Source organism: Bos indicus x Bos taurus, chromosome 10, assembly GCF_003369695.1.
Source record: "Bos indicus x Bos taurus breed Angus x Brahman F1 hybrid chromosome 10, Bos_hybrid_MaternalHap_v2.0, whole genome shotgun sequence".
NCBI classification, from domain to species: Eukaryota; Metazoa; Chordata; class Mammalia; order Artiodactyla; family Bovidae; genus Bos; species Bos indicus x Bos taurus.
This window is the reverse complement of record NC_040085.1, coordinates 15,060,179-15,182,074: the sequence shown is the minus strand read 5'-3', so window position 1 is coordinate 15,182,074 and position 121,896 is coordinate 15,060,179. Positions and strand designations below refer to the sequence as shown.

Genomic DNA, 121,896 nt, shown 5'->3' with positions numbered 1-121,896 from the left:
ACCCAACCCATTTCAGCATCTCTTCAGTATTTACTTTGGTGCTGTCACAGGCAACATTCCTTGGGGATTTATTTGCTAGTCTCCTCATGTCTATCCTGGAATTGCAATCCACGTAACTTTCTGCGTTGCTGGGCTGTTCACACGCAGTATCTTGTTAGGGCCTCACAACAGCCCTGGGAGATCACTACGTTCCTTCTCATATTAGAGAGGAAACTAGGATTCTGAGGATCTGACAGGACTTACCTGCAGACACAGGTACACGGAAGCTTGCATTGAGACCTCTGACTCTAATTCCAGGCTGATCTCTTGAAATTCTTTCTGGAAGGTGGTGGAGGATGGCCTCTGTTACGTCTTTAATGCCAACACCTACAGGTGAGTTTTGGTGGCCCCAGCCTTTGGAAATGAGTTTCTTTTGAGAGTGAAATGAGAACAAAGAACCTCAAATGGAGGAGGCAAATGCATGGGGAGAAGGGCCAAGGGACTGACTGTGATTGAATTTTGGGGTACCTCCAGTCCAGTCACTGTGCCAGGGTAGAATCTTGGGAAAGCAGAGCTTAAGCGATGGATCTGTGGCTTGGACTTCTTCCCTTGTGGTGAATGGCCCATCAATTTCACCAAGGCCCTGTGGACTATGGACTTCTAACACATTGAATTCATTGGCCCCTCAGCTCCTCTAAAAGGTGGTGTGTCTGGAAGGATAGTCAGCAGGAAGTTGGGAAGGGGAGTTTAAGGGACTAGACCCTCTTGGGTTAACCTAAGGGAGAGGGCACCCAGTAGTCTTCTCCAGTGGGTCAGAGCTGTCCTATGGCACAAAGCTGAGCACAGCTGGGGTGACCTCTTCAGCAGGGCACCATCAAGGCTCCCTCATGGCCTCCCTCCCCTGTGTGCACCTCTCTGATGACATCATCTGACATCGGTCTTGGAGGAGAGGCCTTGGTCAGGAATCAGGGCCTGCCTTCCCAGAATGCTATGTTGCAGACTATTCTTGGTTCTCTCATCCTCGGGGTCTCAGCACAGATACCACCTCCCCAGCAAGCCTGTCTAAAGTCTCCAATGGCCTCTCCCCATCTACTCATCTATATCACCCTGTTCATTTCCATTACCAGCAACTATCAACTCTGTGGCAGGTTCCTTTTTTTTTATTTACTTGTTTCAGCTGACTTGTTTCTATCCAGCCCATCCCCACAATGGACCGTCAGAACTGTGCCTGGCACATCATGGGAACTGAGAACCTGCTAGATGAACAGTTGGAGAAACAGCAGAACTTCCCCACAAACCCTAAGGGCAGACTGCCCACAGTGTGTGTCCCAGCAGTTTGGCCGAGGGTGCCGGGCCTGCCCCCCAGGCTCCCAGGAAGCAGAGTCGGGGAACCAGAAAGCCCGGTTTATTGAGGTGCACCATGTCAGAGGCCCAGCTCTCCTGCTTCTGCGTGGAGGAGTCCTCTGGCCTCTCCCAGACCTTCCCACTCCGGGCTGCCAACGTTCTGCCCTTGCTCTCGGCTAACAGGGAGGCGCCGATGTTCCAAAGCCAAGACACAGGACAAAAAAGGGGCTCCTGGTGGCTCTAGGTTTCAGCTACTTGGCTCTCTGTGGGGTTAAGATTCCAGAGGGGTTGGCCTTGCAGCGCCCAAGAGCCTCCACCCCAGGCTGAAGGAGGAGGAAGGTCCCTGGAGGGCCTGGTGCCTGCCCCTGACAAAGCAGGGAATAATATTAAATATAAATAATTTATACAAAATGGCTCATACAAAAAGCTGTGGGGGTAGGGGAGGAGGGCCTCAGTGAGAGGCTGAGATGCCTGGAAAGGGCAGTAGGGGGAAAGATGCCTCCGTGTCTCATAGTCCCGAAAACAGCCACCTGAGGACTGGAGGCGGCTCTGGGAGGCAGGTGAGGGCAGAGCAGAGACAAGGGGCTCAGGGGGCCAGGCTGGTGAGCAGAGTGGTGAATTGCAGGGCCTGCCCTGCCAGGTCCGCCACGCACTGCGCCATCTCTTCGGCTGCAGGGCTGGATGGGTAGCCCAGGGCGGCCCCCTTGATGGCCAGCACGGTGGCCCGCAATGCCTGGCCCAGTGCTGTGCCCGCGGCCCCGACCTGTGCTCGCAGAGGGGCAGAGGCTGCCAGGCGGCCCAGGGTATCCCCAACGAACACCAGGCGGTGAGCGGCCACCAGCGCCCGCTTGCCGTGGGGCACAAAGAGGTGCGGGGGCTGCTTTGCCTGGGTGCTGGACATCAGGGCTGCCACAGCCGCCTGCAGTGTTGAGTAGTGGCCCTGGCACTGCCCGGCGTAGAAGTGCAGGAGCTGTAGATCTCCAGTGGGCAGAACCAGTGACTCCCCAGGGGACAGGGCCTCCTAAGGGCGAGAAGAGTGTTCAGCGGGACTGCTTGGCCAGTGCCACTTCCGTTCTTATTTCCTTTCTCCTTCCCTCCCTTTGTTCCTCATGCCTTCCTTTCTCCCTGAGCTCAACCCCTTTAAATTGTACCTTCGCCTATCAGACAATTTAGATTCTCTTAGTGAGTGACAGGAAGATGCCCAGAATTGACATCTGATAAACCTGGATTCAAACAACCTCAAAAACAAGTCTCTGAATGTCATCATTCCTTTATCTCCTTTATCTTCTTTATCTATGGGGAGCCTAGTACTACACTGTCCAATGTAAACATAATGCCAACCACATGTGCTATTTCAAATTTCCAAGTAGCCACGTTAGAAAAGTTACAAAGAAATGGGTACATATTTTGTAATTCCATATATTGAAAATGGTGTAGTTTCAACACTGTAATCAATATAAAAGTTATTGAAATTGTTTTTCATACTAGGTCTGCAAAATCTAGCGTGCATTTTATATTCACAGTGCACTCCAGTTCGGACTGGTCACACTTGGGGATCAGTAGCTGCATGTGGCTTGTGGCTACCACACTGGATAGTGCAGTTCTTGTTTCTGCCTCCTAAGGCTGCAGTGAAGATTAGTTGATCTTCACAGAAAGAGCTGAGAACACAGCATTGCAAACTGTAAGCACCGTATGAGTGCTGACTATGGCTATGATCAGTGCTGACAGGTGCACTGTACGGAGCACAGGGTCTGGCGCTTGGTACAAACGTGACCGTTGGTAGCTATGGTGATTAGGACCATTCTAGACCATGAGTCGAGGAGACAGTCTCATTTCCCTAGACCGAGAGAGATTAACTGGCGGCTTCAGAGGCCCTGGCTTCTTAGTGGTGGAGCTGGAATTAAGAGCTAGGTCTCTTAGGAACCCAGGAATTCACAGTTGGAAGGAGCCTCAGAAGTCACCCAGCCCAGCAACTCTGTTCCCCTGAGTGCTCGGTTTTCTGACTCCTCTCCAACACATTCTTTCCTCTCTTTCTGAATTCCTGGTATCCTTTTCTAAGTTCCAGCTCCTTTCTGGATTCTAACTCCTCTCCACCCCAACTGTCCTGTTTCACTGAACTCTTACCCCCCTCCTAAATATATTTCCCTTGATGCTTCAGTTAAGAACACCCCTTCTTCCAAGTTCCTGTTCCTCCTCCCCTGCCTGCTGCTCTAGCACCAACCACACCGGTTACCTGCTGCTCTGGCGGCTCCCTCTCCAGCTGCTCAGGATCCCCTGGGGAGGCCTTATCTGGAGGCCTGGCTTCCTGAACTTTATCCATGCCCTGCAGTAGGGGATAAGGGCCTCAGTGCAGGGGTAGGGGAGCAGGGCAAGGCAGCCCCCGGGGTCTTCCCACTCCTCCCCACTCCCACTTCCTCCTGAAGGTCTCTCCTCCCATCGGATCAGCAGCCTCCTGACTCTGGGTCTGGGAGAGCCCTAGTGGCAGGTCAGAGAGCTTGGGGACCCCAGGTTGGGTTGCGGCACTGATACAAATGATGTGGTCCAGTACAGGGGTCCCAGGCCACAGGGTGCAAGCTCAGCAGAGGGAAAGAAAGGAATGGAGGAAGCCAGGGTCTGCCTCTGGGACCTCAGGTCTTGACCCCTGTTCTCCTGGAGGCTTTCTGGGGGCTGACTGAGGCAAGCTCACCTTCAGGTGGACGTAGTCGTACTCCTCGGCCACTGGGATGCCCTCGTACTCGTTGTGGTGTCCTGCTGGGTGGTCCTCCACCTCCCTGCCCTCCGGATCCCCCTCCACCTTGGGACCCCCATAGCCAGGCAGGCGCGGTGGGGGTGGGGGCAGGGGCCTGTCCTGGATGCTGCCCTTCCGGCCTGGAGCAGGAGAAGGAGCCGGGGAAGGGCTGGGGGCCTCCGGCACAGGCAAGGCAGGCAGGGGGCGACGGGACAGACTCTCGGCTGAGGGCAGCCGGGGCCTGTGTGGGGGTGGGGGGCTTCTGGCCAGAAGGAGGGCCAGGGTGTCCAGGTCACTGGAGGCCGAAGCTCCCAGGGGCTCTGGAGAAGGGGGTGTCTCCGGCCCCAGCAGGGGGACATCGTAGATGCCCTCGTCAGCACCCCCGCCTTCCCCATCTGCCAGCAGTTCCTCTGGTGCTTCGTACAGATTGAGGAGGGCTGATGCTCGTTTCAGGTTGGAGGGGGCAGCGTAGAGGGGGGGCCCTGGCTCCCGGCCCCCCTCCCACTCCAGATCTAACTCCAGGTCTGATGGTGACTTTGGGGCCAGAGGCACGTCATAGGGAGCTTCATCCTCTCCAAGGGACTGGGGGGCAACCTGAGCCAGAGGGCGGGCAAAGGAGGCCGGGGAGTCATAGGGGCCATTGGAGGGAACTCGGAGGGCAGTGGGGGGTACGTCATAGACCTGCAGAGGAAGAAGTTAGTTACTCTCAGGCTCGGCAGTGGGCTCCCCACTCCCCTAACCCATCTTCGAGAGCCATCTGTCCTCTGTCCAACAGACACATGAACCCCTAGCCCTCACCTCCAAGGCAGCTCCAGGGGCAGCCAGTTGGGTCCCACCACCTCTGGGGACCTTGTAGATGGGGTCAGGGGAGGGTGGGCAGGGTCCAGTTGGAGGTCTCGAGGTAGGACAGAGTCGAGCTGGGGGTGGCACCACGTACAACTGGGGGGGATCGACAGGCAGGTGGGTCAGGTGGAGTGGGGAGCAGGGAATCATAGTGTGCGCCCGGGAGGAGCTTAGACACCTTCCATCCCCCTCCCTGTGCCAGTGGAGAAAGAGCCCAGAAAAGACTTGGCAGACAGGATTTGAACAGCAGAGTCAGTGCAGAGCTGGGGGGTCTCAGGGCTCTTCCTGTTCCCACTGCACCAGCAGAGAGGAATGGGTTGTCCAGGGTCAGGGCTGGGGGGCTCCTGTGCTCACCTCCTGGTCCTCACTGCCGTGCTCTGGGGCTGGATATGGTGAGCCTGGCTGGGTTGGGGGCACCTGGGAGAGGCCAGGCTTGGGTGCTGGGCCAGCGGGAAGGAGCTTCACTCTGTTGGCAGGCACGATGCCCTGCTGGCCATGCAGGGAGCAGAGGCACCAGCCATCCAGCCCACCAGCGCCTTCCCTCTGCAGCACCCGTAGAACGTCCCCTCGGCGGAAGGACAGCTCCTGCGGGGACTCAGCTGTGTTGTCGTACAGTGCCCGGGCCAGCTGGGCCTGGTGGGTGAGGTGGGAGCAGGGAGAGGGGTCTTCACACACATCATCAGGTCACGTTACCCCTGCTCAAAATACAGAGCTCCCTGGTTTCCTCAAGCTAAACATCTGACCTCCCGACTCAGCTCTTCCTGATGGGCCCGGCCTGGCTTCAGTGCCATTCCCTGCATTCTCTCTCTATTCTTTGATCTAGACAAGCTCTTTCCCACCTCAGGGCCTTTGCTCTTCCTTTACCCTTCCCTGACTCTTCAGTTGATTCGACCTTTTCATCCTTCAGTTCTTCAATTTCTTTATTTTTTACTGTGCTGGGTCGTCATTGCTGCATAGGTTTTTTCTCCGTTGCGGAGAGCGGGGGCTACTCTCTAGGTGTGGTGCATGGGACTCGCACTGCAGTGGCTCCTCTCACTGCAGAGCACAGGCTCTATGTGAATGAGCTTCCATAGTTGCAGCACATGGTCTCAGTAGTTGAGGTTCCCAGGCTCCAGTGCACAGGCTCAATAGTTGCTCTGAGGTGTGTGGGATCTTCCCAGACCAGGGATTGAGCTTAAGTCTCCTGCATTGGCAGGCAGATTCTTTACCACTGAGCTACCAGAGAAGCCCCTTCAGTTCTTCTTAAATGTCTCCTTCTCCTGGGACTTCCCTGGTGGTTCGGTGGTTAAGATTCTATGCTCCCAATACAGATAATGCAGCTTCAATCCCTGGTCAGGGAACTAAGATTCTGCAGGGCATGGCCAAAAAATAAATAATGTCTCCTTCTCACTCTTCTCCCCACCTCCTTCTGTGTCTGTCTCCACCTATTACTTCCTTCACATTAGTTTATACTGTTTGTCTGAAGTGAAGTGAAGTGAAAGTCGCTCAGTTGTGTCCAACTCTTTGCGACCCCATGGACAATACAGTCCATGGAATTCTCCAGGCCAGAATACTGGAGAGGGTAGCCTTTCCCTTCTCCAGGGGATCTTCCCAATCCAGGGATCGAACCCAGGTCTCCTGCATTGCAGGTGGATTCTTTACCAGCTAGACTACAAGGGAAGCCCATACTATTTGTCTACTTACTTTTAAAAATACATTTCTTCCCTTGTACTGTTAGCCCTGTGAGAAAAGGGACTATTATATTCCTAGCCCCTGCAATTGGCTTGACCTGGAATCAGTCCTCCATGAACGTATGCTGAATGAATTACACAGGGAAATCTTGCAAAGGTCTCCCATGGAATCTCCATCACCTTCCCTGTTTCCCAGTCAGTATCCCCTACAAGCAGGTTAGATTAAGCAGCTGCAGAGATACCTCATTCTGAGAGAGACTGGGAGAAGTCCAGCCCAGACAGAGCCTCGGCATAATAGGGAAGAAAACAGAAACCAAAGCAATTGTTTTGTTCTCAGTCTTAGCAAGTAAGGTTCTACCAGCAGAGGCTGAAGTTACCATGAAGAGAAAAGTATATACACTCGTGTGTGTGTGTGTGTGTTTGTGTAGGGGGGCTGGTGGCCCAACCAAGAGCAAAGATTTATCAGACTGTTTCCAGTTCTCCTGGTGGGGATATCTAAGCTTTTTCCTTTGAGAGCTATGTGCGTGTGTGCGAAGTCACTTGAGTCGTGTCCAACTCTTTGTGACCCTATGGACCATAGCCTGCCAGGCTCCTCTGTCTGTGGGATTCTCCAGGCAAGAATACTGGAGTGGGTTGCCATTTCCTCCTCCAGGGGATCTTCCCAACCCAGGGATCAAAACCACATCTCTTGTGTCCCCTGCATCAGCAGGTAGGTTCTTTACCACTAGCGCCACCTGGACACTATAGGCTCAGGTAAATCACAGACACCAAGTTGCAAATTATATATCCAGACACTGAACAAGTGTTTGCACTAATCATCTCATCTCATTTAATCCTCAACCTGATAAGGGAAGAGTCATCATTATCCCTGTTTGGAAAGGAAATTGGAATAGAGAGCTTGGTATGTTGATATGTTGCCCAATGACATACAGCTGGTGCAATGTGATTTGAACTCCAGGCTGTGTGATTCCAGAGGCTGCACTCACACTGTTTTTCACAACCACAAGCATAAGGATCTACTTTTGGGGAGTTCCCTGGTAGCCTAGTGGTTAGGATGCTGGACTTTCACTGCCAAGCCCCACGTTCAATTCCTGGTTAGGGAACCCAAGATCCTGTGAGCTGTGTGGCATGGCCAAAAAGAAAGGATCTACTTTTTTCTTCTTGTATAGTAACAGTAGTAAAGTCAAGAGGGCCTGTGACATATATCTGGACAAAATTATAATTCAAAAAGATACATGCACCCCTAATTTCATAGCAGCACTATTTACAATAGTCAAGACATGGAAACACCCTAAATGTCCATTAACAGATGAATGGATAAAGATGTGGTGTATATATCCACATGGAATACTACTCAGTATTGGAATGGAATGGAATACTATGGAATTCTACTATAAGGGAATACTACTCAGCCATGAAACGGAATACTACTTAGCCATAAACTACACACACACACACACACACGCACCCCCAGTGGAATATTACTCAGCCATAAAAAGAATGAATAAATGCCATGAAACGGAATACTACTTAGCCATAAACTACACACACACACACACACACACACACACACACACCCCCAGTGGAATATTACTCAGCCATAAAAAGAATGAATAAATGCCATTTGTAGCAGCGTGGATGCAACTAGAGATTATCATACTAAGTGAAGTCAGAAAGAGAAAGACAAATATCATACGACATCACTTATACACGGAATCTAACATATGACACAAGTGAGCCTATCTGTGCAGCAGAAATGGAATCACAGATGTAAAGAATATACTGCTGGCGCCAAGGGGGAGGGGTTGGGAGAGGGACGGAATAGGATGTTGGGGTCAGCAGATGTAAGTTTTTATATATAGAACGGATAAGGAACAAGGTCCTAGGGTAGAGCACAGAGAACTATATTGAATATTGTATGATAAACCATAGTGGAAAAGAATACTAAAAAGGAATGTGTGTATATGTATAACTGAATCGCTTTGCTGTAGAGCAGTAACTAACACATAATTGTAAATAAACTACACTTCAAAAAAAAAAAGACGATCCATAGCTCAAACATGATTTAAGTTCATAGGAAGTTTTCACGATGTTCAAGTTCCCTTTACTAGTCACTCATCACCGGACTCTGGTTCCACCAAGTCGTTTGGTAGAATCAGGCTTAAGCCACTCACACTATTAAAATATATTCCACTTCCGATATGTTTGCTAGTGGCTTACACAGAGATGGTAGAAAACAGGTAGTTAGGCGCTGAGTAGTTAGTACTGAGCAGGTAATCCATGTGGATTGATGAATATGGTGAAACTTCTCCATCGGGTAGGCTGCATTTGGTCAACAGACACTGGGGGAAGGATGGCCTGCTCAGCCAGGGAGAGTGCATGCTCCTCTTGACTGATATTTCCCTCAGGTAGAGAGGTTGTCCAGCCCTTTATAGCTGGATGAGATTAATAACAAACTGACTTCTTGCCTGATTCCAAATTCATCAAACTCTTTTCTGATTACATTTTGGCTTCTAAAGGCAATTGTGCCACAGAAAGCAAACATGCTAGCCAGATGACACAAATTCCTGGTTAGCTTGGCACTTTTCTTTCTAACTATAAATTAGAAATTGGTGTTTTGGATCCAGGCAGGCAGTTAAGAGCATTGTTTTTAAGGCAGACAGACCTGAGTTTTGAGTCCTGGTTCTGCTGCTTTCGAGCTGGGTGACTTTGGGCAGTCTGTTTAACCTCGCCAAGACTCAGGTTCCTCCTTTGTAGAATTCCATATCCATAGCTGAATATCCACTTTCAGATAATAACAGTACTAGCTTCAGAGTTGTTGTGAGTACTGGATGAGACAATGCATCAAGAACCAGGACATACCAAGACAAAGTTTAGGGCCAGTAAATACTCGAAGAAGATTAGCTGTTTTCAGGGTCCTGTGTGTTTCACGGGTATAAATACCAACACTTTCCCCTTCCAAGCAAAAAGAAAGATCTACCTCCTGGGACTATAAAGATGATTAGCTGGCTCCTGAGGCAACATCTTTATGTCGGAGTACCCCCTCTCCCCCTTTCTGGCTCTGAACTAGAGTCTTCTCCCCATCATATAGATTGAGAAGCTAAAAGGAGTTTGGTCTGAGAAGGAGTGAACATCTAACTCATCCTTGAGAGGTGTGGGAGGAGGTGAGCAGCCATGCTTCTCTTCCCAGCGTCACAATCCTCCTTCCTAGAATGCCCATTCAGAGGAGTCCAGTAAACAGGTGGCAGCTCCGATTTCCCTGGGCATCCTAGGGCCTAGCGAAGGGTAGAAACGGGATACAGTTGCTGGGATTCAGTCTACAGGAGTACAAGACAGAAAGCAGGGGCGGGGCTGTGAAGAGCTCCTCCTTGTGTTCAATTACAATTCTGTCCAATGGGATCAAACCTCCCTTGCAATTGCGGGAACCCTGCTAGAGTCGCTGATAGACTGATTGATGATGGGTGTGGCCACCCCAGCTCTACTCCCTCCTCAGGGGCCCAGCTGACTTGTGAGGGAGTGGCTGCCCTAAAGAGGGGTGGCAGTGAGCCACACGTTTCCTGGGAGGCCTCCTCCCACTGTCCCATCATGCCAGCTGTCTCCTCCCTTTGTCCCCAGTCCCAGGAAAGTGGCCAGAGGCTGGGTGACATCAACCTCCCCTCCTCTCTCTATTTTCCCTTGCTCCCTGCCTGGTCTCCATCTTTTACTCTATTTCCCCTCCTTTCCTCCATCCCTCCTCTAGAGCAGGGCTTCCTTGGGCCTTTTGCCCTCCGGTTTTCCTGGAGTCACCTCCATTCTTTCAGCTCCCTTTCAACCTTTTACAGCCCTCCCAATCACAAACCCCTGCCAACCTCCAGTGGCCATCGGTTCCCTCCCATAGAAGAGGAGACTCAAGCTTGCCCCCTCCCCTCCTTCCAGGGGCAGCCTCCAGAAAGAAAGAGAGGAGAATGGGAAGGGGAGGAGAGAAGGGGAGGCCAGACCCAGTAGGAGTTAGGGATGAGAGGCGAGAGGAGGTAAGGGAAACCAATGTGCCAGAAGGGGGACACAGTCTCCTGAAGAAGCAAGGGACGAAGGAGCGAGACAAAGAGAAGGCAGAAATAAAAGTGACAGGAGTGCAGGACAGACCGTGACGGTCTCTGCCCGTCAGCCTCCTCTCTCTGGTTGGACTCACCGACGTGGCTATGGCCATGGCCTTGGCCTTCCTCGCGGCCAGCTCCAGGCCAGGCTCGGTTTCGCTGACTTCAGCAGCGGCTGACCCGCACCATGGAGGCGGCCCCCGGCTGCGGCGCCTGAATCGTGGCCTCCCCAGAGGTTGGAGGAGGAGAAAGAAAACCCACAAAACTCCCCAAATGGGAGGCAGCTTGGCCGGGCAGGAGGAGGAGCAGGGCGGGCCGGGGCGTCGCTGCGGGACCTCATCCAAGGGCGCGCGCTCTGCCCCGTCCCCGCGGCCTCTCGGCGGCTGCAGGGTGGGCCAGGCCCCGGAGCTGCCTGTCCTAGGCCTCGGGGGCACCCTGGGTCCGCATGGGCCCAAAGCTCCCTTCCAGTGCCAGGACGGGCGAGGAGGTGGGAGCTGGGGCTGCGCTCGACGCCTCTTCGGGCCGCTCAGGACGGCCCTGGGGGCAGGGAGAAGCCGCCGGGGCGGTCGGGCTGGACGAACTAGTTTAGGGGCCAACCTTCCCCACCCGGAGCCGCGCCGGAGAGCGGTGCTCCCAGGGCTGAGATCCGGGCGTCGGGGGCTCTGCAGCAGCCCCGCTGCGAGGGAGGGGGCGGGGGTAGTGAAAATCGAGAAGTTTGTCTCTCTTCAAAGTCGCCCGACTTGGCAGCGGAGGCCAGGCTGGAGCCAAAGGCCTCGGAGAGTAGGGAGGCTGGGCTGGACGACCCCAGTGGCGGCTTTCTGCCCCAACGCTCGAAGCCCCCAAGGCGAGCTCCCGAGCACGCACACTTGCTCGCAGCGCGCCTCGGGGTCTGGGGGCGCCGGGACCGTGCCTCGCTACGTGCACCCGGGCCGGGCTCGAGGGGGCGGGACGGCCTTCCCCACGCGGCCCCTTCCAACCCTCGGCGCCAACACTCCCGCTCCCACCTTCGGCCCCCTGGCCCAGGACGCTGGCCCCCGCCGCCCCGCTTACACGCACCCTTGGCGGGGCCCCTCTGAGCGCCCCAGGGCTCGTGGCAGCCCAGGTGTCTCTGGGAACCGAGAGAAAGGCCACAAAGCAAAACAAGGAGCAAACAGAAGGCTAAGGAGGCGCAGCGGCTAGGGTCCTGCGGACTCGCCTGGAAGTGGGGTGGGGGGGGGGCACTGAGAGGGCTGGAAAGGGTCCGGGGGTCGCGCGCTGCTTTCAGGCTCACCCCCCGCTCGCGGCTCCCCTTCCCTCCCCTTCCCAGGCTCCCGGCGCCCTCTGGGTGCAGCTCCTTTCTCCTCCCCTCGGGCCCTCTCGGCTCCGGCGTGGGGCTCAGTCCCGGGGATTAAGAGAAAGGAGGGAGGGGAAAAGGGAGGGGAAGGGAAGGGGCGGAGGAGAAAGGGGGACGAGCCCTCCAAAGGCGGGTGTTGAGTTTCAGCTCAGGACCCTCGGGCTAAATTGCGCGCCCCCTCCCGGCTCCTCTCCCCCTCCAGCTCCAGCCTGACGTCGCGGCGGACCTCCAGGTGGTCCGGTTCTCTCCCTCCCCGGAGCTTTCGTCTCCCCGTCACGCCCCCGCTCTCGCCCGCCAGCCCCGCGCCTCTCGGCCTCCCTTTCATCAGCCCCACAACTGTCTTTCCTTTGGGAGGGAGCGCGCTCCCTCCGCCCTTCTGGGGTCCTCAACGGAGCCTCTCTGCTCCCTCAGCGTGGCCTCCGCAGGGATGGCCGGCCGGGGGTCTGGAGCTGACACAGATTCTAGCCCGGGCGAGGGAACGTGAGGCCTGAGCGGCTGGTTCCGGAGCTGGGGGCGGGCGAGCTGGCGGGATGTGACGCCTCTGCCAGTCTAGGCCTGTCCCCTGCCCTCACTCTGGCTCACTCCTGCTGCCAAGTGGAGTAGAAGTGGTCACTGCGGACACAAAAGGGCAGGACTCGTTCAGAGAAGCTGGGATTTGGAGCCCCAGGAGCTGAAAGGACGAGGCTCTGGTCCTCACACCTGTCGGCCCTATTATTGCTCCTTTGCGTGCCGGCATCCCTTCAGCTCCCCACTCCCTCCCCGCGTTCTTTCTCTTGGAAAGAAGACTTCAAAGCCCCCTCAGGGACGCTGGAAAAGCCGCCTTCTGTTTTTGAGGTTCCTAGAATTAAAAAAAAAAAAAATGAGATGCCAATCTGGATTGAAAAGCTGTAGCATATTTTCAATATTTACGTTTAACGCATTAACACTTCAAATACAATAGACAATGGCTCTATGCATAGCCTCATTTGGAGATAATATCTGAAGTCTAATTTAAGGCCCTTTGAGAACGTGAGGGCTTGGATAAAGGCTCCCTACTTCCCCTCCCATCCACCCCCACCTCCACATTCCATAGAGCCACAAGTCCAGGCATTTGCCAGGAGGGGAGGGAGAGACACCTGCCCCAGCGCCCTCCTCTTCCTATTGCTTGGGCGCCTATGAACAAACTCAGACTCCTTTGGGATGGGAGAGGAACTTTTAAATTTTCAGATGCATTCTCAGATGCACCTTTTCTAGCTCCAGCCTGGTCCAGCCTCTTTCAGACCCCAGCCCTAGGGGCCTAGCTGCCTGGAATACAGATAGTCAGCTACTGGGGAGTGACGGGTATAATCTCTGCCCAGAGGACTGCCAAGGCAAATTGGGGCTCAAGATGGAGGTGGGTAAGAAACACAGTTCTAAAGATGAATGCTCTGACTGGTGCTCGGGAAATAGAGACTGGAAAAGACTAAGCAGGAAGGAAGTGCTGGGACCTGGCAGAATGGTGGTTTGGGAGGTGGGCAAGAAGGCTCACTGCCTTCGTTGTAGCTGAGGGTCTAGCTAGTGCCTGTAGCTAGGTGAGGGAAAAGGGAAAGTGAAAGTGAAGTTGCTCAGTCGTGTCTGACTCTTTGGGACCCCATGGACTGTAGCCTACCAAGCTCCTCCATCTGTGAGATTTTCCCAGCAAGAATACTGGAGTGGGTTGCCATTTCCTTCCCCAGGAGATCTTCCCAACCCAGGGATTGAACCCGGGTGTCCCGCATTATAGGCAGATGCTTTACCATCTGAGCCACCAGGGAAGTCCCTGGTGAGGGGAGCAGAGTGCAAACCTGCAGGAAAATGAATCTGTGCTTCTGGAGTGCCCAGGCAGGGAATGGAGTCAGTCAGACTTGGGGAGAGGTGAAGTGAAGTGGAAGGTCGCTCAGTCCTGTCAGATCCTTTTCGAGGCCATGGACTGTGGGCTGACAGGCTCCCCTGTCCATGAAATTCTCCAGGCCAGAATACTGGAGTGGGTAGCCATTCCCTTCTCCCGGGAATCTTCCTGACCCGGGAATCAAACCCAGGTCTCCCACATTGCAGGCAGATTCTTTACTGTCTGAGAGCCATCAGGGAAGCCTAAGAATGCTGGCGTGGGTAGCCTATCCCTTCTCCAGGGAAACTTCCCAACCCGGGGATTGAACTGGGGTCTCCTGCTTTGCAGGACGACTCTTTACCAGCTGAGCTACCAGGAAGCCCTGGGGAGAGGTGGGGGTGGGGGGGTTTGTCAGCTGTGTGAAGTTGGTCAAGTTCTGGAACATCTCTGAAGCTCCGTTATTCATCTGGAATAGTGACTTTGGTGAGGTGTGAATACATGTGAAGTGCTTATCACGATGACTTTCCCTCTTCACCTTGGCTCCCCATGACCCCACCCCCACCCCCACCCCCAGCTTGTACCTTCAGGAAAGCTCCAAGCGTTTCTGTGTCAATGGCAGGTGGAGTCTTCTCCTTGTCCTTATGACTCATCTCTGCCCTCTCCTTTGCAAACAGAGGTTTAACGTGATTCTAACTTGTTCAGGGAGGATTCTGGGTCCCAGGTTAGGATGGAAAAAAACCCAGACTGGATGGGTAGCTAAGACCCTGGGTGGGCGGCTGACTCAGATGGGGGCCCTTGACTTCGGGCCTTGCCTTTGCCATTGTTCATGGAGTAGAAAGGAAGGAACTCCTCCATTGGGTTTTCTGGGTCCCAGTCTTCTCTCCCACTCATGTCCCTTCCCAGCAGAGCCCTCCAGCTGATCTCATCCTCATCCTTGAGATTTTTAATTGTGACACATGGGATCTAGTTCCCTGACCAGGGATTGAAGCCAGGTCCCCCGCACTGGGAGCAAGGAGTCTTAGCTACTGAAATCCCCCTGACTGCTTCTTCACTTCCTCTCATTCTACACTCTTCCTTAGCTTTTGTTTTCCAACCACATTGTCCTTTCTGTTTCTTAAATGTGCCAAGACCTTCCACCTCTAGGACTCTGTTGTCCTGTTTTCCTCTGCCTGGACCATCTTTCCCCAGAACCTTTCCATCATCATGTCAAATTCCACATCTTCAGAAAGGCCTTCTCTGACTTTTTAAGTCAAAGTTGCCCTCTTCCTCTACCAATTCCCCACCCCCAGTAATTCCCTATCTCTTAACATTGTTTCACTTTCTTCATAGCACTTACTATTATCAAAAATTACCTTGTTTCCTTATTTACCATCCCTCTCCCCCTAAGACATGAGGCAGGAGCCTTATCTGACTTGTCCTCCTCTGCCTTCCTAGCATTTAGAATGGTGTCTGGCATCTAGTAGGTGCTCAATAAATGTTTGGCAAATGGATGAATGAGCAGGGCAGCCATGACTGTAGGATTGAGAAAGGCAAAGGCCCACCTGGGGAGGAACCAGCCCTTGGCTAGGGGAGGGAGTTGCTGAGTTTTTTGTCCTGTTCACTCTGATTCTCTGCACGTCTCCCAGGCAAGAATGGGTTCTCTTTGAAGGCAGACTCCTTTTGAAGGCAGGGGAATCTTTGTAACTAAAGGTGATCCTATAAATTTATTTTTCTGAGCTCCAAAATCACTGCAGATGGTGACTGCAGCCGTGAAATTAAAAGACGCTTGCTCCTTGGAAGGAAAGTTATGACCAACCTAGATAGCATACTGAAAAGCAGAGACATTACTTTGCCAACAAACGTTCGTCTAGTCAAGGCTATGGTTTTTCCAGTGGTCATGTATGGATGTGAGAGTTGGACTGTGAAGAAGGCTGAGCGCCGAAGAATTAATGCTTTTGAACTGTGGTGTTGGAGAAGACTCTTGAGAGTCCCTTGGACTGCAAGGAGATCCAACCAGTCCATTCTGAAGGAGATCAGCCCTGGGATTTCTTTGGAAGGAATGATGCTAAAGCTGAAACTCCAGTACTTTGGCCACCTCATGCGAAGAGTTGACTCATTGGGAAAGACTCCTATGCTGGGAGGGATTGGGGGCAAGAGGAGAAGGGGACGACAGAGGATGAGATGGCTGGATGGCATCACTGACTCGATGGACGTGAGTCTGAGTGAACTCCGGGAGTTGGTGATGGACAGGGAGGCCTGGCGTGCTGTGATTCATGGGGTCGCAAAGAGTCGGACATGACTGAGCAACTGATCTGATAAATAATTAGCAACCAGTGCCATCATGGTGTCCCTATCAGGTTATGGGAGTCTGTTCTGAAGGCCTCCATCTGGGCCAGGCAGTCTCCCGTCAGTTGTGGGGTCACAGGGAGGTTGAGGTGTGGGGGTGCTCCAGGGCTGAGGACAGCATCTATTTACCAGCAGGGGGCAGAAGTATTTCTGCATTTTAACCCGCTGCAGCCCTACCGGCCCCTCAGGTGAGTGCACCTGAGCATCCACGACCCTGCTGAGCCCTGCGGTTCGGTTCCAGCACTGTTTCAGGGGCTGCTAAGCTGGTTGGCACTTTTGTGTTTGTTGCTCAGTCATGTCTGGCTCTTTGTGACCCCATGGACTGTAGCCCACCGGGCTCCTCTGTCCGTGGGATTCTCCAGGAAACCATGCTGGAGTGGGTTGCCATGCCCTTCTCCAGGGGATCTTCCCAACCCAGGGATTGAATCCAGGTTTCCCACATTGCATGTAGATTCTTTACTGTCTGAGCCACCAGGAAGATACTTTTGCGGTCATCCTTGTTGCCCTTTTTCCCTTCAGCCTCCCCACCAAGCATGCCCATCGCTATGAACAAGGAGAAGAGAGGGCCCTCGGTGAAGAGCTGATCAGAGGCAGGGGCAGGACTTCAAGACAGTGGATGAGAACTCAAATGACTTTCTGAGGAAGGGAAGGACAGCCATCGTAGCATCTTTCAGGCTTTCTTGGCCCAGGTGGGATGCCCCTTTTCACATCTTCCCTGTTCTTTCCTGCTAGGGGCTGACCTCGTGTCAGTGGCTTGGGGTAGCATGTTCAGATCTCCCCTGTGGCTGCCAGGTCAGCCCCAGGCAGGGAGGCACCCCTGATATCAGGTACTGGACGAACTTTGCTTCTGCCTCCACGTTCTCCCCATGGCCACCGCCATCTCTCTACACCCCCAGGGATTCCCTGGAAGCTGAAGTGACTCAGGGATTCTTAGTCACCCCAAGAGGAAAACCCTCTGGAAAATGTTTCTCATGGCAGGGAGTCACCCTGAGGAGACCCACAGCTGCTCCTGAGATAAGGGTGGAGGCTGAGCAACTGCAAGGAGGTGGGCGGGGGCGGGGGTGGGGGTGGGGGGGGGCAGGGGTGTGTGTCTCAAAGGACAGGTTCTGTGTCAGGCCTGGTCATCACAGGGGAGAATGCCCCTCAGCAGTTTTCTCAGAGGAAGTCATGGTACGGAGGCAGGGGGACAACCCAAAAGCCTCTCCTGGAGGAAACATCCCATGCAATCAGTGTGCGTCGTTTGCAGCATCAGCAAGTGAGCACTTTCAAGCATCCTGTCCTGGATGGGGGCCAAGATCAGGAGGTCTGGGCCTGTGTCAGCCTCTGAGACTTTGTTCGACTTGGGGGAAACCCGAGGGATCCAGCACTTCTGGAAGGTCCCCGCAAAGCCTTTGTTGGGGCTGGGGGTTGTTTGGGAACACCAGAAGCCACTCTGGGGGCCATGGGGCAGACCTGAGGCTGGGGGAGAGGTAGCCAGAGCTGTGGATCCCAGCCAGCTGGCTGAATGCCTGAGTGGGCAGGAATGCCCTGTGGCCTCGAGCAGGTTTAGGTGAGACCTGTCCAGCCCACACCTGGGTGAGTAGGAAATCACTTACAGCAGGGGCTTCCCTTCCATCCAGAGGTCACCACAGTGTGGCATTTCCATACCAGGAACTTAGCTTTGGAGTTTTTCAGGGCTGGGAGGGAACCAGTTCGGCTTCCTCCTAACTGTGCAAACTTGATGAGGTTACTCAATTTCTTTGGGTCTCAGTTTCTTCATCTTGACATGGGGACAGTAATTTCCATCTCATGGTTTTATTATAAAGGTAAAACTAGCTGATGCATGTGCAGGGCTTGGCACCCTCCTGGCACATGATCTCAGGAGCTGAGGGGGCGGATGGAAGTGAGAGGGTGTGGGAGCACAGGGCCAGAGAGTGGGCCAGTGGGAGTGGGGCAATGTATTCCTGGCCCCAGTGCTCTTCCTAAGTGGCCCTGCTCTCCTAGCCATCACCTGTTGACCCTAAGCTCTCACCGCCCTTCAACTTCCAGGCCCCTCAGAACTCACCAGATCAGCTTGTCCCACTTCCGAATGCCCTCTGACTTCATCATGCCTCTGTTTTAGGGCTGCTTTGCCCTAAAGCATTCAAAAGATTCCTTATCGCTCTGCCATTTGAGTTATTCCTGGTTCCCTTTGTTTATTTCCTGAGTCGTTGGTTACCAAAGGAGTATTTTCTAAGGGAAAGCACATGCAAATCAGGAAACATCACTCTAGAGACGGTGTCTGTATATGAGTGTGTTGGAGTCTGCAGTGGCGGGGGCGGGGTTGGTGAGGGGGTGAGGGGAGTTGTTGAACAAGGATGCAGAGAAAAAGATTGGAGCAAAATAGGCAGAGAGCCCCCCGGATGGGTGGCCCCTGACTGACCTGTGTCTTTGCGGCCAGGCCCAGCTGGAACCTTGCCAGAACACACATACCCTCTCCTGGCCGACAGTGGTCCATGGACCTGTGACCGCACGGCCTTACCCCACGGCCTGAGAGCAGCAGCTCCCCCTGCCATGCTCCTCAACTAGTGAGTAGGGGTGGGGCAGGCTGATCTGGGAGCTGGGTACTTCTGTTGGCTCTTAGCTAAGGCTGTCACCTTGCCTCTCTTCTTGGTTCTGTCTTCTCATTTGTACCATGGGAACAGTCACTCAGCACTTCTTCCGTCAGACCCTGCACATCCAGCCAACAAATTGTTGGAGTCGAGGCCTTCCTGGCAGCCTATGGGATTAAGCCTGTATCCTGAGTCCAGAGGAGGTCAGGGGATAGAAGTTGGGCTCGTGGAGGATGAGGAAGGGGTCAGAGAACAAGCAGACAGAGGGAAATGTTTACTAAGGTGGAGGATCCTGAGGACATCTGAGAAGAAAGGGAAGAGAAGAGACAAGACCCTGGGTGGGAGCAGCAGGGATTATAGCAGCAAGGCCTCTTAGAGAGAGTCCGAGTGATGTTCCCTAGTATCGGGTATTAAGTGACCCAACAGAATTCTCATAATGCCTGTTCCCCAAGGCACGGGATAAAAGGATACTATTACTTTGACCCCACGCCCAGTAAAGGGCAAAGAACAAAGTTTACTCAATAGGCTTACGATGATGTTAATCACAACTTCCATGAGTCTAGCATTTAAAGCAGCTTTTGGAAAGACTTACAAGTTTTTTTTTTAGGGGTTTGTTTTGTTTTTTAATCTCAAGTCACACCCTCCAAAAGGTAGTGGAAATAAATTTGAATAAACAAAACAGGTTTGCTGAAAATAAAACCAGGACTCCTAAACTGCTCCAGTCAAACAGCTTCCACAAGGGCTTACTGTCCAGCCAGCGTGGCACTGAGGCTTGGCAAGCAGCATCCAGCATGTACCAGGTAAGTGTGCAGGGGCCTGGCCGGGACGGTGCTGAGTGAGGCAGGAGCAGAGATGTGGCTGGGGATGGAGGGAGCTCTCAGTTTTGGGGCTGCGGACCAGATGGGGCATGAATCAGAATCTCAGAGAACAGCTGGGGGAGGGGGCATCCAGACTAGGCAGGAGCAGTTTTCTCACTAGCCTTTTCCTACAGGCAATGGCATTCTTGGCAATGGTCATGGGAACCCACACCCTCTGTTTGGGGTCCCAGAGGTGTTGCACCCACTGGCCCAGCTGCTGCCCCAGCAAAGGACAGAATTCCACTGAGGAGTGGCTGAAGTGGAACAGTGTGCTCATGCCTCCCCCAGAGACCACCAGCCTCGCCCACCACCCAGAACCCTGCAGTTCCAGCAGGGATGGACCCCTCAACAGCCGCTCCATCGCCCCCTGGAGATATGAGTGAGTCTGCCAGCCCCTGCCCCCTCCTAAACGCCTGCTCATGTGCTGGTCAGGATGTGTGTGAGGGACCAGGGGAGTTCCAGCCAACTCCAGCCTATCTGTCCCCCTTTTACCTCAGGGAGGTTATCAAGTTTGGGTGTTAGACAAGGTCTAGCCCTGACACATTTTTGGTGACCTTGGGCCAATCGCTCAGGGGTTCAAAGCTTAGTTTTTTTTCAATCTGTAAAATGAAATAATATTCTATAGCCTAATGATGCAGATCATATGAAATAGTGAAAAATCTAAACAGTACAGAAAATTTAGGTTTTCTTCCTTTCTCCTTTTCCTCTACTTCTTCTCCCCCTCCTCCTCCCTTTCTATCTTTCCTCCTCCTCTCCCTTCTCCTTTTCCTTCCCCTACAATGGCTTTGTTTTTCTAACAAAAATATCAGGGAATAATGTACAATATAGGAACAAAGCAGCCCAATACCAAATGTTAGTGTTCTGAGCCATGAATGGGTTCTAATTATACCCTCTTTCTGCTCTGGGGGGACAGTTGGGTGGCTGGACCTCCAGGCTGGTTGTCTTTGATCATGAGCTGTCTTATTCTTTCTCCATGTGCTGCCACATATTATAATTCTCTATTTATGTCATGATGTAAACAAATATTAGAAAGTACTGAAATTGGGACAATGAATTAAAATACTAAAAATTAGTATTCTAGGGGTCCCAAACATATTTCTCCTCCTGTTTTGCACTCTCTTGGGGTATCTGTGTTTCCACCCACTGTAAGTCTATTTCTGGCTTAGCCTTGGCTTTGGGGATTAAAGGAGAAGGTCATTGGCTAGGGAGGGGGCCAGCTTTGATTGAGACTAGATCCAGGATGGAGACTCCAGGCCACTACGCTTTGAAGTGGTCTCAGTAGGCTGGCTAGCTTCTAGACTAAATCTAAAGAGGTTGGGAACCCCTTTGGGGAGGCTGGGTGCCAGACGGCTGACCTGGCCGGGGTCTAGACACCTGGGCTGTGAACCCTTGATAACCACTTGGGCTGGTCTTCCCCGACATGCTTTGCAACATGTGTCACACAAGCTGTTCCTCAGAAAAAAAGTGATGATGTCGAGTAAGTGGGGGGAAAAATGCTGCAGTCCCCACCCCCTTAGAGGTTCTCAGCGTGCTCAGCACATTCACAGCGAGAAGTCTGCAGAGAAGACCCCATTAAACTCAATGCTTCCTAGAATCATTTGACCCCAGACCCCTTCCGCTACAGTGCGTTTATCAGGGAATCCACTCTGGGAGATGCTACACTAGCTGAGCCCCAGTTTGCGAAGGCCTGTCTGTTGGGAGGATGGTTTTCCAACCTATTGGCTGTTTCCTACTGAGTTTCTGGAGCACAGACCTTTGGAGCACTGACTTTTCACATCTTCTGGGGGCTATGAAACCTTTTCAGAATAAGTTAATAAGTCTTACCATACACCCAAACATGTGCTTATTATAATGCACAGTTGGAATCTGGAGGACGGGCAGGACATGGCAGACAGTGGCTCCCTCAGGGGAGTGGGGCTGGTGGGAGACAGACTGTCAGCCTTCACTTCGTGCTTTCTTATACTTGGATAGAAGAGCAATTTTTATTTTAAAATTAAAAAAATACATATATACTAACAAGCACACAAGGCAGCCTGATGCTAGAACCCAGCATATGTATCACATGGAACCACAGCTGGTCTGGTAGAGGCCCCAGGGGAGCTCCCCACCTGGCCCCTCCCTCAGGGCTCCAGGACCATTTGGAAAGTCACTCTTCCATCCCCGACCCTCATAGTTCAGGAGAATAAATCCCAGGGGAGAGGGGGTGACTTGTTCACAGCCACCTGGCTTGTGGGTACCAGAGCTGGAACCGAAGCCACAGAACTGACAGCAGCCCTGGTGTTTCCACCCTGGGTCCTCTCTGCCCCTGGCCGGCCCCCCGGGCTCCTGGCCAGCCTCCCTCCAGGGCCTGACTCTTGCCGCCCCACAGGTTGGACAGAGACTTGAACCGGCTCCCGCAGGATCTGTACCACGCACGTTGCCTGTGTCCACACTGTGTCAGCCTGCAGACGGGCTCCCACATGGACCCCCTGGGAAACTCAGAGCTGCTCTACCACAACCAGACCGTCTTCTACCGGCGGCCGTGCCCTGGACAGCAGGGCGACCACCATGGCTACTGCCTGGAACGCAGGCTCTACCGTGTCTCCTTGGCTTGCGTGTGCGTGCGGCCCCGTGTGATGGCCTAGCTGTGCCGACCATGGCTGGTCCCTGGGCAAACACTGGAGCTGGTTGGACAACCACCTGCTGTGGTGAACCAGGACACCTGAAGGCACAGCCCCTCCAAAGGACCACTCGGAGCAGCAGGATCTTGGGACAGGATGGGGGACCATGGGGGGACTGCACTTTGCACTTTTTGGAGTGGGTGAGAAATGCAGGGCAAATCCAAGGCAGTAGTGGCTGGTTATGGTCCCTGGAAACTGGCATCCTGTCCTTTCCTCCTGGGAAAGGTCTTCAAAGCTCTGCTATGTCTGTCTCTTCTTTCCTCCCACCCCCAGCTGCCCTGGTGCAGCACAGGCACTTTCAGATATTTTTCCCTTCGCCAGTGGAGAGCCCTTCAATTCATTAGTTTGTTCACTGACTTCCCTGGTGGCTCAGAAGGTAAAGCGTATGTCTACAATGCAGGAGACCTGGGTTCAATCCCTGGGTTGGGAAGATCCCCTGGAGAAGGAAATGGCAATCCAATCCAGTACTATTGCCTGGAAAATCCCACGGACAGAGGAGCCTGGTAGGCTACAGTCCACGGGGTCCCAAAGAGTTGGGCACGACTGAGCGACTTCACTTTCGACTTTCACTTTCCTTCATTCATCAAACACTTAGTGAGCATCGACTTTGGAGCATCTTTGGAGCATCGACCTTAAACCTCCTGGTGGAGTTGCTAGTCTTTTGACATGAATGCTGCTAAGGAAGAGGCTGTTATTGAGCAGGGAGAGAATTGTTCAAATAAATAATCTGTACTTAAAAGTGGCCTAATTTGTCTTTGGCATCCCTGGTGCCTGAGCATCTTGTGGTCCCCAGCCTGGTCCCATTTCCTCCCCACTGTCAGCTCCCACCTACTGCCCTCCGGAGTTTCCGCTGTGGTCCCCCAATCCCTCCCCTTCCCTGGCTCCCTGGGTCAGGCTGCCCTCCTGGCATACTGGAGAAACAGAGGCCCATTGAGGCACTGCAGCAGGCACACAGCGCCCCCTTGTCCCCCCAACAATCTGCCTTTGTCCTCAGTTTTGGCTGCTACAGCTTGGTCCTGAGGGGTGCTGCCTGGGCCGGGATCCAGCTCCCACCCTCCCTGAAAGGAAAAGAGAGAAAGGATGATGAGGAAGAGGGTTAAGGTTAGGGAAGGGAGGACGAAAACTGCCTCAGGCTTGGGTTCTCCAGGGCTCCTAGCCTGGCACATTTCTCGGCTCACCTCCCAGCTCCTCCCGGTTTCTCCGCAGTCCGCCCCCTCTCCCCTCCTCCCTTCGCCCACCCTCGGCGGGTGGGCGGGGTCAGGCTCCAAGTAGGAGAGCTGACCCCTCCCCTCTTCCCCGCCCCCCTCCTCCACGTGCCTCCTGTGGACCAGTGCAGGCACCAGCAGGGCACTCTGGGCAGCTGGGTGAAGGCCTATCTGGGCAAGCAACCCCCCGCCCGCACCCCGCGGCCGCCTTCTCCGGGGCCCCACAGCAGGTCTGCCCGCTTCACTTTGAGGTTTCTCGCAGTGCCATTCCTGCTCCTGTCTGCTTTCCCGTCCTGCCAGGTTCCCATCCTCCTGTTTTCCATCTTGGGCTGGTGGCAGTCGCGGGCTGTACCCGGTGGGCCTCGTGGAGATGTTCAATGCTTGGAGTCGTCGGGACCGGCCCCCCGAGGACGGGACAGCTGCAGGGCTCGACGGCTTCGCGGTGGACAAGACCTTCCTCTCCTCCCTCAAAGGCATCCTGCTGGAAACTGAGCTGGTAACAGCCGCCTCCCCAGCCTAGAGCTTCACCTCCCAGCCCCGGGCCCCTCAGGGCTCACCCCTCAGCAGCCTCCCTCCCCCGGCTCTCAGACACCCCGCTTGCCCCAGCGACCCTCCCCACATCTCCTCCCCTGCCTTCTTGTTGCTCTTCCACCTGGAGGCGGTGACAGCAGCTTTCACTGCCTTTAGGAAGGATTGAAGCTAGACGACACTGAGGGAGCGTGAGGCACAGGGATGGGATGGGACGGGGGTAACACGAGCCGGCCTCTCCCCGGGCTCTTAGATGGCCACTTCTTGGCATGTCCAAGAAGTTCAGTTACCCCAAAGGGCAGCCTTTCTGCAGACCCACTTTGTCGCCTGCTCCCTGTGAACATCTGTCCTCAGGAAAGTACCTTCCCTTATTCGCTTAGCAAGACCTCAGTGTAAACCTGAGTTTTCGGCATATACCTTGTCCTACATTTGAGAGCTGAGGGGACGCACATCCACTCTGGAGCATCTGCCTTCTAATCCTTGCCTCTTGGCATGGAACCAGGGGCTCTCGTCCTTGTTAGAGGAGTTTTAGGCATCCTGGAATTATTATGGGGCATGGGGTACCTCCTGGGGGCACAGGCTGATGTCCCACCACTCAAGGGGCTGGTGTTCCCAGTGCTAAAGGGGGACCCACTCTCTTTTGGATTTCATAGAGTGGTGTTCCCCAGAGCCGTGAAGCTTGGTTAAACTGCTGGGGCTGCTGGGGCCCTGGAGCAGGGGGAGCCTGGGCTGGCAGAGGTGGGAGGCTGGAGTCGGCCCTTGATGGGCAAAGGCCCTGGGCATGGCTCCTGCCACCAGGGTTGGCGAGACCTCTGAAGGCAGGCAGTGTGCTGGCTGGGGGAGCTTCCTGGAAAGAGGGAGGCAAAGGCCTGTCCTGGCCTGTGTCCCCTTCCTGGTAAACTGCCCACCCTCGGCTCTGCAGGCCCTGACCTTCATCATCTTCATCTGCTTCACGGCCTCCATCTCTGCCTACATGGCTGCCGCGCTGCTGGAGTTCTTCATCACACTAGCCTTCCTCTTCCTCTATGCCACCCAGTACTACCAGCGATTCGATCGGATGAACTGGCCCTGTCTGGTGAGGGTCCCCACCCCGTGCTGCCTCCCTCCCCACCACTCTGGGCCCTTCTTTCAACATTGAATTTTCCTCTTCTAGCCTCTCTCCTTTTCCTGGGTAAGCAAGGAATCCAGCCCCCATGTCCTATACTCAAACATGGCTTTGACCCCATCCTTCAGACTGCTCCCCGATGCAGGTCCAGCCCCAGCCCAGCCCCTTGGCTTGTCATCTTGGTCCCTGTCCCTGTGTCCATCTGCGTCCCTCCTCTGGGGAGCTGTGTGAGCTCTCTCTTGCTTTCTGTCTCTCAAGTGCCTTATGTTGTGTCCAAGGGCATCTCCATGTAGGGATTCCCAGTACCTGAGGGTCAAGCCGCTGACTAGCCTGGAAAACCTCAGGCTGATGCCGCCTGCCCTCTGCTTCCCTTTGACCCTGCACCCCCAACCCCCAGGACTTCCTCCGCTGTGTCAGTGCCATCATCATCTTCCTGGTGGTCTCCTTCGCGGCTGTGACCTCCCGGGACGGAGCTGCCATTGCTGCTTTTGTGAGTCCAGCCCTGCAGAATTCTCCGGCTTCCCCCATCCCCCAGGGACCTCCGGCTGATGGTCGCACACTTCCTGTGCCTCTGTCCACCCCAAGCTCAAGTCAGCGCCCAGGGCCTGGCTCACACCTGCCCCGTATCACCCACCTCCCTCTCCCTGGTGTCCAGTGGCTGGCTGGCCTTTGTTGTGGCAGCCTCCTCCTGCTCTCACAGGTGTTTGGCATCATCCTGGTTTCTGTCTTTGCCTATGATGCCTTCAAGATCTACCGGACCGAGATGGTGCCCAGGGCTGCCCAGGGTGAGTGCCTATCCTCTGGGGAGAGGAGATGCCCCCTGCCCCCCAACCCAACTACCCCCCCCCCATGCCCTACCCCACCTGGCTCCATCTTCACAGGGGACCAGCAGTGACCCTGGGGATACCTGGCTTCTGAGCCCAGCCAGAAAGTGGGACAGGGGAGCCCAGACTCATCTCCTTTGGATTCACTAGCTCCCTAGCCTACTGTCTACTGCCCCAGCCTACAGTGATGGAGCCAAGTCTGAGAGAGAAGTCACATGGACTTGTCTGTGGGGGCTAGTCTGGCATTTGATGAAGCTCGGCCAGGGAGGGGGTTTTATGGACTAAGGGGAGGGTGCAGGAGGAAGCTGGTCATTCCCAAATTAAAAGATTGAAATCCTACTGGTGATTCTCTTTCTTCCTCAGAAATTAGGCAGATCAGGAATGCTAGGAATATTCATGGGAATGTTGCGTGGAGCAGGTCATGGTCCTTTCTCTGGGACCAGGTCTGAACAATGAATGAGCAAGTGGGGCTTTAGACTGAAGATGCTGAGGATATCCTTCAACACAGAATTTCCATGCCATGACTCTTCGGTGCAAGGCTACCTTGTGGTGAGCCTGGTGGCTGGGCACCCCGGGTCCTGTGTATGAAAAAGCACAAGCCTTCCCCAGGTGAATGAAGGCCCACCTGTCCAGTCCTTCTAGTGGGTTGCTTGCCTGGGGCATGTGTAGAGCTCCCCCTGGTGGTGTGGGGAGGACTTGACCCACAGGTCACCAGGGAGAGGTCAGCATCCAATATAAGAGGGAGATTCCCTTGTTGCTGGAGCTGGACAAGCCTTCAGATATCAGCTGGTTCAATGCCCTCATCTCACATAAGAGAGGACATACCCAGTTAGGGGACGTGACCTCTTTATTTGTGACAGAGTTAGGGCTGGATCCTGGGCTTCCCTGGTGGCCCAGCGGTAAAGAATCTGCCTGCAATGCAGGAGACCCAGGTTCAATCCCTGGGTTGGGAGGATCCCTGGAGAAGGGAATGGCAACCCACTCCAGTATTCTTGCTGAGAGAATCTCATGGACAGAGATGCTTGGTGGGCTACAGTCCATGGGGTCGCAAAGAGTCCGACAGACCGAGTGACTGAGCACGCACACACAGGGCTGGAGCCCAGCACTCCTAACGCCTAAACAGGTGTCCTGGATATTATACTGAGTCCCTTGAAGCTCATTAAAACGGCCCAGCTTCATTTCCAGGTCTCTCCATCAGTAGGGCCACCTTCCCAGGCTGCCAGCACCCCAGCAGGATGTTTCCTGAACATCTTGTGTACAGACCCCGTGCTGGGCCCCAGGGACTCAGAGGTGGCTGGCAGACCCCCCATCCTTGAGCCTCACAGACGGGAAAGGAGACCAGCTAGTGAAGGGTAGTCACAGCTCAGGGGGAGTTTGAAGTCAGCCCTTCCTGGCCCATGAGAGCCCAGTGTGGCCGGGATGACCCTGCACAGCCTTGCAGATCCCCAAATGGCTGAGCTCCTCCAAGCTGACTTGCTCATAGCCCCTCTCCAACACTCGCATGTTCCTGCCCTGAAATGTCTTCCTTCTCGGGTGCTCTGTCCAGATGCAGGCCCTGGTCCCCAAAACCTGCCCGAACCTGAGCTCTGGTAGAGGTACTCTGCTACCCTCGATGCTATCCACCTTGCCTCTCTTGGTCTGGCTTTTCCTGCCCCCTACGTCCTGTTCTGTCCTCACATCCTGGCTCCTCACCATGGCTGGTGGCCTTTCCAGGGTTAGAACCGACTGAATTTTGTGTTTCTTTGGTCTTTGCTCATGGTTCTCAGGACTTTCTGTACAGGCCATTCTCAAGACAGGTGGTGGTGGACATCCTGGACAGGAGGTGGTGAAGGCCTCAGGGGAGGGATCAGAAGGGCTTAGCTGGGGAGTCCAGGAGATGGGGGTGGGGCAGTGAAGGGATGAGAAGGTGGTCAGGAGAGCCTGGCTGTAAAGCACCGCAGGGGGCAGGGGTTTGCTAGCAGAGGGGGCTCAGGACCCACCCTGTCCCTTGAGCAGTTGTGTGACCCAGGCCAGCCTGTCCCTGGTGGGAGCTTGGAAGGAGCAGAGATGTGCTCTGTGGTGTGCGCCTGTGTGTGCTCTGCTCACGTGTGTGAGGGGTCAACGTGAGGCACGTAAAGCCCAGGTTTGGTCCATACTGCACTTCAGTTCAGCTTGGCATCAGCTGGCTCCAGTCTCAGGATGCCCTATGGGAAGGTAGGGCCCACACACCCGGGCTCCAGCCACCTGTGCCATCCCATCTCCATCCCCAGCCAGCTTTGAGCCTCTCCTAGCATCAGTGGGGAAATCATTTTGGAGGGAACAAGACACTTTTAACCCCCGTGGCTTCAGAGGCGGGGTAGGTGGAGGAGGGCTTCAGTTTCAGCAGTGCAACTCCGCGTCTAGGCGTCTGGGGTCCGATTGCCCTCCTGTGTCTTTGTGCTCTTCATTTGTGAAATTCCTCCCTCTCGTCCCCAGTGGCTGGTTGATGAGCAGTATGGGGACTCAGGTGGGGCAGGCTGCTGCACCCCTCTGGTCCTCAGTTCCTCCTCTGGAGATGTGGGGTGTCTTGGTTCCTCCAGCTCTGACGCAGGGGCCAGGCCACCCACCCCCCAAGGAGTCCAGGACGGCTCCTGGCCAGCCGGCGGGAAGGACAGGGGCTCAGGCAAAGTCTGGTACTCATGTTTATTGGAGGTCAGCTGGAGTGAGGTTCGGAGGCAGGGTCACTCCTCGTCATGCATTTTTTGCTGAGAAAGAATAAAAGGTGTGAGGGAACAGGAAGGAAGGGTGTGGGGAGAAATCTCCAGGGCTTTCAGGGGCCTAAGGGAGATGCCCTTAGGGGGAGAGGCTCAGGCCTTGGGAATCTTGGGGTCCCCTTTAGAGGTCTTTGTGGTATAGGTGGGGTGGGACTGGACTTTCTAAGGAGGTTCCAGCCTGTACGGGGCTTGTCTGAGCAGGAGGGGGATGCCCAGATGTGGGGGGTGCGGGACCCTCAGGATGCATAACCACATACAGGATGCAGTGCCCACTCTGGGGGCCACTGATGTTGGGGCTGTGCTGCCATGGGGGTGAGTAGCAGGGCCTGGGGAGGGACCCACCTTGGCGCCGATGTCGCGGCTCTTGGCCCGCAGCTTGTTGACCTGGGACTCGGCGATGTCCGCCCGCTCCTCCGCCTCGTCCAGCTCGTGCTGCACCTTGCGGAACTTGGACAGGTTGGTGTTGGCCTGTTCCTCCTGTGGGGGTTCAGGGGGATGGGAGGATGAGGTGAGGGGGTGCCCAGGCTCCTAATCCAGGGGCTCGCTGTCATCTATCACCCATGTTCCTGCGACAAAAGTGTCCTGCTTCTGGCTTGGCACCCTCCACAGACTTACCCAGTGCTCAGAATCCAGGCTACCCACTGCCCAAAAGGAATCCCATGCTGCCTGGTCCCCGCCCTCAGAATCCAGCTTGACCGCCCCTGTCCAACTGCTACCCTGACAGACGCTCCCCCACCCCTGGGGGGTCCTGCACACGTATGCTCATCAGCAACTCACGTCCGCACCTCTGTGCTCACCCAATGTCTTCCCCACCGTGCTGTACCTGCTCAGGCCCCTTTCCAGGCCCAGTTCCCCTGCCACCATCCAGCTTTCAGCACTGGCTGGCCCTGCAAGCTACATTGGCAGCTGCACTGCCTTCTCTTGGGCTCTCTGGTACATGGATTATAAGTAGCTTGTGGGTAGGTCCTGGGTCGAATAAGCTTTGCTTTTGTTAACTCAGGAGTGCCTGCCACAGCTCTGAGTTTGAGAGTTAAAGTGAACAGCAATCCCTCCGTCCGGGTCCACTGGGGTGGACGCTTGTCGGCTCTGACACATAGGAAGTAGAGAAAACCATGAACTCACCGCCTCCTCAGCCTGGCGCTTATAGGCCTTGACCTTCAGCTGCAGCTTGTCCACCAGGTCCTGCAGCCTCAGCAGGTTCTTCCTGTCTTCCTCCGTCTGGGGGCAGATGGGTGGAGGAGGCCAGTTTGGGGGAAGGAGCAAGAGCAATCATCTTTCCCTCCCTCACAACCCCATTCTCTTCCCATGCCTCAGCCGCCCCTCCCTCCCATGGGCCAGGCCAAAGAGGTTGTGCACAAACTTCATCTCTGATGAGACTTATAGGCCAAAGGTCTCACAACAGGATCTAAAAAGCAAACAGGGCTGTGGCCCTGAGGTAAGAAACAGGAGAGGCTTGGAACCAAACGGGATTTCTTCATTTGATAATGTGGAGACATCAGGGCTGTTCCAGATCTAATCCGGAGCACCACAGATGCTCTCAGCAGTGGGTCTAGAGTGACCAGAGAGGACCCAGGAGGAAAGCAGAAAGAAGGGATTATCATAATCCATATCATTCTAATTATCACAACCCAGTATGTATTGTTCTGGGTCAGGTATTGAGCACCAGGATCAATGGTTCCTATGTCGCTTGATCACTCCTGATCACTGCTTCTGCTAGGATGCTATTTCTATTTACACCCACACAACACACCTGCAGTTCTCCATTTGTACCTCTTTCCCATGCCTCTCATATCCAGCTGTCAAAATGAACCAACACCTCTTTTTTTTTTGTCCTTCCTGCCCAGGCATATTGGAAAGTAAGAACAAAAGCCCTGAGCTATGCAGATGGAAGGCTTAGAACATTCTGGAATCTTCTTTCTCTAAGGCCTTCTATCTGTTGTCCCAGGAGTTCCATGGAAGATCTGAGTCTTTTCCCATCCCTGATTTTATCACTAAATGCCACACAACGCCCCTGCCTCTGAGGCTGGTGGAAAGATGCCTTGGACGGTTCTGAAGCCTTCATGGTAGCACTTCAGGTTATTAAACATCTGGGAAAATTCTGGTTCAGGAGCTTTCAAGAAGTAGAAGCAGATTCTCCCTTTGCTAAAAAAAAATTCATAGACTCAAGCCAACTTGTCTTCAGAGAATGTGAAAGAAAACTAATCCCAAGACAGCTTTTCAAGAGGCAGGTGGCAGGAGGGCTCTGCGTGGGGCCCATGTGGGTCAGGAGGTGGGGCAAGGGATACGTTTTCACGTCTACTTCTAAGGGCGTGGCCACAGCGCCCGCACCTGGTACGTGAGCTCCTTGATGCGCCGCTCGCTCTTCCTCATGCCCTTGACCGACTCCACGTTGCGCTTCTGCTCGGCCTCCAGCTCGTTCTCCAGCTCCCGCACCCGGGCCTCCAGCTTCTGCAGCTGCTTCTTGCCGCCCTTGAGGGCGATCTGCTCCGCCTCGTCCAGCCGGTGCTGCAGGTCCTTGATGGTCTGCTCCATGTTCTTCTTCATGCGCTCCAGGTGCGCACTGGTGTCCTGCTCCTTCTTCAGCTCCTCCGCCATCATGGCGGCCTGCAAACGGGAGAGAGTGTAAAAGAACAGGGCCTGGGGCGGGGGGAGCCTCTTCTTTCCCATAAGAGTCACCTCTTTCTCATTCTGACATTTGGTCCTGGAGGCCCTCAAGCCCACAGAATGGCAGAGTCACTGTTGTTACAGCACAGTGCCCTGGCCTGGACCCAGAGCCCCTGTTTGAGTCTTTCAGGGAGGCAGGAAGGTGCAGTGACTCACATCCGTGATGGCCTTCTTGGCTTTCTCCTCGGCATTCCTGCACTCCTGAACTGCCTCTTCCACTTCTGATTGGAGATGAGTCAGATCTGACTCCATCTTCTTCTTCTGGTTGATGAGGCTGGTGTTCTAGATAAGGGTAAAGAAAACTGTTGGATGTATATACTTTTGTTACATGATTCTACACCTTTATCCAGAGAAAATTAGAACTAGTCATTTTTTTAAAAAGTCTTGCTTTTAGTATTTTCCTTGTTTTGTACCTGCTTTCTTTTTTTCCAATGAAAATATATGTACTGTAGACATTATGTAAAATGACTCAGCTCTGAAGACTTCAAGCAGGAAAGAGTCTGTAGTTCTACTCCTGAGCTCTTTAGTAACATGTCTACGTAGGGGAATGAAAGGAAATTCCAAGGAATCCCTCCCTGCAGGGAGTTCCAAGAAAAACAGGTACAACTGTTTTAAAAGGACTGTATCCTGGAAGAGATTGTAGTTATAGAAAGAATGTAATGAGGTAAGGAAGAGAGGATGACGTCAGTGGGTGATGTCATTCCCATATGTATTAGATTATGGAACGGAATTCCACAGGACAGTGCAATAAGATGGACATAAAAACTCATTGCTGAATATAGCTGAAAACAGTGTATATGGGATTGCAGAAAAATGGTGCTCTGCGGAGAATCTGACTTGCAAATATATGTGTGTGTTAGTCGCTCAGTCGTCCAACTCTTTGTGACCCCATGGACTGTAGCCTTAAAGGCTACTATGTTCATTAATTGTCCAGGCAAGAATTCTGGAGTGGATAGCTATTTCCTTCTCCAAGGGATCTTCCCGACCCAGGGATGGAACCTCGGTCTCCCACATTGCAGTCAGATTCTTTACCGTCTGAGCCACAAGGGAAGCTGTCTTTAAACTCCAAAAGTCCCATTAATAGAGCAAATTGAGGCTGGCTTTTACGTTTAGACCCCTTTCTCAAGGTAGTAGTTCTGCAGCCATGACTGACAGATGTAAGTTGGTCCAAGAGATGAAATAATGTATGATCCTGGCTGGACATACGCTTTCTCTGGGCATCTAGTTCAGAACATTGCCAGACATCCTATCTCTGGCCTTCAGCGGGTTTCCCCTAGCTTCCTCACCTGCGAGTGCAGCAGCTGCACCCGCTCGCTGGTCTCGATCAGCTCCTGCTCCGCCAGCTTCCGGGACCGCTCTGTCTGCTCCACCACGGCCCGCAGCTCCTCCAGCTCGGCCTGCAGCAGGTTGTTACGCCGCTCCACGATGGCGATGTTCTCCTTCAGGTCGTCGTTGGCACGGACCGCGTCGTCCAGCTGGATCTGGGTGTCCTGCCAGGGATGGGGTGATGTGGGAAGGCCCCTACCAGGGCCTCCATTTGGGATCTGATACACCCTTCCCTATAGTCACAAAGCTCGTGTTAACCTCAGGAGACACGTTCAGGTCTCCAGGCCCACAGGCGGGATTGGTCCAAAACACGCTCCAGGGCCTGATCAGTTCTCCTCCTTCAAGCCTCCAAATCCCGGAGGTTGGTGCTCCCCATGCTCTCGTATTTGTTAGCCCAGGACTCTTTCCTCCGGCCTTCACCATTCCTGTGAGCAACCTGACTTATCCCTCTCTGAGAGCCCTCACTTCTTTTACCTTCAGATGGGCTTGGGCAACTTTCAGGTGCTTCTGGGCCTCTGAGGCTATCCTGTTAGCCTGGCTGAGCTGGATTTCCATCTCGTTGAGGTCGCCCTCCATCTTCTTCTTCACCCGCAGGGCCTCGTTGCGGCTGCGCGTCTCCGCGTCCAGGGAGGTCTGCAGCGAGTCCACCACCCGCAGGTGGTTGCGCTTGGCCTGCTCCATCTCCTCATCCTTCTCTACCAGCTTCCGCTCAATCTCTGCCTTGATCTGGTTGAACTCCAGCTGGGCCCGGAGGATCTTGCCCTCTTCATGCTCCAGGGAGGCCTGGAGGGGAGAGGGACCAAAGTAGGCAGTCAGGGCACAGGGCACGTCAGGGAGGGAGGCCGAGAGGGTTCAAGGTGTCAGCTGGAGACAGCGAGGCAGGACCTGCATCCCAGGCCATGTGGGTGCTGTGGGGGAGGACATGCTGGATACCCTGGGGTTCCTTCATCAAGGAAATGTTTTGACCTCACAATTGCCAAGATGCTCCAACATTAATATTGCATGATCCTGACCCATCTAAAATATCATAGAAAAAGGAAGGATTTCTACAACTACAAATTCAAATGTTTCTCTTTGTTTCCCAAGTCCCTCACTCTATAGTGAAAAAAGTCAGAAGCCCCAAATCTCAGGGCTATCCCTGTGCTGTGCTATACTGTCACTGTCGTGTTTGACTCTCTGATCCCATGGACCTTAGCCTACCAGGCTCCTCTGTCCATGGGGATTCTCCAGGCAAGAGTACTGGAGTGGGTTGCCATGCCCGCCTTCAGGGGGATCTTTCCAACCCAGGGATTGAACCCAGATCTCCCGCATTGCAGGCAGATTCTTTATCTGAGCCACCAGGGAAGTCCCAGGTTCTTAAAAATGAACAGTAAACAATGGCTAATATATATTGAATTTTTAAGTGCGTTACCTCGTTTAATAATAGTCATGTGTAAAAGATCCAACTAGTCAATCCTAAAGGAAATCAGTCCTGAATATTCATTGGAAGGACTGATGCTGAAGCGGAAACTCCAATACTTTGGCCACCTAATGTGAAGAACTGACTCATTTGAAAAGACCCTGATGCTGGGAGGGATTGGGGGCAGGAGAAGGGGACAACAGGGAATGAGATGGTTGGATGGCATCACCGACTCAATGGACGTGAATTTGAGTAAGCTCTGGGAATTGGTGATGGACAGGGAAGCCTGGCATGCTGCAGTCCATGGGTTCGCAAAGAGTTGGACACGACTGAGTGACTGAACTAAAAATCTTATGAGAGTATGAAAGTGTTAGTCACTCAGTCTTCTCCAACTCTTTGTGGCCCTATGAACTGTAGCCCACCAGTCTCCTCTGTCCATGAAAATTTCCAGGCCAGAATACTGGAGTGGGTAGCCATTCCCTTCTCCAGGGGGATCTTCCTAACTCAGGGATCGAGGTACGTACAATTAATGCCATTTTACAGATGAGAAAACTGAGGTACAGAGAGGTTAAGGAACTTGCCCAATGACACAGTGGAGGTCCTCAAGCCAAGTTTCAAACTCAGATCTGTTTGACTCTGGAGCTGACACTCCCACCCCGTGTGAGGAGTTGTTATGATGGCCAGGTTTCAACTTTATAAACCCAGTGGGAAAGAAAAATCCATGATCAAGCTGTGGCATTTTCCTCTGTGCAGACTCTGGCTTTGAAGGTAGTAGTGGGTACTGGGTATATGACTTCGGACTAAGAAAATGATCTCATAGAGTTTGTCTTCGGTCAGCATCACCCCCAGGTGAGGGAGAGTAGGGGGTCAGAGACAGGAGGGTGATGGTAGGTGGGTAGGAGAGGGTCAGAGGCAGGGGTCCAGGCAGAGCCAGGCCCTCACCTCGGCCTCCTCCAGGGCCGACTGCAGCTCCAGCTTTTCCACCTCCAGCTGCTTGCGGACCTTCTCCAGCTCGTGCATATTCTTCCCTCCTTCTCCCAGCTGCTCAGTCAGGTCGGAGATCTCCTCTGTGGGAGGGGCGGGCGGCTCAGTCGGGGGCTGCCTGCTCCAGGGCGGGAAGGCCTCGAGGAGCTGCGGGGCGGTGCCACGTACGGACCCTCCCTGCCCCGCCCCTCCTGGCCCGAGCCCGCACCCTGCAGATTCTTGTTCTCGCGCTTGAAGGTCTCCAGATGCTCCAGGGACTCCTCGTAGGCGTTCTTGAGCTTGAAGAGCTCGGTGCTGAGGGAGCGCGCCTCCTTCTGCGAGGACTCCAGCTCCGACTGCGACTCCTCGTACTTTTGCTTCCACTCGGCCAGGATCTGCAGGGACCCAACGGACGGAAGAGGCTCAAGGGGCAGCCCCGGCCCCACCTCCGGGACCCAGGTGCCCCTCCTAGGCCCAGCCTCCCCTAGCCTCAGCCTCCTGGGGGGATGTTCCTGACTCCCGCCTGCCGGCCTGCTCTGTCGCCTGGCTGTGGCCCGCAGCCCGGGCCCACCTTGTCGAAGTTCCTCTGCTTCTTGTCCAGGGCGGCGGCGGCCGCGTTGGAGCGCTCCACGTCCACCATCAGGTCCTCGATCTCGTTCTGCAGGCGGTGCTTGGTCTTCTCCAGCGAGGAGCACTTGGCGTTGACGGCCTCGACGGCCTCCTCGGCGTCCTGCAGCCGCTGGGCCAGCTTCTTCCTGCCCAGGGTGGTTGGGTGTGTGTGTGTGACTCTACCTGGAAACGGTGGTGCCTTGGGACCACCCCTCCCAGAACTGCCAGATGACAAGAACCAGGCCCCTTCCCACAGCTCCTTGGGATGCTCTGGAAGTCCAGCTTCCAGGGAGCCAAGGCTGCGTGTGAACTGATTCTCCTCCCTACCCGCGGTGGCCTCTGGGTGGCAGTCTCCACCCCTCCCCACCCAGGCTGATCGGCGGTAGCTCCTCTGACCAACAAGCTTTTTGCTCGTCTTATACGTGAGCATCAGGTATAACCCGGGCCAAAAGCTCGCCCGTCACAGGAAGTGAGTTGGGGCCAGCCAGGGGTCACTCAAGAGTGCAGGATCCAGGCTCCCTCCCAAGCACCTCTGTTGCCCACCACATTTCTCCCCACTTCCTGTCTGCCTTTTTAAATCTGCCTCCCACGCCCACTCTGCCTGTCTCCACCAAGGTCCTCTTGCTCCTTCCTCTCTTAGAATTGGGGTGGGGCACTGCCAGGGACTCACTTGGCCTCCTCCAGCTCCTCGGTCCTCTGGATGGCGTCCGTCTCGTACTTGGTCCTCCACTGGGCCACCTCTGAGTTGGCCTTGGACAGGACGCGCTGTAGCTCGGCCTTGGCCTCAGTCTCCTCCTCGTACTGCTCCCGCAGCAGGTCACAGTCATGCCGGGCCGACTGCAGTGCGTGAGCCAGGGCATTCTTCGCCTGGGAGGGGCGGAACCAGCAAGTGGGCTCAGCTTCTGGGAAGGTGGGAGGGAAGACCCTCTCCCCATTTTTCGGATCTTTTCGTATCTATGACCTTGAATCAAATCCCAGCCTCCTTCAGGGTGAGAGGGCTGGTGGTGTGGAATCTCAACATCATGAGGTACCTTCCCAGTTTGCCCACCTCGTCCCACATAAGAAAGGAGGGGGACTTCCCAGGTGGTCCAGTGGCTAAGACTCTGTGCTTTCCGTGCAGGGGGCCTGGGTTTGACCCCTGGTCTGGAAACTAGATCTACATGCCATAGCTAAGAGTTCACATGCCACAGCTAAAGATTCCACGTGCAAAAAAAAAAAAAAAAAAGATTCCCAATGCCGCAAGTAAAGACGCCTCAACTAAGACCTGGTGCAGCCAAATAAATAAGTTGTTTTTTTTTTTAAGGGACGGAGTGATGTTTGAATGTGGCTTAGCTGAAGAGTAGAAGAACCTGGCCTGAAAGTCTTTCTATTTCGGAGGCCTATCTGTAGTCTCCAGCCTCACTCCAGCCTCCATTCCTGAGGTTGGTTGCCCAGGGTGGCTCTCAGTCCTGTCCACTGCCCACACGGCTGGCCTCACCTTGCCCTCCTCTTCCAGCTGCCTCTTGAGGTCCTCCAGCTGCTGGGTGTAGGACAGCTTCCCTCGGGTCAGCTGGGAGATCAGTGCCTCCTTTTCCTCCAGCTGCCGGGACAGCTCACCTGCAGGTGGGAAGGAGGGTTTGTGGGCTAGGGAGGGGGGCAACTGATGCTCTGCCCCGGGGCAGGCACAGGCCTGGTGAGGGGCACCCACCGTTCTCGGTCTGCAGCTTGGCTCGCTGGGTGGAAAAGTCATTGAGGGAGCGCTGGGCCTCTTCTAGCTTTGCCCGGTACTCATTGGCCTGGTCCTCCAGTGTCCGGGACATCTTCTCCAGGTTGGCCTTCAGACGGTATGGGACACGGGAGAGGTGAATGTGGGAGGGGTTGGGTGGATTGGAGGAAAGGTGGGCCAAGGTGGGGGAGGACACAGAGGTGGGGGGATAGGGGAGGCGACGGGCAGGGCTAGAGGGCCACAATCTGAAGAGGGTGCATGAATTAAAGAAGGGAGAGGTGGTGAGGAGATGGAGACGCAGAGGGAGGGCAAGGTGGGTGCAAGGGTGAGACGGAGAGAGACCAGAGGGTGGTGAAGGGAGTGAGAATACGAGTGATGGCAGAGAGACGAAGTGGAGGGAAGGTACCCTGCGAGGTGGTGAGGGAGGAGAGGGTGAGGAGAGGAGAGCCAGGCCCACCTTGGCCTTGATGATCTGCTCCATGTTGGACGTGACGTCGTCCAGCTCCAGCTTGAACTCGCTCTTCTCCTTCTCCAGCTTCTGCTTCACGCGCTGCAGGTTGTCAATCTGCTCGCCCAGCTCAGCCACGCTGTCGGCGTGCTTCTTGCGCAGGGCGGCCGCCGTGGCCTCGTGCTGCAGCGTGGCCTCCTCTAGGTCCCGCCTCATCTTCTGGAACTCAGCCTCGCGCTTCTTGTTCATCTCGATCTGCACGGACGTGGCCCCGCCGGCCTCCTCCAGCCGCTCGCTGATCTCCTCCAGCTCCCGGGACAGGTCTGAGCGCAGCTTCTCCACCTTGGCCCGGGCGGTGCGCTCAGCCTCCAGCTCCTCCTCCAGCTCCTCTATGCGTGCCTAGGCAGGACACGGGGGGCTCAGACCCAGCACCTAGGCCCCTCCATTGGAGCCCCCTCCCAGGGCTCTAGAAGGCTGTTGGCCAAGATGCCCAGGTCCTGCGGAGCAGTGGTTCCCACCAAGGGACATTCTGTGCCCCAGAGGACAGTTGAAAAGGTCTGGAAACATTTTTGATTGTCATGACTTGGAGAGGAGGTGTTGCTACTGGCATTTAGTGGGCAAGGCCGGGGAGGCTGCTAAACATCTGATAACGCATAGACTACCAATAAGAATTTGGGTGAAGCCATACTTTTAAGGCATTTCCTGGAGGGGCATCTCAGACCCAATCTGAGCATCTCTCGCCCTGAATCCTGAGAATCTGTGTTCAGAGAGGGATCTTGAGATCCCCTGAGATCCTGAATCTCAGGAATTCCACAGATTCACTAGACTCTGCTAATGATAAGACAGGAAAGCTGGTGATTGTGTTTTACAAATATTTACAACAAAATGCCTCAATTAAAAATTTTTATAATCTTCTGAGTTAACTACCAAGTTCTAATCAGCCTATTCCTCGAGCTCTGGAGCTTACTGTATTTACGCCCATGGCTGGATTCCAGCTTGATTGTTCCCTTCCAGGCCAGGAGGGTGCTAGCAGGATGCACTCTTTTGTATCATGTTCCCACCTCATTTTTTTTGGCCTTAGCCTTGGCCCATCTACCTTTTGATCTATTGTCTGACTAGCCAGGAGCAAAAACGAGGTTTGAAAGTGAAAGTGAAGTTGCTCAGTCGTGTCCGACTCTTTGCGACCCCATGGACTGTAGCCTATCAGGCTCTTCAGTTCATGGAATTTTCCAGGAAAGAGTACTGGAGTGGGTTGCCATTTCCTTCTCCACGGAATCTTCCCGACCCAAGGATCGAACCCAGGTCTCCCGCATTGTGAGCAGACACTTTACCGTCTGAGCCACTAGGGAAGTCCAAAAGAGGGAGGATTGGTGGGGTCCTTTCATCTGTGGTTATGGGGGGGCTCCTGGGAGCAGGAGAGACAGGACCACCATACCTCTGCTCCCAGGATGGGGCAAGAGCTTGGACAGGAAGAAGAAGGAGCCACAGTGCATTGCCAGGATCGGGTGAGGATAATACACTGTTGTTCTGGGTCCAAGAGGCTGCCCAGACCCAGGGTAGAAGAACCTGGGGATGCTCTGGCTAAAACCCAGAAGGGGCATCCAAGAAGATGGGAAGTAAGAGCATCACTGAAGGCAGGCCAGCCCCTGAGCAGCCCCCAGAGGAGAGGAGTGGAACTGTGTTCACGTGTCACTTGCGGCCTGGACCCTCAGCCTGAATGCGGAGGGGATATTGGCCCTCTCCACCAGCTGCGATCTCTTCAGGAAATGAGGGGGTCAGTAGCTGAGTCCCCTTGGCCTAGGAGTCACTGTGTCCAGATGTGGTCATGCAACTTTGAAATGAGGAAGAGAGTACCTGCCTCCCTTGCCTCCAGGGTTCTTCTGAAAAACACAGGACTAAAAGCACATTAAAATTCAGGGTGCGTGAAAGGCAAGGGAGACTTTGGCTGTTAATTCAGTCTCCTCCTGCAGAGGGATGAGAAAGCCATGGGCAGACAAAAGAACATCTTCTTGCAAGGGGCTGGCTGACTTCTGTAACCTGAGCTATACTAAAATCACATGTATACATAGCCTCCTGGTTGACAAAGTGGGTTCCTATACAGTATCTCTTCCGGTCCTCTGCAAGGCAGGGGTCATTAGTCCCATTTTACAGATGAGAGGAGAATCTGAGGTGCAGGAGGAGAAGTGACTTGCTCAAGGTCTCAGGAGTTGACTCAAGTGCTCTGTGGGGATTCAGCCCCCGTTAGTGGCAAGGCAAGTACCTGGGAAGAATAAGAACAGAGCTCCCCATGAGAAGGGGCTCCATGAAGGCTTTTCTCACCCCCATGAGGGGAAAGAAGCACCGAAGGAAGGGTTAGAAGAGAACCAAGCCCTACCAATGGTCCCAGGGCAGAAAGGCCACTGGGCTTCCCTGGTGGCTCAGATGGTAAAGAATCTGCCTGCAATGCAGGAGACCTGGTTTCAATCCCTGGATTGGGAAGATCCCCTGGAGGAGGGCATGGCAACCCACTCCAGTATTCTTGCCGGGAGAATCCCCATGGACAGAGGAGCCTGGCGGGCTACAGTCCGTGGGGCCACAAAGAGTTGGACATGACTGAGCGACTAAGCACGAGAAAACCCATTAGGCAGAGTATAGCTCAGCAAGAGAAGCTGTTTTAGTTAAGTGTGATCCCCACCCACCTCCCCAGATAGCCCAGATGAAATAAGACATTATTGGTCTAATGGGGGAAGGCTGATGTTCCCAGGTGCCTGGAAGTCAGGGCTCACGGGGCCTCTGGGTAGCTCAGAGTTCTAGATACTGTCTAGAACCCTAAGCAGCTCCTGCAGTCCCAGCTGTCTCACCGCCATTGAGCTCCCCGGTGGCCGCACCCAGAAGAACCTCACCTGGTTTTCCTTAAGTTTCTTCTGCAGCTGAAGGGCCAGTGCCTGCTCATCCTCAATCTTACTGTTCAGCTGATTAATGTCAAACTCCTTCCTGGAGAAGAAGGAGGGGACAGGAAGTTTTCTTTTCTCTGCCCTCATCCTCTCCTCCTGCCTCTGCATGCAAGGACCACTCCTCTCCCTCTGGCCCCCAAGAGTGAAGGCAGGGGAAGGGCTGTGGTTGACCTGCTTGCTCCCGCTGTGCCCTGGGCAGCCTTGGCCAGAGGCTGTGCAGCACCCTGAGCTCTAACCCTCAGGCAAGACACCCCCAGGGCCCCTCCCGGCCTCCCTACGCTCCTACTTCTTGAGCTTTTCTTCCAGCTGCAGTTTGTCATTGTCTAGGTCCATGATGCTCTCCTGGGTCAGCTTCAGGTCACCCTCCAGCTTCCGCTTAGCTCGCTCCAGGTCCATGCGTACCTTCTTCTCCTGTTCCAGGGATCCCTCCAGCTGGTGGAGAAAGTAAAAATGAACAGGGTGTAGAAAACCTGAGGTCCACAATACATCCCCTCTGCTCCCTTCTAAACCCAAAGTCCAGTGGGACTGGAAGTCAAGCCAGCAGAATCATCCCGGCAGAGATGAAGCATTCAGAGACCCAGCCTAGTGAAGAACTGTAGAAAGAAAGGGGCTTTCACAGGTGGCTCAGTGGTGTAGAATTTGCTTGCAATGCAGGAGCTGCAGGTTCAATCCCTGGGTCAGGAAGATCCCCTGGAGGAGGGCACGGCAACCCACTCCAGTATTCTTGCCTGGAGAATCTCATGGACAGAGGAGCCTAGTGGGCTACTGTCCATAGGGTCACAAAGAGTCAGACACAACTGAAGTGACTTAGCATGGACAGCAAGAAAAGCACCCCGGGTGGGATGGAAATTAGTTTTAGGGATGGAAATTAGTTTTAGGGATTGCAAACCCCTTGCCATTGGCGTTGCCTGCAAAATCCTGACCTGAGAGAGACAAAGGAAGCATGGTTGTTCCTACTCACATCATCCACCTGCTGCTCCAACTTGACTTTAGACTTGGTCAGGGTGTTGACCTTGTCCTCCTCAGCCTGAAGGTCATCCAGGGCCTGCTGGTGGGCCTCTTGCAGAGCTTTCTTCTCCTTGGTCAGCTTGGCAATGATCTCATCCAGCCCAGCCATCTCCTCTGTCAGGTTCTTCACCTGTTGACCAAGAACCCCATCCCCTCTAGGGTCAGACATCACCAACCTGGAGACATCTATGGAGACCTCCAAAGCCAAGGGCCAGGACCACACTCAGGTCCGAGGATCCTGAGACTTGGTCTGGATTCAAAGGGAGCTGCCCTCACCTTGTTCTCTGTTGCGTGCTTCTCCTTCTCCACCTTGGCCAGTGTCAGCTCCAGGTCATCAATGTCCTTCTTGAGCTCAGAGCACTCATCTTCCAGCTTGCGCTTCTTGGCAGTGAGCTCAGCGTTCATCTCCTCCTCGTCCTCCAACCTCTCGGTCATCTCCTTCACCTTTGCCTCCAGCTGGATCTTGTTCTTGATCAGCTGGTCACAGCGCTCTTCCGCATCATTCAGGTTGTCTTGTTCCTGAGAGAAGAGGACAGACAGGAGAGCTGGTGATGAAAGAGAGGAGAGATCCAGAGTCTTAAAGAGAGCTGAAGCTTGGAGACTCATAGTCCCTGATGACGAGATGGGTTAGGATCCAGGGGAGGGGGAAAGAGAGATGGTCTTACCGCCTGCACTTGGAGCTGCAGGTCGTTCTTCTCCTGCAGCAGGGACACCATCTTCTCCTCCAGCTCCTTGCGCCGAGCCTCTGACTTCTCCAGTGTCTCTTTGATGCGCCCAAACTCCTCCTTCATGTTGGCCATCTCCTTCTCAGTCTCTGCACTCTTCAGCAGTGGTTTGATCTTGAAATAGAGCTTCATCCAGGGCCAGTTCTTGACCCCCATGAAGGCCCGAATATTCCACTGGATTACCAGCAGGGCATCCCTGGCAAAGGAGCATGGAGGCAGGGAGCCGCACTGTGAAGGAGCACTTTCCAGTCATAGGGCCAGCTGTACTGGGATCCCAGCACATCTGAACAAGTGTGTGGGCACCTGAGGGCAGGAACCTGCTCTGGCAGGCTTGATAGGCAACCCCACCCCAACATTACCACACTGAACATGGAGTTGTCAATAAATGTTTATTAATTGATCAATTCAACAAAAGGGCAGTTTATATCTTCCTTTCTGGGGTAGTAGTAGCTATGGAAGCGACCAATTATAGCACCTCTACTGTGTTCAGTGTTTCTAATCTCCTAAGAACCTCAAATATGTTAAGAATATGGTATTTTCCATTTAAGAATGTATATAATGTATGTGTAAGTTATGAAGAATGAAGCAAAATGATTTATCTATGAAGTCATCACCCAGACAAGAAGTAGAGCATTGCCTTCATTGATTCTACTAGTAGACTACACTCCATCCCCTTTCCCGTCCTTTCACCAAAAGTAGTCACTACCTTGAATCTTGTGTTTCTCATTTCTTAACTCTTTCAAAAATATTTAAACCATATGTGTATGTATTTTTAAACAATGTGTGTGTGTGCTCAGTCACTTCCAACTCTTTGCGACCCCATGGATTGTAGCTTGCCAGGCTCCTCTGTCCATGGAATTTTCCAGGTAAGAATACTGAAGTGGGTTTCCATTTCCTCCTATGAGGTATCTTCCCAACCCAGGGAACTTCCCTGGGTTGGTGGGTCTCCTGTGCACCTCCTGCATTGCAGGAGGACGCTATTTTAAAATTATTACTGAGTTTTATAAAAATTGCATCACACTATACGTATCCTTCTGTGACTTGCTTCTGTTAACCCAGCAGTATGATTTTAAGGCTCAAATTTGTACCATGTAGTTATAGTCCCCTCCTTTTCATTACTTGATAATATTCCCCAAATAAGTATGCTACTGTTTACCCGTTCTCCTGCAGATGAAAATTCAAATTGTTTCCAGATCTTTGCCATTTTGACCAATGCTGCTATAAAGATTCGTTTTTGTCTTATGTTGTGAACACATGCAGGTATTTCTTTGTGGGAATGCACTCAGGAGTGGAAAGCTATGTAACTGTTCAGCTTTCAAAGAAAATGATAAATTGTTTTCCAAAGAGATTGCACACATTTCCCTGGTGGCTCAGACAGTAAAGATTCTGCCTGCAATGTGAGAGACCCCAGTTTGATCCCTGGATCCAGAAGATTGCCTGGAGAAGAAAATGGCAACCCACTCCAGTATTCTTGCCTGGAAAATCCTATGGATGGAGGAGCCTGGCAGGCTACAGTCTAGTGTTTTAAAATGGTATCTCACTGGAGTTTTAATTTTCATTTCCTACAGGGAATTTTCTTTTTTTAAAAAGAACTCAAAATGAGACCCAGACTGGTCAAGTCACTTGTCCAGACCAGCTAGTAAGTGATGGAGCCAGGATTGAACTTAGGTCTTTCGGCCCACACCTCTGGGCTCTGCTTGTCTACCTCTTACATTTCTGAGAGTGTGTCTCCCTTTCCCTTCAGCCTCACCTGCGCTCCAGGATCTTCTTGAACTCAATGCGCATGAGCTGACCCCGGGCTTGGGCCTGGATGCGGGTGATGATGCGGCTCAGCCTCTCGTCCCGCATCTCCTCCAGCAGTCCCAGCAGCCCCGCCTTGAAGAACACCTGGGGGCAAGGGGCAGAGCCAAGGGGGCCACAGCCTCAGAGAAGGGTAGCCAAGGTGGAGGGAGAGTGTGGGAGACCCTGGCTGAGCTTCCCAGGGCCCCATCACCTGCATACCCTAGACCTGGGAGTGAAATGTGAAAAACAAGACAGAAAAGAAGCTGGGTCCCAACTCTTGGTTGACACGGGAAGCCAGGAGTCAGGGTCTGCCTTCCGAACTCAGCTGTTCCACTCAGTGTGGCTGGGTATCCTACACCTCCACCCTAAGGGCCTCCAGACTCACCTTGGTGTGGCCGAACTTGTACTGGTTGTGGTCAATGTCCAGGGAGCCCAGCAGCTTCTCTGTCCCTTTCCTGCTATCAATGAACTGACCCTCGGGGATGGCCGCTGGGTTCAGGATGCGATACCTGGAAGGAGGTGCCTGGAGTTACCCACGTTCTGCACTGATTTGCTCTGCCCACAGAATCAAGGGGCTTCCCTGGTGGCTCAGACAGTAAAGAATCTGCCTGGAATGCTGGGACCTGGGTTCGATCCCTGGGTCGGGAAGATCCCCTAGAGAAGGGAATGGCTACCCGTTCCAGTATTCTTGCCTGAAGAATTCCACGGACAGAGGAGACTGGCAGGCTACAGTCCGTGGGGTTACAAAGAATCAGACACAACTGAACGACTAACACTTTGTCACAGAATCTGAGACCAGCTGCAGACTCCTCTCCCCACAAGGCTGCCCAGGGTTTCTCTGTTCCCTGAGCCCTGTGGCACCCCAGTACCCACCTCTGCCTGAAGTCCCCGTAGAGGATGCGGTTGGGGAAGCCCTTCCTGCAGATGCGGATGCCCTCCAGCACGCCGTTGCAGCGCAGCTGGTGCATGACCAGGGGGTTGTCCATCACGCCTGCAGCAGGAAGGGAGAGGCAGGGGGTCAGCCTCAGGACAAGTGGATGCCAAATGCCCTCTCCAGACTAGAGCCTTGTGCGTCGCTCACCGGGAGCCTTCCGTTCATTGGGGATGATGCAGCGCACAAAGTGAGGATGAGTGGTCCTCAGGTTGGTCATCAGCTTGTTCAGATTCTCCTGGAGGCAGATGAGAAGTGGAGGTCAGGAGCCACAGTGACCATCCCTTTAGTCCTGACCCCGGGCCCTGGACAACCTGTCACCAGAGCCCTCTAAGGGATTGGGAGGTGATATATAACTTATGATGTGAATTCAGGCTTGTGTAGAATTTACATGCCAAAAACAACGACATAACTCTAGCTTCTTTTCTCCCCAGACTCAGAGCATCAGGTTAAGGGTGGTGCAGACAAAATGCTCTGGGCTGGGTCTGCCCACCACAGGTCTGTTGGTATCTCTGGGCCCTTCTTACCCGGTGGAGGGCTGACACTGTCTGAAATGATGAACCCTTTTTCTTGCCTCCTTTGCCTTTACTGCTGTCCCCTAGTAACAAGAGAAGGAACGATGAACCAGGGCTTGAAATCGGAGACCCTTTGAGCAGGGGCAGGGCTCTGCTGCTCACTAGCTGTGTGACTTTGGACAATTTATCTCCAAGTCTCCGTTTTCCCACGAGGAGGAGAGTCCTTCCCTTTAAATGGTATAGAGAGGATTAGAAAAGATCAAAGTTTCATGCTGCCTCTCCACTGTTTGGCACACAGTAGGTCTTGAAATAACATTAGTGCTTTCTCCTCCCTCTCTCTTCTAACCTCCCACACCATGCTTACATTTTTCCACTTTCTTCTTGTATTTTACCCTCCTCATTTCAATCCACACCCTTTCTCTTCCTTCTCTGAAGGGGAGGCTCATTTGTTCTACCGTACATTCACTGAAGCTCTACACATTCACTGCGGCCTCCTGCAGAGGATGGTTCTATGCCAGGCCTGCTGCAGTGATGCGGGTGCCTCTGGCACCGATCTTCAGTTGCTCTGAGTCTTGAAGAGGCGCAGAACACGTATACCAACATCCATAACCCAGAGGGCAAAATCACACTCCCACAGAAACGGCACAGATGGGCTGCTGTGGGCTCTCTTGATGTCCCCCTCTTATGGCTCCCTCCTGCCTTTATTTTCTTAATTTTAAAAAAGTATATATATATATATTAAAATTTGGTTGTGCCAGTCTCAGTTGCGGCATGTGGGCTCTTTAGCCGCAGCACGTGAACTCTTAGTTGAGGCATGCAGTATCTAGTTTCCTGACCAGGGATCGAACTCCCAACCCCGCCATTGGGAGCTTGAAGTCTTAGTCACTGGACCACCAGGGAACTCTCCCTCCTGCCTTTGGAATCACGTGCTTTGAAGCAGTGGGCCCCTGGCCCCTTGCACCTCCAGAACTGCTCTGGCGGTGGAGGGCTGCCCTCTTACCGACATCAGCGGAGGCATACGAGGAAAAGAGCGTGGCCATGAGCTTGAGGGAAGACTTCTGGTACAAGCCCACCACCGTCTCGTTGAGCGGGTCTTTGTTCTTCTCCAGCCAGCCTATGATGTTGTAGTCCACCGTGCCGGCGTAGTGGATCAGGGAGAAGTGAGCTTCTGGCTTCCCCTTGATGTTGCGTGGCTTCTGGAAGTTGTTGGACTTGCCCAGGTGGTTGTCGTACAGCTTGGCCTTGAAGGTCATGTCGGTGGCCTTGGGGAACATGCACTCCTCCTCCAGGATGGACATGATGCCCATGGGCTGAAGGGGGAGAGGAGAGCGTTACTGGACGCATCCCCAGGCTTGCAGAATCCCACACCCCGATTGAGGAGAAATTGCAGCTGTGTATCTGGCAAGCCATAGAGAGCCCGTGCTGCCACCTCATGTCCTGGTACAGGAAGCCAACATTCCTGACGTTAACCTAAATCTGAGTACGTTCAGATCTGGCCTAGGGAACCTCTTCCTGCCCCAGTGGCCCCAAAGAAGAGCCCTGTACTCCCAGTCCCTACCCCCAGGGCTCACAGCACAGCCCCTTCTTCCTGGATGTCCCTGCCCCAGAGCGGGATGAGGACAGGACAGAAGGGATGGGAGGCGCCAGACTGCAGGGCAGGGCAGGCCAGACCTGTGCCTGTATGTCAGGGAACGGTGTTCCAAGGAATGGTTAGAGGGATTCAGGTTCTGCACGATGTCCTGCACTTCAGAAAGTGTAGCAGTTTTTGACTTTTCCTGGGACAGGGATCCTACTGAGAATTTGGTGAACCCCAAGATTTCCTCCCCAGAATTTGTGTACACACATACTTGTGTATGCACCACGCCCCCACCAGTCCACACATATTTTTCCATACAATCTCAGGGGAATCCGAGGCCTCCAGAAGAGCAGGCCCCTGGATCACCAGGCAAAGCTTGTGGGGGGAGGCCCCTATTTCTGACTGGTCGTGGCTGGGCTGGGGGACCATCAGTTGCTGTGGGCTCTGCCTCCCTCCGCAAAGGCTCACTGAAAGCAAGTCAGGACAAGGAGTGTCCTCTGAGGAAGCTCCATAGACAAGAGGGCCTGAAGACAGGCTTATCCTCAGCCAACTGGAAGAGGATAGGAAGCCAATGTGTCTAGTTTCAGCCTAGGTCCTTTCCACGAATGATGCTTCTCATGGGGCATCAGAGGGGCTAGGAGTCTCCTCCTTCACTGCATCTCTCTCTTCAGGTCCACCATATGGGACAAAGTCCTGGGTGCTGGGAGAGAAGGAAAGGCTGGACCTGTGTATGCCCACAGTGTCACAATGAGGGGAAGCAGGGCCTGGAGGGAGGCTGGGGGATCTGGGGACTAGTTTCCTGGGTGTAGAGGGATAGGGCTGCCACTTCGTCTGGGATGGCAGGTGCAGGGACCTGGGTGGAGGGGCCAAGGCAGCACCTTCTCGATGAGGTCGATGCAGGCCTGCAGGTCCATGCCGAAGTCGATGAACTCCCACTCGATGCCCTCCTTCTTGTACTCCTCCTGCTCCAGCACGAACATGTGGTGGTTGAAGAACTGCTGCAGCTTCTCATTGGTGAAGTTGATGCAGAGCTGCTCGAAGCTGTTGAACTGCAGGGTGGGGACGGGGAGGAGTGGATCAGGCAGGCAGGGGTCTGTGGCCTGAGGGGTCGGCCCAGGGCTGCGTCCAGCCAGGCAACAGGGAGGGAGCACCCCCTGAAGATACATGGCTGTCTCCACCCCTGGGGAGCCTTCCCCGGGGCTGGCCTGTAGTTGGCTTGGCCAGCGGTGGCTGCCTGTGTGAACCAGTGAGTTCCCGTTCTCCCGGGCCTGGGGCTCCCCACTCACATCAAAGATCTCGAAGCCGGCGATGTCCAGGACGCCTATGAAGTACTGGCGAGGCTGCCTGGTCTCCAGAGTGGCGTTGATCCGCGTCACCATCCAGTTGAACATCTTTTCGTACACCGCCTTGCCCAGCGCCCCGATGGAGTAGTACACCTGCTGGACATTCTGCCCCTTGGTGACGTACTCGTTGCCCACCTTCACCCGAGGGTGGCACAGCCCCTTGAGCAGGTCGGCTGAGTTCAGCCCCATGAGGTAGGCGGACTTGTCAGCATCTGGTGGAGAAAGAAAGGGATAAACAAGCACTTTCCATAGACTGTCCTTCACTGCTCAGGGCCACTAGGTCCTAACCCTGTCATTAAACAGCTGCAAACTGAGGCCTGAAGGGCACAGGGCTTGCCGTGGTGACACAGCCATTGTGTGCCTGAGGCCCCTCCGTCACCCCAGACTTCCCACCACCCTGCCTGCTCACCTCCATCTTTACATCTCCTGCATGTCTCTGGACCCGGCTCAGTGCCAGCACAGCTGTAGCCGTGTCCCCTGCCCTCATGCATCCTCTCCTCTCTCAGGGCAGGGACTGTGGCTGATGATGTCCTCTGCTCCTTGCTGTCTTTGTCCCCAGTCCCAGGATCTAGCCCAGGACTGGGCATGCTCTACAGTGAATCTATGTGTCCATCAAATTGACTCGCTGGGAAATCAGGGTTCCTAACAGTGTGTGGGTCAGCCCACCAACCCTCAGCTCTCCAAATGTGCTATCCAGCATACGAACTCTATTTGTGTGTGTGTGTGCATGCTCAGTTGTGTCTGACTCTTTGCAACCCTATGGACTGTAGCCCACCAGGCTCCTCTGTCCATGGGAGTTTTCAGGCAAGAATACTGGAGTGGGTTGCCATTCCTCCTCCAGGGGATCTTCCCAACCAAGGGATCGAAGCTGCAGCTCCTGTGTCTCCTGCACTGGCAGGTGGATTCTTTACCACTGAACCACCTGAAAAGCCCCATGATCTCTATTTAGAGGAGACTTGCTTGGTTTAATTTTGAGAGTTTTTATGATAACTGGTGACATGCTATTGTGAAACTCAGGTTTGGCACTTGATCTAGATAGATACAGAGAAGGGATCCTTGAAGGTAGGTCAAGAGGAATATTCTCAGGCATTTTTCCAGCCCTGTTTACACCTTCACATCTACTTCTCAAGGGATTCTCAAATCAGCCTCAGAGGGAGCTGGGAAGGGCTACTGCTCCATTCCACTGAGGCGGAAGCTGAGAGCCAGTGATGTGGGTGATGTGCCAATGCCCAGAGCTGTGTCCTGACCCCTGGCCTCCTGTCTCCCAGCAGAATATGGCAGGGAGCCTGTGAGGAGCTCTCCTGAGGGCTGGGCACTCTCACATACACACTGCTTTAGTGACGGGGATACTCAGAACTCAGGTCCGTGCTTTCCTGGGCCTGGCGGAGTCTTGGGCACAGGAGGAAATCTCTCCATTTCACTTCTGCTCGGTGCAGCTGGGGTTGAGAAACTAGCGGGACTGTGAGGTGCCTCCTGTCTTCCCACTTCTCCCATGTCCCTGCCCTCGCCCACCCATAAGCCTCAGGTCCTCTGGGATCCAGCCTGTTTGGGATGGAGGGTGGTGTCTGGCTAGGTTATAATAGAACAGAAAGCCTCGAGTCTAGATCAGGTGGGGAGAGCCCACCATGAGAAAAGGCACCACCTTCTGACCACCTGCTTCTGCTTTGGGTTTCCTCCCACTTTCTGTATTGTGGTCCTAACATTGCTGCTGTGAATGCTGCTCCTTAAGAATCACTGAAAGGCACCCCGTTTGGACATGGCATGGAGGAGACTCTGCCCCCAGAGTGCTGTCCCTGCACGAGAGGCAGACCCGCTGCCCCCCAGGCCTTCTCAGCCTGCCCTCCTGTCCTCGAACCTTCCGTGCCGTCCGGCTCCGCCTGTTCCTCCCGCTGCTTCTGCTTGAACTTCATGTTTCCGTAGTGCATGATGGCGCCTGTCAGCTTGTAGACACCGGCTTTCTCCTCAGGAGTGAAGCCCAGCACATCGAAGGCGTTCTGGGGCAGGGCGAGAGACGCAGAGTGGGTGATGGGGCGGGTGGCCCAGGAGCCCCCGGAGCCCTCCCACTGCCTCCTCACTCACATCTGTGGCCATGAGCTCCTCAGAGTCGTCGATGGAGGGCACGGACACCTCCCCCTGAGACACGAAGGCGTAGTCGTAGGGGTTGTTGGTGACCAGCAGCATGTCTGTCCAGGCGAGGGGCAGGGCCAGGGGCAAGGGGACGGGAGTGGGGCGCAGTGGGGGAAGGGGTGGGGAGAAGGGAGGAGCGGGAGCAGGTAGAGAGGAGGACAGTCAGCAAAGGCCAAGGGAAGGATCCAGAAGAAAAGGAAAAGTGGGTGATGGGGACATGGGGAGAGAGGATGGTGGGGGGTGACAGGTGGAAGAGGGGGAGACAAACGCAGAGGAGAAGGAGAAAAGAAGTAAAGGGGAGGAGAAAGAAGACAAGGAAGGGTGTGAATAGGAGGCAAGAGTTGACACAGGTGGGTCCAAGGTGGAGGAAGAGAAAGGTACCGGGCAGATGGAGGGAGGGGACAGGTGAGCAGGGGGGCGGGGCGGGTGAGGAGGAGGAGGGGTCTGCCCTGCACTGCTGGGCTTGCGGGGGGTGCCAGGGGCAGCAGGGACCTCTGACGGGGCTCACCCAACAGCTCTGGCTTCTTGTTGGACAGGATCTGGTAGAAGATGTGGTAGTTCCTCTCAGCCTTCAGCTGGAAGATCACCCGGGACTTCTCCAGGAGATCTGGAGTAGGAGAGGCGGGGGGAGGGCAGGTGGGAAGGAAAAGAACCAATCAGCGAAAGGGTGGAGGTCAGGGGAGAAAGGCTGTCATGACAAGTGGAGAGAGACAGGGGAAGACTGGGTTTAAAGAGAAAAGAATGATAAAGCCGGGAGACTTTATCTAAAGTCAGAGACAGGAGATGGAGGGGAAATGTCGACAGAAGATGGCACCCAGCGAGGAGTGAAGGCAGAGGTGAAGGACTCGAGGAGGGGGCCAGGTTCCCTGCATACTCACAGGTCTCTATGTCTGCAGAAGCCAGCTTTCCAGTGGCTCCAAAGTGGATCCTGATGAATTTTCCCTGGGGGTAGATGGGACAAAGAGTGAGGGAGGGGGCTAGAAGAGACAGATGGAAATCCTGGACCTCAGTGCAATCCAGAATGCCCTGGATGGTTTTGGAAATGTAAATGATTTCCCTGGAGCCCCAGTTTAGTATCATAAACAAAATAGAATGCATCCTGTTTGTGCCTCTGATATGCTCTCACATCATCCTCCCAATAACCAGCAAGGTAGAGACTACTGCCTCGGTCTCACAGATGAAGGACCTGGGGCTCAGAGAGGGTTGGGAACTTGCTAGACAGATGGAAGGCTGGGGAATTGGCTCAAAAGCCCTGCTGTCCTCCTTCCAGCTCTTCCACTTACAGCGTGGAAGAGCTTTGGGAACAGTCATAAAAAAAATATAGAATGTGACCCAAGTCAGCCCGATGACTTGGTTCTGCAACGAACAGCTCTGGTGGCTCTGGGTCTCTTTTCTTGAGTTCTCAGAACTCAGGGGCCAGGTTGAGTAGGGAGGGTTTGAGTGTGCATGTGTGTTACTTGATATCCCAAAACCAAATGCAGGATGGTCAGCCACGTGTGGAGACTGTTGGCAAAACTGCACCTCCACCCCCTTTTTTCATCAATGCTGCATGAAGCCTGTGGGCAGTGGTCAGGTGCACTCACGAAGCGGGAGGAGTTGTCATTCCTGACGGTCTTGGCGTTGCCGAAGGCCTCCAGGGCGGGGTTGGCCTGGATGATCTGGTCCTCCAGGGTGCCCTGCAGAGGGGGCAGAGCGTGGGGCTTCACCTCCAGGTGGTGCTGGGGAGGGTGGGGGTGGAGTGGGATGGACTGCTGGTGGTCTGCAGCTCGAGAGGGCCATATTCAGACCTCAGAGCATGTCTCCTGCCGGGAAGGTCTCGGGCACTGGGCTCAGGGATGCTGTCTGCACTGTTCCCCAGGGCAGGGCTAGGGGTCATCTGGTCAGCCTGCCCCCTAACCCCCTCTGTTGAGCCTGCAGCCCACCTCGTACCTTGTTCGCATTGACATTGTCCTTCTTGCCACGGTCACCTATGGCTGCGATGCTGGCAAAGTACTGGATGACACGTTTTGTGTTCACAGTCTTCCCTGCCCCGGATTCTCCACTGGAGGCAACAGGGACCCATCAGAACCCAGATTCCCAGTTTTCCATTTGAAGCTCAGCACTGCACCCTCTTCCCTCAGAGTACCAGCCATTGAATCTCCTCTCCCAGGGCCTAGCTCCTTGCAGAATCTGCCCATCACCGTAGGTCACTCTGGCTCTCCTCAGAGAGCCCAGCTCCTGGCAACCACAGCCTTCAACCATCTCTAGCACCCCAGGAATCAGCCTCGGCCTCCCCCACACCAGGCCCCTCTGTGGATGGGTGCTGCTCACTCACGTGATGAGGATGGACTGGTTTTCCCGATCTGGAAGAGAAAAGAGGAGAGGCAGAGGGGTCAGGGCTCAGGGCCTCAGTCTATGGTGTCGGGCCGAGGGGCCACATGTCAGGGCCGCCAGCCCACCTGTCAGCATGTACTGGTAGGCGTTGTCGGAGATGGAAAAGATGTGGGGAGGAGCCTCGCTCCTCTTCTTGCCCCGGTAGGCGGCCACCACCTCGGCATTGTACACGGGCAGCCACTTGTAGGGGTTGACGGTGACGCAGAAGAGGCCTGAGTAGGTCTGAAACAAGAGACAGGGCAGTCACGAGAAGTTGGAGGGGAGAGCCTGGGATGGGCGTGGTGCTAGGCAGAGGCGTCCCTGGTTATGCCAGCTGGCTCCTGTCTTCCTGCAGCTAACCAGGGATTGGGAGGGAGCAGAGGGAGAGTTCCAGTCCCCTCCCCTTGAGAAAGTTGCCCTGGCCGACTTTGGACCCCAGTGCAGAAGACTCCCCGCTGTGTGTAGGGCGCACTCACATAGATCATCCAGGCTGCGTATCGCTCTTTGAGGTTGAAAAGCACAGCAGGCTCGTGCAGGAAGGTCAGCATGGCCATGTCCTCGATCTTGTCGAACTTGGGCGGGTTCTGCTGCAACACCTCGTCCTCCTTCACGGTCACCGTCTGTGGAGGCGAGGGGCAGTAGGACAGACATTTCTTCCAGGACCCTCTCTAGACTTGCCCACTTACCTCCTCCCAGAACACAGGCTGTGACCTGGCCTTGTTCCCCTGGCTCTTTTCTCATAGTGCCTGGGCCCTACCCCATAGCTTCCTATGACGCCAGATAATTTACCTTCCTGCTCTCTGTCCCTTCTTATGGATTGTCCTAGAGTCCCTGTGTCTTGCCAGTTCCCCAGACTCTGCCCATGAGCATCACCTTTCAGTCCCTCCCTGAGGGTCTAGGGGCAGAAGCTCTCTGATCTTACCCTGACTCTTGGGGGCATGCTTGAGGGCATCAATTGCTAAGGGCAAACCTTGCTGCTGCTGGAGAAACATCTCACCCATCTACTCTACACTCTTCACTGGTCACTGTCAAATGGTTTGACTGCCACTGGCCAGTTTGTCATGCCCTTGCATCATGAGATCCTGTGAGTAGGTATTCCAGCACTTTTTTTACAGTGGAGCAAATGATCAATGATTTGTCAGTATATGGTGGCTGCTAGTGGCAGAGTTGGGGTCATAGTTAAAGTCCCCAGTGGTTGTGGCCTGTTACTGCACACCTCAAGGGGACGAGACAGTCAGCCAGTATAGACAGTCGGACTCGTAGACAGTCAGTCTACCGGGCACACGGTTCAGAGCCACTGCTGTTGACTGGTGGCAGTTCTCACAGCTGGCATGAGGGACCAGGGGCTGTGGGCTTCTGAGTGCTAGTCGTCAGCCCTGGACTGAGCATTCTGCTCAAGAGTTCCTGCTTTGTGTTCATCTGTAAATTTGCTCTTGGTATGGTTGGGGCGCGCTGGGGAGAGTTGGTCCGTGGAGAAAACTAAGGCACAGAGTGGAGGGATGCAGGTTTGAGAAGGGAGCTTCATTTGATGCGGTCTGTGCCCTCTTTAGCTACATAACCCATCTGGGGAGGAAACCAGCTGAGGTTCCCTGCCTGCAGCATCCTCCCTGGCAAGGGGTGGGCATCCCTGGGGTGGCCTTGTTACACTTGCTCAGATCCAACAAGAATGGTCAGTTCTCACTCAGATGCTGGGCCACTTGAGGGGAGATCGTCCTGAGCCCCCGCTGGCTTTGGCTCTTTTCCAGAGCCCCTCAGCTGCCACTGCACGTGGCTCCACCCCTGCACCCACCACCCTGTGCTGTGTCCCACGCACCTTGCCAGTCTCTGTCTCGGCAGTGATCTTGCCTCCCTCCCGCGACAGGATCTTGGCCTTGACGAACTCCTCCTTGTCGTCTGGCACGAAGCACTCGGTGCGGATGTCGAAAGGCCGTGTCTGGGCCTCCAGTCGCTCCCTCTCTGACTTGCGGAGGTACTGGGCTGCCGCCCCAAAATCGGCCATCTGGGCATCGGTCATCTTGTCGTTCCTCTGCGGCTGAGACAGGAGGGCCCGGGCCTCAGTGGTGGCCTTGCCCTCTGCAGTCCCCATTCCCTGCCCCATCTCCTCACCACCTGGGTCCTGTCACTCCCACCTCCCCAGCTGAGAAGCACCTGGCCTGCCTCCAGCCCTCTCTCGTCCTCTGATATGAGGCTGAAGGGAAATCTGTGAGGGGTTTGCGTGGGGTGGAACGGACTGGAGATTGCTAAGGCAGGGTGCTGAGGCACTCAGAGGAGAGACAGGGGCCCCTGGTCCAGCAACCTGGCTTCCAGGAGAAAATTGGGGTGATTCTCACCTGGTGACCTCTTCACAGAGAATCCTGAAGACCCTGGACCATGAGCCACAGAGGTACAGCCGGGCAGAGAGAAGAAGAGACAAGGAGAATGAAGAACAAGGGAGGCAGCCCTTGGGGAGAAGTAACCTGCGAGTCTCAAGCCAGAGAGTCAACCGAGCGGGACAGACTTGAAAGGGGCAGTCAGGGGCAGGTGAGAGGCAGAGAGACAGGAAAGAAAGGATGCAGAGTTGGTAAAAGTGCAAGGAGTGGGGTGTGGAATCTGCGTTTGAAACAGAGAAATGCAAGGAGATTAGAACACACAGCCAAGAGGGGCAGGAAGAGAGACAGACCAGGAAGTGTGATAGTGACACGTGCTGACAAAAACCAAGAGGAAAAATAAAACTGAGCCACCCGTGGCCGATTCATGTTGATGTATGGCAAGAACCACCACAATATTGTAACCATCCTCCCTTTGAAAACAAAAAACAAAAAACTGGACTGCAAGAGGGAAGCCATCCAAGGAAGGACAAAGGGGAAGAAAGCATATGGAAGAGACGAAAGCCGAAAGCCGGGGAGGCCATGCCGGTAGAAGAAAAGAGGGTTCTGGTTTTCCCCTGGGAACCTCCCCTCCGTCGGGGGCAACTTCCCAGGGCTGGAGCAAGAACCCTCGGGCCTCTGACTGATCTCAGCCCATTCCCTTTGAGATGGGGGCTCCCACCCTGAACCCCGTACTTACCTGGTTCAGAGAAGTGTCAGCCTGTCCTTGGAGCGCGCTCCTTTATATTTTGCTGCCCCCACCCCCTGCCTAAATTTGGAGTCCTTCCGGAGGGACCCTCCCTTCCACCTCTCTCTCCTCCCAGCCCCTCCTCCCTTGATCCCTTGGCTCTGGAGGTGACAAGAGGACACCGGGGCCTCCAGATTTGCCCATGAAAGGTCTGTTGCCCCAGCCCCTCTGGCTCCAGGGCCTTTTTTTAGTCCTTGGGCACATTCCTCCCCTCCAAAGGACTGATGGGCAGATAGTGGCAAGACAGGACTTCTCACACCACCTCCCCGCCGCCCCCTCATCAAGCCCTTACCTTGGTTATTTTTAATCTGAAGGGGGAGTTGAGCACACGGGGTGAGGGCCACCTTCTCCTGCAGACCAGAGGCTTGTCCCCTGTCTCCCAGCTACAGGCTCCCCTCCTCCTTTCCTCCCTGGCCTGTCCTCACATGGCCCCAGGCTGGGAGCAACTCCCCACCCTCTCTGGACCTGGAGCCCCATGGTGCTGGGGCCTGGCAGCTGGAGCCAGGATGCCCAGGGAGGGGCTCCACTGCCCGGGTCCTTGACTCAGTTTCCCTTTGTCAGGAAAAGAATTTCGTGCTGCCCTCTCTGTGTGTTCCCCTGTCTGCAGGCAGGTGTCCTCCTGGGAACGTGAGGTTGCATTACGTTAGGGACACACCCGGAGCCCCCAGCCCCTCCCCGACGCTCCTGATACAGTGGCCACTGTCTGACCTGTCAAGCAGAAGACGGAGTTCCCCCATGCCACCATGGCAGATGTGCACGCAGACCCGCAGTCCAGCAATCTACTGTCCAGACTTGACCACTACGGGTCCATGCCCAGTCTTAACACACACATGAGGGTTTTCCACACTTACATACTCCAGTTTGCAGATTTTCCTCTGCATTGTTTTGCACACCCAAACACACATTTGCACGTAGACGCTTTTACCCTTCACTGCCATCCTCTGCTCCCATGTGGGATGGGAAGGGGGTGGGAGAGGCGTTAATCCCTGGGGCCTGAGGCAGGAGGGGTGAGGGTGGCGGTGTTCCCTTCCGCCTCCCTGGGCTGCCAGAGGGTGCAGGTGCTGCTGAGGCTGGCTGGGGCCCTGGCAATCCCCGGGATTTACACCAGCTGGGCCCCAAGCTTGGCATTCCACAGGGTGGGGGCTCTGCAGTCAGCTCCCGTCTTCCCAGGTAGAACCCTGGTGTCACCTCTCAACCCTCGTGGGGCTCATACTCACATGTCCTTCTTGGTGGGTGTCCCCAAGCGCCCCAGGCCCTCGTGGCCCCCTCCCCGCCTCCAGTGATGCCACCTCTCAGAGGCAGTAGCCGTGCCTGTTATGACTAAGTGGACATTGTGTTCAGGAAACAAAGCCAGACTCCGCTGCCCTGGCTTTCCCTACACCCTCACACCCAGGAACATGCTCCCAAGCTCCCCCTCCCAAACTATCTCCTGTCGCCTCTCAATATAGCTCTAGAGTGTGGAGGTGGGTAGGACGACTTCTCTGCTTTCCACCAATTATGTGGTCTCTCCCCCATGGTCTCCAACTCCCTAGGGCCCTCCACTGCCCCATTGTTGGACTCAGGAATACACATCTGTCTCCAGGGGACTTGTACCCTATATCCACGTCCTTGGTGGGATCCTAGTCAACCCCACATTCCCATCTCCTGCAGGTGCATATGCCAACTCATTTCCCCCTGGCATGAAAGCTACTTGTCCCCATCTCCAGGTCACTCGAGGACCTAGTACGCAAGCTGGGGGTTTAGTCTGCGGTCCAGTGCGTCACTGCCTAGTACCCATTGCCCTGGGGACATGATAAGGGGCTGGGAACATCAGGTCAGGCTTGGTCAGAACCAGGTGACAAAGACTAGGCTTTGTCCTCAGGGAACCCTATGTCCTGAGCGAGCCAGACTGGGTATAGATGGAGTCGGGGGGTGGTGAGGGGTAGACAGGCGGTTCCCACTGTCTCCTATGGAAGGGGGAAGAAGGGAGGGCTTAACACGGTTCCAGGGTTCTGCCCCACCCGTCTGGTCTAGTTTGCCATCCTCTCCCTATCCTAGCCCCCTCTCACATCCATCCCTACTCTCTGTCCTCCCGAAGCAGCTCCTCATTCTGCTAGGAGTCCTGGAGGGTGAGCGTGCCGGTTGGACACTCCTGCCGCAGGTAAGGGGCCGAGGAGAGAAGCCCTGCTTTTGCCTGGCTCCCTGTATGTCTGTCCTTCTCTGGGTCTGTCTCCCTTCCCCTCTGCCTGGTTCCCTGTCTCAAAGCTGGACCTGGGCTCCCGTTCTCCCTGGCTCCATATTTCTGCCCATTGCACCGTCTGACATGCCTGTATTTCCACACGTCTCTGCCTTTCTCTGAGCCCAGCCTCTGCTCACCCTCTGCTTGTCCCATCTTAGCCTGCACATCCTGCTCCTGGGTCTTCATCCACTCTTCTTGAACCTAACCGTTCTCCGCTTTCCTGATTTTGCCGGCATCTGAGGGTGACCCAGGATTCTTTCCTGTGACCAGTACCAGACCCTTGGCTCTTCCGGCTTCTCTATCCAAGGCTCGCCCTCTCTGTCTCCTCTCCCATCCCCTCTCAGCACCCTCCTTTGGTGGCCTGTCTGCTGCGTGGTCGCTGGCTGTTCTCTCTGCCTGTTTTCTGCTCTGGAAGCTTGGATTCTCTGAGTATCCCCTGCATCTCCCTTTTCACACGTGTCCCTGTTTCCTCCACTTATTTCCTCATTGTTCTCCAAGTCTTTCCTAAGAAGACTGGTGCTAGGCAGGGAAAGTGGAGGAGGATGTGAAGAGAAAGATGGGACAGCCTGTGGGTCTTTCAAGGGCACCCACCTCACTTCCTCTATATTTTCTCTCTGTTCGTTTCCTTGTTCACCATCCTCCATGTTCTTGAACCTTCTCCCTCTCTCTCCACTGCCCACCTGCTTAGGACTTTCCTTTTTCCTTCCCTGTTGCCCTTCTTTCCTCTTCCTCTCCTCCCTGGAACGGGCACTTACTCTAGCTGCTGCATCGGGAGCTCAGAGCCCTGAGGGGCTGGGAGTGGCCATGTGTAGCACATTGGGAAGGATTCAGGCCAGGGCCTCCTCAGCCCCCGTGCTCTGTGGTCCAGGCCTTCCCTAAGCAGCCCAGGTGTGGCAGTGAGTCTGGGGGAGGTGGAAGACTGAGCTTGTTTAGTTGAGAGGGAGCTTACTCCTCTACTTTCCAGCCCTCTGGTGATCCTCCTCAGCCCTTCTTTCCCCAGGGTCCTGCTCATCGTGACTCTTCCCTCATTTGCCTGCCTCCCCCTCAGATGACCTGCTCTAAATGGGCCAAAGAACCTCCATCTTCCAGCAATACCAAAAGCTATGGTAGGAAGTAATGAGGGAGAAGAATAGAGTGTCTTGGACCACGGGCCAGGTCCCAGGAGGAGATGGGAGGTGGGCTGGAGTGCAGTCCTCCTGGTCATGATGGGAAGGTAGTTGGAGACAGTGGAGGCTGTGTCTGGAAGGGGGAGGAGCTACGGGTGAAAGTCCTGTGCCCTCTCAGACACTCACCTCGGATGGGGCCTGGGGGCTCATTACTCTAAGTGGGTCATGCCTTGGAGGGCACCCTCACACACTAAACCTCCTCCCCATGGCCCAGCCCGGGTACTGTCAGCAGTGAGGGGCGGTGTTGATCAGATCAGGGGCGTAGGTCAACACAGATGGGCTCACTTGCTCTGGGAGAGCTTTAAGGGCTTCTCTAAATCTCCTGTAACCCCCAGGGTCTCTGGGCCAGGGAGAGGGCTGACGGGAGAGGTGTCATCTGCTGAGGAGGTGACAGGAGACCATGGCAGTGCTACACCAAGGATGCTCAGAGCCTCCCAGGCTCCCCAGGGAGGCCTCCTGGGTGTGGCCTCCTCCCCTGGAGCCCCCCTCCCCGTCCCGTGGTCATGTCCTCGTGTTCCTGTGGCTGGCAGGCTGTGAAGAAGAGTCTAGAGGCAGGATCTCACTTCAAGGAAAATTGCTTTATTCTGCTTCTTCCAAAGGGGCAGCTCTCCAGGCTCCGGGACTGGGAGCTTCAGTTGCACCCTCAGGATGGGGCAGACCAAGATGTGGCACGGCTACTCCTCATTCAAGCCCTTTGGGAAGGAAGCACAGTCCACACTAGCTCCAGAGAGGTGGGTGTTGGGCAGGGATGGGCACTGAGGTGGGGAGTACCACAGTGTGGCCTGAGGGAGGCCCCGAGGTGGTGGGAGATGGGTCCTAGGGGTCAGTGTGGAGGGGAGGGCTCTGGAGGGAAGGGCCCTGGGCTTAGATGGAGGGATGCTGCCTCAACAAGGACAAGGTCCTCTGGGACTTACATCTTAGGTGGGAGTTACAAGACTGAAGGCCTAAAGCAGGTGGAAGAGAAGTGGAAATAGCAGTTGGGGGAAGATGGGACACACTAAATGTGTGTCAATTAGGGTTTCTGCTGACCACCATAGGGCTGGGAATCACAAAATCATTGAAAGTGAGAGCGGGAAGAACCTTAGAAATCATGGAGGACTGAGTTACCTCACCTCTGGGGCTGTGGGGTTCGGGTGCAGTAGTATGTGAAGGGGAGGAATCCTGGTGTGAGGGGCTATGTCTGAGGGGCTGAGGGGTTGCTGCCGTGGGGGGAACCCACCTTGGTGCCGATGTCACGGCTCTTGGCCCGCAGCTTGTTGACCTGGGACTCGGCGATGTCCGCCCGCTCCTCCGCCTCGTCCAGCTCGTGCTGCACCTTGCGGAACTTGGACAGGTTGGTGTTGGCCTGTTCCTCCTGTGGGGGTTCAGGGTGATGGGAGGATGAGGTGAGGAGCCAGGGTTATGAGACTGCCTGGTCCCCTCCTCCAGGCCTGGGCCCCAGCAGGATCACTCACCGCCTCCTCAGCCTGGCGCTTGTAGGCCTTGACCTTCAGCTGCAGCTTGTCCACCAGGTCCTGCAGCCGCAGCAGGTTCTTCCTGTCTTCCTCAGTCTGGGGGTCATGGGGAAGGGGGTGGGTAGCAGTGAGTATGGCATGGTCATAAGAAGCAGTATGGCCCTTCCTGCATTCATTGGCTTTACCCTGAAGGTAATATCCTGACCCAATTCAACTTTCTGATCCTCACCAAACACTTGTGTTCTCCTTACAATTTCTTACCAAAAAACATTTACATACTTTTAATAGTATGTGCCAAGAAAGAGTCTAGGGAGCTGATGGGCCTCCTGAAATTGTACACAAAATTGTGCATGGGCCTTGTTCTGGAAGTGGGCCCTGGGGGTCCTGGGGCCCCACGGAGGATAAACCCAGCATGAGCTGGCAGGAACTCTGGGACTGCAGGCCTGATGGGACTTCCTGGGCTGCTGGGAAATGACATAGACTTGATCTAGGTTAAGGACAAGTATGCATAGAGGGATGGCGACTTTCTGGACTGGAATGGAACAAAATCTAACTGATAGTCTGATTCTGGAAAACACCGTGAAAGCTAAAGTCTATGCTTCCCAGAGTAACTGGAAAGTTCTGAGATTCACTCCAATGGCTTTGGTGTATTTTGGTGGTGATGATGCCAGGCTAAGATTTGGCTACATATTTGCTTTCTGGTCATCTGTGCTGGGTGAGCTCTGCTGGAGCTCCGGGTGTGTCCTGAAGGGACAGGTTGATGGTGAATGTTGATGGGGAGCTTGAAGGCCAGAAGGCTCAGAGACTGCCCCCTGAGCCAGGGGGTATTCAGGGTAAAACAGGGCTGGGCAGAGTAGAAACAGGGTAGCCATAGACTGTACTCCGGCTCTTTGCCCTCTAAGAGGCTAAGACAGAACACTTCATTCCTCTGGGGTGGTTGTCACCCTGGCTTCGGGCCATGATGCAGAATGCCTGGTCCAGGAGCAGCTGCTGGGCCCGCACCTGGTACGTGAGCTCCTTGATGCGCCGCTCGCTCTTCCTCATGCCCTTGACCGACTCCGCATTGCGCTTCTGCTCAGCCTCCAGCTCGTTCTCCAGCTCCCGCACCCGGGCCTCCAGCTTCTGCAGCTGCTTCTTGCCGCCCTTGAGGGCGATCTGCTCCGCCTCGTCCAGCCGGTGCTGCAGGTCCTTGATGGTCTGCTCCATGTTCTTCTTCATGCGCTCCAGGTGCGCACTGGTGTCCTGCTCCTTCTTCAGCTCCTCTGCCATCATGGCGGCCTGCACACGGGAGAGAAGTGATACTCGGTCTAAGTCTTCCAGTCCAAGAAAACCCTGGCTTGGTGTAGGCAGGCCAGGCAGGGGGACTCACATCCGTGATGGCCTTCTTGGCCTTCTCCTCGGCATTCCTGCACTCCTGCACCGCCTCCTCCACTTCAGTCTGAAGCTGGGACAGGTCTGCCTCCATCTTCTTCTTCTGGTTGATGAGGCTGGTGTTCTGAGGGTTGGGGTGGGCAGAGCAGGAAAAGCAGCATTGAGCATCCACGCATGTCTCCTGAAACTCACCTGCAGAGACCTGCCTGTGCTCCACTCTGGGACTGCCCTAGGGCGCTGCTCACCTGGGAGTGCAGCAGCTGCACCCGCTCGCTGGTCTCGATCAGCTCCTGCTCCGCCAGCTTCCGGGACCGCTCTGTCTGCTCCACCACGGCCCGCAGCTCCTCCAGCTCGGCCTGCAGCAGGTTGTTACGCCGCTCCACGATGGCGATGTTCTCCTTCAGGTCGTCGTTGGCACGGACCGCGTCGTCCAGCTGGATCTGGGTGTCCTGTGCATCAGGAGAGTTGGCATGAGAGAGGGAGTTGAGCTCAACACATCAGAAGGCTGTTAGCTGAACTGGATGCTGCAGTGAGCCTGTGGTGGTGGCTCGGGCAGGGCCTGTGGGAGGGGTCAGTGATGGCCCAGGGGCAGGAGGGAGCTGGTGCTGTGATGATGGGATGCCACTGCCCCTCTCTGGATGAGGCAACTTCCTGCTTCCAAAAGTCACCGTGTACCTTCAGTAAGCTCTGGAGGCTCTTGACTTGCTTCTGGGCCTCGGCGGCCAAGCGGTTGGCATGGCTGAGCTGGATTTCCATCTCGTTGAGGTCACCCTCCATCTTCTTCTTCACCCGCAGGGCCTCGTTGCGGCTGCGCGTCTCCGCGTCCAGGGAGGTCTGCAGCGAGTCCACCACCCGCAGGTGGTTGCGCTTGGCCTGCTCCATCTCCTCGTCCTTCTCTGCCAGCTTCCGCTCCATCTCTGCCTTGATCTGGTTGAACTCCAGCTGGGCCCGGAGGATCTTGCCCTCCTCGTGTTCCAGGGAGGCCTGGAGGGGGTTGGGAAGAGAAGGTGTGAGGCAGTCAGGGCACAGGATGGGGCCAGGGCACTGTCCATGAATCGTGAATACAAAGTGAGCTCAAGAGTGGTGTAAGTGGTTCAGTCAAAGAAGCAGGAGGAGGAAGAAGAAAAGAGAACTTGAAAGGAAAAAAAAAAAAGGCCTAAGAGAAGGTGATTCAGGCTCTCACAGAGGAGAGTGAGCTATAAAGACAAAGAAGAAAATGAAGAGAGTGGTGTTGCCAAGGAAACAGAGGCAATCAGGCACAGAATGTAAAAGCTCAAAAGAGGGAGGCAGAGGTGAAAAGAGGGGGAGTGAAACAGGAAATCTTGTCTAAGACGTAATAGGTAAAATGTGTGAAGGGAAGTGAGTGACCGGTTCGTTTGTTCGTTCCACAATATTTGTTGAGTGCCTACTAAGTGTCAGGCACTGTTCTAGGCTCTGAGGGTGGACCCGTGAACAAAAGAACGGGGAGATGAGAACAGGGACCATAGCCTAGTCCTCAGCTTCTTCTCCCACCCCTTGCACCTCCTCCACTTCTGTGTGCGCACCTCGGCCTCCTCCAGGGCCGACTGCAGCTCCAGCTTCTCGGCCTCCAGCTGCTTGCGGACCTTCTCCAGCTCGTGGATGGTCTTGCCACTGGAGCCCAGCTGCTCAGTCAGGTCGGAGATCTCCTCTGTGGGAGGGGCGGGCGGCTCAGTCGGGGGCTGCCTGCTCCAGGGCCGGAAGGCCTCGAGGAGCTGCGGGGCGGCGCCACGTGCGGACCCTCCCTGCCCCGCCCCTCCCGGCCCGCGCCCGCACCCTGCAGATTCTTGTTCTCGCGCTTGAAGGTCTCCAGATGCTCCAGGGACTCCTCGTAGGCGTTCTTGAGCTTGAAGAGCTCGGTGCTGAGGGAGCGCGCCTCCTTCTGCGAGGACTCCAGCTCCGACTGCGACTCCTCGTACTTTTGCTTCCACTCGGCCAGGATCTGCAGGGACCCAACGGACGGAAGAGGCTCAAGGGGCAGCCCCGGCCCCACCTCCGGGACCCAGGTGCCCCTCCTAGGCCCAGCCTCCCCTAGCCTCAGCCTCCTGGGGGGATGTTCCTGACTCCCGCCTGCCGGCCTGCTCTGCCCCCTAGCTGTGGCCCGCAGCCCGGGCCCACCTTGTCGAAGTTCCTCTGCTTCTTGTCCAGGGCGGCGGCGGCCGCATTGGAGCGCTCCACGTCCACCATCAGGTCCTCAATCTCGTTCTGCAGGCGGTGCTTGGTCTTCTCCAGCGAGGAGCACTTGGCGTTGACGGCCTCGACGGCCTCCTCGGCGTCCTGCAGCCGCTGGGCCAGCTTCTTCCTAACCGTGTTGGTGAGGGTCGGGGAGTAGTGGTGGGAGAGGGTGGGAAGGATGGAGGGTGTGGATTTGGACAAGGGGAAACATGGTGAGTCTTGTGGAAAACAGTCTTCGAAAACTCAGAAGTGTTGTTGGGGAAGCCTGAGGACAGGCCCAGGGGCAGAAAACAAGGCAGTTGGAGAGTCTGGGGGACAGGGTGTGAAGACCCACAGCGCCCAGGGGGCCTTCTGTGAGGCAGCCCTCCCACCTTGGCCAGCCTCTAGGCTTGCAGACTTGGAGGACACATGCAGTCCCAGCACCCCCGTTCTCACCTGCCATGGCACCCTGCCCCAGGTGGGTGCACTCTGCCCTCAGACAAACCTTTTGTTCGTCTTATATTCGGATGAGAAACATAACGCGAGCAAAAAGCTTCCCTGAGAGGAGAAGGAGGTGGGGCCGGGGCAGGGTCCTCTGCATTGTCAAAAGCTAGCTAAGCATCCATCCCCGCAGCCGGCCCCAGGGAGCAGTGGGCTGGGCTGCGGCCTGCTGACACAGGGGCCCCTGCCAGAGACAGGCTGCCCGGGACTCACTTGGCCTCCTCCAGCTCCTCCGTCCTCTGGATGGCATCCGTCTCGTACTTGGTCCTCCACTGGGCCACCTCTGAGTTGGCCTTGGACAGGACGCGCTGTAGCTCGGCCTTGGCCTCAGTCTCCTCCTCGTACTGCTCCCGCAGCAGGTCACAGTCATGCCGGGCCGACTGCAGTGCGTGGGCCAGGGCATTCTTCGCCTGGGAGGGGTGGCACCGAGGGGTGGGCTCAGCTTACCCTGTGATGCACTGCTTGACTCCTCACTCTAATTTCAACATCCTCCCACAGTCTCACCTGTTTCTAAATCCCTGGACCTGGAACAGTTTACCGAGTACTGTTAACAAAGAAAGTCCATACAGGGCCTCACTGTTTACAAAATGCTTTGTGCCCATCCCCCTCATGCTTCTCACGCAGCAGGCTTTATCATCCTCACCGCCATTTTACAGCGGAGGAGATGGAGGCTCAGAGATATTAGGCAATTTCCCCAAGATCACCAAGCTCTTAAGAGGCAGATTAGGATTTGAGCCCTGACCTTTTTAAAAATTCATATTCTTTCCCCTTTTTAATGAGCCCAGCAAAGTGCTCGAAATAGGATCCAGTTGAGTTTCTTCCTCCAGTTTTCAGATTGCCCTGCAAATCCCAGGACCACTTGTACAGTTCCTGCATCCCATACCTATGCCCAGCCAAGGCCATCGCACCTCTCTAGTTTATTTCCTCTCTTCACCTCATTCCCCCCAGCCCCACCTCTTACTCCATGCCCTCCAGAGATGGCTGCAGAAAGGCAGAAGGCCTCTGAATGGGAGGTAGAATTAGGAAGCATATGGTAAAGCCTGGGATTCCCAGGGGGCTCAGTGGTAAAGAATCTGCCTGCTAATGCTGGAGACACAAGTTTGATTACTGGGTCTGGAAGATCCCCTGGAGGAGGGAATGGCAACCCACTCTGGTATTCTTGCCTGAAAAATCCAATGGACAGAGGAGCCTGGTGGGCTACAGTCCATGGTTTTGCAAAGACTGGACTCGACTGTGTGCACACACATACACACGCACATGGTAGGGTCTCGGCATTTTCTTTTTGGAAAATGGGAAAATACTGGGTAGACAGCAAGCCTCATTCTTGGGAAAGAAGTGGTGGATGCAAGGCCAGCCAGTACGCTGGACGAGTGGCCTGACTCTGGGCCTTACCTTAACCTCCTCTTCCAGCTGCCTCTTGAGGTCCTCCAGTTGCTGGGTATAGGTGAGCTTGCCTCGGGTCAGCTGGGAGATCAGCGCCTCCTTCTCATCCAGCTGCCGGGACAGCTCACCTGAAGAGGCACCGAAGCACACTCAACTCTCGAGGGTCAGTTACTCCTCTCTCCTCCACCCCTCCCCTAACCCTCAGGCCCCATTCTCTGGAGAGATGTGTGCATACCCAAGCCTGGACTGGCTCAGGAACTCAGAAGACAAGGGTAGGGCTCACCGTTCTCGGTCTGCAGCTTGGCCCGTTGGCTTGTGAGGTCATTGACAGAACGCTGGGTCTCCTCAGCCTTGCTTCGGTGCTCATTCATTTGGTCCTCTAGGGTCCGGCACATCTTCTCCAGGTTAGCCTGAGACGGGAAGGAGAGTTATACGGTGTATGCAGGGGGCTGATGGGGTGCGAGCGGTGCAATTAAAGGAGCAGGGAAAGAGGAAGGCATAGAGGAAGAGTCCAAGAACAGGGTAGAAGAGGAAAGCAGGAAACTGAACAAGACAAAGAGAGGAGATGTGGACAGAAAGCAGAGGCGCGTGGAGGGAATTGGAGGAGAGGAGAGGAGAGCTGGGCCCACCTTGGCCTTGATGATCTGCTCCATGTTGGACGTGACGTCGTCCAGCTCCAGCTTGAACTCGCTCTTCTCCTTCTCCAGCTTCTGCTTCACGCGCTGCAGGTTGTCGATCTGCTCGCTCAGCTCAGCCACGCTGTCGGCGTGCTTCTTGCGCAGGGCGGCTGCCGTGGCCTCGTGCTGCAGCGTGGCCTCCTCCAGGTCCCGCCTCATCTTCTGGAACTCAGCCTCGCGCTTCTTGTTCATCTCGATCTGCACGGACGTGGCCCCGCCGGCCTCCTCCAGCCGCTCGCTGATCTCCTCCAGCTCTCGGGACAGGTCTGAGCGCAGCTTCTCCACCTTGGCCCGGGCGGTGCGCTCAGCCTCCAGCTCCTCCTCCAGCTCCTCTATACGTGCCTGGGTGGGACACGGAGGGGGCTCAGACCCAGCCCCTTGACCCCTCCATTGGAGCCCCCTCCCGGGGCTCTAGAAGGCTCCTGGCTTGTCAGCTTAGTCCCACCAGGGGACAAGTAGAAATAAAAGGATCACCTCAGTGAGATGGTTTGGATAGTTGAGTTAGCCTGCCTTTGGGCCAAAACATGCTACATTCTCTTTATGGGAAGGAAAGTGGTTGCTCTTGAAGAAGGACAAAGGGACCAGTGTTCCAGGGATAGTTTAGGCAGTTTTGTGGCAAAAATAATTGAAGTTGGAATGAGAGAGCCAGGTTCGTCTGACCGGACAGCTAAAGACCCAACACAGTGTCCACTCTAGAGGTAAGAACTGAAGTCACAGCCCAGCTGGGCTGAAGGGGCCTGAAAAGCCATGGGGAACAGCGGAGGACACAGAGATCCAGAGGCTGGCAGTGCGCTCCCCACGGTCACCAGCTACACCAGAGCTGACCTAGGAAGCTAGGATTTCTGTCCCCAGACTGGTGAGTGTTTCCAGATCTCTTCCTATGTCATCCTTGGATCAGCCGGCCCTCCTGGAAGTGTTCCACGGGAGATTTGTGATAGCCAGCATCTCCCTTCACAGACACAGAGCCAGTGCCTGTGATGCTGGGCGAGAACGGCGTGGAAGAGGGTCGGGAGGCTGAGGACCAGCCCAGGGGCCTTACCTGAAGCTCCTTGAGCTTCTTCTGCAGCTGACTGCCCAGGGCCTGCTCATCTTCAATTCTCGCATTGAGGGCATTCAGTTCAAAGTCCTTCCTGCGAGGAAGAAGGGACCGTGAGGCAAGGAAGGCTGATCGGGCTTAAGGAGGGGCTGTCAGTGGTTGGAGATGGTAATGAAACAAATGAGGAGCAGGATTTCATGGGAAAAAAAAAAAAAAAACCAGCTTCCAGGGCTGCTGTAGGCTCCTTGAAAGTGTAACACCTGCTGGAGGACTGAAGTTCAATGGGAAGTACAACAGGAAGAGCACTGCAGGTGGAGGGACAGGACCTGGGCTCTGAGATGCTCCCTTCTTTGGTCTGTAAAACGAGGGCGTTGGACTAGATTGACTCAAAGGCACCTTTTAGCTCGGATGGTCTTTAATTCTCTGTTACTTTGGGCAATTTGGTAACCTTTCCAAGCCTTCCTTTCCTCTTTGGTAAGTGGGGTTAAAGTACCATTCTTAAAAGGTCGTTTGAGGATCAGTGGGATCATACATTCATTCATTCAACAAGTACTGTGCCTGGGGAAGTGTGAAGACTTTCTGGGGAGGCTGTTGATCAGGATGAGTCTCAGAGCCTTTCAGAGTCCTGACCCTAAAGCAACAGAAGATCTTTGATTATCTGAATATGTGCGGCAGACTCACTCTTTGCCAAGTGTGAAATGTGGATCTACACATTTTGGAAGGTCTTGCAATAAGAATTGGAACCACAAGGCCATTAAAGAAGTAGCCAGACCCTGCTCACAAGTGGTGGCTGACCACGTTTCTCTGTGGTCCTCTGGGCTCTCTGTGAAGGACCTGAAAGGACTTTCCTGAGAGGCTTTTGTGTGGAACTTTCCTGTGTGTTATGCAACTGGTCTCCAAAGAGACTTGTGTATAAAGGGGGCGAGTGCCCAGCAGGAAGAGAGGGCTGGAGGGATCCGGGTTAGACTTTTGCCAGGGAGGCCTGCTGGGGCCTGATGTGCATGTCTGGGGGAGGAAAGCTCTCTTCCTGGAGGCTCTGCCCACAGTTTTGCACCCTCTTATGGAGGCTGCATGAGGCTGTTGCCTCTGAGGATGGATCTGTTGAGTCAGCTAGTACTTCCATGCATGGACCAGGATGCTGGGTGGGGGAGGAGGATGGGTGATGGGGCAGGGAACACGCTACTTTTTGAGCCGCTCATCCAGCTGCTGCTTGTCGTTCTCCAGGTCCATGATGCTCTCCTGGGTCAGCTTCAGGTCACCCTCCAGCTTCCGCTTGGCTCGCTCCAGGTCCATTCTCACCTTCTTCTCCTGCTCCAGGGATCCCTCCAGCTGAAGAAGAGAAGGACCAGTGTGACCTTAGGCCAAGTATCCTGACTTGATAATTTAGGAGCTCGTTCTTTCTGGGGTTGAGGGATCCTTAGAGGTGTCAAGACTTGGGAATACTTCCCCAGAATTGGCCAAATGTGGCCAGGGGACTGTGAGAGTGCCTAGCATGGAGGGATGCTCAGTAACTATGATAAATTACTGAATGAATGACTATAGGGTAAAATCCCAAAGCTACTTTCATTTAATCTGCACCCTGTAAGCACCTAGTGGGTTCCAGGCCGTATCCTAGGCACTGCAGATGCAAAACTGAATAAAACCAAGTTCCACCTAAAGGCAGCTTCCAGTCTATGGCTGGGACCAGTACTTCAATAATGATAACACAGAGCGATAAAGAATGATTCAGTAGAGATATACTCAAAGGACTACCTATGGGAGCAGTGATCACTGAGGACCAGATCCTGGCTAAAACATAGAAGTCCAAAGATCCTCCTCGAGGATCTTCACAAAATTCCCAAGGAAATTTATCATGTTCTTATGAGATAACCCTCTAAATTCCATGGTTGAACGGAGACATATAGGCTTGAACCTCAAGTGAAATAAAGAAGCCCATCTCTACTGTTGATCACATCAGCAAGGTGAGATACATAACTCTGAATTGATCACCCCTCTCCTTGTCTATTCCCCAGTTCCCTTCTAAAAGTATCAGGAGAGAGAGCACTCTCTAACCCCACATCCCCAAACACACACATGCACACACAGACACTGATGGACTTGGTACATCTAGGCCCTTGTGATAGTCTACTTACATCGTCCACATGCTGTTCCAGCTTGACCTTGGCCTTGGTCAGGGTGTTGACCTTGTCCTCCTCAGCCTGAAGGTCATCCAGGGCCTGCTGGTGGGCCTCTTGCAGAGCTTTCTTCTCCTTGGTCAGCTTGGCAATGATCTCATCCAGCCCAGCCATCTCCTCTGTCAGGTTCTTCACCTGTTGACCAAGAACCCCATCCCCTCTAGGGTCAGACATCACCAACCTGGAGACATCTATGGAGACCTCCAAAGCCAAGGGCCAGGACCACACTCAGGTCCGAGGATCCTGAGACTTGGTCTGGATTCAAAGGGAGCTGCCCTCACCTTGTTCTCTGTTGCGTGCTTCTCCTTCTCCACCTTGGCCAGTGTCAGCTCCAGGTCATCAATGTCCCTCTTGAGCTCAGAGCACTCATCTTCCAGCTTGCGCTTCTTGGCAGTGAGCTCAGCGTTCATCTCCTCCTCGTCCTCCAACCTCTCAGTCATCTCCTTCACCTTTGCCTCCAGCTGGATCTTGTTCTTGATCAGCTGGTCACAGCGTTCTTCTGCATCAGCCAGGTTATCTTGTTCCTGAGGGCAAGGTGCAGAGGGGAAGCTATTCGGTAGATGGGGTGGATGGCAAAAGCATGGAGGGACAGGCTCCACCTTCACTGTAAGAGGGCAACCCCAGGATCTCCCCAGCTGAGAAGAACCTCAGAAGGATAGAGAGGGCAGGAGATTTAGGGCAATGTGACAGGAGCACTGAGGAACGAGAGCAGAGAGAAAGGGAACCAGAAGTCTCTTTATCTGGCCCTCTTCCTCTGGTTGCCTCCATCAAAGGGGAAGGAACTGTATTTGTTGATGCCAGCACTTTACATATTTATAGCCTGGTGACATGGGCAACTTTATTCCCTGTCTACAAATGAGGACATGGAGACCCAGAGATAACACATCATTTGCCCAAAGTCACAGAATTATTAAGCTATGGATCCAGGTTAAATCCTGATGGAAAACCTGTATTTTTAAGGTAATGCTTTCTCCCCTTCCCTTTCTTTCTCTAGAGACCTCTGTGGAGGCCTTTGGAAGTGTTAATTCCAGAATCCTCTGCCTATGAGGGCACAGGATGGTGATCCCCCAGGTAGGGAGGTGCAGGGTGTGTGGGAGATGTGGGCAGAGGCCTGAGGGTCTCACCGCCTGCACTTGGAGCTGCAGGTCGTTCTTCTCCTGCAGCAGGGACACCATCTTCTCCTCCAGCTCCTTGCGCCGAGCCTCTGACTTCTCCAGAGCCTCTTTGAGGCGCCCAAACTCCTCCTTCATGAGAGCTATTTCCTTCTCTGTCTCTGCGCTCTTCAGCAGTGGTTTGATCTTGAAATAGAGCTTCATCCAGGGCCAGTTCTTGACCCCCATGAAGGCCCGAATATTCCACTGGATAATCAGCAGGGAGTCTCTGCAGGAGCCGAGTAAGAAGGGCGTTGAGACAGCCTCTTCCCTCCTTCCTGCCCAGAGGCCCTGGCTCCTCCATCCATCCTGCACTGTGACAGTGGGCCCCACGCCCACCACTGGTGTTTGTAGCTGTGTTGTGGCCCTTTGTCACTTGAAGGTCTAGGGTGCTATTTCTCCTTCCACTGCTCTGAGCCAACCTGGGCCTTGGAGGCCTGAGACCCTCCCTTTAACATCTCTCACCTACGTTCCAGCAGCTTCTTGAACTCCATTCTGGAGAGCACACCTCGGGACTGAGCCTGGATGCGGGTGATGATGCGGCTCAGCCTTTCATCTCGCATCTCCTCCAGCAGCCCCAGCAGGCCCGCCTTGAAGAACACCTGCAGGGAAGTTGTGTGTGGACATGACTGGACAGGCAGGAGGGGGATGAAGAGGGGCTTATCTTAGGGAGGGTAACAAGGCCAGGAAGAACTGGAGGAAGGACGTCAGTGGCAGCTGGAGCTAGAATGGGGGAGCAGGGCTGTCTGGTCCATGGGGAGGGCTAGCACGTGGTTCAGTAATGCTTGTGAGATGGTTGGTAAAAGGAAAGGAGCCATAAAGTAAAAGGACAAGAGAGGTCTCCTTGTAGTCAGTTTGTTTCCTCCTTTTCTTTACCTTGGTGTGGCCGAACTTATACTGGTTGTGGTCAATGTCCAGGGAGCCCAGCAACTTCTCTGCCCCTTTCCTGCTGTCAATGAACTGGCCCTCGGGGATGGCTGCTGGGTTCAGGATTCGATACCTGGGAGGGAGGTGCCCCATGTCACCTATGTTCTGCAGTGATCGGCTCTGCCCACAGAATCCAAGGCCACTCGCAGTTTCTGCGTCCTGCCAAGGCTGCCCAGGCTCCCCCTGTTCCCTGAGCCCTACAGCACCCGGTACCCACCTCTGCCGGAAGTCCCCGTAGAGGATGCGGTTGGGGAAGCCCTTCCTGCAGATGCGGATGCCCTCCAGCACGCCGTTGCAGCGCAGCTGGTGCATGACCAGGGGGTTGTCTATCACCCCTGTGGCAGGAGGGAAGGGAGAGGAGTGTGTGGGGAGAGCATGGGGCTAAGAGCTGAGGGTTCTGGGTTCTGATCTTGGCTCTGTCACAGACTGGCCTGTAACCTTAGCAAGTCAGTATTTTTTTTTCTTGCTATAAATTTTGAGAGTAACCAAAAGTCTTTCACAGTCCTTATTTTATATGGTTTATGCCTATTTTCATAGGTGGTAGCCAGGGCCAATATAGACCATTTTCTAAGCCCTGGTTAGGTTAAGGGACTTGATCAAGGTCACTGAACTTAGCAGAGCCAGGCACCCGAACCCAGACACCTGAACTCCTCCATCTCCTTTTGATTCAGAAAGGGAAAAACAATCCTTACTTGTCTCATCAGGGGCTGTAAGGCACTTAGGAGGGAGTGTCCATCAAAGTAGTTACACATTACCCTGAGCTACATGTTCTAAATGGAGGGCAGCACTGGGGCCAGGGTGGGAGGCTGTCTGTGAGCCTCTCTGGGGAATAGGAGGGGAAGAATGTGATCTGGAAATCTCCGAGGTGGGAGCTCAAGAGGTGATCTAAAAGACCCTGACCTTGGGGCAGTGCATCTCAGCAGTGGGCTGGGCCTGGCTTCTTGGGCTCACCTGGAGACTTTGTCTCATTGGGGATGATGCACCGCACGAAGTGGGGGTGTGTGGAGCGCAAGTTGGTCATCAGCTTGTTCAGATTCTCCTGTGGCCCAGAACCCAAGAGGGAGAAGTTAAGAAAGTGAAAGAGAAGTAAGAAAGGGAGCAGAGGGGAAGGAAGGGAAAGAGAGAAGGCAAGGAGCTGGAGAGTGAAGGAGGGCTAGGGTAAGACACAGAGGAGGAGATAGTGGGAGGCGGAAGGGATAAAGAAGCCAGGGGAGATGAGAAAGGAGCAAGAGCCGAGGCCAGCAGATACAGGGGAGAGAAGACAGGGCGCAGACGGTCAGGAAGGGCCTGAGAAGACTGAGTGGGAGGAGTCAGGGCTGAGCCAAGCAGGGGACAAGCAGGGCTGGGGTGGCGCTGATCACACACTCACCCTGTGCAGAGCTGACACGGTCTGAAAGGATGAGCCTTTCTTGGCCTTGCCTTTGCCCTTCTCAATAGCTGTGGAAGAGAGAGTCAAGTAAAGGGGACGAGAAGGCATGTGCAGGGTCACGGCAGCGGGGGAGGAATCCCACCCTCTCCCCACGTTTGGTTGCAGGCCATGATCTTCACTGTGGCTGCTCCAACTTCTCCACCCAATTCTCTCACTGCATCTGTAAACCCTGGGGCCCAGCCCAACATGGAAGTGGTGGGGGGCTAGCCCTTGACCTGCCTCAGAACCACAGTAGAAACCTGCTCCCGGTCCCTGGGTCCCAGTCTCCACTTACGTGTGTCAAACCCAGCATAGTTGGCAAAGAGGCTGCTGAGCATCTTGAGGGAAGACTTCTTGTACAAGTCCACCACCGTCTCGTTGAGCGGGTCTTTGTTTTTCTGCAGCCAGCCTATGATGTTGTAGTCCACCGTGCCGGCGTAGTGGATCAGGGAGAAGTGGGCTTCCGGCTTCCCCTTGATGTTGCGTGGCTTCTGGAAGTTGCTGGACTTGCCCAGGTGGTTGTCGAACAGTTTGGCCTTGAAGGTCATGTCGGTGGCCTTGGGGAACATGCACTCCTCCTCCAGGATGGACATGATGCCCATGGGCTGAGGGTAGAGGGGAGAGCGTCACTGAGCCTGCTTCAAGCAGATGGAGATGGACCCTGCCTGCTCTAGTGTCGATGGAGATGCCCCTTTGGCTATTAGCTGATACTTCAGCTCTGAGCAGTTACCTATTGACTGGCACCTGTTCAGACCTTCCCAAGGTGGCACTTTGATTTCAAAGGGACCTTTGTGAAAGTCTGGGAACATGGATGCTATAGGTGCTTTACACCCTACTCCATTGCCCAGGTCCCTGAGATGTTGTGGTTGAAAAAAAGTGCTCTCTTATGCTTCCCCATGCCACCCTCAGACTTCCTGCTCCTTGATGGGTAAACCAGGGTCGCTAAACACACTGGTGTGGGAGGCCATCCCTGAAGTGCCCATCCTCTGCGCATCCACTCTCAAGCTTTGGAACTCAGCTCTCCAGGACCACCCTGTCCTGGGTGGCCGGGATAGCACAAGGCTCTGGAAACTAGGGCTTGGGATTCTTCTGTTAGCTAGATCACGATGCCCAGAAGGGTGGGGCGGGCATTCTTCTGGGGCGTTCATGTGTGTGGGGCGTGAATGGAGAGTTCAGGCAGAGGGCCCGAGGCTGCACCTTCTCGATGAGATCGATGCAGGCCTGCAGGTCCATGCCGAAGTCGATGAACTCCCACTCGATGCCCTCCTTCTTGTACTCCTCCTGCTCCAGCACGAACATGTGGTGGTTGAAGAACTGCTGCAGCTTCTCATTGGTGAAGTTGATGCAGAGCTGCTCGAAGCTGTTGAACTGCAGGGTGGGGATGGGGAGGAGTGGGTCAGGCAGGCAGGGGTCTGTGGCCCGAGGGGTCAGCCCAGGGCTGCGTCCAGCCTGGCAATGGGTGTGGCTGGCTTCTCTCCGGTCAGGGCAGGGAGGGAGTGCCCCCTGAAGACACGTGGCTGTCTCCACCCCTGGGGAGCCCACGGCCTTCCCCAGGGCTTGGCCAACGGCGGCTGCCTGTGAACCAGTGAGTTCCTGTTCTCCCAGACCCTAGGCTCCCCACTCACGTCAAAGATCTCGAAGCCGGCAATGTCCAGGACACCTATGAAGTACTGGCGAGGCTGCTTGGTCTCCAGGGTGGCGTTGATCCGTGTCACCATCCAGTTGAACATCCTCTCATATACAGCCTTGGCCAGCGCCCCTTTGGCATACACCACCTGGAAGGTGGGGGAGAAACCCGAATGAGGGAGTGGTGGGAAGAGTAAATTGCAAAGCTCCCACGGCTGCACCGGGCCAGCCCCTCTGCCATTTAACATCTGAAGATGACCCACCTGCTGGACATTCTGCCCCTTGGTGACGTACTCGTTGCCCACCTTCACCCGAGGGTGGCACAGCCCCTTGAGCAGGTCGGCCGAGTTCAGCCCCATGAGGTAGGCGGACTTGTCGGCCTCTGGAAGGAAAGGGCGGATGGGAGAATTGGAAAAGGGATGCCTCCTCCCAGACGAAGGCTTCATGGCTCCATAGCTGCTCCCTGCACCCCTGGCTCCCACCTTCGGTGCCGTCAGGCTCGGCCTGCTCCTCTCGCTGCTTCAGTTTGAACTTCATGTTTCCAAAGTGCATGATGGCGCCCGTCAGCTTGTACATGGAGTTCTTCTCCTCTGTAGTGAAGCCCAGCACGTCAAAGGCGTTCTGTAGACAGGACCCGTGGTGGTGGACCCCAGAAAAGGGAATAAGGAAGGTAAATGAGACCCCTCTGCAGTTGAGCGAGATCTTATCTCCTGAATCTCTGTGGGTGCTGAGACTCCCATCCCCAGTGGGGAACCCCAAAACTAAGCTGGGAAGTATAATAGCCGGGTGGGTGTGGACTGCCTTGGCCGGGTGTCAGCATTTAGGCTGTTCTCTGGAGCTGCTCTGGGTGACCCACTCACGTTTCCTACCACTGTCCCTCTTCTAGGCCCTTCCCTTACATCCATGCCTGGATCTCTCATGTGTCTATACCTGTTCTTCACCTATCAGCCTGCTCTGGCCCCACGGCAGCTGCATGACCACCACCCGCCCCTTTCCCTTAGTAATGCTTTGTTTTTTGGCTTGTCTGTTTCTTTTCTCTGTCCATGGCTTTCAACCCTCTGGTTTGATTGAAAATACCAGTCACTGTCTAATCTCACCTGTATCCCAGCACACCCAGGTCACAGGACACATTCTGGCCCTCACAAAGGAACAACAGACAGCCAGGGTCTTAGCTCGATTTCTGGGCCAGGGAACTGGACCCATTTGCCCCTCACCACCAATCCCCTTGCCTCTCAGCTGGGTCCTCACATACTTACATCAGTGGCCATGAGCTCTTCAGCGTCATCAATTGAGGCCACAGTGGTCTCTCCTTGGGAGATGAATGCATAGTCATAGGGGTTGTTGGTGATCAGCAGCATGTCTGGGGGGTGGGGGGAGAGACGTTAGAATGGGGGCACAAACCCCTGGCCCTCCCTGGGGCTATCTGCCATGACACATGACCTGCAAAAGAGCATATGACAAGGCTTAATGGGGTCCTGCATCCCACAGAACTGAATCCAGCAGTGCGATAAACTCAGGGCCTGTCAACAAGCAGCTGCAAGTGGAGGGGACCAGGTTGCCATGGAAATAGTTGGTCTCAATTGGTAGCTGTGACTCACCCAGCAGCTCAGGCTTTTTGTTGGACAGGATTTGGTAGAAAATATGATAATCTCTCTCTGCTTTCAGCTGGAAAATAACTCTGGATTTTTCCAGAAGGTCTGTGAATAGGAGGGGAGAAGAAAGAGAAGAAGAAAAAGTTAGGGTTTAAGTATAAGGAAATAGAGAAAAAGGAATGATAAATGTAGAGAACAAGACAGAGGGAAAGGGAGAGACAAGAGAGGGAGAGAAATGCACCCACAGACGCACAGAGATCACACACAGATATAGAGACAGAGACGGAGTCCCAGGAGCAGAGGAAGGTCCCAGAGAGACACACAGACAAGCAGAGACAGAGATGGAGACAGACCAGAGGAAGTCTCAAAAGGAGAGGAATATGTAGACCTAGAGACACAGAGACAGGGAGAGAGGAAGAGAGCCTGAGGGGCAGAGCTGTCCAGTGACACAAGAGAGAGACAGACAGAGAGAGTTAGAGTGAGGGCAGGGTCAGGATGAGCCCTAGCAGATCTGTGACACTCACAGGTCTCGATGTCTGCAGACGCCAACTTTCCGGTCGCCCCAAAATGGATTCGAATGAATTTCCCCTGGAGACATGGAGAAAAGTGGTGATGAGTTGAGGGAGAGCTCCTGTTTGACACATCCCTTGACCAACCCAAATCCCAAGTCCAAAGGCAGGGCCCACTCACGAAGCGGGAGGAGTTGTCGTTCCTGACGGTCTTGGCGTTGCCAAAGGCCTCCAGGGCGGGGTTGGCCTGGATGATCTGGTCCTCCAGGGTGCCCTGCGGAGGTCAAGAAGGATGGCAGGTGAGAGGCCTCCTCCTCCTCCTCCCTTTCTGCGGTACAGGCCCTTGGAGGACAGTAGGCCTACCTTGCCTGTGGCCTGCTCCTTTTTGCTGCGGTCGCCAATGGCGGCAATGACCGCGAAGTATTGGATGACTCTCTTGGTGTTGACCGTCTTCCCTGCCCCGGATTCTCCGCTGTTGGGACAGTCGGGCTTATTAGGCAATGAACAAACATTATTTGAGACCACAAGCTTCGAGTCAGGAGAGCTTTATTTGGCAGGGGGAGCCCTGCAGCAGGAAGCCACCAGATAATATGCATCCCAGCCACAAAGCTGTGCTCTGACATACACAGGGTCAAGGGTAGCAACTAGGAAAGATGTGCTAGAAGAAGCGGATTTGGGCAGGTGGGAGACCTGAATTTGATCTTTGAGTTGGGAAGATCCCCTGGAGGAAGGTATGGCAACCCACTCCAGTATTCTTGCCTGGAGAATCCCCATGGACAGAAGAGCCTGGTGGGCTACAGTCCTTGGGGTTGCAAAGAGTCATACACAACTGAGCGACTATGCACAGCTCAATATGGTCTTGGCTGGGCAAGGTCAATTAAAGGAGATGGGCCCAGGCCATTTTGGAAAAGAATGGGCGGGGCTGGAAGAATGGGGAGGGTTTCTGAAGGGAAAAATGAAGGAAAATGAAGAGGGGAAGAAGACATGGTGTTCCCAGGCTTATGGATAGATGTGTGATGAGTTAGAGGGGCATGAGTAAAGAAGATGGGAGAGGAAAAATAAGAGGGATGGGGAGGAGAAAGGAAGGAGAGGAGAAAGGAAGGGGAGGAGCAAGGAGAAGGCCAGAGAAGACATCAGAGCTGGCACCAGAAGGTGGAGGGAAAAAGAACTGGGGGTCTGTGTGTGGGGGCTTGGGTCCTGATGGGGGGGTGGGCTCAAGGAGATTGTGGAAGGAAACAGGAAGTAGCCACACTCACGTAATCAGGATGGACTGGTTTTCTCTGTCTGTGGGGAGAAGATGGGGAGGACAAGTCAGGAGTTGCACAGGATGCTTTGTCATCTCCCCACCCTGCCCCAGCTCCCTGCATCTCTCCCAGAGGCCTGAACCCCTCGGGAGGAGGGGCCCTCAAGAAACCCTTCACTTGGGGCCTGTCACCTGTCAGCATGTACTGGTAGGCGTTGTCGGAGATGGAGAAGATGTGGGGCGGCGCCTCGCTCCTCTTCTTGCCCCGGTAGGCGGCTACTACCTCGGCATTGTACACCGGCAGCCACTTGTAGGGGTTGATGGTGACGCAGAAGAGGCCCGAGTAGGTCTAGGGGAGGAAAAGAAGTGAGTTGCCAATGATGAAGTGGGAGGGGTGGCAGTTTTTGGAGTTAGAGAAAGGTCTTAGGAGAGGGAGAGAAAGGAAACTGTATGAACGCAGTCCATCTGAGCAGTCCCAGCCCTCAGGTCATTAGAGCCGCACCCCCAGGTAGTGCTAGTGGTGAAGAATCCACCTGCCAAGCAGGAGACATGAGTTTGATCCCTGGGTTGGAAAGATCCCCTGGAGAAGGAAATGGCAACCCACTCCAGTATTCTTGCCTGGGAAATCCCATGGACAGAGAATCCTGGTGGGCAACAGCCCATAGGCTCACAAAGAATCAGACATGACTGAAGCAGCTTAGCATGCACAAGGATGCAGGGATTATGACAGAGTGAAGTACTGCCTGGGCACAAAGGACAGACACGCTGGGCTCCAGGAGGTGGACATGCACGGAGCAGGAGGCCACTAGATTCAGAGGGATGCCCGGGGGTGCACCCACATAGATCATCCAGGAGGCATAGCGCTCCTTGAGGTTGTAGAGCACTGCAGGCTCGTGCAGGAAGGTCAGCATGGCCATGTCCTCGATCTTGTCGAACTTGGGTGGGTTTTGCTGCAACACCTGGTCCTCCTTCACGGTCACTGTCTGCAACAGTCCACGGACAGGGATGGGAGTTAGGCAGGTTATAGGAGAACCGTGTTCATGAGAAAAGAATCCAGGGTCCCAGAGAAGATAGACGGGATGTTGGGGATGAGAAGGGCTATTTGGAGACAGTACATCCCTACCCAGAGGAAGGGAGAACCAGGACTACGTGGGGTACATCCTGGTGGCACCCGCCAGGCACCCCAGGCGTGGGGGGGCATCCAGGGTGGCCTCTCACGCTGGCCCCGCCACCCACCTTGCCATGTTCTGTCTCGGCGGTGACTTTGCCACCCTCTCGAGACAAAATTGTGGCCTTGACAAACTCCTCTTTGTCATCAGGCACAAAGACGTCCTTCTTGAGGTCGAAAGGCCTGGTCTGGGCTTCCAGCCGCTCCTTCTCTGACTTGCGCAGGTAGGGGGCGGCCTCCCCAAACGCGGCCATCTCCGCGTCCACCATGGCTGCGGCTGCAAAGGGAGGGAGAAGAAGCTGACTGCCCTCCCCTCCACTCTTCTCCCCTGCAGCAGGAGCCCCAAAGCCTAACACAGTGCTCAGGGGTCAGCAGGGGTCACCAAGAGTCCCTCATTCCTTCAGCTCATCTCCTAGCCCTAGCAAATCTATTGGGGCAGAGGCGGAGGCTAACTTGGTCCAGCCTGGGGGGTTCTGGGAGCAGGAAGCTAACTATACACACTACGCACATCTCTGAACCTCTTCACTACCTGACTCCTTCACTAATCACAGGTAAGAACTCCTGGCCACCAGGCCGTGCTCCCTAAGGCGAGGCAGAAACTAGAGTTGTGTGTCTTCTCAGATCGGCTCTCCTTACCTTGGCTTCTCAAACGCGCCTTCGAGAGGAAAGGGGCTCAAGGTGGCAGGGGCCTGGAGAGAAGGAGGTTGGTCAGGGCTGTGTCCCTGCCTCACCCAGTCCCGCCCTTCAGCACCCCTCCGCCCCAAGGCCTGAACAGGGGTGGAGGTGATGGTGGGCTTCTCTGGTCCCGCTCTTTCTCTCGCTTTTCCTACCCAGGTTCTTGATGTCACCTCAGTGAGCCCCTCACTCCTCACTCCTGGCCGATGGCCCTGCCCTGGCCTCCCCCGTCTAGTGAGCCTTGCCTTTTCAGCCACCTGACATTCAACCAGTGGTCACACGGTTGGGGCTTTATAGCCTACAGAGCATTTTTATGCCAGTCCTCCTCCTCAGTCCTCACCCCATTCTACAGAGGAGGAAATCTAGGTTCATGAGCTTGCTTGTCCAAAAACACATCACAGTAAGTGGTGGAGCCAGGACTTGAACCCAAGTCTCACGACTCCGGAGCCAGTTCTCATCCATCCTGTCCCCATTCTATGGTCAGTTGTGGTGGACGTTGTTAGAGAGGAGCCCCCGTGGGCATCTTCTCATGGACACACCCATGGCACAGCTGAACGCGCTCCACGACAGACATGGGAGAGCTGTACATTCAGTCTGTGCCCAGCACAGAGACCGTGTCAAGGGTATGAAGACAGGACACCATGTTCCTGTGCCCGGGAGCAACTTTTGCAGGGAGGACACATACTCCCACCGGCTTGACTCCCGGCTGCGCACACGAGCCATTCTGTGTATGTGAATGTGGGTAGTTACCTAGTGCAAACCTCACAGAACTAGCTTTTACACACAAACTTCTGAAATAATTGTTCTCTGCCATCCTCTTGCCGCTTCCTGCTTGTCCTTGGGCCTGATCATAAACTCGTCTCTCAGTTGATATTTCTGTGTCTCAGGCAGTTAGGCACACAGCCTCCCTCACCAAACATTCAGACACACACACACACACACACACACACACACACACTTCTGGTCTCACATTTGCAGTCAGACCCAGACATCTCCCCCTGTAACTCATGACCCCCCTTTCCCCTGGCACGTACACACATGTCTAGACCTGCCCGTGTGTGCTCCGTGACCAGACCTGACGCTTTGCATGAAGCCCTGAATGTAGTGTGCTGTTCCTAGAGGAGCCCCTTCCTAAACCTGGGCCCCTTATCCCAGGGGAGGGCCGCCAGCTCCCAGCCCCTACCTGAGAGCAGCAAGGAGAGAAGACTGGAGCGCAGGAGAGAGCTGTGGAGCCGACCTGGCCAGGCAGGGGCTGTATATATGGGGAAGCAGGGCACCCCCACCCCCACCTGCACCCAGTCCCCAGCCGGATTTAGAAAGGACTGTTGTCACTAGAAGCATTTCCCCCAGGCTCCCCCCTCCTTTCCCAAACCGTGCTCCCCTCCCCCCCCTCCAGCTAGGAAACAATTGGAAGTGGTCGTCATTGTTATGGCATGGAGTGAGCAGGGTCTGATTCCAGGGGGCGGGGAGGGCTCCAAGTACAGCCAAAATATCTCCCAGGCCAGGCCTCACATTCCACAGCTGGAGGGAGGGGGAACTGACCACGACCACCATGACCTCAGGCAGGCTGTCCCCCCACCTCCACGCCCTCTTGGACTATTGCCCTCGGGGCCCCTGCCCCCAGGACCAGCCTGGTCCCTTGCATGGTGCCCTTTCTGCTCCCTGGCCTGGGTCCTGCACTCAACTGTGAGATGGGATGGGGTGAGAACGAGCAACCCCAGAGCAGAGTTGGACCCAGGGTAGGGGCTAGGTGGGGGCAGCTGGAAGGAGGCTTCCCAGCCAAATGGCAAGTCGTACGACCAGGGAGCTTAGAGATGGGGCCTCTGGCTCAGGCACTGATTTCCTTGGACAGCCAGGCAGCGTGTGAGGTCACTGAGCCTCAGAGCCAGACAGGCCTTAGTGATGGGTCCAAGTCCTTCACTTCATGGGGAGAGGAAAGGCCTTCTCTGAGATCATGCAGCCAGTCAGGGCAGCAAGATTCAAGGAGGATGGGGAGCAGCTCAGGAGATGGGGATGGAGCCCAGCCTGGGGAAGGAGCCTGAGAAAGAGGGCTGGGGGTACGAGCAGCCCAGGATGCTGCTGTGTGCGGAGGGCTGTGTGTGGAGGGCTGGCTCTGGATGTCTTTGGTTGGAGCCTTTTGCCTGTTTTCCTAGCCCAGACCACAGGCACTAAATGCCCCACCTCAGGGCCTAGACAACACAGCTGCTGTGATCTAGGAGGGGCTGTGCCTGCCTGCACCCCGCTTGTGTTCTGTAGGGGTGACCTCTCTCCAGCTCTGGTGAGATTAGTGTTCAGGCAAGGTGGGTAGAGGGACTGGAAAGATCTCCCACTTTCCTGAGGGCCTGAGGAGCACTCACAGAGGAGGGGAGCAAAGGGAGTTGGGGCTCAGCCCGTGAGCACAGAACACAGCCGATGCCACGCTCCTCCAGTGTTTAAGCTTCACTGGCTCCGTGTCCAGGCAACCACTGCGTGGTCTGGTTTGAAGCTCCCCCTCCTTCCCAGTCACAACTCTTCAGCGCATGCGGACTGATCCGTCTGATTACTGTCCGCTTGGAAGGAGAGCTGCAGGCAGGGGGATGGGGCGCAGGTGCACTTTGAAGGTGCGGTGGGTGCAGCAGGGAAGGGCGATCCAGGTGGGGGCCTCGGTGGGGGCTGCCTGGTAACCACGACTCAGTCTGGGCGGCATTAGTTGGGCTATGGGAGGCCGACCATGAAACGCAGGGGCTGTGCAGCCAGTGCAGCGCAGCTCCCAGGTGCCAAGGTGTGCAGCCGCTGAGGCAGCCCCTACAGGCACTGCTCAGCAGAACAAACTCTGAGGGTCCCGACCAGGCCTTGCCAGGTACTGAGGGATTAGGTCCACTGGTAGGGACCTCAGGGACTGGCCACGAAGGGCAGAGTTTCTTTTTATCCACCCCCTCGAGCTTTCTAAGCGAAAGTGGCTGCCCCTCCCTGAGTTCCCAGGTCTCAGATACAGATGCAGGCAACTGAGATTCACAAAGGATGCTTGGGAGCCAGCTGAGCCATTTTAAAGCCAGTGTCTTCATCACGGGCCAGCATCTGTGGTGTGGAACTGGGAAGCCTTTTCTACAGTTAGTAAATCAATGGTACTTTGTTCCCCTCCTGTTGAGTTGGGGGGATCCGGTCTACTGGTGTTACAGTGTTACTCTTCTCAAGAGAGCTTATGAAGAGGGAAAGAGAACTCGCGGGTCTCTAGGCTTGCTGCCCCAGTGCCCCAGTTTGAAGCCAGATTGGAGGGTCTGACATCCTTAAATATCCCCACTCTTTCTTCAGCCCTCTGGCACCTACACTTAGCTCCATCTGGATTCTCTTCCTTCTATTCGCTACAGTTTGAAGACCACAGCTTTGCTGACTCCTTCATTCAACTAGTGTTTATTGAACACCTACGTGCCAGGCATTATTTCAGTCGATCAGGATGTGACAGTGACCAATATAAAGATCCTTCCTCCGCACAGCTCTACTCAACTGTTTGAAGACGTGAAATCCAGGCCTGAACTTAGAGCCAGTGCCTTTGCTCACATGCACATTCCTGGTGGGAGGAGTGAGGGGCCAGGGGCCCCCTGTGTGGGGGTGCATGGGGAGAGTGCAGGGTGTGTTAGAGTGATAGCAGATAAGACAAAGAAGAGCAGAGCAAAATGCTATAAATAAAGAGGGGCTGGAGGGCGGACAGCTTCACCGAGGTAGACCAAATAAGGCCTGGAGTGGAAGGAAGGTAATCTGCCTCCCCTGCCCTCCCCTCCCCAGCATTGTGACTGCTTTGTCTGGGCTCTGTCACCACCCTGATCAAGTGTCAGGCCCAAGCAGGGGCCATTTGCTGTGAACATGCCAGCGGGAGTTCAGAGGAAAAGTTGCTAAAATTACTACCAGGAATGGGAGGAGGAGGGGCGCAGCAGGGCAAGTTAAAGGAGACCTCGGCGTGAAAGGAGGGAAATAAGAAAGGAGCCCCCAAACCCATGGGATGGGAGCAGGAGAGCGGCAGAAATAGGCAGGGATCTTCGGCCAGGAAGAGGAAGGGGGCACGGTTGTCTGCGCATTTGGGAGGGGGGACGCAGCCTGGAGTGGGGCCCAGCACTCCAATCTGCCTGCCCCCAGAGTCTCTGACCTTGGGGAGACCCCTACCCTGGCTGCACACGAGCCTGGGCTTAGGGCCTGAGCTTTGTGCCCGTCTCAGGTTTCCCTTTGCAAACAGCTGCTCCTTCTTGTCATTCTTTTGTCTTCCTGCTGGCTTCCAAATCTTTGCGCCCCTCTGCACCCTGCCCCCACCCCCTTGTCCAGAGTCTCTGCTTTCCGACAGACAGTGGACAGCTGGAAGGGGCTGAGGCTGGCCCTGTTTAGTTTGGGGTGCTGGGAAAGGTAGATCTTACCCTCGGGGAGTGTTTAGAGGGGCACAACTCACTAAAAGAGAGGCTTGATGGGGCGTGAATAGTTTGGATCCAGGCTGGAGGTCAGAGAGCTTACGAGGGCCACCGTGGCAAGCTTTGGAGTCGGTCACAAAGGTCCACTTTGAAACGCAGCCCCTCTGTTTCCCAGCTGTGTGATTGATGTCAGTTATGGAACCTCCCTGAGTCAGTTTCATCATCTGTAACATGGGGATAGTCAGGGGCTAAAGACCAGGACTTCCCTGGTTGTCCAGTGGTTGGGAATCTACCTGCCAATGCAGGGGACATGGGTTTGATCCCTGGTCCCGGGAGATCCCACAAACCATGGAGCAACTAAGCCCATTTGCCACAACTACTGAAGCCTGCACACTCTAGAGCCTGAGCTCTGCAGCTAGAGAAGCCACCGCAATGAGAAACCCACATGCTGAAACAAAGAACAGCCCCCACTCGCCACGACTAAAGAGAGCCGCACCTGCTGAGCACTTTGGTGTTAGACCTGGAGCCCTGAGCGCTGCCTGCTCTGCTCCAGACCCCAGTTGGGGACCCAGCACAGACCCCCACTCCCCTACTCGAGGCCCTCTGCTCTGATCACAGGCATCTCTGGGGCAGTATCCTGGGGCTGTCAGGCCTGAATCAGCCCAGGATATAGACAGACCGTAGGATTTAATAGGAGTGTATGGTAATTCTCAGTGAGGAACCAAAAGGCTGAGAAATCAGCCACTCCTTCCCAAGGCGAAAAGGTGTTCTCTGTGTTTTTGGTCCGAAGTCCCCTTCAGCAGGCCTCCCTGGGATGGTCACCTGTCTCCCCACCCCCACTCCCACATAAACACAAGTGAGTGAACACAACCACATGTGCCTACACACTTTACACAAACATGGGCGTGTGTGTGTATATGTGCTAATTGCTCAGTCGTGACTGACTCTTTGCAGCCCCATGGATGTAGCTTGCCAGACTCCCCCTGTCCACGGAATTCTCCAGACAAGAACACTGGAGTGAGTTTTCATCCCCTCCTCCAGGGTGGGTATGTATACATCTCTGCAAAACACCTGTGGTACAGTCAGAGCTGTATCTGTAGCCAGTGCCAAGACTGTTTGATGAACTCACCAGGAATGCCTCTCTCCCAGCTGCTAGCCTGTCTCATTCTTCCTTGGTGGGAGAAGAGGCTGGAAGCAAGGAGACCAGAGAGGAGGCTAGGATAACCATCAAAGTCAGGAGAAGAGTGGGGAGAGCAGATGCAAAAAGGAAAGAAAGGGCGAGGCTGGAAGAGTTTCCTTTTTTTAAATTGATTTTTTATTGGAGTATAATTGCTTTATAATGTTGTGTTAGTTTCTGCTGTATATCAAAGTGAAGCAACTATATGTATATATATTTCCCCTCCCTCTTAAGCCTCGCTGCCTCCACCCCCCACCCCCTGCCAATCTCACCTCTCTAGGTCATCACAGAGCACCAAGTTGAGATCACTGTTATACAGCAGTTTCCAATAGCCGTTTTACACATGGTAGTGTCTAAGGAAGAAATCAAATGCCTTGCTGACAGATCGGATGCAGGAAATGAGGAAGGAAGATTCATGAGTGTGTGATCCTGGGAAGGATGGGAGCAGCAGCAAAGGGGAGCAGGCTTTTAGACAAGCAGGAAGAGGACAGAGTATTTGGTTCAGGGGAGTTGGAGGTAACAGTAGGGAATCTGATGAAGATGGTTTGCATCCTTGTAGGAAGTTGGAATTCTGGTGGGCAGGGCTGGTACGTGAGACCAACTGCCTCGGGGGGTGGCTGTCAGACTGGAGAGCACGGAGAAGGCAAGGAGCACAGGAAAAGGGCAGTTTCCTCGAAGCCAGAAGAAGTTCTTCAAGAGGAGCAGGTGGCCATGGTGTCAGATGCCAAAGACAGACTGAATGTCAGGGAGGCAGAGAGGAGGAACTCGGGTTATCCTGGAGCAAGCGCCTTCTGCAGTCTCAGGACAGATCCAGGCTGCAGAGAGGTATTAAGAAAAGGATGAGTGGACAGGAAGTGGAGGCAGTGGGTGTGAGCCCTGCATTTGAGGAGCTTGGCAGTGAGCTGAGAGATTAGATAGCAACCAGAAGGGGAAGAGGCCAAATAACATGATTTGTTTTGTTTTGAAAATCGGACAATCCTGTACTTGTGAAGGGGGATGATAAAATAGACCCTTGTTTCGTTCTCCAGTCCCTTTTACATTTTCTGGTTCTGTTTTTCTTTTTTTTGCTTCTCTCCTTCTGGAAGCCAGAGGGGTGGTTTGGAAGTACTTGGAGGGTTGAGGTGCCCGCCTCCATGAAGTGGGCTTGCAAATGGGAGGATTCTCATCCTGCTCACTCCTTATCCCCAGAGATGCATGCAGGGAGATCACAGCGGAACATGGGGGCAGCCACACTCTCATCCTGTGGCCCTCCCCGACTGGCCTGAGAAACGTCTGGGCCTCCTGTGTTCCATGGCATGAGGACCAGCCCAGGGCTGGAGGGCAGAAGTGTAGCTCTACAAAGTGATCTGAAAACATGAGTAGTACCCGTGACTCAGCTGCTTCTGCTTGCTTATGCCTCAGAATTTTTATTTCACCTGGAAAGATGATGTTCCTGGCTTGACAATACAGGTATCCCTGCCTGTCTGAACCCGTAACCTGCCGTGGGATAATGGCTGGTCTTTGGGAGCAGGGCTCTCGCTGGTGTTCTGAGAGTATGGAAGGTGGAGGCCTTCTCTCTGCCCACCGTGCAATGCTGGGCAGCATTCCTGCTGCTGGGTTTGCAAGCCTGGGTTTTAGTGCAGGGCTTTGATTCCTGTCTCTGCTACATACACCCGAAACTTCTATCCAAATATTAGAAACTCATTAAGAACACAGAGAGGTACACACATCACGAAGGTGCTTCCTGCCCTTGGGGAGGGTGGTGAGCAACCTCCCTGGGTCTGATTTGCAACAAAGGAGCTATGGAGCGGGCTGCTGTTTCCTCTCGAGGGAGCTTTTCAGGGGCAGCTGGCAACCTGACTGCCAGGTCACACCAGATCCATGAACCAGACCAGGGATTGAGAGCTGGTCAGGCTCCTTGATGTCTCAAGGGACCAGAGCTGGGGTCTCAGCTTCCCACCTGCAGCAAGGAAAGAAGAGACAGTTATTGTGGGACTTTGGACTGACTAGATAAAAAAAGAGCCTGACCCATACTGAGCAGGAAGAGTGGGGAGGAAGTAAGACAGGGAGGGAGTTGGTTTGCTGGGAGTGGGGAAGAGCCAGGAAAGGGTGCGTGGGCAACGGAAGAGTAAGGGGTGAGGCGGCAGAGATGAGGTTCAGCTCTGTTGGTGTTTCAGACTGCAGAGAGAGCAGAGCGGCAGAGCTGTATGTCTGTGCGCTGTGGTGGGAGGTGACCTTGTCTCAAGGGCAGAGCCTCGTGGCGCTGAGAAGTCAGAGCAGGGGGCAGAGTGTCCAGCCCAGCCTCCCGTGCCTGGGCCCCTTTTCTCTGAGATTACAGCCTCTGCCAAGAGCAGCTCCTTGTGTGTGTAGGGGGGTGGGGGGTTGGGAGGGTGACACAGAGCATAAGGCCCTTTTGTGGTACTATGTTCCTAAGAATAGCTGTGGCTGAGTTCGGGGAGGTGTCTCCTATGGCCTGCATGTCCTGGGTCTTGTTCTCAGAGGTGTCCCTTTGCCTGGTGTCTGGTGCTGATGGCTTCTAGCTGTTAGGAGAGTGGAGGCTGTCAGCCCGCCTCAGCCTCTGCTTGTCCAGTTCAGCTTCGAGAGAGGAGACACAGGACAGAGGGAGAAGTGGACAAAATACTGGTCCAAAAAAGTTAGGAGAGGGGAGGCAAAGGCCAGCAGCCTGGAAAACCTGGTACTCCAAGCTGAAGAGTGTGGGAAGCTTAGGCGGAGAGGTGGTGGGCAAAGGGGCCACGCAGGAGACAAAGGTGGGGAAAAGGATGAATGGGAAGGACTTATGGGAAGAGTTGGAAAGAAGCGGATCCGGGCAGAGAAGGAGGGAAAATAGGTGAAGGGGCAGGAATTTAATTTATGATGAGGAATTAGGATGGGGCTGGAGAGGAACCGGGGACAGGAGGAGGGGCCGGGAATGGATGGACATTGGTGGCTCAGACGGTAAAGCGTCTGCCTACAATGCGGGAGACCCGGGTTTAATCCCTGAGTTGGGAAGATCTCCTGGAGAAGGAAATGGCAACTCATTCCAGTATTCTTGCCTGGAAAATCCCATGGACGAAGGAACCTGGTAGGCTATATAGTCCATGGGGTCATAAAGACTCGGACACAACTGAGTGATTTCACTTTCGCAGAGCAGAGCAGATGGAAAGAGAAGTGGTGAGAGACATGTGGTGGGTACTCCTACAGATACTGGGCAGAGGAGAGGGTGGGGTGGCTCATAGAAGAGCTTGGAAAAAAAAACGCTCCCGAACAAACGCCATTCCTGTGAGATAACAATGCAGTTCCAATCCCTCCCTAATCTCCTGTCCTATTCTTAGCCCTCTGTCCTCTTAGCGGAGAGGCCACAGGTCCCTGGGCTCCGTCCTTCCCCCCGTGCCCTTGGCTAGAATTAGACAGACATGCCTGCATGCCTGCATGGTCATCTGCTAACCAGGGTCCTCCTGCCTTCTGGCACTGTCACTGGAGAAGGCGGGAAGAGGACAGGAAGGTCACTGCACACCCTCTGGACCAGGCAGCACCTAGGCTCCACGGGGGAAAGAGGCAAGTCAGAGGCCCCTTCGTTCTCAAAGAGTTTTCAGATCAATGAACACATGGCCCACGTGATCACAGGTCCAGAGTGGCAACACTTAACATGGGTAAAATAGCTGAAGTTTTGAGTCTCCAAATGTGGGAATGCAGAGGCAGGGCAGGGAGAGGGAAGGGCCATTAGGGAAGGTTCCTGCGTATCACCAGTGAGCTGGACGTGGGTCCTGAAAGGGCTGGGTCTTGAGCAACCCCTCCAGCAGCCACTGTGCAGAGCTGTGTGCATCTGGGGGAAATAAGGGAGACAGAGGCTCCTATGTTGACCTTTTGGGCCCAGCCTCCAGGGAACAAGGTTGTCATAGCTTGACAGGGAGCAGCAGCTTCCAGGATTTTTAGGCTGACTGCTATTTCTCAATATTTACTTGACACTACTGCTTCTTTCTTGCCCAATATATTCTTTTTTTGTTTTCCCCTTGTCCTCCCTCTTGCCTCTGGTCTCTCTAAATATTGTTCATTGTTTTGATATTTTAAATGGCCAGAAGTGATTATGTATATTTTTATCTTGAGGTCTTTCAACTCTGATGAATCTAAATAAAATAAATGCATGATGAATAATGTGCCAAAAAGGGTAAACAGCTGCTGTTCTCTGTTCCTATGAGGGCTCCAATTGCTCCTGCAGAGTAAGGGACATAGATGAGATTCCCTGGATCTTATTCAGGGAGAGGGTGGAGGAGGCCTTTCTTTCTTTCTGTTCCTGTTTTTTTTTTTTTAATCTCTGTCTTTCTCTCCTTTCCTTCCTTCCTCCCTCTTTCCCTCCCTCTTTTTTTTTTTTTGGTCTTTCTACTTTTCCTCTGTCTCTCAAATCATTCTCATTTCTTCCTCCCTCCGTTCCTGTTTTTTCCCTCCTCCCATATTATAAAAGTATGCTTGTTATTAATACTTCAAAAATACAAACAATAAATCTTCTACCAGGCAAGCAAGGTAAAGCTTCTCCCCTATTCACAGTCCTATTCTGCAAGTTGGGAGTGTATCCATCCAGATATACTGTTATATATGTGTGTAAAATACACATTTGGGGATTTTTCTTTTACTGGGATATAAAAAAAAGGAATGTTTGTAGTTTTGGAGATTCCTTAGGTCATGGATGATTCCAGGGGTCCCTCCTCAAGTAACTTGCATTTTGAATGAGTACCAGTCTCTCTAGAGGCTAAACAGTAATAAAATCTCAAAAAAGAGCCAAAATGAATTAAAAAAATGAGTCCAAGAGGCTCAGGAGGATGTGTAACAGATGCCAACAAACATCCCCTTTTTGTCTCAGCTCATATCCTCCTCTTGGAGCAGGGGTCACTGTACTGAGGGACCCCCCCCGGGGGCAGAAGTGCAGGAGTACAGGTGGACTTTGGAGTCATGAGAAATTTCCTAATACGGCAGAGGCTATATCTGTCTCTGCTATAAAAAAGAGATTTTCTCCCCCTACAACTGTAGCAATGATATAATGATGTCTAATCATTTATTTTGCAAAGCCAATTCTGAATTGTCACATTTTTCATGCTCAGAAATGTATCTGGTTGTTTTTCTGTTTGGGGGATCTGTAACCTATCCTTTAGGTCACACTTATACCTGCCCTTTGTTGTGGAAGTTCTGAAATGACCTCTAGCCAGAAGCCAATCAAAAGTTCTGACCAAGATCCTAATATAGTTGATGACTCTGATGCAGCCCTTGATCCGACAGCTGGTGTGGCATGGATGGCTGGATTCCTGCTGTGAAAATACAAGCCCGGAGGCATCCGAAATACCCTGCACCTATTCTCACCCTGCTCTGTGCTACTCCTGCAGGCCCCCCATTCCCACCAAACACCCCAGACTAAGCCAATACTAAGCATCGCTGGCTTCTGCCTCTTCCCAGACACCTATACCCTGGCCATTCAAAGGGAGCAAGGCAAAATTTAAGGTGATGGAAAAAGAAAAATTTAAGGTAACTTTTATGAATCCTGACAGAACAAAGTCCATAGGATAAGGATCTGAAATATTGAAACATCCTGTCTTTTAACCAGGGAGTTTGTAGAGGATCGAGGTGGGAAGAAGGCTTGAAATCAAGAGAAGAGAAGGTGGAAAGGGAGCATGCAGGGGCTAGGGTCAGTGGTTCCAAAGGATGCTGGCGAGCCCTGGGGAGGCCTAGCCTCTCCAGGCCATGCTGAGGATCCCAGGGAGGAGAGTGTGGAGGTGATGTGGCTCCCGCCCCTGTGAGCTTTTTCTCCTCTCCTGCGTGACCTTGTCACATAGGCAGGATCTGTCCGGCTCCGGGCTTTCACTCCATTTTAGGCTCCAGGCAGGAGGGGTAGAACAAGCTATTGCCCACGTTTGGTGTATCACTATCAAGTCATCCTTCCCACTGTTCTGTAGTTCTGGGAACTCAGCTTCTATCTTGTTCCTGAGACTTGGGCCCCACCCTGTGCCCCAGACGGGTAACTGAGCCCTGGTTTTGTTCCCTCTGGCAAAGGCCCTGTCTTGGTAACCCCCTTAGTTTCTCTGGTGCTTGTCTACTTCTCAGGGATTGGATTTTCCCCCTGGTCCCAGACTCGAAGCTGGGGGTCCTGTTTCCTGCAAATAGAGGGAGACAGCATATCTTAAAGGACTTCCCAGGTGGCGCTAGTGGTCAAGAATCTGCCTGCCAGTGGAGGAGATGGAAGAGGCTTGGGTTCTATCCCTGGGTCGGGAAGATCCCCTGGAGAAGGAAATGGCAACCCACTCCATTTTTGCCTGGAAAATCCTGTGGACTGAGGAGCCTGGCAGGCTGCAGTCCATGGGGTCTCAAAGAGTCAGCATGACTGAGTACACATACTCACCAGCATATCTTAATCACTAAGAGCATAGGTTTTGACATCAATTAGGCTTGTGGTCAATAACCCTGGCTTATGGACTAGCTGTGTGACCTAGGTGAGTTATTTAATCCCTTTGAGAAAAAAAGTGAAATATTGTGCAGAGTCGTATAACTCAAAGTATGATCCACGGACTGATACATCCTCATTAAGTGGGAATACGTTGTCGTTATTGTTTAGTTGCTGTCATGTCCAACTCTTTGCAACCCCATGGATGTTAGCCTGCCAACCTCCTCTGTCCATGGGATTTCCCAGGCAAGAGTACTGGAGTGGGTTGCCATTTCTTTCTCCAAGGGTTCCTCCTGACCCAGGGATCCAACTCTGGCAGGCGGATTCTTTCCACTGAGCCACCAGGGAAGCCCTGAGTATCGGTTTTGACCAGAGAGGCCTATGGTCAAAACCCCTGGCTTATAGGCTAGCTGTGTGAGCTAGGTGTTACTTAACCCCTCTTAGAAAAAAGTGAAGTACCGTGTAGAGTCTTATGACTCAAAGTATGATCCAATGGACTGATATAGCTTCATCAGTGGGAGTTTGTTAGGACTACAGAATCTCAGGCCCCAATCCAGGCCTGAGTTACCTTTCTGCATTTTAACAGAATCTGCAGTTTTACAAGACCTCCCAGGTCATTTAATGTACGTTAAAGTTGGGGAAGCACTAATGTAGAGAAAAGAGCACAGGCCCAAGAAGAACTATTATTGAATTCCAGCACTAACTCTCAGTCTTAACTGTAAAATGTGGATGGTAATACCTACCCCATGTACTTGGTTTAAGGATTATGTATAACTAAGTAAGTGAGTGAAGTCGCTCAGTCGTGTCCGACTCTTTGCGACCCCATGGACTGTAGCCTACCAGGCTCCTCTGTCCATGGAATTTTCCAGGCAATAGTACTGGAGTGGATTGTCATTTCCTTCTCCAGTGGATCTTCCTGATCCAGGGATCGAACCCAGGTCTCCTGCATTGTAGACAGATGTTTTACTGTCTGAGCCACCAGGGAAGTCTAAGGATTATGTATATGAAGTTATAAAAAAAAACTGGTACAACTATTATGAAAAACAATATGGAGGTTCCTCAAAAAATTAAAAATAGAAATACCATATTATCCAGAAAACCCTTTTTTGGATATATAGTTGAAGGGAATGAAATCACTGTCTTGAAGAGATACCATCATATTCACTGTAGCGTTCTTCACAATGGTCAAGACATGGAAACAACCAAAGCATTCACTGTTAGATGAATGGATGAAGGATATGGTCCAGCTCTAAAAGAAAGAAATCTTATCATTTGTGACAATATGGATAACACTGATGGGTGTTATGCTAAGTGAAATAAACCAGATACAGAAAGACAAATACTGCATGATTTCACTTATGTATGGAATCTAAAAAAGATGAACTTTTAGACTCAAAGAATAGAACGGTGGTTCGAAGCGGTTGGGGAGGGAGGGGAAATGTTGATCAAAGGGCACAAAGTTTCAGATATGAAGGATGTAAATTCTGGTCATCTTACTAATGTACAGCATGGTCACTGTAGTTAAAAGTACTGTTTTGTGGGACTTCCCTGGTGGTCCAGTGGTTAAGACTCTGAGCTTCAGTGCAGGAAGCAAAACTCCAATACAGGAGCCCAGGTTCCACCCCTGGTCAAGGAATTAGATCCCACATGCTGCAACTGAAGAGCTTGCGTGCCATAACGAAGATCCCGAGTGCCTCACCTAAGACCCTGGGAGCAACCAAATAAATAAACATTTGAAAAAAAAAGTACTGTTTTGTGTACTTGAAATTTGATATGAGAGTAGATCTTTATAGTTCTAACAACAACAACAAAAAAGGAAGGGTAACTATGTAAAGTGGTAGATACATTAATTAGATTGTCAACTTGATTGTGTATACATACTACATCGATATATACATATATCAAAATATCATTTTGTAAAAATATATACAAATTTTATTTGTCAAATACTCCTCAATAAAGAAGGGGAAAAAATGGAGTTATAGGCCCAGTGTCCAACAAACAGTGACTGCTCAATAAGTTGTATCTATTGCTTCCACTTGCCTGCTTGGATTTCCAGTGCCCTCTTGTTAGAATATCTTTCTAATTCTGACTGCTTTAATAGACTGATTCCTTTTATCTGCTGCCAGCCTGGTCTGGATTTCCTTCCAGCATCTGCAATGACAATGTCCCCCAGAATCTGCCCCCATCTCAGTGCGCCCTGTCTAACAATTCTAGATTCCGCTCCTTCCAGTTTGACTGTTCAGCTCATGTTAATGAGAATGATAATGTTAATGGGTGCAGGCCTCACCACAGTCCAGGAATGAACATTCATTCCCACTAATATTGATTAAGCCCCAACCTTGTGGCAGGCACAGTGCTGACTTCAGGAGCTCACAGATTACTATGGAGGGGCAACAGGCAGTGACAGAATAGTGTGTGAGGTATCATAACAGAGGAAGTAGCAGGCACTGTGATGGAAGAAATCCTCGAGCACAGAGCGAGGTCAGGAAAGGTTCAATGGAGGAAATGACTTTTAAGGTCAGACTTCAAGGATGAGCTGAGCTCAGTGAGCTACTCATTGAGCTGGAGTAGGTCAAGAAAAGGAGGAGCTGGGCAGAGTGCCCAGCTTGTCCAATAACCTGAGAGGAATCGAAACATACTCAGTGTAGCTAAGGACTTTCCAGGTAGCTCAGTGGTAAAGAATCCACCTGCCAATGCAGGAGAAACCAGTTCCATTCCTGGGTCCTCCCTGGAGGAAGAAATGGCAACCTACTCCAGTATTCTTGCCTGAAAAATCCCATGGACAGAGGAACCTGGAGGGCTACAGTCCATGGGGTTGCAAAGAGTGGGACACAGCTGAGTGACTGAACACAATGTAGCTAAAGAATGGAAGTAACTGGGAAATACCAAAGTAGAAGAGCCTGGGAGGTGGGTGAAGACTGGTCAAAAAGAACCTTATAAACCAAATCAAGGGGGTCTGGATTTTAATCAGGCATGGAACCTCATTAATGTGTTTTAAGGTGGTGTTGGCATGTGTGGTGGTGGTGATGTTATCTGATTTTATAGAATTGGTGGTATAACTTTTCTTGGGAAAAGTGACATTGTGTTTTCAGATTCATATGCAGAGGAGATTCTAGACTTGTGGTCACGGGAATGCAGGGAACTACTCTGAGAAGCTGGGAAACAGAAATGAGAAAGGGAAGGGACCTCAGGAGAAAGGCACCCAACAATATTTCTATTAATCTATAGACTCTACCTTCAGAAGGTCCTACCTCCTTCTTTCCTTCTCATGCCTAGATAATTGCAATAGAACCTTACCTAGTTTTCTAGCTGCTCTTCTCAAAAAATGACTGGCAGTCTCAGTTTTCTAAGGTGCCACGTCTAATATATCTATCATTCATAGAAACTTCCAGGCTCCATGTTGTCTTGGAGACAAAGCCTGAATACTTCTGACTGGCACCTAAAGATACTTTGTAAACTGGGTCCAGATTGTCCCAATTTAGCTCTTCACTTCCTGGTCTGACTGGTCCTCCAGAGCGCCCTCACCCCAGGCTGGACCTCCCCACCTCTCTAATGTTGTTGCAACTTCTCCTGCCTGCCCCCTCCAGGCACTGCTCAGTGGCTCTTCTTTTTAAAACAAACAAACAAAAAAACAACAAAAAGCTGTTCCACTATTAATAGAGAAATCACCAACAATATATCCAAGGATCATTTAAAAACATCATTCACTTGTAAAGCCCATAATAAATTATAATCTTATACATACATTGTTTCAGTAGATTCTCAAAACTGAGTAGCATATTGATATTTTTTCCATTTTCAAATGTGGAAATTCAAGTTTTTAAAGGCCTAAATAGCTCTGATTAAAGATTCAGCAATATTACAATATATATAACTAATAAAAATGTTAATGGAATGTATGAGATTCTCTGATGGTTCTTTCTAATTTGCATTTTTAATTGAAGTATAATTGATTTACAATGTCATGTTAGTTTCAGGTGTATATCAGTGATTCAATAATACATATATACATATACATAATCTATATTTGTATAGATTAATAAAAAATATTGAATATAGTTCCTTGTGCTTTACAGTAGGTCGTTGTTGTTATCTATTTTGTATATAGTAGTCTCAGTGGTTCTTCTATGAACGTACTTTTCAATTTGGTAGGGCTGTTCCTGAAACACAAACAAAACTTTGTTGAAACTATGCAAGTACAGAAATGACACACAAGATCTCCTACCCAATCAATTCTCAACTTCTTTCCAAGGTGTGCTTGTGTTTCTATTTTATATATACATACAAAAATACATATATAGCACATAGGGCTGCTATGTGTACATACAGTATGTACATAATCATGCTCTAGCCATCAGAATTCCATATTTCTGTAATCTTAGATTTTCTAATTTTTATGACTGCAGACATTCCACTACTATCTATCAAATGGAGATAATAATATTGCCCATCTTATGGGTTTAATATGAGTATGAAACAACAAGTTAAAACAGAGACACTCAACCTTGACCATGTTGCAGAATCATACTTCTTTAATAAGAAGGCTTATTAAAATATTGTGCTTTAGGCCTTGGCCTCAGAGATCTGATTCAGTAGGACAGGGTGGGGGGCCTGAATTTGTATTCCAGGTGCTACTAGATCAAGGACCACATGTTGAAAAACCACTGAATTAGTATGTGTAAAGTGTTCAGAATAATGCCTTGCACAGAGTAAGCACTCAATGAAAACTGAAAGTGAAATTTAGTCACTCAGTTGTATCTGACTCTTTGTGACCCCATGGACTGTAGCCCACCAGGCTCCCCTGTTCACAGAAATCACCAGGCAAGAATACTGGAGTGGGTTGCCATTTCCCTCTCCAGGGGATCTTCCCAACTCAGGGATCAAACTCCTGCATTGCAGGCAAATTCTTTACAGTCTGAGCCACCAGGGAAGGATAAGCACTCAATAAATGGAGCTATTTGTTATTTCTGAGATAATATAAACTCCCCCAGTGGCTCAGAGGCTAAAGAATTTGCCTGCCAATGCAGGAGCCAAGGGTTTGATCCCTGGGTTGGTTGAGAAGATCCCCTGGAGAAGAAAATGTCAACCCACTCCAGTATTCTTGCCTGGAGAATTCCATGGACAGAGGAACCTGGTGGACTACAGAGATAATATAAGAAATATTACTTATTTGATATTTAGATTGCCTATAGTATTATAACATCTTTATTGAGACATAACTCATATACCATAAAATTCACCTTTTTATAGTGTACAATTCAGTTGTTTTAGTATATTCATAGTTTGGTAACCATCATCACTACCTAACTTTAGAACATTTTCATCACCTCAAAAAGAAACCCACTTCCATTAACAATCACTCTCTAATTCTTTGCAGGTTTTTGAACTTATAATGTCTCTGTAAACATATATACATAGTTCCTTTTTTTTTTTAAGATTTTTCTCAGAACAAATTCAAAGAAATAGATTTTTGAATCAATGAGCCTGTGTATTTTCGTGTATAATTACTGACTGAGTCATGAAGTGCCCAGATAATTGGTTAAATGTTAATTTTGTCCATGATTTCAAACTATATTACAAAGCTACAGTAGTCCAAACAACATCATAATGGCACAAAAACAAACACATAGATCAATGGGATAGAATAGAGGGCCTAGAAATAAAACCACACTTGTTTGGTCAATTAATTTACTATAATAGGGAAAGGACAGTCTCTTCAATAAACGGTGTTACCAAAACTAAACAGCTACACCCAAAAAAATGAAACTAGACTCTTACCTTATACTATAACAAAATAGCTCAAAATGGATTAAAGACTTCAATGGAAGACCTGAAACGTTAAAAATTTTAGAATAAAATATAGGCAGTAAGCTTCTTAACAGGAGTCTTGACAAGGAATTTTTTGAATCTGACAGCAAATAATAAAGGTAACAAAACAAAAATAAACAAGTGGGATTACAAGCTAAAAAGCTCTGGACAGCAAAGGAAGCCATCAACAAAATGAAAAGGCAACCTATAGAATGGGAGAATATATTTGCTAATCATATATCTGATAAGGGGTTTACCCAAAATATAAATCATACAACTTAATAACAAAAAATTACCTGATTAAAAAATGGGCTGAGAATCTGAATAGTTCATAAATTCATGTTGAAATGGAAAATTTTTCATAATACAAATCTTGATAAATGGTATAAAATCTATTGGTTAATTGAGTAGGAGGAACTAAAGAGCCTCTTGATGAAGGTGAAAGAGGAGAGTGAATTTGCAGGTGGGTGGGGCTCCTGCTCCACACCACCCAGACCTGGGCTTCATCCTACTCAGGGTCTAGCTCAGGGTCTGGTGAGTGGAGACCTGTTCTGTTATCAAAATAAATATCACCACAATTCAAAAAAAAATTTTTTTAAAAGGAGAGTTAAAAAGGTGGTTTAAAACTCAACATTCAAAAAATGAAGATCATGGCATCCAGTCCCATCAGTTCATGGCAAATAGATGGGAAAGCAATGGGAAACAGTGTCAGACTTTATTTTGGGGGGCTCCAAAATCACTGCAGATGGTAACTGCAGCCATGAAATTAAAAGAGGCTTGCTCCTTGGAAGAGAAGCTATGTTAAACCTAGACAGGATATTAAAAAGCAAAGACATTACTTTGCTGACAAGGGTCCATATAGTCAAAGCTATGGTTTTTCCAGTAGTCATGCATGGATGTGAGAGTTGGACCATAAAGAAGACTGAGTGCTGAAGAATTGATACTTTTGAGCTGTGGTGTTGGAGAAGACTCTTGAGAGTCTCTTGGACTGCAAGGAGATCCAACCAGTCCATCCTAGAGGAAATCAGTCCTGAATATTCATTGGAAGGACTGATGCTGAAGCTGAAACTCCAATACTTCGGCCATCTGATGTGAAGAGACAACTCGTTGGAAAATACCTTGATGCTGGGAAACACTGAAGGCAGGAGAAGGGGACAACAGAGGATGAGATGGTTTGATGGCATCACCGACTCAATGGACATGAGTTAGGGCAAACTCCAGGAGATGGTGAAGGACAGGGAAACCAGGCATGCTGCAGTCCATGTGGTTGCAAAGAGTCAGACACAACTGAGCGACTGAACAACAACTCTCTTATTTATAGATGAAAAGAGTTCAACTGAGTAGGCTATCAAGCACCTGAGCTTCCACTGGGCCTGAAACAGCAAATAAATGTTAGATTCAGAGGCAAGGGGACTGGATACTTAACTCCTGCCTTCCTCGGGAGTCCAGCAGAAGATTCAGAAACCAGAATTTTCCCACCCTAGTGGCCGAGATATGGGAGTTACTCATTGTTTACTTTCAGAAGACTGCTACAAGTCAGGAAATCTAATTTCTAGTCCTAGATCAACTCGACAGTTGTGGGGAAAATTCAAGACCATTATTTCCTCTTGCAGTGCTTATTTCCCAAGGCAGATGATGCACATACTTGCTCAGTCGTGTTTGACACTTTGAGACCCCATGGACTATATCCTTTCAGGCTCCTCTGTCCATGGAATTTTCCAGGCAAGAATACTGAGATGGGTTGCCATTTCCACTTCCATCTCCAGGGAGTCTTTCTGACCCAGGAACGGAACCTGGGTGTCTTGCATTGACCAGTGGATTCTTTATCACTGCACCACCCAGGAAGTCCAAGGCAGAGGACAGGAATAATTAATACCCAAACAGCTGACTTTACCAGACTGTAAAAAGCAGGAGTGAGCTGATATATTTGAAAGTATTAAGAAAAGACAAAAAAGAGGCTTAAAACTCAACATTCAGAAAACTAAGATCATGGCATCTGGTCCCATCACTTCATGGCAAATAGATGGGGAAACAGTGGAAACAATGACAAACTCTATTTTGGGGGGCTCCAAAATCACTGCAGATGGTGACTGCAGCCATGAAATTAAAAGAAGCTTGCTCCTTGGAAGAAAAGCTATGACCAACCTAGACAGCTTATTAAAAAGCAAAGACATTACTTCGCCAACAAAGATCTGTCTAGTCAAAGCTATGGTTTTTTCAGTAGTCATGTATGGATGTGAGAGTTGGACCATAAAGAAGACTCAGCCCCAAAGAATTGATGCTTTTGAACTGTGTGGTGTTGAAGACTCTTGAGAGTCCCTTTGACAGCAAGGAGATTCAATCAGTCCATGCTAAAGGAAATCAGTCCTGAATATTCATGGAAGGACTGATGCTGAAGCTGAAACTCCAATACTCTGGCCACCTGATGCAAAGGGCTGACTCATTTGAAAAGACCCTGATGTTGGGAAAGATTGAGGGCAGGAGGAGAAGAGGAGAACAGAGGATGAGATGGTTTGATGGCATCACCGACTCAATGGACATGAGTTTGGGTAAATTCCGGGAGTTGGTGATAGACTGAGGCCTGGCGTGCTGCAGTACACGGGGTCACAAAGAGTCCGACACGACTGAGCGATTGAACTGAACTGAACTGAAGAAAAGATGAGGCAGCGCATAATGAAATACTACGTATGCACAAGCTGGGTTTGAATCTGTGTGACCAGAAGCAAGTCATGTAAACCTGAACTGGCTTATTTTGTAAAGCATCCTCCCCTTCACATCCCCTAACTGGTAGAAGGAGGCAGCTGAGGGGGTCTTTACGCGTTGCCCTCAGGTGGTCACCATGCAGGTGAATGTGCTTATCTTCTGTGCCTAAATTCTGGCTCTGGGCTTCTCTGGCCCAACTCTCTTATTTATAGATGAAAAGAGCTCAGAGATCAAATGACTTCTCCAAGATCACACAAACGCCTTGAGGGTCTATGAAGAATCTAGCACGGCCTGCGTTGGAACACCAGCCTGGAATGGCCACTCCATAACGTGGCCACCTTCTCAGAGATAAGCTGAGGCCCGTCACCTAGCGGCAGGCTCAGGCAACGCAAGGGAAGTGTCTTGAAAGAGACTCCGGGTACTGCGGCATCCAAGAGCCAATACGCTCTCTGTTCGCTCAGTTAACTCCTTTTTCCCATTGGGCCTTTAAAAGTGTCAATCAACCAATTGCCGAGTTTTTACTGGCTTAACTCCACCCATTCTACTGAATCTACTAATCATATGGCTCTATCCAAGAGCATATTTATATTGGTAAAGCTCCTCCTAAGTCTGACGAGTTTAGCCGGTTCTTCTATTCCATTGGCTGGATCCGGCCCCTCCTCCCGTACATCCTGTTCGGAAGCGGAAATGAGAGAGCCTCTCTTCGTATTGGTTTAGATTTGCAAGCGGCGGTGACCTCTCAAGTCTATCATGACAACGTCCGCTCTCAGGAAGTACAGTTCCGGAAGGGGCAGGCTTTGTGAAGATGGCGGCTCCGGTGAGTTTCGTATGTTTGCTTGGCTTGATATTGTGGACGTTTCCTTTCTCCTCCGAGGCAAATTATTGGCGCGGGGGAAGGATGGTGATAAAAATAGTTCTACCGAGGCGTCCTCCCAGCCACAACCGTAGTAAGGAGACGGGACTGGGACTCCTTTCCAATAACGTGAAAAGGCTGGCCGGCCGTGAGGGGAGGCTGCATGGGCATCGGAGTGGGGAAGGCAGGAAGTCTGGGCTGTTTGAAGGAAAGAGGGGACTTTTCCACCCCACTCCTTCCATCATATGATCCTGAGGAAAGAAATGACTTTTCTTTACTCTCCCTTCCATAGGAGGTGTTGGAGTCAGACCTACCAAATGCTGTGGCACTTTTGAAAAACCTCCAGGAGCAGGTGAGTAATCCCACCTCTTTTGGAATAGATTAGTTGCAAATCTGCTCTGACTTTGTTTGCCTTACCTCTGAAGTTTGGTGATTTGGGGGCATGTGGTTTTTCTGGAGGCTCAGCGGTAAAGAACCCGCCTGGCCAATGCAGGAGACTCAGGTTGGATCCCCGTGTAAGGAAGAGCCCCTGGAGAAGGAAGTGGCAACCCACTCCTGTATTCTTGTCTGGGAAATTCCATGGACAGAGGAGCCTGGTAGGCTACAGTCCATGGGGTCGAAAATAATTGGATACCACATAGTGACTGAGTACGCATTTGAATGACCAGATACCTTAAAAGCAGGATGATCTAATGAAAACCTTTTCAGGCAACAATTCAGAGTAATTGGTTTCTGCATCCAAAGGAATATAGGAAACTTCAGAAAAAAAAAGCATCTGAATCAATTTCCTTTATTCCTATAGATAAGAAAACCAATGATGAGAAAGGTGACTTGCCCTTTGGGTGCCTAGCTGATATACGGTTATATACTAATAGATCTCACATTGCAAGTTCAACTGCACAAGGCTGCAGTGCACTCAGGACCACTGTCCCAGTTCCCATCCCCTACCTCTAGTTTGGTAAGTCAGTCTCTTTAACTTTAAGAAGAGGTTGAAAGTTGTTTCTTCTTTTTGAAGAAGTATCGGAAGCAGCCTCTCCTGTGCTTTCCCGGAACTGAAAAGAAGATGATGGTGTACTTTACGCAGTGTCTCAGATATCAGTATTTTTTAGGTGGCTTGTTTAGGTTTTGTCCTTCACAGCTCACAGAGATGACTTGATTGTATTCTGACCAGGGGTTTTATTTGGATTAATTTCAGGTGATGGCTGTCACAGCACAAGTGCAAACTCTGACCAAAAAAGTTCAGGCTAAAGCTTATCCTACAGAGAAGGTAAGACGTATTGAAGAGTAAGCATCTCCTGACTTAATATTCTCAACCGTTCCATCCATTGTAGACTTATTGAGTGTGTTGTGCATCCTCAGTGCTGGAGCTCTGAAGATGAATAAGATCCAGTTTCTGTGCTGAAGTCTAGTAGAGAAGGCAGCTGAAAGCAGTAGGTATAAACAGTAGCGGTCATGGTGAGCGGCTGTGAAAACTGAGGAGTGAGATTAAATGATCAGCAGGGAGCAAAGGGAGTTAGGCGTCTTAGAGGAGGTGGCAGGATTGTGAGGAATAAACAAGGGTCAGAGGGATGGAAAGAAATAGCATGTGCGGAAACACGAAGACCTAACACGTGATGATATTCTGGAAAGGAGGTATGTCATGTAGTATGCTTTTTTGTACATTTTGTGTGTGTTTTGGGGGCAGGGCTAGAAAATATGACTGGAAAAGTAGTCACTCTATGAAGAGCCTTGTAGGCCAAATAAGGAGTTACTACTGTATTCATTTAATCCAAAATTTTGCGAATTGGGGGCATATTGCTTATTTTATGTACTAAGAAAAAGTGCTGCTTATTAATCTGTGACATACTAAGATACTGTTGATTTAAAGATGTATTCTGACTATGAAAATGATGTGTATCTTAAATACAGTGATTTTCAAATTAAGGTCTTGAAGTTTCCAAGGAATTATTGGGTGTAGGTCAGTATAGAAGGAATGAGGCATCTCTGGATTCCTCATACCTGCTTGAACTGTGTTGCCTGTTTTATGGATTGAACTTTTGTTCTAAGATACTATTTAAGCATGACATTCCATAGGTCAGCAGAAGTATGGAAATCATTATAGTAGGTTAATAAAAGTCATTGAAGGTTTTTAAAACACAAGATTTACAGCAGACTTGTGCTTTAGGAAGATAGCGAAATGAATTTTTAAAGTATCTTTTTGCCATTTCTTTCTCTTCATTCATTTTTGTTCTCTTCTCATTTTTAATCTTCGCTTCTCGTTTTGTTTTTGTTTTTGTCTTATATGCTTGTAACCCATACTCTTGTAAGTCATAAGCTTGACAATGCCCAAGCATGTCAGAAGATCCTGTTTCTCACATTCTTGGCTGTCTTTATTCTGGGTATGATGCTTTATGCATTTTAATGCCTGCTGCTCACATGTATCTTAGATCACTATATATTTATTCATTGAACAGATATTTAGTAACTTTGAGAATCAAAGACCTTTATCAGGTGTTTGATAGGCTATAAAGTACTTTCCCATTTTATTTGAGTCTCATATGAGACTCTAACTATACCCTAAGTCTGCTTACACAAGTTACCTTTTTTATTTAAAAGAATGCACTTATAATTTATGATTAGCAAATCATATCGGAGAAGGCAATGGCACCCCACTCTGGTACTCTTGCCTGGAAAATCCCATGGGCGGAGGAGCCTGGTAGGCTGCAGTCCATGGAGTTGCACTTCACTTTCACTTTTCACTTTGATGCATTGGAGAAGGAAATGGCAACCCACTCCAGTGTTCCTGCCTGGATTATCCCAGGGACGAGGGGGCTTGGTGGGCTTCCGTCTCTGGGGTCGCACAGAGTCGGACACGACTGAAGTGACTTAGCAGCAGCAGCAGCAAGTCATAATACACTGTAATGTAATACACTTCTTTGGTGGTGGACTACCTGTGCAGCATGTGGAATCTTAGTTCCCTGACCAGGGACTGAACCCGTGCCCCCTGCAGTGGAAACGCAGAGTCTTAATCAACGGACCACCAGGGAAGTCCCTGTAATACATTTTAATTTTTAGAAAGTTGAAAAGATACATGAAATCACAAAGAAGAAAATTTAAAAAATCAGTGTAATCACCATTCTGAGATAACCACTGGGGTACATTTACAAATTTTGTTTGTTGTAAAAGTAATATGTGCTTGATGGAAAATCACTTTTATAGTACACTCTATTTCTTCCTTTTCCTCATCGCAGTTCCCAGGGGTAGCGCTTGCTAATTGTATTATCTTCATTTTTCTATACATGTAAAATATGTGTATCATACTTCTCGCCTCCTCAATTTGAACCACATTATTCACTCTTTCTACGTAGGTAGAAAGTGTGTTGACATAGAATTAAGTCCATGTCACTGTGTATAGATCCTTGTTTTTACCTGTAATGTATAATTTCATCATATGGGGATAAAATCATATATTCACTGTATGTGATATATATTCACTATAGTGACTCAGCAATCACTATAAAATCATGATGACTCTTTTGGTTAAATTAATTTAAGATTCAGCACTGTGTGGAGATACTTTTGATAGTCACAACTTGAGGGGTGGGCTCGGGGGTGGAGGTCAGGGCTGCTGTGGAGTGCCCTCTAGTCCTCCTCTGTTCACTGTAGATTGAACAGTACTCCACAGCAAAGAATTATCTGTCCCCAAATAGCAGTAGCCCTTGAGTTCGAGAAACCTTGCTATAGAGATTTTGGGGGTACTTTATTGATTTTCCTGCTCTTCTGTCTTCCATAATTCTGTGAGCTTTGTTTCTGTCATATTAGCATAATTTCCTCTGTGGCCGTTTTAGGTATAGTCACTTCTTGAGACTACTCTAGATACTTTACATGAACTGCTTGGAAAAAACTTGAATGTGGAAAGAAATCCTGTTTTCCCTAGGCTCTCTCCTCATTCTTTGGTTAAAACTGAATTCTTCTCTTATGATTCAACGCAGGGTCTCAGCCTTTTGGAAGTAAAAGATCAGCTGTTGCTCATGTACCTTATGGATTTGAGCCATCTCATCCTGGACAAAGCCTCAGGAGGTTCTCTTCAGGGACATCCTGCAGTTTTGAGACTGGTGGAGATTCGCACGGTACAAAGTATTTGGCATCTTACGGGCTCTAAGTTGCTAAATCCTGAACTCCAGGACTGTGACATGATCGCTCTCATTTAAGTGGGTGTTCTCATGTTCCCTGGGTCAGGAAGATCCCCTGGAGAAGGGAATAGCAACCCACTCCAGTATTCTTGCCTGGAGAATTCCATGGACAGAGTAACCTGATGAGCTACAGTCCATGGGATTGCAAAGAGTCGGACAGGACTGAGCAACTAACACTTTTTTTTTCATTTTTCTCATGTTTAATGAGGAAACCAAATGGAGAAAAAGCATTTTTGTTTTCATTTCCTCTACTTTTTGCATATTTTAGGAGCTTTGTCCGGCAGCTTAAAATAGGAACTTTTGGTGTGTGCTTATTTAGGGGAAGGACATGTAATGGTATTTAACCACATTTTAGGTTTTGGAAAAGCTTCGTCCTTTGGACCAAAAATTGAAGTATCAGATTGACAAACTGGTCAAGACTGCAGTGACAGGCAGCCTCAGTAAGTAGGGGAAACTGTAAGGTTTTCTGGGGACCATTCAGAAAATTCCAAGTCTTGTAAAGTCTCTTGCATCTTTTATTGTAGGTGAGAATGACCCACTCCGTTTTAAGCCTCATCCTAGCAATATGATGAGCAAGGTAAGAGGCTGCAGTACCCTGATTTTCCTGGGGATCTAAATGTGGGTGAGCCTTGTGCTCCTGGATCTCCTGGGATTTCTCTTACTACTGTTGACTCCCAGCTTGTGCCTAAGAGTGTTGAATGTGAGATTCCCCTTTTTCCCTGTGGTTTGTATTCCCACTTTCCCAGTTACTTCAGCTTTCGATTTCCTTGTCACTTATTTGACTAACTCTTCCTAAGTTTGTGGATGTTATATTCCTCTTATAGTTGAGCTCTGAGGATGAGGAGGAAGATGAAGCAGAGGAAGGCCAGTCTGGGGCTTCAGGGAAGAAATCTGGAAAAGGAACAGCTAAGAAATACGTCCCACCACGCTTGGTTCCAGTGCATTATGGTATGAACTGTGGCTGCTGCTTCCTCTGTGTGAATTGTGTTTCTCTTCTCTGTTCTGGGATAACCCTTGCTGATTTTTAATCACATAGATGAAACAGAAGCTGAGCGGGAGAAGAAGCGCCTAGAACGAGCCAAGAGACGGGCGTTGAGCAGCTCTGTCATTCGTGAGCTAAAGGAGCAGTACTCGGATGCTCCAGAGGAAATCCGAGATGCTCGGCATCCTCATGTTACTCGCCAGAGTCAGGAGGATCAACACAGGTGCAGTTAGAAGTTGTTACTATGCTGTAGGGACTTGTCCTTTTGTTTTGAATGAATATGATTAATCTGATTCCAAGAGAACCCATGTTGTGTAGGAAATGGAGTACTAAACTTGGGTTAATGATGTCTAAGAATTAGAGTTTTGAAGTACAGAATGGGGACTAGGGGGAAAATGTTGTCCCCCACCCCCACTCCCGACCCAAGCTGTTCAAGCTAAGCAAACACTCCATGGAGGAAAAAATATGCATTGCCACAGACTAAGGCTTTAAAGTTCTCTTTCACTATCCCTGTTCTTTATTTTGTGAAGAAAGCAAGAAAATCAGGTTTTTAGATAAGTTCAGGGAAGAAAAGTAGAAAAGCAGTTGTTGAACACAGATTTGTCAACTTTGCCTAGGTATCTATCTCTGCAGTCGATAGATAACAGTGAGAGGGTCTGTGTAGGGGATTCTGTTTATGAAGCTGGAATGCAAAGAATTTTCTTATATAATAATTTAAATATTCCTGTGGATGGGCTGTGAGTTCATTTGTGGGGAGGAGGGAAGTTTTAGCAAAAGCATTTCATTGAACATTGAGTACTGAGCATATAGTATCACGTCAGCAAATACTATAGTGGCTAGCTATGAATTTCTCGAGAACTGTCTGCATGATGGCTGAGTAAACACCTGGGCCAGGTTCTTGGCTGCAGCTTTCTGCCTCAGGGGACTGAGCATGCTGGAGACAGTGTCTGTGTTTCTCTTGCAGGATTAACTATGAGGAGAGCATGATGGTGCGTTTAAGTGTCAGCAAGCGGGAGAAAGGACGGCGAAAACGAGCTAATGTCATGAGCTCACAGCTTCATTCCCTCACGCACTTCAGTGACATCAGTGCTCTGACAGGAGGAACCCCTCATCTTGACGAGGTGAGGTGCTGATCCAGTGGTGGGAGGTGACCTTCATGCTTTCAGCTAAGTGTACGTGGGCTTATTACCACGAGGAACTTGGAAGGGGACACTGACACTTGAAAGCGCACAGCCATTCCTTCCCTTCTCCGTGCATCTCCAGGATCAAAATCCTGCTAAGAAGCGGAAGAAGATACCTAAGAAAGGTCGGAAGAAGAAAGGTTAGTGAATGGCTCACACCTGGGTGATCAAGGGCAGCGTGGGCTTTATAAATTGAGATACCAGCTCTGGATTTGCCATTCTAGTTCTTACCAACTTTTATAGTATCTCTTCCATACTGGGCATTAATCTCTTTAGATGTGGGCCTTTATTTTTTTTTCTTTTCCAAGATGAAAATCAGTGTCATTCACAAAAGAGACTTCTGGATTCTGTCTCTGAAGTCCCCATAGCTCCTGTGCAGGCTTGCTTACGTAAATATAAAAGCATCACTTGAAGGAACTGCGATCCAATGTCAGTTTCCTTCCTACTTCTAGTCTTTCATCCTGGGGGGATACAGAGTACTGCCGAGGGGACCCACTCCTAAGGAGCCCTTTTCTCTAGATGGTCTTTTTGTCTGTCTCTTCGGTTTTTCCCAACTGTCCTTTGCCTCATTCTTGGTTTCCCTTCCTTTCAGGTTTTCGGAGGCGGCGGTGATTATGGGTGTACATACTTAATTTATTTTTGTCATCCGGGATACTTCTAATTTCATTGTATGTAGGTTTTTTCTTTGGAATTCATTAATCATTTACTCTGGACATGTGGAAAGATCTTTATTAATAAAATTGATTTTACTTAACAAATTCAAGCCCCTTTTGCACATGTACTATATGACTGGAATCTCTGGGTGTGGGTATTTTTGGTGACAGGGTGATGGAAAAGGGAAAGAGGAGATCTTGGGGGGAATAAGAAAGTTTGGCTTTATATGGTTTTCTTTGATAAATATGTTACCCAGAAACTAGAAATTGGCTATTTAGTCAAAAAATATTGAGAGATTAGAGTAGTGTAATAACATTCTTTCACCCCCATGTTGCCCCAAGTTCCTGTGTGGTTTATGTAATGATAATACAGATAATCTGAAATACATGGACATTTTAGGATTTACTATGTATCTTACGGGAATCCCCGGGTGGCTCAGTGGTAAGAACCCGCCTGCCAATGCAGGACATGTAGGTTCAATCCCTGCATCAGGAAAGATCCCCTGGAGGAGGAAATGGCAACCCACTTCAGTATCTTTGCCTGAGAAATCGGATGGACAGAGAAGCTTGGAGGGCCACAGTCCATGGGGTGGAAACGAGTCTGTCACGACTGTGCACGCAGGCAATGTATCTTTTGACCACCAGATGGCATTAGTGGTTCAGAAAACCTTTGGTTTTGACTGGAATCAAATACTATTCAATGGAACCTTTCCTCATTACCAAGTTACTCTTGTTTCCACTTCTCTGAATGTTTTTCTTTAAAACATCATGGAAACAGGGCAGTCTTTAGGTCAGTTATTGAGAGAGTGTATCTAGGGAAAATAGAGTGAATAAGAGGAGTGTAAGGAATCAGGCTAGTTTTATGGTTTTCTGACTTGCTGACGCTCCTTCAACAAAGGCTTCAGTTACCAGTTAGTAAAAGCCAGTCCTTTTACAAAGACCTTGTGAAATAATGCCAACAAGCAGGCAGGCAGAAAACTCCAACAGACCAAAGAATAAAAATCCCACAGTCATCAGCCCAAGTCAGGAGACTGGTAGAAGTTACATGTCTGCAATCTTATATTTGGTTCAAAGAATGACTTCTGTTAGTGAGAGATCCCTCTGGCCTTGGATAATACAGAAAATGAGGAATAGGAAGGGAGTTGAGTCTGTAGAAATAATTCCTTGGAATTAATGATGTGTCATGGAGAGGGATATAATTTGGATCACTATGTCACTAAAACCTTTTTGATTCTAAGTCCTGTGAATTTGGACTTACACTGGTCTGGGGCAGGGTCTGCTTTCAGTCAGCTATAGCTTGGTAGAAAGACAGTCTAGTACTGTCTTCTGTTAACTCTGTGATCTTCTGTAAATGTTTGACATCTCTGGCCTTTAGTTTTTCTCAGTTGAAAAATAAATGTATTAGACTGAATCTGAGATTTCCTGCAAACCAAGGAGCCTAGAGGAGTTTCTTATGGGTAATACCAAGATGCACTTACTGCTGGGGTCTCTGACTTAGTCCCTGGCAGGTCTGAGCAAGCCTGATGTACCCAGAGCCTGCCTTTTTCCTTTGCGGCTGAACTAACCAGACAAGAGGTTAGGACCACTACATTCTTTTTTAGGACTAGCTATGGCATTTGCTTCTAATTTGTTAAGGTTTTTGGATTGTGGGAACTACCAAGGGAAAGGAGGTGCTCTTTTTTTGTTTGTTTTTAAGGTCTTACTTTGTGTTATATACTGAACTAAGTGCTTTATACTTAATCCTTATAAAACATGTCGTCATCATGAGACAACTGAGACACTGGGTTATTTGTCCAAGGTTATGTTGCTAATGAGCCAGTGCTTTGGTAAATAGAGGAGAAGGGTGGCCAAGTGTCCTGGGTTTATGAACGTCTTCAGGGTTTTGTTTTTCTTCTTTTTTCCTTAAAAAAAAGATGGTAGTTTATGACCTCTAGCTCTCTCCTCCTTACTATACCATTTCTATTCAAGACCTTGCCTTCAAAGAAATCACAAGTTCCAGACACTGTTCTGGCCTCTTTGTGTTATAAGAGTGAACTGAACAGACAGAAGCCCTGCCTTTGTGGATCTTATATGAATTCAATCCAGTCTTTAATCTCAGGAAATCTTGTTATCCCTGGCCTTCTAGATGACAGGTGCTATTTGAAAGAGGTTTCCAACCAAAAAGTGAGTAATTTCTGAGAATATTTTCACCAGAGTAATCAAATAATGTTTAAAGTACATTGTTGACAAAATTTTGCTTGGATTTTCACCCTGTAAAACAGACAAGTGAGGTTCCTTTGAAGTGGGACTGAGGGGTCCTAGAGCTTCGTGTTCTCATGGCCCACTTCTCCTGTGATTTCTGAGGAGCTCCTAGGAAATGTTAGAACTCCATAGCATGTAGTTTCAAAATCACTTTCACAGTAGTATGGCAAGGAAGCTAAGAATTAAGATTTCAGGGTTTCTTTATGGCTGTCATTCGCTTTTATTCTTTCGCTTCTTCCTATTCAGATTTAGTTCTCTGGTCAGACCACATGAATGTCAGGTCTCATGAGTGCAAAGAATGCATCACTTCCTACATTCACTAAAAGGTATATCATTGGTGCACACGAGTACTTGCTCAGTTTTATCATGTGGTGTCTGTTAAAAATGTGAAGGATCCTTCCTCCCCAGAAGCACAGCAGATACCACTGATCACATCTCTCTCCCCTCCTTCTGCATGCCTTTTGCATTCTTTCTCATTCTCTCTACCCTATCTCCCACCCGACCTCCAGGGCTCTTTGGTGGGGGGACCCCTGGGGGTTGGAAATTTCAAGGCAGTGCTGGGTGGAAACAGCTGAGTGAGTTCATTGCCCCATGGAGGGAGCTGTACCCCAGCAATAGAGTACTTACTCTCTTGTATCAGTACTACTTATCCAGTACTGATAAGTACTTTAGCATCTCTGCCTTAGTATTGTCATCTGAGGGGGAGGGAAGAGGGTTTGATCAAGGCCTGTTTCTTGCCTCTAAAGCTTTTATGATTTTATGAGGGCTTGGGAAATGTCTTTCAGGAGTATGCAGCAGTCTTAACTTATTAGGAGAACATGTTTATGAGGACTCCATAACATCCTTTTTCAGCACCATGGAGAGCACAAGCCTTTCCTTGCCTTGGGTTGTTGGAAGGTACAGAGCTGAACCAATCCACTGAGCTGCTTGGTGTAGACCTGCCCTTTTGCATAGCCCAGTTTATCTGCTCAATCTCCAGTTCTGATTAGTATGGATTCAGTGAGAGGCAGCAGCATTCCTCAGTGTCCCCATACTCCCTGCAATCTATTAGGTGTGTAAACCTCAGATTCATGTTGAGACTTACCCAAGGATTTGTCCAGCTTGATGGTGGCATGTGAGTGAAATCCTGCCTTCTGCTCTATTGGTAACATAATTCATATTGTGATGCACGAGGTTTTTTAACAGCCCTTGAGAAAAACCCTCACCCCTACTTTTCTTTGCTTCCAGACCCTTGAGGAGACTTGAAGTTGCTTTTCATTCCTTGGGTTCAGGCTCTTTTTCTGCCTCTGCATGGAGAAAGGCATCATTGCTCTGGCTCTCTACCCAGTCTCGCTTTTGTATTTCTTTGATCTCATTGTTCAGAGGGTCTCAGAGAAGCCCCAAGAGCCATGCCTTTGCATGTTTAAGCTATTGATGCTTTTGAAATAACAGAGTGCCACTGTGTAAGAAGCGTATTAAAGGTCTATCTTGAACAAATTTGGGTCAATAGGTGGCAGTAGTCTACCTAGTCCCGAGGCCCTGACACCCCCTGAGCACATTTGATGGCCATTATATTTAAGGTTGTGAGAAAGGAGGTCACATTGAAATAAAAATGGGGAGAAAAGCAATCCCTTTTGGTGGGATCTGGGAAAGGCTGAAATGTACTGGCTTACTTCTGTGGGGTGTTGTGTATCAGCTGTGAAGGGCACTAGTAGGAAAGAGCGGGGCCTCAGATTAGGGGAGTGTGAGGTGGGTACTAGGGCGTCTCAGAGCTAGAGTGAGACCGTGTTCAATGAGGACGTGTGCTGAAAGGACTGAGTCTAGGGCTAGGGGAGTAGGGAGAGGTGGAGGAGGGAGGGGCTGAGCTGTGCGTAGGGACCACAGAAAGGGTGGGCTCTGATGGGAGGACTGCGGTTGGAGGGGGAGGGGGAGCTGCAATACTGAGCCTATGTAGTGGGGGAGGGGCAGGGAGATACTGGTCGGTGCTGCCGCTGCATTGGCTCCCCTCCCCCACACTTCCCGAGGAGCCAGAGCAATGCTGGCAAATCTGTCTTCATGTATTTATTATTATTAAAAATATGAAGGATTCTTCCTGAAAGCACAACAGACCACGTTTTCTCTCTCCCCTCCCTCTGCAGAGCTTTTGCATTCTCTCTCATTCTCTTCCACCCTTCCGCGGTCCCCCACCCCACCCAGGCCTGTTCGGTAGGGGGACCCTTCCCTTCCCTTCTCAGAGCTCAGTGCTCCCTGGGGGTTTCTAATGACGGTTGGGAGTTTCAGGGCAGTGCTGGGAGGAAGCAGCTGAGTGAGGGGCGGCCAGTGCCCCAGGGAGGGAGCTGCACTCCAGCCTCTAGTGGGGAAAGGAAATCACTTGGAAATAAAGAGAAAACCCTCTCTCCAGCTAATGAAGGGAGAAGCAGGTGCTCACGCTGCCTTCAGTACCTGGCTTTCCTCCTCTTCCTTACCCTTCTCTTGTCTGCTGTTTGAGTTCTGAGAGGGAAACCTTGGAATGGAAAAAGCCAGGAGTTTTCTCTGTCTGTGCCCACCGCCCACCCGGCCCCCGCCTTGTTAAATCCCTGTCTTCCCAGAACCGCATAGAATGTATTCTTGTAGCCTGCGTGTTGTGTTACTGAGAGGCTTGAAGGACGGAAGCCGTGACTTCTCCCTCCCCACCTGCACCCCAGGCTTGCGTGTCCAGGCGGGGGCCTCTTTTGTTGCTGTCTGTAACCCTCCGCCATGCCCATAGGTGGTGCTGCTGTAGCTCTGCACGGAGGGTCCTCCCCACCCACGGCGCCCTCCCCCTTCCCCCAGCCCTCTACTGCCTGATTGTTATTCCACCAGCGTCTCCTCTACTGTTCCCTTCCTCAAATTAATTTTGTGGCGCTCTTTTTCCGCAGTGCCATCTTCTTCCCCTCCCCCCTGCTCCAACTCCCTTGCTTTCTCTGTCTCTATTTCTCTCTCTTTCTCTGTCTGCAGGATTTTCATCTCATTCCCCTATCTCAGACCACACACTTCCTTACTCCCTTTATTTTTCTTTATCTCTTCTGCCCTGGGCATCTTTCAGAGGACTCTCCTAATGAAAAGGGGCCATAGTGAGGCTGGGTTAGGAAAGGGCAGCATCAAGGAACTCATGGGTCAGTGTTGAGGGCGAGGTCAGGAGAGGGCCGAGACAGGAGAATGCATGGAAAAGGGAAAGTAAAGATACCCTGTGGGGGAAAAAAAAAAAAAAGGATACCCTGTGCTGTTCAGGTCTGTTCAGTGCCTGGATTTTAAATAGAGTTCACCTGACGAGGGACACTGTGTTACCTGAATCTATAAAATTTGGTTCCACGTGCTGGGAAAAGGAGATGGGGAGTCACACAAATTCAAATTATGAGGGCTTCATCCAAAAACTTTTGGTTTAGATGACTAAGGATAGCTGTGTGTTTGTTATCCTGTATTTTATAGAATCTGGAGAAAGGCTACACCCTGAAACCTGTTCTGTGGTCCTTAGGAAATGTCCTGTTTTTGATCTTTTGAGTCCTGTCCTCACCAGGGCAGCTGTTGGGCCTACTTGATGGGCACCCTGGCTGTCTGGTCACTACCGAGCACAATTCTGACTGCAGGGTCTCATTTTCTGTCTTGCCACTACTTCCTCCTGTCATTCCATGTCTGTCCTTTATCTCAGCCAAGTTTATGGGGTTGCCCCACTCAGCCATAACCTTTCCAGAATAGAATCCAGAGTCACCAGACAGTCCCCTCACTCTTGCACCACCTTGCTCCTCAGCTTTATCTGGAGACCACTCATTCAGTGTGTGACCAAAACAGTCCCTCAGCTAGCCAGTGCTGTTGTTGGTTGGAGGGTTACCCAATTTCTAGGATGGCTCATTTTCCACTTACTGAGTTATTTTGGTGGATTAAAAGCATCCTGGTAGCTCCCTGGAAAAATAGTATTGAGTCTTTGCCTTGTGTATGACCTAGGAATTGTCCACAAGATGGATGGTGTGGCTTCTTTCCTTCATTCCCGGGTGGGAAGAGACCTTTCTTAGCTTAAATGGGCACCCTCAGAATGACTGGTTTCTATTTCCCATGCTTGTGTGAGTCAAGACTGACTCCTGGACTGTGGAGACAGGCAGCGTTTGCCTGCAAGGTAGAGCCCTAGAAAGAGCCACAATTCAAAACTCCACATCCTTCACGTTATTGCCTGAGATTTGGAGGTACCTATGGAAACCTCTGTCTGCCTCTCCCGCCTTCCTGAGGTGTGTATGTCGATCGAGGCAAATAGACCAGTGGTCTCTTTGTTTCCTCAGCTGATTTTCATGCTGTCCTTTTCAGAGACCTTCACCCTGTCTGAGGGACTCTAGTTAGGGTTGTGGACTCATGTAACTTAGACGATGAAAGATGAAACCCGTTAAGGTCCCTGTCTTTCTCTCTTTTTTTTTTCTGTCTGTGCTACATAGCTTGTGGAATCTTAGTTCCCTAATGAGGAATTGAACCTGGGCCCCCCAAAAGTGAAAGTGATGAGTCCTAATGACTGGACCACCAGGGAATTCCCAAGTCCCTCTTTTAAAAGCAAGGCTCAGTAAATATTTGTTGCCTGAATGGTAGGGACTTTTCAGCTTTGGTACCTTCTCCAAGAGTTATAAATTTTTAACTATATCTTATCTAGGTGCTTATGGTTATTGCAGCTAAGATTTGTGTTGGTTAAAAGTTTTGTTTTCTTTCACTTAGGGAGAAGTGGTTTGTCCAAAACTGTAAAGTCATTAGCAGAGCTGGTGTTAGAACCCACATCCTTTTGGATATCTGGGTCTGACTTTTTGCTGACTGCCTCACAGAAACCAGTGTTCCCATTTCATTCCCAAATTCACTGACCGCTTTGGAGCCAGCCACACAAGTTTTGTAGTGAAGCCAGTTTTGGCCACTGCTGAGGGCAGGCGTGGCGTGGGGCAGAGCAGGTGCCTGGCTCCTGGGAAGGGCTGGGACTCCCTCAGGCATTGCACAGTGCAGCCTATTGGAGGGGCCTTGACATTCCCAAAGGCAGAAAATTTCTAAACTGCTGGTTTCTCTTTCCCATTCCAGATTTTAATTCGACTTTACTGCTAATATACTCCTTCCCCTAAGCCTTCTCCCCCTTATTATCTCAGGACTGGATAGCACACGGTGGTGGCCCGGGAGCTCTGACATCTCCGTTTTCGCCTTCCTGCTCCTTTTCAACTAACTCTTGGGTTTGGTATCAATAAAATAAAAGGCTCTGTGGCGCACCCTCTTCCTCCTGCTAGTGCTGATCATCTTCAACCTTAAAGAATTTTTCTACTGTAAAGCCATCACCGCTGCCTCTATTACATGTTCTTACAGTTTGTGTTGTTAATGAAAGCCTAGGCTAAAAAAATAAGCTCAGAAAGCATTCACATATTTCCACTTGGACTGAGCCTGTAGCAGCTTACTCTGAGAACTGGCTTTGTCTCATCTGCCAGCCTTGAGTTTAGCCCCACGGCTGAACTCTGGAGAATAAAAAGCCCTTGAATGTCTACTTCTTCTCTCCCAATTTCGATTCAGTCACTGCTAGCTCTTGCAGGAAGCCCTAGGTGGTAAAGAGATCAAATCAGAATTCCTAGCCAGGAAAACCCTGTCTCTTAGTTACAGTGACCCTTGTCTGGCATTGCATTCAGTTCTATGGCAGTTAACACCAGAGAAGCTTCGTCTGGCTTCACACCCTCCTTCTCAGTCTCTTTCAGTCAAGCCTTAAGTAATCTGTCACTGACGGCAGACTTCACTTGCCCTTTTATTCCCTCCCAAGGCTTTAAGTGCCAAAGCTTCCTAGATGCTTCCCACCAAAAGGGTGCTTTCTGAAACCCAGCCTTCCCTCTCTCATCCCTCAGATCCTCAAATGGATCCTGTAAGAGCCAGTTGGGTGCTGCTAAAAATCCCATTCCTCACCCATCTCCCTGCTGGAGCTCCAGGAATCGGATTCTGCAGCCTCCTGTCATCCTAGCCTCCTTTTCTGTTCACTTGGAAGCTTTTCTCCATTGCTTTTGATGATGTCCTGGTTTGGCAGAAGTATCCAGAATTTAGGAAGATCTTTCGGGATTAGTCCCCCGTCTCCAGTGCCTTAGTTGACCCTCAGGAGGATCTGCTCCCGCCCCTCCCTGCAGTGTCGCTGTCCCCCCTCTTGACCTAGGCTAAGCGAGATCAGGTGTGGAAGTCCTCCGCACAGACACTCCAGCCCCCTTCATCCTTCTTGGCAAACAAAGCGTGGCTCTGCCCCTGACTTCCTCCTCTTTCTTTTCCATTATTTCTTCTCCTTCATCTAGTCCCATTTCTGCCTTCCCTTCACGAATACCCTTCATTCCTCTTCCTTTAAATCTCCTCGTCCACTTGCTCACCGTTGCCCATCTGTGCCCACTCCCTCCACACCCCCATCTTTCATTTTCATTAGCTATCTTCCTCATCACCTGCTCATACTGAAGAAGCAGCATGTGAGGGGCGGAATGGCTGCAGAGTGGGTCCCTGGTTGTCAGAATAGACGATCCCTTTTTCTCCAGAGGATGAGTGGCAGTCTTTTCCCATCTTGTCCTCAATGGTCTTCAGGAGCCAGGGAGCCCCAAGACGCTGCCTCTCTTGGGGATGAACAACCGCTCTGCTTCTCCCAGTCATTTGGCTCCGACACCCACTTCTTTTGCTCTTCCTGACTGTGGTTTGTCCTCGTTTCTCCCGCTCTTTCTCTCGCTTTCTCCCCCTTTCTATCTCTCCCCAGCACAAAGCGGCGGCAGGACTGAATGAGTCTGTCTAGAGGCTCTGCCAGGCTATGCCCCTCACTTTTGCCCCTCCCCCTCACTGTGCGTGCTGTTGGGGCGGGGGTTGGAGGGCGGTGGCATGGTGCCAACCAACCCAGAACCATCTGCAGTGCCTTCTGCACTGAGACGGGCTCTGCCTTTCCCGCCCGCCTCCTCACCCACTCTTTCTCTCCCATTTTTAATTAACTGCTGAATTAATTAAATCCCACATGCTAATTAACATTCCTACAGGGAAGAATGCTAGGTCAGAAAAGTAGGAGGTGATAAAGCAGGGCTTCTGTCCATTCAGGATGGGAATCTTAGGGATGGGCAGGTAGGGGGAAGGAGGCTGAAGGGTTGAAGAGGGAAGAACAGCCTTAGAGTGGAAAGAAATCTGAGGGAGCTGTGAAGAGACAGAGATGGGAAATCATGGAAAGCGGAAAGGTTAGAGGTAGAGCTGTGGGTTGCAAACATTAGCATGCTTGAATAGCCTAGGAAATAATGATACAGAGGATGCCGATTTGCTGCCCTGAATATCTTCTAAAGTAATAAATATCAATTTTAATGGGAGTACTTTAGGTTAGAAATGAAGGAAAACTTCCTCCTTGCAAGGCAGTGACATGCTCTAGTGAAAGAACTCTTTGGGAGATAGATGCGTATCTGTCTAGAGTGGTTAAAATTTGCCCCAAGCCAGATCTAGATAGACATAGTCATCCTTAAATATGTACTGTGTCCTGGAGAACCAAGAAAATCCAGGATAGGAGAATTCAGGGTGCATTCTCAGTTCCCTTTCCTCTTTGCATTCAGGGTGAACTTTGAGTTTGATCTTTGTGGTCTGTCAACATTTTAGGGATGGGACTTCTCTTCAAAGAAGATAATTGCTTCTCTGGAGGGTTTAGAGCACTGATTCCTGGCTAAGACTTCAAAGAGATGACTCTCTGATGACTAGCGTGGCTTCTGTCCTTGACAGAGGGCTGGAGAGGAGAATAGGAGAACAACTGGAGATATATATGGAGCAGAAGAAGGGAGTTTGGGGTGTGGATCGACATGGGTGTGTTGTAGCTGGTGCCAAGGACTCTGTTAAGGTCACTACCATGGTCCAAGCTGGAAAAAAGAGGGACAACTTGCTTGTCATTGTTTTTCTCCTTTGAAGAGTGAAGGAAATTATATTCAGGGCAGATCTAGACTCCCCTTTCTAGCCCTTCACTAAAGAACTGAAGTCTGTGAGGGCTCCACTGGGTGAGCAGAGCCTCCTGACAGCAGCCACCCCAACATTTCCCAACCTTCTTCAGTCTGAAATATACCAGCAGCAAGTTCTATCTTATCTATTCTCCTAACCACTGTGCACTTAGATGGTATTTCCCATTGTTATTCATACTGCAGTAATTACTTTACTCAAAAATTTGCATATTCACTATACAGAGCATTGGAGAAGGCAATGGCACCCCACTCCAGTACTCTTGCCTGGAAAATCCCATGGTGGAGGAGCCTGGTAGGCTGCAGTCCACGGGGTCGCACAGAGTCGGACACGACTGAGCGACTTCACTTTCACTTTTCACTTTCATGCACTGGAGAAGGAAATGGCAACCAACTCCAGTGTTCTTGCCTGGAGAATCCCAGGGACGAGGGAGCCTGGTGGGCTGCTGTCTATGGGGTCGCACAGAGTCGGACATGACTGAAGCGACTTAACAGCAGCAGCATACAGAGCATAGAGTATCATAAACTTAAGAAACATTTATTAAGCACCTACTATCTGCCAGACACACAAGGCATTAGGTTTAGATGTGAAAAAAAGGGATGAGATAGAATTGTTACATCAAAAGGGTTTAAATTTTGGTTCAGGGGAAAATAGAATATACAAGAATATCCGATAAAGGGTAGTAAACTATTCTGTGTCTCTGTGCAAACTCCTTGTAGCACCTATTCCCGTGCTGCTTTTGGGTCTTTTTGTACTGTTTGTTACTTGGGCTTCCCAGGTGGCTCAGTGGTGAAGAATCCTGCTTTTTAATGCAGGAGATGCAGGTTCAATCCCTGGGTCAGGAAGATCCCCTGGAGAAGGAAATGGCTGCCCACTCCAGTATTCTTGCCTGGAGAATTCCATGGACAGCGGAGCCTGGAGGGCTGTAATCCACTGGGTCGCAAAAGAGTTAGACGCAACTTAATGACTAAACAATAATAACAAGACTGTTACTTATTCTTTCTTGAGTATGTGTGTCTTAGCTGTCCACAGAGATGAGATGCTAGCTCCATGAGGGCAGGAATCCAGGTCTTAGAGCGAAGTACACATAGCGCTAGCCTAAAGCCTGACAATTCCCAGCTCTTCAGCAAGTGTATCGATTGGCATAGAGCCACGTATCAAGGTGTCAGAGTTGCTTTAGAGTCAGGGACATTCCCAGTTGCGGCGAGTATTTGTCCTCTGGATGGAGGACACAGAAAGTTACAAAAGTATGATGAGTAAGATAATTCTATGATGACTAAGGGAGGTCACTCCTCAGTATAATGTGGCTTCGGCTCCTCTGTAGGATTTGTTGTTTAATACATGTTTATTTATTTGGCTGTGCTGGGTCTCAGTGGCAGTGATCTTCATTGCAGCATGCAGGTTCTTCAGTTGCTGCACAGGAACTCTTAGCTGCAGCATGTGGGATCTAGTTTTTCTGACCAGGAGTCAAACCCAGGCCCCTTGAATTGGGAGCATGGAGTCTTAGCCACTGGACTACCAGGGAGTCCTTCCTCAACAGGATTTGAAGCCAGTTTCTGAAGAGGGGCAAGGGCTGAGGAGAGGTGGTGGAGTGAAGAGTAAAGGGCACAGGCTTGTTTTCATATATACTGTATTTCCTTTTATGTTTTTATAGACATTTCTCACTATCTTCCCACTCCCCTAGGCTACTTGTACACATTTGTATCCTGTTTTGTTCACTTCATATTGTATCGCATTTTCTTATGCAATTAAAAAATCAGATTAAAGTGCTTAATATGGAGAAGGAAATGGCATCCCATTCCAGTATTCTTGCCTGGAAAATTCCATGGACGGAAGAGCCTGGTGGACCACAGTCTAGGGGGTTACAAAAGAGTTGGACATGAGTTAGTGACTGAGCCCACACACACGCAGTGTATAATATATAATTTTTAATGTTGTGTAAAGCAAATAAAGATCTCTCTCAAAATAAAAAACGCTTAAATGAACATGTAATGTCTCATCATGGATATACTATAATTTATAAAGCCATTTCTTTTTGTTAGACATTTAGTATGTTTGCAGGTTTGTTGTATTTTCCTTCTATGATGGACACCCACGTCTTTATACAGAAATCTTTTGCAATTTTCTGAAATGAAATTTCAGGGGCAAAGGATAAAGAACACCATTCTGGTCTCTGGAGTAACTGCCCCTGGAGGAGCTTATTATTTATTTTTTCAAATAACTTATTTTTTGAGTAGGTAAATAAAGTAAACACTACAAAAGGGAGTAGGTACTACAGTGAAATTTCCTACCGCCTTCATCCCTCAGTTCCCCTCCCAGAGGTGTCCTCTGCATGTATAAGCACGTGTATGGATGAAAGTTTGTAAATACAGAGATCACAGTCCCACCTCCCAGAAATTCTAATGTGGTCTGAAGTGGGTCCTTGGAATGTCTGTTTTCCTCCCTAAAGCTTTCTCACTAATTCTCCTGTGTACCCAGATTTTTTGTTGTTAATGTTCAGTCGCCCAGTCGTGTCCGACTCTTTGCAACCCCATTGACTGCAGCACACCAGGCCTCCCTGTCCCTCACCATCTCCTGGACTGTGCCCAAGTTCATGTTCATTGCATCGGTGATGCTGTCCAGCCATCTCATCCTCTGATGCCCTCTTCTCCTTCTGCCTTCAGTCTTTCCCAGCATCAGGGACTTTTCCAGTGAGTCATCTATTTGTATCAGATGACCAAAATACTGGAGCTTCAGCATCAGTCCTGCCAGTGAATATTCAGAGTTGATCTCCTCTAAGATTGACTGGTTTGATCTCTTTGCTGTCCGAGGGACTTTCAGGAGTCTTCTGCAGCAACACAGATCAAAGGCATCGATTCTTTGGTGTT

The 121,896-nt window shown here is 51.8% G+C and overlaps 6 protein-coding genes and 1 long non-coding RNA gene across 9 annotated transcripts; 4 read left to right on the top strand and 3 right to left on the bottom strand.

Moving 5' to 3' along the window:
* Positions 1-1,123: 1,123 nt before the first annotated feature.
* Positions 1,124-12,489, bottom strand: EFS (embryonal Fyn-associated substrate). Of its 2 annotated transcripts, XM_027553270.1 has the most exons (6): positions 10,733-12,489; positions 5,249-5,527; positions 4,850-4,990; positions 4,010-4,732; positions 3,557-3,646; positions 1,124-2,344 (listed from the first exon to the last, which is right to left on the bottom strand). In XM_027553270.1, exons 1-6 carry the CDS (start codon positions 10,748-10,750, stop codon positions 1,910-1,912), a joined length of 1,686 nt encoding a protein of 561 aa, XP_027409071.1. In that variant the 5' UTR covers positions 10,751-12,489; the 3' UTR covers positions 1,124-1,909. The 2 variants fall into 2 exon arrangements, with proteins under 2 accessions (XP_027409071.1, XP_027409072.1); XM_027553271.1 differs by lacking the exon at positions 4,850-4,990 and having other exon boundaries at positions 10,733-11,360.
* A 6,002-nt stretch (positions 12,490-18,491) lies between these two features.
* IL25 (interleukin 25) lies at positions 18,492-22,632 on the top strand. The gene is made up of 3 exons (XM_027552761.1): positions 18,492-19,490; positions 19,682-19,926; positions 21,916-22,632. Exons 1-3 carry the CDS (start codon positions 19,482-19,484, stop codon positions 22,169-22,171), a joined length of 510 nt encoding a protein of 169 aa, XP_027408562.1. The 5' UTR covers positions 18,492-19,481; the 3' UTR covers positions 22,172-22,632.
* A 646-nt stretch (positions 22,633-23,278) lies between these two features.
* On the top strand, positions 23,279-26,208 carry CMTM5 (CKLF like MARVEL transmembrane domain containing 5). Its single transcript, XM_027553269.1, has 5 exons — positions 23,279-23,908; positions 24,863-25,015; positions 25,443-25,535; positions 25,746-25,830; positions 25,927-26,208. Exons 1-5 carry the CDS (start codon positions 23,783-23,785, stop codon positions 25,938-25,940), a joined length of 471 nt encoding a protein of 156 aa, XP_027409070.1. The 5' UTR covers positions 23,279-23,782; the 3' UTR covers positions 25,941-26,208.
* Positions 26,209-28,513: 2,305 nt separating this feature from the next.
* On the bottom strand, positions 28,514-55,369 carry LOC113899902 (myosin-6). The gene is made up of 37 exons (XM_027553268.1): positions 55,338-55,369; positions 54,821-55,039; positions 53,484-53,627; positions 53,094-53,250; positions 52,970-52,997; positions 52,585-52,696; positions 52,239-52,331; positions 51,534-51,597; positions 51,164-51,262; positions 50,608-50,711; positions 50,384-50,522; positions 48,472-48,740; positions 48,064-48,234; positions 46,610-46,919; positions 45,622-45,692; positions 45,245-45,332; positions 45,037-45,154; positions 44,549-44,672; positions 44,132-44,268; positions 42,322-42,577; positions 41,933-42,175; positions 41,610-41,786; positions 40,935-41,080; positions 40,598-40,688; positions 37,250-38,114; positions 37,040-37,158; positions 36,233-36,429; positions 35,525-35,708; positions 35,183-35,348; positions 34,933-35,057; positions 33,066-33,374; positions 32,552-32,755; positions 31,422-31,547; positions 30,930-31,205; positions 29,724-29,819; positions 28,944-29,078; positions 28,514-28,592 (listed from the first exon to the last, which is right to left on the bottom strand). The coding sequence occupies exons 2-37, from the start codon at positions 55,019-55,021 to the stop codon at positions 28,569-28,571; spliced, it is 6,168 nt and encodes a 2,055-aa protein (XP_027409069.1). The 5' UTR covers positions 55,022-55,039; positions 55,338-55,369; the 3' UTR covers positions 28,514-28,568.
* Positions 35,708-37,408, top strand: LOC113899904. 2 transcript variants are annotated; one of them, XR_003513031.1, is made up of 4 exons: positions 35,708-35,995; positions 36,866-36,983; positions 37,058-37,164; positions 37,317-37,408. It is a non-coding gene; the product is annotated as an uncharacterized LOC113899904 (long non-coding RNA). The 2 variants fall into 2 exon arrangements; XR_003513030.1 differs by having other exon boundaries at positions 37,266-37,408.
* A 4,672-nt stretch (positions 55,370-60,041) lies between the features above and the next one.
* On the bottom strand, positions 60,042-81,832 carry LOC113899901 (myosin-7). The gene is made up of 40 exons (XM_027553267.1): positions 81,735-81,832; positions 80,513-80,565; positions 79,945-80,153; positions 79,548-79,691; positions 78,901-79,057; positions 78,722-78,749; positions 77,829-77,937; positions 77,647-77,739; positions 77,481-77,544; positions 76,963-77,061; positions 76,621-76,724; positions 75,847-75,985; positions 75,628-75,746; positions 75,364-75,513; positions 74,936-75,106; positions 74,034-74,343; positions 73,700-73,767; positions 73,282-73,369; positions 72,548-72,665; positions 72,280-72,403; positions 71,869-72,005; positions 71,377-71,632; positions 70,534-70,776; positions 70,211-70,387; positions 69,262-69,407; positions 68,082-68,172; positions 66,995-67,384; positions 66,649-66,775; positions 66,375-66,493; positions 65,196-65,392; positions 64,446-64,629; positions 64,104-64,269; positions 63,854-63,978; positions 62,985-63,293; positions 62,555-62,758; positions 62,308-62,433; positions 61,941-62,216; positions 60,939-61,034; positions 60,704-60,838; positions 60,042-60,176 (listed from the first exon to the last, which is right to left on the bottom strand). The coding sequence occupies exons 3-40, from the start codon at positions 80,143-80,145 to the stop codon at positions 60,159-60,161; spliced, it is 5,808 nt and encodes a 1,935-aa protein (XP_027409068.1). The 5' UTR covers positions 80,146-80,153; positions 80,513-80,565; positions 81,735-81,832; the 3' UTR covers positions 60,042-60,158.
* A 19,866-nt stretch (positions 81,833-101,698) lies between these two features.
* NGDN (neuroguidin) lies at positions 101,699-108,969 on the top strand. The gene is made up of 11 exons (XM_027553266.1): positions 101,699-101,835; positions 102,164-102,223; positions 103,067-103,138; positions 105,843-105,980; positions 106,399-106,483; positions 106,568-106,620; positions 106,868-106,991; positions 107,080-107,248; positions 107,990-108,146; positions 108,289-108,346; positions 108,799-108,969. Exons 1-11 carry the CDS (start codon positions 101,824-101,826, stop codon positions 108,816-108,818), a joined length of 948 nt encoding a protein of 315 aa, XP_027409067.1. The 5' UTR covers positions 101,699-101,823; the 3' UTR covers positions 108,819-108,969.
* Positions 108,970-121,896: the final 12,927 nt, after the last annotated feature.

Coding starts and splice junctions, on each gene's coding strand:
- EFS (XM_027553270.1), bottom strand. Junction 4,733..4,849: donor CCCCTGGAGCTGCCTTGGAG/GTGAGGGCTAGG, acceptor CTTCCTCTGCAG/GTCTATGACGTACCCCCCAC. Junction 3,647..4,009: donor ACGACTACGTCCACCTGAAG/GTGAGCTTGCCT, acceptor CCCCTACTGCAG/GGCATGGATAAAGTTCAGGA.
- IL25 (XM_027552761.1), top strand. Junction 19,927..21,915: donor ATCGCCCCCTGGAGATATGA/GTGAGTCTGCCA, acceptor GCCGCCCCACAG/GTTGGACAGAGACTTGAACC.
- CMTM5 (XM_027553269.1), top strand. CDS start 23,783: ATGTTCAATGCTTGGAGTCGTCGGGACCGGCCCCCCGAGGACGGGACA. Junction 25,016..25,442: donor GGATGAACTGGCCCTGTCTG/GTGAGGGTCCCC, acceptor CCCAACCCCCAG/GACTTCCTCCGCTGTGTCAG. Junction 25,536..25,745: donor GAGCTGCCATTGCTGCTTTT/GTGAGTCCAGCC, acceptor CTGCTCTCACAG/GTGTTTGGCATCATCCTGGT.
- LOC113899902 (XM_027553268.1), bottom strand. CDS start 55,021: ATGACCGATGCCCAGATGGCCGATTTTGGGGCGGCAGCCCAGTACCTC. Junction 51,263..51,533: donor TTCTGCAGACATAGAGACCT/GTGAGTATGCAG, acceptor CTCCTACTCCAG/ATCTCCTGGAGAAGTCCCGG. Junction 40,689..40,934: donor CTGGAAGAAAAGCTCAAGAA/GTAGGAGCGTAG, acceptor CTTCTTCTCCAG/GAAGGAGTTTGACATTAATC.
- LOC113899901 (XM_027553267.1), bottom strand. CDS start 80,145: ATGGTGGACGCGGAGATGGCCGCGTTTGGGGAGGCCGCCCCCTACCTG. Junction 71,633..71,868: donor AAGAAGCTGCTGGAACGTAG/GTGAGAGATGTT, acceptor CGGCTCCTGCAG/AGACTCCCTGCTGATTATCC. Junction 62,759..62,984: donor GCCTCCAGAGCTTACTGAAG/GTACACGGTGAC, acceptor CCTGATGCACAG/GACACCCAGATCCAGCTGGA.
- NGDN (XM_027553266.1), top strand. Junction 102,224..103,066: donor TGAAAAACCTCCAGGAGCAG/GTGAGTAATCCC, acceptor GATTAATTTCAG/GTGATGGCTGTCACAGCACA. Junction 105,981..106,398: donor GACTGGTGGAGATTCGCACG/GTACAAAGTATT, acceptor ACCACATTTTAG/GTTTTGGAAAAGCTTCGTCC.